This window comes from Lissotriton vulgaris, chromosome 9 (genome assembly GCF_964263255.1).
Source record: "Lissotriton vulgaris chromosome 9, aLisVul1.2, whole genome shotgun sequence".
In the NCBI taxonomy this organism is placed as follows: domain Eukaryota; kingdom Metazoa; phylum Chordata; class Amphibia; order Caudata; family Salamandridae; genus Lissotriton; species Lissotriton vulgaris.
In genome coordinates, this window is record NC_141697.1 from 669,054,609 (window position 1) to 669,198,787 (window position 144,179).

The following is a 144,179-nucleotide window of genomic DNA, read 5'->3' on the forward strand; positions in this document are numbered from 1 at the left end:
AATCTGATCTTGCTGTATTCTATCAATATCTATTGTTAAAAGTAAGGGGTTATGGTCCGAAAACACCCTAGGGAGTTTTTCCAGGTGGCACTTTGTTATAATAGTATTTGAGACCAGCATATAATCCAATCTTGAGAATGTTTGATGGGGATGTGAAAAATAGGTGTATCCCGTATTTTGGGGGAACTTATATTGCCATAAATCTATTAATCCCTGTGTTTTACATAGTGTTACAAATTCCCCAAACACCCTAGGTTTCCTACCATTATATTTGAAATTTTGATCATAGGTCCAATCTGACGGTAGGTTTAGATTAAAGTCCCCGCACATAACAATCGGTAGTGGCCAGTCGGCTAATTTGCTGGTGATAGATTCCAAGAGATCTGGATCGTCATTAACATATCCATAAATGGAGCAGATAGTTATGCGTTTCCCAGCCCCATAGATGCATTCGGCGATCACCCATCTCCCAAATTTATCTGAAGCAGTGCGGGGAAATTTAATTTCTTTATCTGATGCCAGGATAGCAACACCACGGGTTTTAGTAGCTTGTGTTGTGGCTGTAATCAATGTGTACCCCAAAGTTTGTAATAGTTTTTTTTCCCGTCCATCTATATGCGTCTCTTGGAGGCAAATGATATTGGCTCCGATTGATCGAAGAGCTATAGCTACATTTTGCCTTTTACGTATATCATTCAATCCACAGATATTAATGGAAACAATTTTTAATGTGGCCATCGAAATTTGGGATTTTTTTCCGAGTATTCTGGCTGTCTAAGTTGTATTTGTGGCTTTGACGACAAGTTACTAGTAGGTGTAATTTTATCGGTAGTTAGTAATGTAAGCTGAGTGAGCCCCGCCCCCTCCCCCCCCCTCCCCCCTCTCCCTTACCATCCCTCCCCGTTCAAGGTGAACAAGCCCTCCCCCCCCTTACTTGAGGCGTCTTGGGTCATGGGTCCCCCAAGTGTGTGTGTCTGGGCGGTCCGGTCTTCCCTGCCCTCTCCGAGACCCAGCTTCTATACCTTAAATGGCCCAATATACTCGTAGGTATGTGCTTTTACAAATATGCGACTATTTATTCCAACTCTATTTAAATTCACTTCAAAAGTATAAAAAAGAGATGGAAAAGCATAGGGTAGAGAATTACATTATTCAGTTTACATCCACCTCCCGCCCAATTATATTTGAAGAATCATTAAGTCCTTTAGATTTAACATCAAATCGGAGATTTATAGTCTCTATCTTTAATTACGCTTCTCGGTAAGTTCTTTCAAATATGCCTCTGCCAGGATTTCACTTGTAAAGCTTCGAGTAGATCCCTTATAGATGATTTTCAGACGTGCAGGGTTTTGTAGATATACGGTGGCACCTATTTTTTCAAAAGGGGCGAAAAGTTGTCGCAGCCTCCACCGGCGTTCTACGGTCGCATGAGCAAAGTCAGGGCGTGCGAAGAAGATGATTCCTTTAAATTCTCTTTTGCTAGTTGGTCTGGCAATATCGTAAATAATTTCTCTCAAAAGAAAGTTCCCAAAGTGGACCAGCATAGCTCTTGGGTATTTGTTTCCCTTATGTGAATGTTTCGGAGCTGTCAGGGGAAAGCGATGAGCCCGTTGAATCTCTCTCTCTAGATCCCACGATTGTATTTCTGGGAGGGCTGTCTTTAAGAGTTCCGATATGAACGCCTTCGGATCGTTTCCTTCTGCTCCTTCTGGAATTCCCAGAATTCGTAAGTTGTTTCTCCTCCCTCTATTTTCCAAATCTTCCACTTTGGTCATAAGATCATCAATTATGCCTGACTGTTGCTTTTCCTTGGTTTGGAGATTGAGTACATCTGACTCGAGATTCTCTGTACGTGTTTCGATTGATTTCATTCTGTCCACTATTTCAGAACAAGTATTGTCGATTTTTTGAATGGAGCCCTGTAATTTTTGAATTGCAGCATGATTGAGTTGATTATCTGTTTTCAAATCCGCATGAAAGTGCTTTATAGACTTGAGAACATCGCTCAAGGATGTTTCTGAATGGTTTTCTAATCTCATACTCTCTTTATCCATGTTTTCGGTTCCTCCTTCTTCGTTGGTCAGTTGTTTATGATTGGGTCTCTCATCTAATTTAGGAGTTGAGTTTTTCTTTGTATGTCTTTTCTTAGCCTTGATTTGCTCAGGATTGCTACCCTGATCAGTGGTTTCATCATAGATTGGTTGTTGCGATCTCCTATATTTTATCTTCCTTTTATCGCTTCTTTTTTCGGGAGTCTTGCCTTGACTCTTTTGTTTCCTTCTCGTCACGGTGGCCTGGGGCAACTATAGTGGTAGCATCTGGTTCTTGATCATCGCTCGTTCTATTACTCTCTGTTGTATCACCGGAAATTGATAGTCCAGTTTCATATATATCAGAATCCCCATCATCAGCGGATACTTCGTTTGACATCCCTGAACGACAAGGTTGTATTGTCGTGCAAGACTGCTCTGGTTCTGATTCCAAATTGTCTTTGCTCGTAGATGTTGCCTTAGTAGATTCATTATCATGAGACTGATGTTGTAAGATCACAACTTCTGATGCTTCCACTATGTCGATACCATTGCTGACATGTTTTGCTTTGATTCCTTTTCCAGGAGGGAAGTCATTTGCTGGCTCTTCACGGTTTAGGTCTAATTCAAGACTTTGAGTATCTGACAAGGTACTTTGGGGTTTTCCATTTTTCCCTCCTACGTTTGAATTTTCCTGATTTTCCAAATTAAGTGGGCTGAATATAGTAGAGATCCTAGGTTGATTCGCCCCTAGTTGTCCAGTAATTTTAGCTGCTGCTTTTAGATCTTTGATGGTTTGTAGGCGTTTTGCTTTTTTAGCCATAAGTTCTAACTGTTCCTTGGTATTAGTGTCATTATTATCCTCATTGTCTTCCTTAGTATCACTGTACATGCAGTTATTTAATTTTTTATGTTTCTTTATTTCGCTTATCGATTCTTCTTTTTTTTTTCCTTTTTCTTTCTCATTTTCGTTTTGACTTGTGTTTTTAGTCTTATTTTTCTCCTTGCTTTCTTTACTTTTTTGTTTTTCATGACTTTCTTTCCTGATTTTATCTATCTTGTCTGTCTGATCTTCTTGCGCTTTGGATCCTCTTGTCTCAATCCTTCTATGTGTACTATTGTTGTAGATTAGTTTCTGTGAGCCAATCCCTGTTGCTTGCTTCTGGATGTCTTCTCTGTCCTCTATACCTGTGTTTTTTAAGGTTACTTCACCATGATTGGTATGCGCCTCTGACATTTCTGACGCTTTCTGGATTTTGGTTATTTCCTTCTCAGAGCTAGTTTGATCCATCATTTTATCTGTAGTTCTGCACCTCTTAGTCCACTCGTCTTTACCCCTTCTCTGTGTTATGTCTCTTGTCTCTCTTGTTGTTTTCTTTCTTATCCTTGATTGTCTGTTGTTGCTAGCAATTGTGATTTCTATGGCTACTTCAGGTCGACCCAAACCCAAACCCAAACCGGGTGTTATTCCAGTCCTGCTAGTTATTGCAGTAGTTGTAGGGCTTATAGAGGTTATAGTTTTCAACCGTAATGCTGCATGCGCTGTATATGTCTTAGCCGGTGAGAGAAAAAATGTTGCTAGTCGTATCTGTATTACATTTTTTGTCAGGTTTGTCATGAGAGAGGTCTCTGAGACCTATTGACCACCTCTCAGTTTTTTCCCCCTTGCAATTTCTATATCTTTGGTGATGCCCCCTTAGGATCCTTAAGTGCTTTGCGACCTTGCGAACTTGTTTGTCCTGTTTGTCCTGTTGCCTTGTTGCCTTGTTGCCTTGTTATTTATTGTTATTTATTGTTATTTGTTGTTATTTGTTGTTAGTTGTCTATTTTTTTTAAATTTTAATCTTTATTTTAATGTTTATTTGTTGTTGTTGTTTTTTTTTTTTTTTTGCTGTCCTTGCTTGCTCTTGCTTATCCTTGCTTGTCCTTGTCGCTTTCTTCGATAAGCCCCTTAGGTGCCTTAGGCGCCTTGTTACCTTGTTGCCTTGTTGTAGCCTTGTTGTCCTATTGCTGCTGTTTGCTGTTTGCCGTTTGCCGCTTGCTTTGCTTTGCTTTGCTTTGCTGTTATTACTGTATTTTATTTATTGTTTTGTATATTTGTTATTATACATTTCCCTTCAGTAATCATTGCACTGCTCCAACAAATCGGGTTTTCTCATAATCCTTCCTAGCGCAAGCGCAAGCACAAGCCGTCTATCGAAACAGCAGTGGTCTGGTATTTGAATTATTTGAATTATTTCCCCCCGGATATTCCCTTTTCACAGGTCTACAGGACTGCAGGAATTTAAGTGATTGAGGCAAAACTAAGGCAGGTATAGGTCCGATATGGGTTTCGTTCTTTTATTTTTCAAGTACGGGTGTAGAAGAGCATTGAGCGTTGCCTAGAAACAGAAAGCGTGAGAGAGCGTGAGGCCTTAACCCCGCGCAACACCAGTGCGCAGATGACGTTAGGCAATCCAAATCCTTCACTGATGGTGAAGACAGAAGTAGCGAGAACAGGATGATGAAAAGGCTATGATAGTCGGAGAAAAAGTCGGAGATAAGGTGCAGAGAAGGCAGCAGGCAGCAGGGAGAAGCAATGATTAAAAGACGGTAAGAGCGCGTGCAAGCAGACACAAAGGTTGAAAGGCTGACGGGGGTAGAGAGACCGGCACGACGCTCTCACTCGGTGTTAGTTTTTCACTCACGTTTGTCTGTTTGTCCGCTTATCTGTTTGTCTGTTTCATCCCTCTGCAATCCACTGCCAAGATTGTAATCCGATTGTTTTCCGATTGTTTTCCGTTAATTTCCGCTTTATTTTTCACCACAATCCTTGACCATCCAGATCCCTCACTCGCTCCGAAACCGAGCCAAATCCAATCCGAGTGACTACCCAAGCAGCCAAGTGGCTACACTATCATTCGTCTTTTTTTTTCCTCCAGGCCTCATTGAACCGTCTATGTCTATGTGTAGACAGGCAGGCAGGCAGGCAGGCAGGCAAGCATGCATGCATATAATAGGTGAGCAGGCCTTAGCTTTAGCAGACTTTCTTTCAGAGCTGGAGCCTCGGAGCTGGTGAGCAGTCGACCTCTCACTCAGACGCCATCTTGCCTCTGCCCTATTCTTAAGTGGTTTTTACGAAAATTAACTTTGGAAAAATATGTATTGTGCTACATTGGGCTATATATATGTTAGAGCCAAAATGTAGCCCAAATGTAGCCCAATGTAGCCCAAAGATGGCCACCAGAGACAAAAAAAAAGTATAGCTCAAATATAGCCCAACTGTAGCCCAATGACAGAATGTATCAGAGTGTTCTAAAAAACTAGAGCGCTAACAGTCTTTCTTATAAAGTGAGACTTATAGTTAGGAATTAGCATTAAAAAAACCTATGAAATTCACTGAAAAAACCATAGGTTTCAGACCTATTATAGTTAGGAATTAGCATTTAAAAAACCAATGAAATTCACTGAAAAAAACCATAGGTTTCACACCAGTTATAGTTAGGAATTAGCATTTAAAAGACCTATTAAATTCACTAAAACAACCATAGGTTTCACATCAGTTATAGTTAGCTGGAAATTTTACTGACATAAATCCATTGAAATTCCACATTATAGTTAGTTGGACTCACTATAACTTGCGCGTGTAATGCACTGCTGATGACGTCACATATTACATCACTCATGACATGGTCAGTGACATCACTCATGACATCACTCATGACATCATCCTTGTGACAGAGTGACAGACTTCCTTTCACTGTAATGTAACCCATGAAACACATATTGAAAAATATAAATTTTAATTTTTTTTAAAATGGAGATACCCATACCAGTTACAACAACCAATTCAATAATTCCACCATCTATATACACATTCACTCATTCACCAACAGTTCTATATAGTCACTCATACATATATACACTCATCATATGTAGTGATACACCTATACATCCTGTTACACACTGACAGTCATCCAAAAGTTACTCACACACATACTCACACATGCAAATAAACTATTGAACATCCATTTATTTGCATATACAGCTATACACACACTACCACCTTACTTCAAAGGAAACTTACACATACTTACTCTCTTAAACAATCACTTATAGAAACACATAATTATTTAAACAAGAATTCTTTCAATCTCTCACTCTCACATATACTCACTCATATACATCAATACTCACATATACTAGATTAAAACATATGTAGTTACTGATAAAGACACTAATGAGAAAGTCATTCACTCACTAACACACGCATATACACACTCATACACTCCTTCACATATGCCGTCTTCAAAAAACATACAAACAGTGAGTCAGTCATTGATGCATCTATGTGCTAAGTAACACTCCCACCAAACCAAACAGACACTCATACTGATACTAAAAAAATATCTAATAATCTATATACACACACATGTAGCTACTCACCAACCCATGCAGCCATTTATACACAAAGTGAAACACTGATACATATATTTAAATATTTAAACATTACTCGTTAATATATGTATTCACTAAGATACACTTAATAAGCCAGTTAACCAATCATTTTTTTTTTAAAACATCCATTTACATACTTATTTAAACATTTATTCTTCCATCGACCTTTACATATACATATATAAAACATATTTATTTTTCAGAAAGGCACACATTCACTGGATATACTGGATACTATAACTGATGTGAAACCTATGTTTTTTTTAGTGAATATATATATATATATACTGTGAATTGCATTTCATTCGGAAGGTATTGGATCGTTGCCTTCCTTACAGACCCTTCTTTCAACTGGGCGTGTTGGTTTTTGCAATCCGAGCGGAAGCACCTCTACAATCAACCCGGAAGGAGTATTGTAAGCCGACAGCCCCTCGTCAGGCAAAATATCCCATCGTAGCTGGAAGACCGGGAGCCGCCGTCCGTGAGTCCCTTGTGGGTCGGAGGACACCGAGGAGACACCGCCGGCGTTTTCCAGGGTAAGACAGCGGATGGGGATTGTTGTACTATTGGAAGCAACTGTGCCAATTGACGAGTGAAAGGAAACGCGCTATATAATAGATCACCGGTCGCGTGCAAATCTTCAGCAGCCGGTCATCTTAAAGTTAATCGTTTGTTCACACGCATCATGGCCACGCCGGCAGAAGCCTTACGAAACCGGGAGGCTCTAGCCGATGCTTTGTTTGAAAACTTACCCGCTCCCAACAAACGTAATGAACCTGTGACTGAAAAAAATGAAAGTACAGATTTAAAAAGCAAATTGAAAAAGCTGGAAAAACTTCTCAGAACTGAGACCACAAAATGGTGGGAAAAACGGTCCTTGCAGAAATATCAAGAAGTGGGCAGGGTTCCTAGAGGGTTGAGGATATTAATTGCACCATCATTCGAAAATCCCAACCCTCTAATGCTAAAGGAATGGGCAACAGGAAACCTGGACGCTTCAATGAATATGGTCAGTTTATTGATCAAATACGCTGAGATTGATCGTAATGATATCTTGCAGGAAATAGAAATCCTTAACAAAGAATTGGAGGCTGAAAAGGATCAAGAACTTATCAAAAAAACACGAGAGGAAATTGATATTAGACTTGCAAAGCATCAGGAGACTATCAGCACGCGGAAACAATATAAGTTTGCACGCGACAAACAGGATTATGAGACTGGTAGAATCTTTACTTTTGCTCGAAAATTCGACAACGTGAAAAGACAAGCGATGGCACAGAAGGTAACAGCTCAAAGTACAAGTAACAATCAAGTGGTGGAATTGTCAGAACCTGAGATGAGTTCCGTCACCAGTGGCAGTGAGTCTGAAGATAACATCGCTGGGGGGTCCAATATGGGTCCTGTACCCACAAAATACACGCCCTCTGAGGAACTGGGTTTTATGGTCGAGGACAGATTCAAGACCTTGCGACCACAGACCCGGCAACAGCGAAAGATAAACGAGCAGCAGCAAACAAAAAGCGCAGTGCAAGGAGACGATGCAAACGCCAAAGGGAAACCAAAGCGAGGGAGAGGAAGAGGAAAGAAATGGTAGATCCTCCCATTCCCCTTTCATCCACTGTGCTTTCTACCACAAGTCTCTCAATTAATGGTAGCAGTCAAGATCATACATCAAACAACATGGAGAGCAACACTGTTATCAATTTGTCTGAGGTCGACCTAAACAAAGCTGAATTACAACTCTTGGCATTGGGTCTGTCATATTGCCCCCGAAATTCATTCAATTATGTACAGACCAGGGTGGACGTATTTAAATTCATACGGAAACTCAAGTTAAAAAAGCATTTCAAATTGTCAAGTGCGCAGTCTAAAGCAACCGACATCGTCAGTAGCAATCAACCCTCAAATGTGTTCTCTATTTCCGATACTAAAGCTTTGGTGGTAGCACAGGAACTGGCACTAGAAGAAGATTTTGTATCTGGAGCGACTCAACAAAATCTGAGGAGGGCAGGCATAATGACTAATCTCCCATGTGCCACCAACTTCAAACCACCATCAACATTCTGCCCGATAATGCCAAAGGACAACATTGATGCATTTGGGGACATGGTGGTGGAAGAACTGAAGAAGCTACAAAATAACACCACACGCAAGAAGAGACGTATGAGATATATGGAGAAGGAATACAGCAAACTCATTAAAAAATTAAGGAGTGACTCCAATCTCATAATCAACAAAGCGGATAAAGGAGGTAACACTGTCATCTGGCCTCGAGACCAATACATGGCGGAAGCGGAACGTCATTTAAGTAAGACATCCTGTTACAGAAAGGGCAACTTTATAGACATTCTGCGCCTCAAGGACAAAGTACACAAAGATTTAAATGAATGGAGGCGTGAAGGTCTTTTAAGTAAACAGGAACATGCCTTTTTGAAAAATGAGTTCCCCATAACCCCTTTCTTTTATCTGATACCGAAGATACATAAACAAGTAATTCCAGTGCCTGGCCGTCCTATTATCTCTGCCCAAGGCAGTCTGTTAGAATCAGTGTCTCGGTATGTAGATCATTTTCTCCATGATTTTGTGGAAGCATTACCTTCTTATATCAAGGACACGGGACATTTCTTGTCCAAAATCAACGATGTAGTATGGGACAATGAATCGGTGTTAATAGCATTAGATATAGATTCGCTGTACACCAGCATAGCACACCAGGATGGGCTGAATGCGGTGAAATATTTTCTGAGCAAACGTGACATTGCCTTTACCCAACATAGTAACATGCTGCTGAAAATGTTAGAACTTTGTTTAAATAACAATTACTTTTTGTATAACAAGGAATTATATCAGCAGCTAAGAGGAGTGGCCATGGGGGCATGTTTTTCCCCCACTTATGCATGTCTTCATGTAGGGTGGTGGGAGGAACATGTCCTCAGGGGTTCTCTGGAGGCCAAATTTCAGAACAGAATTTCGCATTTTTGGCGCTTTATTGATGATGTTTGTCTGGTGTGGAGGGGATCTGTGGATTCTGCAGTTGAATTTGTTAGAGAGATAAATAAGAACCAGCTCAACTTGAAATTTACATCTCAAATAAGTAAAGAAAAAATTCAATTTCTGGACGTTGAAATCTATGTCCAGAATGAGGGACTCCAGACCAGGCTGTATAGAAAGCCTACAGCGGGCAACTCTATTTTGCACGCTGGAAGTGCGCACCCAGGTCACCTCGTAAAAAGCATGCCGTATGGGGAATTCCTGCGTATTCGCAGGATTTGTAGCTCTGAGGAGGACCTGAAAAAGTGCCAGACAGAAGCATTCCAGAGATTCTTGACCAGAGGTTATGACTCCACGGCCCTAAGGGAGGCAATGTCCAAGGCCAATGAGCTAAACCGAGCAGTTTATTTAAAAGCAACCACTGCTGCTAGAACCAGACAGGAAGAACCATCTGAGGTCCCTGATAGATTGGGATTGATTACCACCTTCAATAGTGAGGAGAAAAAATTGAGAGGCATTCTCAGAAAGCATTGGCCACTGTTAAAAACTGACATCACGATTGCACCCTTGTTACCTGAAGAGCCAACTTTAACTTTCAGGAGGGCACCCTCGATGCGGGATGCCTTGGTAAGATCAAGCCCAGAGGTTATCCCCAAAAAGGAGGGTCTATTTGATAAGTCAGGTTTCTATCGGTGTATATCATGTAGGGCCTGCAAATTTGGAGTTTCCACTAAGGAATACAAAACGGCTTTTGATGCTTCCCCTATTTCCATTAAGGGGCACTACACATGCCGGTCTGAGTTTGTAGTTTATGTGCTCCAATGTACCTGTGGGCTCAGGTACGTTGGGAGCACTAAACTACAGGCCTTCAACAGAATACTCCAGCATCTCAGGGCCATAGTAAATGCAGATGATAAATACCCTGTGGCTCGTCACTTTGGCCTAGTACATCAGAAGAATGTTAATCACCTAAGCTATTATATCATTGATGGAGTCCCTAAGAGCATCAGGGGAGGTAACAGGGAGAAATCCCTCAGACAATTAGAAAGCAAGTACATTTTACTATTGGACACGAGGATCCCCAATGGCCTCAATACGGGGGAGGACCTTCATTGCTTTTTATAACATCACGACCTATGAATCAGCTATGCTGACAATGTTAGGCGTAATATTCAGTCCCTCCGTATGTCCACTTTCTAGCATCTTCTAATTTTTGGGAAGGTCAGTTGAGTTTTATTGAACTTGTAAGAAGTGTGGGCAGTCCTAGGTGCACCATCGTACCTGCACTCATAAATAGAATTCCATCTTTGTACTGCAGCGGTGTCTGAGGCTTTCACCCCCTAGTGCTAAATTAGTTCCCCGTACTTGTGTGTATATATCTTCCATCAAACACATCATTGATTACAATTTGGACACATTTGGTCGATTCCATCTTGAATTCTGTGTTTACCAGCTGCAAAGTAATGTCCAAACTGTTATGTTTTGATACCCTTAAGGCACTATGTCTAAATGCTGTCTCTAATGATTGAGATTGTGTATATACTTGGGTATTGATTTGTATGGGGTATCCATTTTGCAAGTACTGTAGTCACGTTTAAATTTAGGGTTGGGAAGTAGGGAGAGTAGTTGTATTTACTCTTGCACATGTAAACCTCCTAATTGGTATAACATGGTAAAGCATGAGTATCTCCCAATTTTTATAATTTTGACCAGTGTGTTAAAACTTTGATAAACTAAGTCACATATTAAATCACAAATTTTGATCCTTTTTCTGAATTTCAGGTTATGGGTTTGCCTTTCCCCCCCCCCCTTTTTTTTGCACACTAGGTGGTCACGTTAGGGGTTTATATACCAATCAACTCGGGTTTGTAAACGGGTAAAATTTATATATTGAATAAGAAATATAATTGTGCATCATCTTTTGATCTTGCTAATACATGAAATGTAAAATGGTATTGGGTTTGTAAATATATGAAAACAGCAATCTTAATGAATTCACATGTACATAATGTATAGCAATAATGATAGAATGATCAAGTGATCGATTGTACATAAATTGTGCTTGTGAACAGTGTGATCAGTTTATGGATTGTAAATAGTCAGGTATATTTATATCCATTCCTTTGTCTGTTTTCTACGACAGGATGTTGTGCATTAAGTGATTTTTTTCAGTTTCCATCATTTCTCCCGCCCCTCTTGTTGATTGGTAACCCTTTATATACATTTTCATTGGTTTTGTTCGTCATGTGATCAAGGTCACCGTGGAGTGACCGAAACGCGTCATGCTGGCGAAATCGTGTGAATAAACTTTGAGAATATTTCACCCTTGCGCTGTGGCGTGGTCTGTACCTGTGGTATCCGGTGTGGCAGATTGGATCTTGGTCCTGATTTGAGGCAGCGGAACAGGACTGTGAATTGCATATATATATATATATATATATATAGTATTTTGCACATTGCAAGTTTGCACGTATATTAAGACATCTATCCAGTACCTAATGGTTTAGGGACTTTTACACCGGAGGAATTTATTCCAATATGCAGCCCAACTAATTCTTAGTACTGTAATGAATTTATATATTTTTATACTAACGATTTTTTTTATAAAAATAGGTATTTATACAAATTATTTATATATTTATATATTTATTTGTCAAAATGATTTTTATTGTTTTAAATAACATGACTCAGGTTATGTAATCCAGGTAAAATGAACAGTACCAACAGTTGCATTTAAGCACGTGAATTATTGCTAACATTGTAGTGTTCAAATATGTATTTAAATATTATATGTACAACATTGTGAATATGGTGTGACAACACAGAATGAGACAGTCGCAAGAATGCCAGTAGTGTTTCTTTTATGTTTATTAGTCACATGATCGGGGTGTAAGTATCACGAGAAAAAGACAAAGAAATAAACAGGGCATAAAAATAGCAAGCGGACTGCATTTCCACTAGTGAACAAGGATACTAAGGTATTCGAAACGCGTCTGACTTTTTTGGCTAAATAAATCAAGACCTGCTAAAAACCACGATGTCTGGTGTACGTTTACCGTTCCTCAGTGCATCACTGGCTGGAGTGCGTGAAAGTGTCGGGGAAATACTACTTGGATATATATATATATATATATTCACTGAAAAAACCATAGGTTTCAGGCCCTATATATTTAGGAAGTAGCATTTAAAAAACCTTTAAAATTCACTCCAAAAACTATAAGTTTTAGGGGTGTTATAGTTAGCTGGACATTTCACTCATACAAAACCATTGAAATTGCTCCAATATAGTTAGTTGTACTAACTATATTTCGCGCACCCGCAATCCACTGCTGATGATGTCACATATTACATCATTCATGACATGGTCAGTGACATCACTGATGACATCTCAAATGACATCACTGATGACATCACTGATGACATCATCCAGTGAATATGGTTTGCTTCGTTATTTAAATATGCATTATATATATAGAAATTTGCATTGAAGAATGAGTGGATATATAAAAATAAATATTTGGATGGAGGATTTAGTAGCAGTGTAATTGACTGTTTACTTGACCAATTTATAGTGTCTCACTAAATATAGTGGATAGTGACTAAACTGTTTGAATATATGTATCACTTTGTCAGTTGTTGTGTAAACTGGTTCTCCAGTTGGTTACTAGCTATGTGAAAGTCTATATTAGTTATTGATTAGTTAACTGAGTATTTGTATGGGAGAGTGAATGTGTGTGTGGTTTGGTAGGAGGTGTGTGACTGCCCAAAGATGTGTGAATAGTTGATTCACTAGATATATGAAGTTAAAACTACATGTTCTAACAGTTGTTTGGGTGAGTGAATATCTTTATGGGTGTGGTGATGAGCAAATATATTTCTCAATGGTACATGTCCAACAAACTAGAAAAATAAAAGGCAGTGTATGTGTCAGTTGTTGTATATAAATGAGTATACATAAGACTCAATGATTGTGTGAGTGACTGTATGGATAACTTTATACTTGTAATAATGATTTTATAATTCACTAAGTATGACTTACCATCTAAATGAATAGATGAAGTTGTGTTTTTATAAGTGTGTAGCTAAGTCAATATGGAAGTATGATCCATTGTTTGCATAAGTGAGTAGGATGACTTCATATGTGAATAGGATGTGTGCTGGAGTGTAATGTCGATTTAGGTGTATAAGTATTTTTGGTAGTGTTCTATTGTTCATTGACAGCATGTATGAGTGAATCTACAGGTAAGAGATTAGATGTGTGTATACATCTATGAATCACTGAGTGGGTTTTTTGATACTTGTATTGCTGTAACAATGGATTCAAATATGATAGTCTGTATTTTACAAAGAGTGATGAAATATTTTACTAGTGTATGAAAAGGTGTGTGTGATTGTCACGTGGATGATGTCATCAGTGATATCATCAGTGATGTCATTTGAGATATTATCAGTGATGTCACTGACCATGTCATGAATGATGTAATATGTGACATCATCAGCAGTGGATTGCGGGTGTGCGAAATATAGTTAGTACAACAATGGTTTTGTATGAGTGAAATGTCCAGCTAACTATAACACCCCTAAAACTTATAGTTTTTTTTGAGTGAATATATATATATATATATATATATATTCGGCATAAATACGTCTTTGCAGCAATGCAGCAGCAGCAGTAAGAGACGAGGCAAACCCAATTTCGTGAGTAGTAATTTATTTGCTCAACACCAAACCACCACCACGCGTTTCGTTGCAAACAGCACCTTGATCACATATATATATATATATATATATATATATATATATATATGTTCAAACCCTCTCTCCACATTGAAAGAAGCTGAGTCGCACACGTGACTTCGTTATGGATCATTTTAATTAAAGGAGCAGCATGATACCGGACTTTACGACGCGTTTCGTTTCACCAGGAAACTTTTTCAAAGTAGTGTCCTGCACCTCAAATCCAGTCCGTGGGTTCCACAGTTAAGTTGATGTTTTTGCCACATTTCCTTCGATGGAATTTTAATACGGAAAGCATTCCCTTTTAATGTTGCATTTTGGAGCCTGTGGTTCCGACGGCTGTTTAATGTTTTAAAACCCTCCAGTGGGCGGTGAATTAATCTTGCTGTCCAGATGAGCAATTTTAATGGCTTGAAGTTACCCCGTGTCAGCCCACTTTTCGAGCTGACTAGGGACCAATACCGAGGTCCAGTCCTCGGCGGCACCTCTCTCCCGATCCGTTTTGTCGGTCCAAACTTTGGTTCCTGCTGGGAGAGCATTGGCGCTCTTGTGGCGGTGCGTGACCTCTTCGGCAGAACCACGCCGATGTAAATGTTCAAACCCTCTCTCCACATTGAAAGAAGCTGAGTCGCACACGTGACTTCGTTATGGATCATTTTAATTAAAGGAGCAGCATGATACCGGACTTTACGACGCGTTTCGTTTCACCAGGAAACTTTTTCAAAGTAGTGTCCTGCACCTCAAATCCAGTCCGTGGGTTCCACAGTTAAGTTGATGTTTTTGCCACATTTCCTTCGATGGAATTTTAATACGGAAAGCATTCCCTTTTAATGTTGCATTTTGGAGCCTGTGGTTCCGACGGCTGTTTAATGTTTTAAAACCCTCCAGTGGGCGGTGAATTAATCTTGCTGTCCAGATGAGCAATTTTAATGGCTTGAAGTTACCCCGTGTCAGCCCACTTTTCGAGCTGACTAGGGACCAATACTGAGGTCCAGTCCTCGGCGGCACCTCTCTCCCGATCCGTTTTGTCGGTCCAAACTTTGGTTCCTGCTGGGAGAGCATTGGCGCTCTTGTGGCGGTGCGTGACCTCTTCGGCAGAACCACGCCGATGTAAATGTTCAAACCCTCTCTCCACATTGAAAGAAGCTGAGTCGCACACGTGACTTCGTTATGGATCATTTTAATTAAAGGAGCAGCATGATACCGGACTTTACGACGCGTTTCGTTTCACCAGGAAACTTTTTCAAAGTAGTGTCCTGCACCTCAAATCCAGTCCGTGGGTTCCACAGTTAAGTTGATGTTTTTGCCACATTTCCTTCGATGGAATTTTAATACGGAAAGCATTCCCTTTTAATGTTGCATTTTGGAGCCTGTGGTTCCGACGGCTGTTTAATGTTTTAAAACCCTCCAGTGGGCGGTGAATTAATCTTGCTGTCCAGATGAGCAATTTTAATGGCTTGAAGTTACCCCGTGTCAGCCCACTTTTCGAGCTGACTAGGGACCAATACCGAGGTCCAGTCCTCGGCGGCACCTCTCTCCCGATCCGTTTTGTCGGTCCAAACTTTGGTTCCTGCTGGGAGAGCATTGGCGCTCTTGTGGCGGTGCGTGACCTCTTCGGCAGAACCACGCCGATGTAAATGTTCAAACCCTCTCTCCACATTGAAAGAAGCTGAGTCGCACACGTGACTTCGTTATGGATCATTTTAATTAAAGGAGCAGCATGATACCGGACTTTACGACGCGTTTCGTTTCACCAGGAAACTTTTTCAAAGTAGTGTCCTGCACCTCAAATCCAGTCCGTGGGTTCCACAGTTAAGTTGATGTTTTTGCCACATTTCCTTCGATGGAATTTTAATACGGAAAGCATTCCCTTTTAATGTTGCATTTTGGAGCCTGTGGTTCCGACGGCTGTTTAATGTTTTAAAACCCTCCAGTGGGCGGTGAATTAATCTTGCTGTCCAGATGAGCAATTTTAATGGCTTGAAGTTACCCCGTGTCAGCCCACTTTTCGAGCTGACTAGGGACCAATACCGAGGTCCAGTCCTCGGCGGCACCTCTCTCCCGATCCGTTTTGTCGGTCCAAACTTTGGTTCCTGCTGGGAGAGCATTGGCGCTCTTGTGGCGGTGCGTGACCTCTTCGGCAGAACCACGCCGATGTAAATGTTCAAACCCTCTCTCCACATTGAAAGAAGCTGAGTCGCACACGTGACTTCGTTATGGATCATTTTAATTAAAGGAGCAGCATGATACCGGACTTTACGACGCGTTTCGTTTCACCAGGAAACTTTTTCAAAGTAGTGTCCTGCACCTCAAATCCAGTCCGTGGGTTCCACAGTTAAGTTGATGTTTTTGCCACATTTCCTTCGATGGAATTTTAATACGGAAAGCATTCCCTTTTAATGTTGCATTTTGGAGCCTGTGGTTCCGACGGCTGTTTAATGTTTTAAAACCCTCCAGTGGGCGGTGAATTAATCTTGCTGTCCAGATGAGCAATTTTAATGGCTTGAAGTTACCCCGTGTCAGCCCACTTTTCGAGCTGACTAGGGACCAATACCGAGGTCCAGTCCTCGGCGGCACCTCTCTCCCGATCCGTTTTGTCGGTCCAAACTTTGGTTCCTGCTGGGAGAGCATTGGCGCTCTTGTGGCGGTGCGTGACCTCTTCGGCAGAACCACGCCGATGTAAATGTTCAAACCCTCTCTCCACATTGAAAGAAGCTGAGTCGCACACGTGACTTCGTTATGGATCATTTTAATTAAAGGAGCAGCATGATACCGGACTTTACGACGCGTTTCGTTTCACCAGGAAACTTTTTCAAAGTAGTGTCCTGCACCTCAAATCCAGTCCGTGGGTTCCACAGTTAAGTTGATGTTTTTGCCACATTTCCTTCGATGGAATTTTAATACGGAAAGCATTCCCTTTTAATGTTGCATTTTGGAGCCTGTGGTTCCGACGGCTGTTTAATGTTTTAAAACCCTCCAGTGGGCGGTGAATTAATCTTGCTGTCCAGATGAGCAATTTTAATGGCTTGAAGTTACCCCGTGTCAGCCCACTTTTCGAGCTGACTAGGGACCAATACCGAGGTCCAGTCCTCGGCGGCACCTCTCTCCCGATCCGTTTTGTCGGTCCAAACTTTGGTTCCTGCTGGGAGAGCATTGGCGCTCTTGTGGCGGTGCGTGACCTCTTCGGCAGAACCACGCCGATGTAAATGTTCAAACCCTCTCTCCACATTGAAAGAAGCTGAGTCGCACACGTGACTTCGTTATGGATCATTTTAATTAAAGGAGCAGCATGATACCGGACTTTACGACGCGTTTCGTTTCACCAGGAAACTTTTTCAAAGTAGTGTCCTGCACCTCAAATCCAGTCCGTGGGTTCCACAGTTAAGTTGATGTTTTTGCCACATTTCCTTCGATGGAATTTTAATACGGAAAGCATTCCCTTTTAATGTTACATTTTGGAGCCTGTGGTTCCGACGGCTGTTTAATGTTTTAAAACCCTCCAGTGGGCGGTGAATTAATCTTGCTGTCCAGATGAGCAATTTTAATGGCTTGAAGTTACCCCGTGTCAGCCCACTTTTCGAGCTGACTAGGGACCAATACCGAGGTCCAGTCCTCGGCGGCACCTCTCTCCCGATCCGTTTTGTCGGTCCAAACTTTGGTTCCTGCTGGGAGAGCATTGGCGCTCTTGTGGCGGTGCGTGACCTCTTCGGCAGAACCACGCCGATGTAAATGTTCAAACCCTCTCTCCACATTGAAAGAAGCTGAGTCGCACACGTGACTTCGTTATGGATCATTTTAATTAAAGGAGCAGCATGATACCGGACTTTACGACGCGTTTCGTTTCACCAGGAAACTTTTTCAAAGTAGTGTCCTGCACCTCAAATCCAGTCCGTGGGTTCCACAGTTAAGTTGATGTTTTTGCCACATTTCCTTCGATGGAATTTTAATACGGAAAGCATTCCCTTTTAATGTTGCATTTTGGAGCCTGTGGTTCCGACGGCTGTTTAATGTTTTAAAACCCTCCAGTGGGCGGTGAATTAATCTTGCTGTCCAGATGAGCAATTTTAATGGCTTGAAGTTACCCCGTGTCAGCCCACTTTTCGAGCTGACTAGGGACCAATACCGAGGTCCAGTCCTCGGCGGCACCTCTCTCCCGATCCGTTTTGTCGGTCCAAACTTTGGTTCCTGCTGGGAGAGCATTGGCGCTCTTGTGGCGGTGCGTGACCTCTTCGGCAGAACCACGCCGATGTAAATGTTCAAACCCTCTCTCCACATTGAAAGAAGCTGAGTCGCACACGTGACTTCGTTATGGATCATTTTAATTAAAGGAGCAGCATGATACCGGACTTTACGACGCGTTTCGTTTCACCAGGAAACTTTTTCAAAGTAGTGTCCTGCACCTCAAATCCAGTCCGTGGGTTCCACAGTTAAGTTGATGTTTTTGCCACATTTCCTTCGATGGAATTTTAATACGGAAAGCATTCCCTTTTAATGTTGCATTTTGGAGCCTGTGGTTCCGACGGCTGTTTAATGTTTTAAAACCCTCCAGTGGGCGGTGAATTAATCTTGCTGTCCAGATGAGCAATTTTAATGGCTTGAAGTTACCCCGTGTCAGCCCACTTTTCGAGCTGACTAGGGACCAATACCGAGGTCCAGTCCTCGGCGGCACCTCTCTCCCAATCCGTTTTGTCGGTCCAAACTTTGGTTCCTGCTGGGAGAGCATTATCACTGAAAAAACCCTAGGTTTCAGGGGCGTTATAGTTAGTTGAACATTCATCACTCATGACATCACTGATGATATCTCAAATGACATCACTTATGACATCATCCAGTGAATGTGTGTTTCTGTAAAGTTTAAATATTTTTCATATATATCTACGCCAAGGTGTATTGAAGAATGAGTGGATTTACAACTGCCTGAATGGATTATTTAGTAGGTGCGTAACTGACTGTATAAGTGAGTAATTGAACATGTCTCACTGAATGCATGGGTTAGTGACTAAACAGTGTGAAAGTCTGTATTAGTCTCTCAGTTGGTATGTAAGCGGCTGCATAGGTTGGTGAGTAGCTACATGAGTGTCTATATGGGTTATTGATTTGTTGTCTGAGCATCTGTATGGGCGCCTACGTGTCTGTGTGCATGGGTGGGCAGGGTGTGACTTTGTGCATAGATATCTAAGTGGGTGATTCACTTGTTGTATGGATTCAAAAGTGCATCTGTAAAGGGCTGTATGGGTGAGTTAGTGTGTGTATGGGTCTGTTGGTGAATTAATGAATGTCTCAGTGGAATATGTATAAGTAACTACATATGTTTTAAAGCAGTATCTGTCAGTGATGGAGTAAATAAATGACTATACATGAGAGTAAGCTATTTGAAGAGTGGGTGTATTTACACTATCTGCTTGTATCAGTGATTGTATAAGACACTAATTATGTGTTAGTATCTGCATAAATAAGTGATGTGGTGTATGTATAAATAACTCAGTTGGTGTATTTAGCTGTATACATGAGTAAATCAGTATGTAATTTATTCTTTGCATGACTGACTAGGTGTGTGAGTAACTCTATGGATGAGTGGTAGAGTGTGATTGTATGTATAGGTGTAAGACTACATATTATAGTACTGTATGGATGAGTAACTATGTATAAGACACTGCATGTGTGTATAGACCTAGGAAATAGTCAGTGGTATGTCGTATCTGGCATTGTTGTATGTTTGGTTTCAAAAATAGTTGTCTGTATTTTAGAGAGAGTGTATCAAAGTTTATATTAGAGTATCACTATGTGCATCACTTTATCACGTGGATGATGTCATCAGTGTTGCCATCAGTTATGTCATTTGAGATGTCATTTTTTATATTTAAAGGTTTTATATAGCGCTGGCGAGACCCGGAGGAATCAGAGCGCTTTACATGACCATCAAATCATAGTTACAGGTTACATCATTACAAAGGTTACACAGTTATTAGAGCATGACAACATAGTTACTTGTAAGGTCAAGATAAACAATAAGCACAAATATGTAAGGGTAAAAGCAGGCAAGGGGAAAGATTCAGGCAGGCGGAAGGAGCTGGGGAAGTAGACAGGTAATGAAGGCAGGAAAGAGGAGAGGAGGATGAAGGACACCGCATGGAAAGGGGAGGAGAAGGGAGACGGGGACACAAACCGGTAGACGAGTCAAAGCAACGGCCAAAGTCCAGTAAGCTGTGATCCCAGTGAAAGTGGTATCACTTCCTTATCTCTGTTGTGGGAGGCTCCCTTTACACAGTGGACTCTCTCAGAGGGGTCTCTGAGACTCCAAGGCCTACATACTGGATCCTTCCACCAAGAAGGGGAGAGGGAGTGCTTTGGCAAGGGGTGCTATACCATACCTCAGCTGTGAGTGGTTTGCGGGCGCGCGAGTTATAGTTAGCTCAACTAACTATAACAGGCTAATTTCTCTGGTTTTATATGAGTCAAATGTCCAACTAACAATAACGTCCCTGAAACCTATGTTTTTTTCAGTGAATTTCTATGGTTTTTTAAATACTAATTCCTAACTATTACGTCTGTAAAACCTATGGTTTTTTCAGTGAATTTCAAAGGTTTTTTAAATATTGAACTACTATTGTGTATTTGTCATTTGTACAGTTTTTTTCTAACTTTTCAACTACATAAAATAAACTGCAAAAGTTCTATGTAACGTAATACACTTCACAAATTACAATGAGTTTTTAAATAATACAAAACAATTTAACATTCAGATAACAATTTTTCTCCTTTTTTTTTGCTGTCATCAGCTACTACTTAACTCCATTATTCACAGTGATGTCAGTGTAGATTCATCATAAACAGCAGGGGAAAATAACAATCAACTAGATTGTTAATAAAAACACACTAATTCTCACAAATATAATACAAAATCAACACAAATAACACACCCAATACTACTTCAAATTTTCAAATCCTACCTTTACTTCGTACTTTCTCTGCACATTTTCCCAATACACCAGATAATGTATCAAAAATTTCGCTTTGAAAGCATCCAGTATACATTCCTTAAAGATCCTTACACCTTCCTATGAAGCCGAATGGTGTATCTAAAATCTTTGTTTCAGAAAAATCAAGTGTGAGTTGGGTAATTCATAAGGCAATCTCGGTTTCATTACCCAGTGTGTATTGTTACAGTGACTCCAACCATTATTATACTTTAAATAAACTGTATAATGTCCACTTGTAGTAGTACTTCCAGCATGGAAAACAATTGCAACTGTTGCAAAAGTTCTTCCAGAAATAGATACTTGATTAGCAACAAAAACATTTATTTTGGTTTCCACTTTTCATCCATTTGGTCGACACCGTTGCAGCATTATAATCAAATATTTACCATATCTTTGTAGGCATAATGTCGATAGCATTCTTGATTTACAACGAGAACACATCATCTCATGATCAGCTTATTTTACTAATTTGGAAAATGGTACAGATTTACAGTCAGGTATTGTTAACTATAAAAATCGTTCTCGGTCAACCATAGTCCTTGAAGATAATGAACACTCTTCACATTTATGTTCCTATTTGTAACTGAGTCCAAATAAACTCTCAATCTGAATTTCTTCATCTTGTAGTACTCCAAGAATAACCATCAGAAATTCTTAGGCATCTTGCTGTATATTAGCACTGAACGTTAAAGATCCAGTACATGGATCTAACAGTTGGCGAATACCAGAAGCAGAATGGATCTTACGTCTATCAGTTCTCAATTCTTGAAATAAACAAACATCTTCAAGATAAAATATAACATTTAGAATAACATTACCATAGCAGTTGACACCAGAAGCATTTTCTAATTGGTATCCAACAACTTCATCACTTTTTTGTATTTTCTGCTTCTTTACATCTTTTCTTTTCTGTTGATTTTCTTTCTGCTTTTCAACCATAGTTAATTCTTCAACATGTTTGCGTTTTGAACACACACAACACGTTTCTCATTAATAGAATATTCACCTAAATGGGGAGAATAAGCATTCTCAAACGATTATGGGCCAGATGTATCAAGGCTTTTGCGACTCGCAAGCGGCCGATTTGCATTTTTTCATATGTATGAAAAAATCGCAATTTAAGGAATCGCAATTATTTGCGATTCTTTATTTTGCCATAGCATTTAAGGAATCGCAAATTTTGTGATTCCTTAAATGATATGTATGACACATTTTGAAATTGCGATTTTGAGTTAAGAAATCGCAAATTACCACCAACTTGTACTTGGTGATAATTTGCGATTTCTTTTAAAAATGCCCTATTTGGCATTTGTGAGGGTGGCATGTTACACACATACATGCCCATGAGACACCCCTGCACCCTTGAAATAATTCTCAAATTGCGATAAGCAAATTGCGAATTCGCAATTTGAGAATTATTGCACTCCTCCTGGCCCATAGGAATGCATTGGAAATTATTCTTTATTTGCGAATTCACAAAATGCGAATTCGCAAATAAAGAATAATAAGGAATCGCTAAAAAATAGTGATTTTGTACATACATTCCGTTTTGCGAATTCTAAATAGCGATTCACAAAAAATCGCTATTTAGGATTCGCAAAACGGAATCTTGATACATCTGGCCCTATATTCTCTTACACAATTAACATTAGCACTAACCTTGTTCTCATGAAAATCAATTAAATACAAACCAGACAACGTTCTAACTCGAGATAATGCAACATATACCATTCCCTCTTTAAACACAGTTCTTCCAACATTTACCAAAGCATTATCTACACTTAAACCTTGTGATTTGTGAATAGGTATTGATAATGCTAAACAGAAGTGAAACTGTTTTCTACGAACAAACAAGTCTTTTACAAGCAAAAAACGTGCAGCAGGATGTGCAATCTGTCTTACCTCTACAATCGGATCATATTTAACTTGCAAAAATTCAATTCCATTTCTATTTTGATATTTCACAAAATCAACAACTTTCCCCATTGCTCCATTCACTAAACCTTCTTCTACATTCAGATTACGCTTCAAAATTACCCGATAGTTTAAACATACATCTACATTTTTTTCTAAGCAAGCAGTTTTTGATAGAATTTTCCAAAGAATCCAATTTAGTCTGTAGTTTTTCTGAAAGAACAATTGTTATTCCTTGATGCACGATTTTATCAAAAGCTTCAATGTGAACTATTTCTTGATTTTCCAATTTCAGAAGCTCTCTATTAAATGTAAAACACTCTTCCACTGTAGACATTAAGCAAACTATAGACTTGTTTTCTTTCATTTTCTTGTACATTACTTCTGCTGGTGTGTTTTCATTCCTAAACAAGTTCCTTAGTAGACAACTTTGAAAAGCGTGTTTACCATGTTTGCTTAGAACACCAATTCTTACATCTTTTAGAATATTTGCATAATCTTCATCTCTTGCTTGTCGCATATTCTGAGTGAGTTCTTTATATTCAAAATGCAACCACAGATTCACATTTCCAATACTTCCCAAAGATTTCTTAGTGTCTTCATGTAGAAGCGTTTTAAACACTGGTTCTCCTTTAACAGGGGTTAGTTGTAGCAGATCTCCAAATACAATTAAATGTTTTCCCCCAAAGAGAACGTCGTAATTTGCTTTTAATACCTGTTGCATTCTTAAGTGTACAAAAGCAAGCATTAAGTTTGAGACCATGCTCACCTCATCAATAATTAAAAGTTTCATTTACTGCAGCACTTTTGACACTTCATAAGAAGCTTCTCCAGACAACTTCATATATTCTAATTTATTGTTATGCTCAACTGGTAACATCAATAATCTATGCAAAGTAACTCCTTTAACATTGTGTGCAGCTAATCCAGTTGGAGCTGTTACCACACAACATAAATGAGAACCAGTAGTTTTTTTAAGATAACTGGTCAAAACTTTAATTAAAAAACTTTTACCTGCCCCAGCTTGACCACTGATGTACGTCAGAAGAGGTTTAAGAGATGAACACACACATTCATTTTTTTATGCAACAAACCATGTTCTATCCATTCTCTCACTTGCACATATATTTCTTTCTGTTCAACATTTACTTGTTCTCCTAACTTTTCCAAAGTTATATTTTCCTCGTGTGCTTGTTGCATTGCAATTTCGATTTCGTGCATAGCAATCGTGGCTTCATATTCCAGCATTGGTTGTCCAAGAGGATCTTGACTACATGGACCACTACTTTGACTTTCTTGAGAACTTTCATGAGCTACTTCAACTATAATAGTATTTTCCTGTTCAACTTCATCATTCAACATTTTTAAATATGTAGGGAAAATTGGACATCCATTGCTATCTTTACAAGCATTAAAGGAACCTTCATAGCAGTCAAACTCTCCAAGTAATTCACTTTCGCTACTCCATGGTGTAAACAGTTGCAGAAGTGCTAAGTAGTAAAATTCTCGCTAATCTGGAGTCTCACAACTTGGGGCTTGATGTAGAGTAATCACATATTACTGATCCCTAAATACTGAATTTTACCGATTCGGTATTTAGGAATCGGTAAATGTGATGTAGCTAATGATTCGGTAAAATGTACTGAATCGGTAATATTCGGTATTTATCGATTCGATATTTACCAAATCGGTAAATCCCATTAATTCCTATGGGCCTGGAGGCCCATAAGAATGAATGGGAAATCCTTATTTGGTAAATACTGAATCGGTAATAGGGGGAAGGCGTACCAGGGTGGCATGGTGTCACATTGACACCCTGTTGCACCCCTGAATAGTGCATGGGTGCACATGTGGCACACATGTATGTCTGCCACATGGCACTGTTAAAAAAGCACAAAATTGCTTTTTTAACGGTTTTCGATATTTACCACCAACTTGTAGTTGGTGGTAAATAACAAATCTTTAAATGAGAAATGCACTCACTTGAGTGCTCCCTACGTTAGGGATTTGGTAAATTACCGATTCGGTATCTTAAGGATTCAGTAATTTACAGATTCTTAAATTACCGATTCAGTAAATTACTGAATCCTTCAATTTGGCCTAATACCTGTCGGTAACGGCTGAAATTCAGTAATTTCGGCCATTACCGACCGGTATTAGGCTACCTACATCTGGCCCTAAGTTTCTTATGGTTTATAAGATTACCCTTTGCATGTTTTACTAAACAACCATGACATCCAACTACTGCAAACTTTCCTTCTTTTTAATTCTTTTCATTTATATTATTTAGGCATTACAATACTTGTGTCATTCCATACATTACATCTATTTGGTTATGGCAAGCTTTCGTGCATATGTAGCATAGTAGGTCCCCTAGGCGCTGCAGTTTTCACATGAATATTACAGGGTGTAGTGTGTGTAACAGGATATGTCCACAACCTAGGAGGGCCTATGCGCCCCAGCTCTGTGTACAGAAATGATTTTTTATATGATAACGGTAACATTTCTTTTCAAATCAGAACAAACAAACTGCGGCATGAACACAGATATACATTATGTACTGACCCCCTTTCTATCCCTGACCCCGACAGCCGCTCTCCGCTTCCCCGTTTGCACGTGCCTCCAACCTCTACTGTTCCCCTGCGCTGTAGCACTGTGTATTGCACCAGTCAAGATGTCGGGTGCACTGCCCGCAGTGCACCACCCTAACGCCCAATGTGCCCGTCTAATCCATTGCCACTCCCCCGTTCACAGTTCTTTCTGCTGATTGTAGGGCGCTAAGCATACGCTCCCAGTGCTCTGCAATAGGTTGCCTGCGGAGCCCCACTGTTTCTTCCCGCCTTATGGCAGTCCATTCTGCCCGGGCCCATGCTTGGAGGGACAGGGTCCAAGCCCGCACGCTAGCCGGATCCTGCGCCTTACACCTCTTGGTGAGAAGGCGCGTTGCCACTACCATTCCCAGGTCCAAGAAGCGGGACGGTACCTTATCTTTGGGAGGTCTTTTAAAATGATGCAAGAGGTGTTCAGGCCAGTTACAGGGGATGGTGCGTCCAGTACATCTCCTAAGGAGCCCGCTAATGTCCGTCCAGTAAGTGCCCAGCCCTGGACAATTCGATAGAAGGTGGAGAAGATCTGCATTCACCTCACCGGACCTAGGGCAGGTCGCATCAGTTCTGTGGAAGTATTTGTTGATTAAGTCAGGTGTAAGATAGGCCCTGTGAACAATATATACCTGGATTTGGCGGAAGCGCATATTTCTGGGGATGCACACTGGACTTTTAAGGATTTTCTCCCACTCTTTATCGGTGAGTGCTCACCCCAGGTCCCGCTCCCACTTGCCCCAGAGTGGGTCCAAATTTAATTCTGTATTCGCCCTCAAGGATGCAGCAAACCACATGATCAGGTGCCTACCCCTACCCATGATGTGTAGGTATTGCATAGTTACCTGTTGCTTAGGCTCCGCTGTGACATCCCCCCACCTAGCCATCATGTGTGCCAGAAGGGAGCGTTGCAGTAGGAACCCCCCGGGAGGAAGCCCATCATCAGTAACCAGTGTCTCGTATGGTATCAGTGTTTCATCTCTAGCGACTGGATGTCAACTTCATGCCATCTTTCCAACAAAAGGCTCGTGAGGACCCCCTCGCCTCCCGGCGAGCCCTCCAATGGCACCACAGGTGCATAGGGGAGCACTGCCCTCGTGAGTAGCAGCGCCCTACGGAAGCATTTGTACGCCACCGCCAACAGTAGTGGCTTGGGACGCGCCGGAGCCGCTAACGGATGGAACAGCGCAATGACCCGCTCCTATGTGTATGGCGGGTCGCCCGTGGCAGTGTCCTCTCTCTCCCTGTCCGCCAGCCAGCGGGCGATCCATTGGAGTTGCGCAGCCAGGTAATATTGCTCAAAACAGGGAGTGGCTAATCCACCTCTGTCAGTGGGGAGGAACAGTTTCCCGAGCGCCAGCCGATGTCGGGACGTGTCCCAAATGAAGTCGCGCAGGACCTTGTTGAGCATGGAGAAAAAGGAAGCGGGTATAAATAAGAGCAGGTTAGTAAAGTGGTATAGAAGGCGGGGGAGCATGACCATTTTGGCAAGGGCCACTCTGCCTGTGGGCGTCAGCGGGAGCGTGGACCAGAAGCAAATCTTTGACCTGAGTGCCATCACCACTCGTCCCAATTTCCCGTCAAAGAGGTCAGAAGGCTGGCGATAAATCTGGATCCCCAGGTACTTAAATGTGTCCGCATTTCATTGGACTCTCGTGCCATGCAAATGATATATTGGATCATCCACCTCGCTGCTGAATGCATAGAGGCAGGACTTGCCTGCGTTCACCCGGAGAGATCCGCAAAACGGCGCAGCAGATGGTCCAGCCGCTCCGGAATGTGACCCACATCCCTGACAAACACCAACTGGTCATCAGCATATAGTGACACCTGGTGGGTGCCATCACCCAGGGGAATGCCATCCCCCAGGGTCTGTCTCATGGCCGCAGCCAGAGGTTCCATGACCAGTGCGAAGAGCAATGGGGACAGAGGGCACCCCAGTCGGGTGCCCCTGCCCACCGCCACTGCCTCCGAGACATAGGGCCCCAACCTCATGCGTACCACTGGGTTCCGGTACAAGAGGTCCACCATCTGCAGGAAGTCTCTGTCCAGCTCGTATCTCTCTATCACCGACGTCAGATAGCCCCACTCTAGACAGTCGAAAGCCTTTTCCAGATCTAACACCAGGCACCCCACTCTAGGCCAGTCCCTCGTCGCTTCCGCCGCGACCCTGAAATATCTCCTGAGGTTTAGGGAGGTGGACCGCTCAGGCACAGAACCATTTTGGTCCGAGTGAACTACTACTTTGTAGTCTACATTAAGCATTGCCAGCGGGCGGTATGAGCCCAAGGCTGTACGGTCTCTGTCTGGTTTGGGCAGTGATACCAGAAATGCCTCCCGTAAAGTTGGTGGGAACAAACCTGCGTCTATCGCTGCATTGTACAGTTGAAGGAGTCAGGCGCTAGGACTTCCATGTTCGCTTTGTAGTATTCAGCTGGCAGGCCGTCGGGCCCCGGGGATTTCACAGTCGCCAATGCCTGAATCGCGTCTCCCACCTCCTCTAGAGTGAGAGGGACATTAAGCGTGTCTTTCTGGTCGTCAGTGGCTATGGGCAGTGTAACCGAGTCCAGAAACTCGACCAGTATATGTCTAGGGCTAGTACCTCGGGCCATATATAATTGTCGGTAGTGGTCAGTCAGCGCCCGATGGATTTCGCGCTGCGTATAGACCATTTCCCCTCCCCCTGTGCGGGCCAGTCTTTTGCACCAGCCAGGCCAGTAGGCGGCCAGCTCTATCCGCCTTGGCGTAGGTCCTGGCCGTATGCACCGCATAGTTGTGGCATCTCAGCCATTCCATGAGGACCGCATGCTCACCCCTAAGGTCACTGAGCTTGGCCGAGTGTCTACCAGACCCCTCACCCTCCCTCTCATAGCGTAGGAGCTCGGATTCTAGTTGAGTCAGGGAAGCGGACACCGTTTTACGGATGTTCCATGTGGCACCTATGTAGTGGGCGCGAATGGTCGCTTTATGCGCATCCCTTTCCACCATGGGGTCACTCACCGTCTCTGCATTCTCCTCGAAATAAGCAAGGATGGCTGTGCCCAGTGAAGAGCGGAACTCAGCGTCTTTGAGCACGGCCAGCTGTAGCCATCATGTGCAAAAACAACAAGTGATGGACTGAATGTGGATCAATGTCACACACTCCCCCAGTCAAAAGATCTGGGCCCAAATCCATCGTTTTTTTGCACTCCACACCACCCTGGGTTAGACAATGGCGATATGCAAATCAGCTCTGACCCTGTTGCCCCATGGGAACAGTCCAGTCCGAACTACAAAAGCCATGTCCTTCCCAGAACGGAATCAAGCATCCGAGGACCGGACCGGTTTCGAGGTAACACCTCTCATCAGCCCGGCTAGCTTGACTCCAAGTGGTGTGGAGTGCCTGGGACCCACATCTGGGCATCCCCAGCGCACTTAGGGCGGCAATTGCAAAAACAACAAGTGATGGTCTGAATGTGGATCAATGTCACACACTCCCCCAGTCAAAAGATCTGGGCCCAAATCCATCGTTTTTTTGCACTCCACACCACCCTGGGTTAGACAATGGCGATATGCAAATCAGCTCTGACCCTGTTGCCCCATGGGAACAGTCCAGTCCGAACTACAAAAGCCATGTCCTTCCCAGAACGGAATCAAGCATCCGAGGACCGGACCGGTTTCGAGGTAACACCTCTCATCAGCCCCGCTAGCTTGACTCCAAGTGGTGTGGAGTGCCTGGGACCCACGTCTGGGCATCCCCAGCGCACTTAGGGCGGCAATTGCAAAAACAACAAGTGATGGACTGAATGTGGATCAATGTCACACACTCCCCCAGTCACCTGTTGTTTTTGCAAACTCGCTATAAGTGTACTGGGGATGCCCAGACGTGGGTCCCAGGCACTCCACACCACTGGAGTCAAGCTAGCCGGGCTGATGAGAGGTGTTACCTCGAAACCGGTCCGGTCCTCGGATGCTTGATTCCGTTCTGGGAAGGACATGGCTTTTGTAGTTCGGACTGGACTGTTCCCATGGGGCACAGGGTCAGAGCTGATTTGCATATCGCCATTGTCTAACCCAGGGTGGTGTGGAGTGCAAAAAAACGATGGATTAGGACCCAGATCTTTTGACTGGGTTGAATGTGTGACATTGATCCTCATTCGGTCCATCACCTGTTGTTTTTGCAAACTCGCTATAAGTGTACTGGGGATGCCCAGACGTGGGTCCCAGGCACTCCACACCACTGGAGTCAAGCTAGCCGGGCTGATGAGAGGTGTTACCTCGAAACCGGTCCGGTCCTCGGATGCTTGATTCCGTTCTGGGAAGGACATGGCTTTTGTAGTTCGGACTGGACTGTTCCCATGGGGCACAGGGTCAGAGCTGATTTGCATATCGCCATTGTCTAACCCAGGGTGGTGTGGAGTGCAAAAAAACGATGGATTAGGACCCAGATCTTTTGACTGGGTTGAATGTGTGACATTGATCCTCATTCGGTCCATCACCTGTTGTTTTTGCAAACTCGCTATAAGTGTACTGGGGATGCCCAGACGTGGGTCCCAGGCACTCCACACCACTGGAGTCAAGCTAGCCGGGCTGATGAGAGGTGTTACCTCGAAACCGGTCCGGTCCTCGGATGCTTGATTCCGTTCTGGGAAGGACATGGCTTTTGTAGTTCGGACTGGACTGTTCCCATGGGGCACAGGGTCAGAGCTGATTTGCATATCGCCATTGTCTAACCCAGGGTGGTGTGGAGTGCAAAAAAACGATGGATTAGGACCCAGATCTTTTGACTGGGTTGAATGTGTGACATTGATCCTCATTCGGTCCATCACCTGTTGTTTTTGCAAACTCGCTATAAGTGTACTGGGGATGCCCAGACGTGGGTCCCAGGCACTCCACACCACTGGAGTCAAGCTAGCCGGGCTGATGAGAGGTGTTACCTCGAAACCGGTCCGGTCCTCGGATGCTTGATTCCGTTCTGGGAAGGACATGGCTTTTGTAGTTCGGACTGGACTGTTCCCATGGGGCACAGGGTCAGAGCTGATTTGCATATCGCCATTGTCTAACCCAGGGTGGTGTGGAGTGCAAAAAAACGATGGATTAGGACCCAGATCTTTTGACTGGGTTGAATGTGTGACATTGATCCTCATTCGGTCCATCACCTGTTGTTTTTGCAAACTCGCTATAAGTGTACTGGGGATGCCCAGACGTGGGTCCCAGGCACTCCACACCACTGGAGTCAAGCTAGCCGGGCTGATGAGAGGTGTTACCTCGAAACCGGTCTGGTCCTCGGATGCTTGATTCCGTTCTGGGAAGGACATGGCTTTTGTAGTTCGGACTGGACTGTTCCCATGGGGCACAGGGTCAGAGCTGATTTGCATATCGCCATTGTCTAACCCAGGGTGGTGTGGAGTGCAAAAAAACGATGGATTAGGACCCAGATCTTTTGACTGGGTTGAATGTGTGACATTGATCCTCATTCGGTCCATCACCTGTTGTTTTTGCAAACTCGCTATAAGTGTACTGGGGATGCCCAGACGTGGGTCCCAGGCACTCCACACCACTGGAGTCAAGCTAGCCGGGCTGATGAGAGGTGTTACCTCGAAACCGGTCCGGTCCTCGGATGCTTGATTCCGTTCTGGGAAGGACATGGCTTTTGTAGTTCGGACTGGACTGTTCCCATGGGGCACAGGGTCAGAGCTGATTTGCATATCGCCATTGTCTAACCCAGGGTGGTGTGGAGTGCAAAAAAACGATGAATTAGGACCCAGATCTTTTGACTGGGTTGAATGTGTGACATTGATCCTCATTCGGTCCATCACCTGTTGTTTTTGCAAACTCGCTATAAGTGTACTGGGGATGCCCAGACGTGGGTCCCAGGCACTCCACACCACTGGAGTCAAGCTAGCCGGGCTGATGAGAGGTGTTACCTCGAAACCGGTCCGGTCCTCGGATGCTTGATTCCGTTCTGGGAAGGACATGGCTTTTGTAGTTCGGACTGGACTGTTCCCATGGGGCACAGGGTCAGAGCTGATTTGCATATCGCCATTGTCTAACCCAGGGTGGTGTGGAGTGCAAAAAAACGATGGATTTGGGCCCAGATCTTTTGACTGGGTTGAATGTGTGACATTGATCCTCATTCGGTCCATCACCTGTTGTTTTTGCAAACTCGCTATAAGTGTACTGGGGATGCCCAGACGTGGGTCCCAGGCACTCCACACCACTGGAGTCAAGCTAGCCGGGCTGATGAGAGGTGTTACCTCGAAACCGGTCCGGTCCTCGGATGCTTGATTCCGTTCTGGGAAGGACATGGCTTTTGTAGTTCGGACTGGACTGTTCCCATGGGGCACAGGGTCAGAGCTGATTTGCATATCGCCATTGTCTAACCCAGGGTGGTGTGGAGTGCAAAAAAACGATGAATTAGGACCCAGATCTTTTGACTGGGTTGAATGTGTGACATTGATCCTCATTCGGTCCATCACCTGTTGTTTTTGCAAACTCGCTATAAGTGTACTGGGGATGCCCAGACGTGGGTCCCAGGCACTCCACACCACTGGAGTCAAGCTAGCCGGGCTGATGAGAGGTGTTACCTCGAAACCGGTCCGGTCCTCGGATGCTTGATTCCGTTCTGGGAAGGACATGGCTTTTGTAGTTCGGACTGGACTGTTCCCATGGGGCACAGGGTCAGAGCTGATTTGCATATCGCCATTGTCTAACCCAGGGTGGTGTGGAGTGCAAAAAAACGATGGATTAGGACCCAGATCTTTTGACTGGGTTGAATGTGTGACATTGATCCTCATTCGGTCCATCACCTGTTGTTTTTGCAAACTCGCTATAAGTGTACTGGGGATGCCCAGACGTGGGTCCCAGGCACTCCACACCACTGGAGTCAAGCTAGCCGGGCTGATGAGAGGTGTTACCTCGAAACCGGTCCGGTCCTCGGATGCTTGATTCCGTTCTGGGAAGGACATGGCTTTTGTAGTTCGGACTGGACTGTTCCCATGGGGCACAGGGTCAGAGCTGATTTGCATATCGCCATTGTCTAACCCAGGGTGGTGTGGAGTGCAAAAAAACGATGGATTAGGACCCTGATCTTTTGACTGGGTTGAATGTGTGACATTGATCCTCATTCGGTCCATCACCTGTTGTTTTTGCAAAGTAGCCATCATGTGGGCACAGGGGGCCGGTCTGCCTCCCAGCTAAGTTGGAACAATAGGGGGTTATGGTCTGAGTGTGTCCTACCCAGATATTCTGACCTAGTCAGGAGTGGGAGCAGTGACTGGGAGCCTATTATGCGGTCCTAGCGGATATGTAGGTCATGGACAGGTGAATAGTATGAGTATATTTTGTCGGCATAGATCGTACATTCCCCAATGTGCTAGCCAGTCTCGTAGTGCCTGTGCGTTCAATGTTACTGCTGCAGCACGAAGTGGTGGGAAGGATCAGTCCAGGTGTGTGTCGAGAACCATATTAAAGTACCCGCCTAATAGCCATGGGAGGCCTGTGTATGGATGAAGGGTTTGGTTTAAGTTTGCCAGGAATAAGTGTTGACCCGTGATAGGTGCATATAAGGACCCCAGTAGGACCTCCTGTCTGTTTAGCCTTCCCTTTGCTAGATAGTATCTCCTCTCTGGGTCTACCTGGGTGTCTTCACAGATAAAATCGACACCTGCCCTCACCCAAATCAGTGTGCCCCGTGCATTTGGTGAGAAGGTTGTAACATATATCTGTCCTCTCCAGTGCCTGCGGAGTCTATCGAGTTCTATCCAGGACATGTGTGTCTCCTGAAGGAGTGCAATCCCCCCCCTGCGTTGCTGGAGATAGGAGAAGACAGAGTAGTGACGCAATGGGGTGTGCATGCCACGGATGTTCTAAGTCACGATGTTTGTGCATGCCATGTGTGGGGTCGTAGTGCAGCTGCTCGGGAGCCGGGGGGGGGGGCGCCTCAAGGGGGACCAATGGGAGTCTCTCGGCGGGAATTATCAGTGTGCCGCTTCTGAACCGTATAAAAAACAACCAATATTGCAACAGAGTGGGCGAGTTCCCAACGGGGCATACGTCCAAACCAAAAAGTGGGTTTACCACTTAGCGATGTGTTGTCTCAACGCAATGTGTATGCGGTGGAGCGCATAGCCAACAGGAGAATTAAGGTGCTCTCTTGCCTAGGGCCTTTTGGACATCTGAGAGGTGCTTGAGGATGACTAAGGTGTTTAGCGCGCAGAGCCAGAGCGGGCCTCTTGTACGGGCCATCGTGTGCACCCGCGAGTCAGTGTTGCCTAATCGTAGGCCTGGAAGCGCCCCTGTATGGTTCGGTGGTATACGTGCTCCAGACAGTGCTAGCTTGGGGGCCTAGTGTCACATTCTGGCAGCGCGCTTCGCAGCAGCTATGTAAAGGATATAATAAACAGAGCATGGAAACAGAACTTTCAATCTGGCCATCATAGTCCCATATCCAGTCACATAAGGAGGTCAGCTGTCTTAGGTGTCACCACAGGCAAGTTTATGTCTTCTGACAGCACAGTGGATGGCAAGGACGAACTACTGACACCCAGGTTGCTCTGTTGTCGGGTGTCCAAACTGACAGCATTGATCACCACTCCTAGTGTCGCAACCGCCTCAGGCTCTTCCTGTCGCTCCCGTTGCATCTTCTCCGGACTGGGTGCAACCTAGCCCGGGTCTGTGCTTCGACATGTCCCCCTCTTCCTCCTCCGCTTCCTGGAGCGCTGCTCTTGCCATCTGCCTTCCTCCGGGCCCGTGGGTCTCGTTCCTGACCATTGCCCCGTCTCTTCCAACCAGTCCCAGACTTCCGACGGGGCCTCAAGGAAGCGTGTGCCCTCCTTAGTGACCACCTGAAGGCGAGAGGGGAACAGTAGTGAGTAAGGCAATTCCAGCTCTCGTAACTGTCGCTTTACAGCCATTTATGTGCCTCTCCTCCTCTGCAGTGTTGCCGTGTAGTCCGGGAAGAACATCACTCGGCTGTTGCCCACCTTGAGGTCGTTAAGTTTCCGGGTTTCGCGGAGCACCACGTCGCGGTCGTGGTAGTTGAGGAGTTTGAAAAGAAACGGGCGAGGCCGGGTCCCTGGTCGCTGAGCCTGTGCCAGTACGCTATGTGCCCTTTCCACCGCAAAGCGCGAGGACAGTGTCCTGGGCGGCATGAGCGTCTGCAGCCATGCCTCCGTATACTGCTCGGGGTCCGTCCCCTCTTCTCCCTCCGGCAGACCAACCACCCAGACGTTGTTGCGCCGAGAGCGCCTTCCACATCCTCAGCGCGGTTCTCCAGTGTGTGAACCCTGTCGATCAAGTCCTGCAGTGCTGAGGCATGGCTGTGCACCACGGGTTGTAATTCTTGGACCTACTGGCGCTGTGTGGCAACTGACTACGATAGTTTGCGGTGATCCGCATGCAGTAGTGTGAAGTCGGATGTGACTTTATCTATCCGTGCTTTGAGGGAGATTTTGGTTTGTGCCAGGGCGGTTCCAATGCGCTACACCGCAGCCAAAACAGTGTCCATCTTAGCTGCCAGGGTTGCTGCGGGCTCCATGTCTTCCCGGCTCCGCTCCTGCGCTGGGCCCGAGTCACCCGTCACCTGTTGTTTCAGTTGGGATTTGTCCCGTAGCCTGCCCATCACTAGCTGCTGTGCTGATGGCATCAACCCGTAGTTTCGGCATGTCAGTGTTGGGTGGAAGGGCGCATCGTTGGCTCAAGCGCTGTTGTTCAAGTTTCAGAGGAGAGTCGGCTAGGGTGGGCTGTTGCCAAGGAATTCAAGAGCGGTCCTCCACCTAGTCCAGATCTAAGGCGCTTATGCATGTGCCCCCCCACAGTGTGAGCAGTCCCCTGTTGTGGCCCAAACCGAGGGTTGTAGCAGCTTCGGCAGCACAGAGGAGTGGGCCCAGTCCAACCATCGTGGTCCCAAGGTCCGGCGACCGGGCGCAGTGTTCAAGCTATTCCAGGGCTAAAGTCCGCCCGGCGTGGCCGTGTCCAAAATTATGTCAGTTTCAAAATGGCACCCAGGCCCAGTCGCTCCCCGCCTATGCCAGGTCGTGTGTGTCCACAATACTTCTGTGCCTCTACTACCCGGTCAAATCTGGCGGTCCCCGCTATAGGCCCGTGTTCTCAGCGGGCATGCCTGTCTCAATGTGGCAGCACTCTGCTCCAACTTCTAGTGCTCCCGGCAGTGTAATGCGGCCGTAGTATATGGCAATCCCCAGCTGTGCCTGCGGCCCTCTTGTAGTGACCTAGTTGGTGCCAACAGTACCTCAAGACAGCCCTCTGTAATCAGCGAGTAGCGCCCGGCGTCTGGCGACCAGGGCACCCCCCTCAGCTTTCAGTCTCTGTGCCGTGAGCGTCCCCCGTGGGCCGCCACCTCCTGCCCGGGTGTTCAGCAGGTCCCCCGTCACGCGCTGATGCTGGCGTGTGGGCACCTCAGGTCGGTCCCCAACCTCGCTCCTCACTGCTTGTTGTAGTGATGCCGGCCGTCGTCCACCGTCCTGACCCGCAGCGTCCCCCATGTGTCAGCAGTCCGGGGGGCACACGGAGACACGACTCCACCGCAGTTTAGAAGTCACGGGTGTGTTCACAGGAAGCCACAATAGTCCGCTGCCCGCAGTCTCAGCACCACCGGGCCTCTCCACCTAGGCCTCTGCTGCGTCTCCAGGTGCGGGCGCGAGGCCCCGTCCGACCCCCTCGGGCGCCGCCGGCCGCTCAACAGCACTTGCAGAGTCCGCCTCAGTTCACCACACACTGCCTGTTGCAGGGTCACTCACCCCCTCACGATGGCTGCTCACATCCGAGCTCCGAGGGTCCGGGGCCCAGGGCAGACTCTATCTCCTCCCGGCGCGATCTCCACGGTGTTGTGGGAGGCACCCGGGGACGCCAAGGCTGCGGGCGATTTTCACGCCTCCCTCTGTCCTGGAGCGGCGCCGCAGCCCTGGCTCTGTGTCTCTGCCGCCGCAGCCTTAATTCGAGCTTCTCCACATCCCAGTGGCCACATAGCACTTCCTCACACCAGCTCTACCTATCGTGGGCTGAAAAAAGCACCTCAGCAGGATAAATTAAGGATATTAGGGGCCCTGTGGACGGAGCTCTAAGAAGTTGCTTCTGCCATGTTGGCTGGCTCGCCACGCCCGCCCTCTTGAAGCTGTAATGTTGAAGTACTTCATACAGACATAGCTGTTCCAGATGTTGACTCCTTTTCGGATAGTATGTGTCCAACATATTAGTTTTAAGAATGTCTGTACTGTCTGGTTCATTTGCTGCTAATTGTTCAATTTCTTCCAATGATTTCAACAATCTATTTCGTTTGCAGGCAAGACCTAAACTTACCCAAATGATTCCTCGTGACTTTGAATACAAACTTGAAGAGCACAAGCGGTCTGAACATTCATATGATCCAATTTCTCTGTGGGAAAGCATTTTCAAAGTAAAGCTGTAAATCTTTTTGCTAAGGCTATTCTCTTGTGCAATTGCTTCCCACTTTTGTTTCATCTCTGTTTTTTCTTATTTTGTTATGTACGATGTATCATAATGTGTAACAGCAATTGAGTTATCTGCCACAAACTGGATGTCCATGTTCGCAATCCACATTTTTAAAATGACTGGATTGTAGTCATTGATATACTTTGACACTTCTGTTCTTTTTAAGTTGTAGGTATTCTTTATAGATTTCTGAGTTATTGTGTGCCTTACAGAAGAAAAAAAATGACAGGACGGGGAAAACCAAACGGACATTTGGTGTAAAATTTTCCTTTAGACTTGTATTTTCTTCTGCAATACTTTCCACAATGATGACTTTGGAAACATAAAACTTGCTGTCTCAAGCTTCTATCTCCTCCTCTTGGAATTTCACATGCCACATACTGTTCGAAGGAAGACAATTCTATTTCATCAGAATCGTTTCCAAATTTAGGTGCATCCTTGATCCATAGTAGCATATGTATATGAGGTGCACCTCTTGCTTGATACTCCTTTCTCCAAAAGAAATCAGTAACTTCTCCAAGAGGTGGATTCTTTTTATTACAGATAAAAGACATCATAGCTTGAAACCTATGATTAAAATATCTGCACACATTTACAGGATCCAATGAACACAGTTCACCAGGAGTCTTTATTTGAACATTTTTTATATTGGAATTCGCTTCTCTTAGAAACTTAAGCAAATCTTCCCATGCATACTCTGCACAGCTAAGTGTGACAAACCATGTTGGTGTACCTAAGTTTCGTAACATACACTTGAGTTCTCCATGACGACGATACCAAAACTCATTTGTTCCACATTGACATGCCATCGAATTGATTAACTGTGCTTCTAAATTTTCATCTGTTTCTTGAACTTTCATCACAAATTCTTTCGCAGAAAGAAGTGATTGATGAACTCCAGTTTTCAGTATGTGGTTCACCGCATACGAGAGAGAAGACAGATCACTTTCAAACAAAAGGTGAAATATGTATGGAATGCACTGTCGAAGTCTAGGATCTTCAGAATGTAATCTGGTTGACCGATATTCTGAAGCTGGAATCCGTACAGGTCGGTCATCATATCGTCCACCTTCTCCAGTAGGAAACAGCTGTGGAAAACAAGGAGCTTCAAAGCTTTTCTCCCATACACTCATTGGAGTTCCCTGTGCTTTTTAAATTTGAAATAACCCAATGCTACTTCCTATCACTTCTCTTGAATGCAAAGGACATATTGTGTAATGATCTTAAATCTCTTCAGTTCTTGACTTGTCCACTTTCTCTATTTGACCACTTGAAATTTCAGATTCATCTTCTAAACGTATTACCTGTTCATCCACATTTACATTTTTGTAATAAATATTGTTCTCTATTAGATACAAGGTAGCTTTTTCAACTTTATTAACATCCACAAATTCTTGCCATATTTTCTGACTCTTTGTTGGTACACCATTTTACTAAAATAACTACAGCCTCATTTTCTTCTTTCTTTCCAGCAATAGTTTTAATGTTTTTCTTAAAATGCAAAGGTAAGTACACCACTCTTCCTTTCAGCCTCTCTTTGCAAGTCTGTTTGTGGCAGTTTACCTGTTTCAGGCTCCATCCGAATTATAGTTTGAAAAGGATGAACAGATTGAATTATAACCGACTCATATGTATTCAATTTGGCCAGTTCCTCCGGAATAGCTACTGATTCTAAGTTATTATGTACTGCTCTAGCAGGCATTTTGTTCTCTTCTTTGTTGTAACAATATTTAGATATACTTTGCTCACTACCTATCTGAAATCGACCTTCAACAAACAAGTAAGTTGCAAATTCTTCCCACTTACCATTGTTCTCCTTTTCACTTTTTAAATACAAATCAACATTCCTACTTTGACTTTTATAATGAGTAAGTCGACAACAAACACAAACATAGTTTGGTATTTCAGAGCACACTACATTAAACTTTCCAATTTCTTCTTCAAACTGATCAGTGCTAATCACTTTCTCATCTCCTCTAACATCTGTAATTGTCAAACTTTCACTTTCTATGAACTGCTCTTCTGAACCAAAATATCGCATTTCAATATCATCATACTTTTTTTGAACATCTGATAAAGAACCATATACAAGACTTGTATTCAGTTCACTTAAACATAATGCAGGACTTTTACATAGTACAGTTTCCTTACAAACTTCTGCATTTCTGAATGGTGTACTGCTAACATCCTCAAATGATGAAAAACACTTTTACTAACTTTTCTTGAAAGACAAGCCAGAGAATGTCCATACTTCTCAGTATATTTTCTTATATTACATGGATCTAGTCCTTGTAACAACTTAATCTTCTGTTTAATACTTTGTTTTCTGAGTATATTCTCGTAGCAAATTTCACATTATCTCAATGGGTTCCTGTTGAATACTACTACAACTTCACTTATACACAGGGCCTTGTGAACGTTTCCCTTGCACTTCTTCAGCTATTAACTCTTCTGCACTTTTACCAACCATTCCTCCCTAGGAAGAGGACAACCATCCTGAACTTCGTAGTAACGACCTCCAGTATCAACTGCAAATGATAAACTATTTTCCTGGAAGTAACTTTGCTCATTAAAAAAAGGTTCACTAGTAGAAGTACGTCTCCAATGTCCACGAAAGATTTTTTTTTTCAAATCATTTATTCGGTTATCACATAGTAGAACCATAAAAAGTACATAAAATATTGCAATACCTGTTAAAATCACGATAATTTGATACAATTAAAAACTGTTAATCATTTAAAAACTTTACTAAAAATAATTCATTAAAATGCTGTACAAGAGAACATGGAATCAAGTAAACAGAAGCTCAAATTTTACAGCGAATTTTTAAACATGATTTTAAAAAGCAAGCTACACACTTAGCAGCATATTGGGAATCTAATGACTGCAGGGCCAGATAAGCGGGCCGGCAGGTTCTCAGGCCCATTTTACGAAGAAGGGGAATGATCCAGCGCTTGCGGGGGCGCTCGTAATATCTGCAGAACAAAGTTACATGCATTGTAGACTGGGATGATATTCCGTCACATGGGCATTTCATTAAATCATGCGACCAGTCAAATTCGTTGGGAAAAGTAACAAGGCGAAAAAAAGAATTAAATCGAAACCTAGTCAAAACATATTTTTCATGGTTAGTTAAGAAAAATGTTAGGTATGGTTGAATACCAGGAACTGCCTGGACCGATAGGATCTGCACATTTGATGGTTTAATTACTTCTTGGGAAAGACGCAAATGTCTGAGATGGATTAGACAAAGATTTTTCAGGTCTTTCCTGGTGATGTCTGACATTGTCGTGGGCTCAGAGAAGTAAAATGTATAGTTCAAATCCTTGAGGAAATTGGAGACGTATAGAAGCCAAGGGATTTTGCTCCAATTTGCCAGGGCTAAGCAGTCGGTTATCAATGAACGGGTTAAATGGCATCGCGTTTTGGTGCAAATACGGTGCCACAACAGGATCGGCTGGCATCTAATGTTATCTGTCAGGTAATCGATACCCAGCTCGATGTGGCAGTCGTATGTTGGGGCACTTTGGGGAAGTGCTAATCTGTATTTTAAAAACCAGTTTTGAACCTTTTGTAAGTTATCTACAGGAGCGTAACCCCAAGCCCCTGCACCGTAAGTTACTACGCTGTGGCATTTAGCGTGATAGATTTTAAGCAACTCAGCTGCGGCAGGTTTACCCAGTCTCTTCGAAAAGGAAACAAGAGCTGATGTTGCTCTCTGAAAAAGTAACTTTTTACTTATCATGGCTTGTTTCCAGGATAATCGGTCGTCCATTAAGATTCCTAAATAAGGATATTCCCTGGTGCGTTCCAACCTGATTTGTTCGATGAAGACTGGTTTTGGGTTCTTAGCCTTGGGGCCGATGTGCATAACAAAGGTTTTATTTTTATTCACTTTCAACCCCAAGGAGAGCATAAACTGACAGTATTTATCTAACTGTCTTTGTAACTGAATTAATGTTCTTGCTAAAATTACAGAGTCGTCCGCGTAAAGCAACGCGGGAATAGGGCGGTGATTAATAGATGGAAGGTCCTGGCTCCCTTCTAGCATGGCCGGTTCCAGCCTGTTGGTGTAAAAATTAAATAAGAAAGGAGCCAGGACACAACCCTGTCTAACTCCTTTATTTACTGGAAATGATGGAGATAGTTCGCCGCCAATCCCATATCTCACGCAAGCAGTAGCATCGGAGTAGAGTTCGCGGAGAAATTGGATAAGGGGAGGGTCTACCCCCAATTCACAGAGAATGGACCACAGCCTTGAGTGTATCACACAATCAAATGCTGCGCTGAGATCAACGTAAACTAGGTACAGGTTACCTCTTTTTGCCCCTACATATTTAATCAGAAGGGTTAGGTTCAATGCCTGCTCAACAGTACCAAGTCCCTCCTGAAAGCCATACTGGAGATCTGTCAGAATGTTATTCATAGACGCCCAATCCTGGAGACCTTACAAGATCAGCCGGCCAGCGACTTTCCCCAGGGAGTCCAGGAGGGAGATGGGCCTGTAACATGCTGGATTATTACGTTCGCCCTTCTTAAAAATTGGGAGCAGGATAGAAGAAGACCAAGGGTCTATTAGGCCTATTTTTGTGACTGCTGCCATTACCTGGGTGACGAGAGGTGACCAGAGTTCCATGTTATTTACAAAGATATCTAGTGGAACCCCGTCCGGGCCAGGGGCCTTACCAGTTTTGGAAGATGATAGCGCATTAATGACCTCATTGTGATCAAAATGAAGGTCAATGGGAAATATTTGGTCCCCGGTACGTTCACTTGCCGTCTGGTCCTCAGTTATAGTATCTGCGGAGGGGCCACCAAATATCTTTGAAAAGTGAGCCACCCACTCGTCGGCCGTCACTCCCACATCTAGGTATTGGGAAGATGTGGCATCTACCAAAAGGGTGATTTGACCGTGCGCCAAAACAGAGAGCTGTCTTTGCATAGGCAGCTCTCATGTAAATGGGCCCATAGATTTTTCTTTATTTCCGTTTTGCGGTTGTGCTGTGCCAATTTGTAAACCTTTCTAAGTTTAACTATCTCGACAGGATCTCTGTCTTGGTTGTGAATGGCTCTTTTCAGGTCAGTTAAAGCTTTATGGCAGGTTGAGTTAAACCAACCTTTGGATTCCTTTTTTCTGGATTTATGATTGCGAAACAATTTTGCCCGTATAATTTTGATAATTTCCAGAAAACTAGATATAATCAACTGGGGTGAGGAATCTATTGCCAAACAATTATTCATCCATGGAAGGGCTTTAGATATCACTTTGCCAGCAATTACTTCTGGGTCGATTTTGGACCATTTTACAGAAAAGCCGTTTACTTTATCCATGGACAATGTTTGTTAGTTTAATAAGCTGACCCTAGTTAGCTGAGATAAAGCAATGTTAATTGACAGGGTGACACTATTAGGAAAGTGATCGCTACTAATATCTGAACCTGTTTTAAAAGTTTTCAGTTGACCCTTTAGTATCTGGGAGCATAGAATATAGTCAATGAGACTTGACAGACCCCTTCCATGAAATGTTGGAAGAAATTCAGCGCGTGGATCCACAAGGTCATTCGCATATTCCAACTCCAATGAGAAAAGACACTCATTCAGGCTTTTACCTAAGTTTGTATGTGTGAAATGGGTCAGGGAGCAACCGTTTTCGTCTTGGATACCATTCTTATGGTTATTGCACAGAGAAACATTAAAATCCCCCCCCCAAATCACATAGCAGGTAAGAGAGGTGTACTTGTTCCGTTGTTCTTTTAGAAAGGATGTCATTTCAATTAGAGTTTTGACACATTCGACGGACTGGAGGTTGTTATAGAAGTTAACAAAAAAGTACAGCGTACACTTATTAAATGAGACCATTAAGATTTGAAAGTTCTCGCTGGTAAGAAGAACAGTTAAGTTCATGGATGGTAAGTTATTTGAGGTATATACTACTAGACCTCCCTTAGGTCTACTGTAAGTTTTAAGGCTAGCTGGAACATAGTATGTTTTGTAACCCTGAATGTGTATAGGTTCAATGGCCCAGGTTTCCTGTAAGCATACTATTTGGTGTGCATTTACTGTGTCTAGCCATGGTTTGTGGTTTATCTTGTAGCGGAGGCCAGCTACGTTCCAAAATATGACAAAAAGGGTCTGAGTAGAGTTTACCGGATCATTTGTGTTAGAGAGGGCGTTGGGAGCTAAAGTACCTGACTGTGAATGTGAGTGTGATATCGAAACGATGGAATGTAATTCAGAGTGGTCGTCACAGATGATAGAGTTCTCTAGCAGTAAATCTGGGTCTATTGATCTTGGGGGAACTACCTTCCCGGTGTTACCAGATAACTCGGCACATTTTATTGTGACTGAAGACATTGATGAACCAGAGGTTGTTTCTACGGGAGAGGAAGGTATTATTAATCCTGGTTCTGTCGTCATATCAGGGATACCATTTGTGGAAAATGATCTCGGGGAGTGTGAAGATGATTGTAAGGATTTAAACTCCAAGAGCGGGGGACCTGTACTTTCCTGACTAGTACACGATGATGGTCAATCTACCATTTCTAGGCAGTCAAATCTGTTTGCAAGTGGAATGCCTCTCCAGCCCAAAGGGGGAGCAGCATCTCTACCTCCATATCCGGGCCAGAAAACCCAGTCTCTTCTCCTGTCCCAGTTTCCTACTTGGGTCCAGTTCCATTCTGGGCCTTCGTTATATCGAGGTGTTGGCGGGTAGAAGTAGGAGAGTCTTTTTGTATCTATCCCGTCTTTTGTTGCTGGCATACCCCAGGAACAAATGTGCTCAACTGTGAGTGGGTCATCAAAGTTGACAATAACGCAGTCTCCTAGGATTCTTTTCGGCTCTTTGCCTATCCATGGGACCCTGCGGACCATTGAGACTCTACTAGCAGAATACGGTGGTAGAGGTCTGTTAATAGACAACCAGTGCAATACTTTGTTTTTTAAAGACTAGCCTGGTTCTTCCGTATTTGTGCTCAGCTCAGGAACCCCGGTCATAATCACCACATAAGGACTTGCTTCTGGTGGTAGGTGAATCAGGTGTCCACCCCTCCCCCTGGACCTGGAGTTAGTATTTTGTACCCCTGGAGGCTTAGTATGGTCGGACGTCTGGGTTATAGGGGGAGCTGAAGTTTTTATTGTAACAGGGCCCTTCTTCACCACTGTGTTGTTTACAAAAGTTGGTTCTGTTCACAAGTCTCTTTTTCTACTTTTGTCTTTCAACACTTTTTATCCAATAGTTTTATTCTCTTTAAAATCAGCATGAATAACTTCTGTTTTAAATTGAAAGCAGTATCCACTATACTTTCAATTTGCTGTTTTTCTTTCAATTGCAGCACTTTTCTTCTATATTTGCAGCATGTTTTCATTAAATTCTGAATCACTCTAGATCGAAAAAGTCTCTGATGAATTTCTTGAAATTGCTTTTGTCTCCGAGTAGCAGATACTATTACTTTATCATGTTTCCTTTTCCTAGTATTTGAAATTGAACTCTGCTTCACCTTACTTGAAAAATTCCTCTTTTTGCTATGTGTGATCTTTTTTTCATTAAATGTTCGTAATTTTTTTTTCAAAAATTGTCTTTTACTTTTAGTAGAACAGACTGTTTCTGTACTACTCGTATTTTTTTCTAATTCAAGATTTTTTCTTACATTCAAATATATATTTTTCTACTCTTTTCTTTTTCTTTCACTTCTTCTAGGCATTTCCAAACTTCAATCCAAACAAAATAATTTTCTGAAAAACTAAAAATGGATTCAATTATTTTTCACATTTGTTCACTATGTTAAAATAATAACATACAATTACAAAACTTCGACTAACGACTTACAATCCCAGTGCTGCAACGTGATGGAGCATGACAGAGGAGCACTAGGATGACAAGTAGTGCCATAGAACATATAGCAAGTATTTATTTAATTATTTACATACACCTTTACAATGTATATGTAACAGCAATACCTCATACTTTTCACCTCTCCGCCGCACACCACAACCCCACAGCACTTTCTCTGCAACCCACTGCAGACAACTTTATAGATGACACTTTTAAAATGTTTAGTCTATGTACATAGGATGATATTATCAACCAAACAGCACACACAAAAATGTCCATTATTAGCCTAAAAATGTTAGCTACAACTTCACAAACATAACACAGCACCTAGGGATTTAAGTGTGGGGGGGGGGTCTGTGGGGGTCTGACCACCAGCACTTTATTTTTATTTTTGGGGGCCTCGAAACAGTTCTTCATAGGGCTCTATTTTTGGGCCTCACAAAGGTAATCCGTTTTTTTCCATTATTGCACTGCAGTGAGAACGTGAGAGTATACACATTGCTCACTACTTAGAAGTGCAGACATCATGCCTATTGACTCACATTGTAGGAGAAGGGAAATCCTTTAAAGAGAGCCATTTTCTCTCGGGAATTCCCTTCTCTTTTTTGCAACGCAGCAGCAACATCATCGTGGGGTGATTAGCAGACAGACCACCAGGCGCGCAGCGCCAATTGCCCCAAACTCTCTGAGACAGCTTCCCGGGCGCACACACAGAGCCGCACCCGAGTACTTCACAGGTCTTCAAAAGATAATTTTTTTGTAAATGAGACTCTGTTCTTTTTCACCCCTTTTCCAGCCCCTACATCCCCACCCTGCCTTTTGCTGAAAGAATTAGGCTACCCCAAAATTCTGCTCTGGTAGTGCCTCTGGAAACGACCACAAGCAGAAAACTCCAGCATGACCCTGCTCTCACCTTACACACTCTTTTGTTTTAGTGCTACGAAAACATACGCTTTGCCTGGCTCACTTAGTTCTCGCTTTAATATGAACATAAATGCTATGCAATTATTTGTTATTCCTATACGGTGCTTCACATGGAAATATAGAACTGCAGGTTCTCACCACCCCAAATGATCTCTCTGGTATACTTGCTCAAATATAAAAAGTACAGGTATTCAGTATCTGTCAGTCACGGCCACTTTAAAACAGTGTACCTATATACAACTCGACAAAATGTTATGTTTCTAAATTAACATCTTACACTGAAAAGCTCCTTTACATTTCTTTCGCTAAATGTACCTTTGTTTAAAACACCACCAGAGAAGGGTGTTGAAGTATGCTCTGCCTGTCAATGCTTTTCGTCAGCCTTTTTGACACCTTAAGAGGCTGGGTGGATGAGTATAGTGCGTCTTATTTAGGACCGGGCGTAGGATGCACGGAAATAAGAATGTATAGTTGAATAAAGGGAGAGTGGATGCATGGCTGCATCAATGGATAGATACATGGATGGATGCATCAATGTATGGATGGATGGAAGGATTAATCAATGCAGGGACCAGTACTTACGATAGATGGGTGGGCTGATACATGCTTAGGATTGGTTCTGAGACAGATGTATCTATGCATATATAGGCGTATGGCTGCATGAATGGCACGTGCTTACTATAGGCGAGTGGGCTCATAGATGCTTAAGATAAGTGCAGAAACAGATGTATGTTTGTATGTATATAAGTAGGAATGTGTACATCAATTAAAAGATGGTTCCATGGAGCAGTGCTTAGGATGGATGGATGCTGGGCTTTAATTGGTCCGGGTCTGAGGGCCAGCAATTATTTTCAGGGAGCCTCCAAACAGATCTCTATCAGGCTCTATTTTCAGCCCTCTCAAAGATAGTCAATTTTCTAACTTATTTCATTGCACTGCAGTGAGAGCATGTACATCGATGTATGCATGCTTACTTTGCTCACTACTGAGAACTGGAGACATCATGCTACGTTACCCACGTTGAAGAAGGAAGGGAAATCCTTTAAAGAAGGTTTTTTCTGAACGTAGGATAATTGGAGAGGATTTTCTAAAGCACACAATGATACTTATCTTGATTTAAACCACGGCCCAACTTGCATAGCCCACACTCCTTTAAAAGCTTTGTCCCCCTTTTAGAGCACCCCCACTTTTTTTCTCCCACTTAGAACCCTGACTACACCATAGTAACAAAGAAACAGTGTCAAGTTCTATTGAAATATACTATGGCACCAAGTTTCATAATTTGCCATCAACGTTGGCAGCCTTCTACCACAGTGCAAGAGTGTCTATCAGCACGAAGATTTGTTATCCACAGAAATGTTGTGTCATTTGTGTAGCTGTCTGCTGGAACACTCATCACCAAAAGGTATTAAAACATGGGAGTTTTGCCAGAAAAACATACCATACCATAAAGTGATTTATAAATGGCCACACTGCCACAGCACCACCCTCTTCCCCATCCTTCCTTAACCTTAGAAAATCGAAGAAAGAGCCACACCAAACCTAGTAGACACACTATAGCAATACACAAACTTAATTTCAACAACTGTCTGCCGGAATGCTCATGAGCAAAGCGTATTAAAACATGCAAATTTGCAGGTAAAACATATACCATGCCATATGGCGCTTTGTAAGTGCTCCCAGTGGTACTACATCACCTTTAGTAGCTCGACATCTCCACGTTACTAAATTCTGTGTTTTAATGACCAACATGCCCACCTGCCCCGTACCCACCCGCCCTTCCTTAACTGTATGAAATCCAACAGAAACCCCCAGCATTCCTAGTAGCCGCACTATACCCATACACAGGCTTAATTTTAACAGGTGTGTGCCGGAACACATATCAACAAAAAGTATTCAAACCTGCAAATTGGCCGGAAAAACATAAACCATCCTATAGCATCGCTTATAAATGGGCCCAGTGGAACTACATTACCTTTACTAGCTACACATCCCCATGTTACAAATATCCATGTGTTATAATCAGCAACATATCCACCTCCCCCACCCGCACCTTTGCTTACCCTTACGAAATACAAGAACGAGCCCCAGCACTCCCTTTAGCGCCACTATAGCCATACATAGAATTAATGTCAACAGGTGTCTGCCAGAACGCTCATTAGCAAAAGCTATTAAAACCTGCAATTTTGCAACAAAAACTTACCTTGTCCTAGGCAACCATCACCTTTAGTAGGTCGACATCTGCACGTTACTAAATTCTATGTTTTAATCACCAACACACCCACCTCCCCCAAACCCATCCCCGCCCTTGTTTAACCGTAAGAAATCAAACAGAAACCCCCACCATTCCTAGTAGCGCCACTATACCCAAACACAGAGTTAATTTTAACAGATGTCTGCTGGAACACTTATCAGCAAAAAGTATTCAAACATACAAATTGGAAGGTAAAACATAAACCATCCCATAGCACGGTTATAAATGGGCCAAGTGGAACTACACCACCTTTACTAGCTACACATGTCCATGTTACAAATGTCCGTCTTATAAATCAGCAACATACCCACCTCCCCCACCCCACCAATGCCCTTCCTTAACCTCACAAAATCAAACAACGATCCCCACCACTCCAGTTACCGCCAGTATAGCAATACATAGACTTAATGTCAACAGGTGTCTCCCGGAATGGTCATCAGCAAAAGCTAATAAAATCTGCAATTTTACAACTAAAACATACACCATACCATAAGACGGTTTATAAATAGTCGCTGTAACGCCACACCACCTTCACATCTGCCATTGCTTAACTTTATGCAATAAAAGAAAAAGACCCAACAAACGTAGAAATGCCACTATAGTCATACAGAGGCTTAGTTTCAACAGATATCTCCCGAAACGCTTATCAGCAAAACATATTAAAACATGCAAATTTGCGGGTTAAACATATACCATGCCATAGGACACTTTATAAGTGCTCCCAGTGCTACTACATCACCTTTAGTAGCTCAACATCTGCACATTACTAAATTCTGTGTGTTATTCACCAACATACCCACCTCCCACACACCCACCCCGCCCTTGGTTAACCGTACAAAATTAAACAGAAACCCTCACCATTCCTAGTAGCGCCACTATACCAATACACAGGATTAATTTTAACAGATGTCTGCCGGAACACTTATCAGCAAAAAGTATTCTAACATGCAAATTGGCGTGTAGTACATAAACCATCCCATAGCACGGTTTATAAATGGGGTGTGAAACTACATTACCTTTACTGCACATGTCCACGTTACAAATGTCCGTCTTATAATCAGCAACATACCTACCTCCTCCACCTCCACCCATACCCTTGCTTAACCTCACCAAATCAAACAACGAGCCCCAGCGCTCCTGTTACCGACACTATAGCCATACATACACTTAATGTCAACAGGTGTCTGCCGGAACGCTCATCAGCAAAAGCTATTAAAAACTGCAATTTTGCAACTCAAACATACACCATACCATAAGACGATTTATAAAAAGTTCAACCTATTTTATCACCACACTTTCTGGAACATTCTACGACACCTACAGGTTAAAAGTTCATAAATTTTTTTTGTAACTTAACAATATACTTTTGCAACATTTTATCGAACATTTAACGGCACATGCAGGTTAAAAGTTCACAATAGGGTCAGTAGTTCATCAGTTTTATCCTCAACTCCAGCAGCACCTCAGCTTACGCCCCCAGTGCCATGATCAGACCCGTAGGAGTCAGTGCTTTCCACTTTCCACTTTCCAAATACCAAATTCATTTCATACACACAAATTTACCTTCGCACTCCCTATATAACACCCTCTAAGCACCATACACAAGTTACAATGTTTGAAACAAAAATTCCTCCGAGTAGGTAGAACTACATTCTGACACTACTTGGACAGATGTGGCACCGCGGCCAGAGCATATGACTTCACAGCATATGACACACAGTTTGGGATCACTCTTTCATTCCCGAGTCCGCAGCACCTCACCTTAGCAGCATAAGACTCTAGACACTACCTCACATATTTTCCATACCCCAGGACTTTCACACCAGTATGGGTCAGTACTTCATCCCAGTAGGTATAAACACATGCTAACACTACTTCCACAGCTGTAGTGCAGCAGCCAGGGCACATGACTTCACCGCATAGGACACATAGTTTGACCTCACGCTTTAATCCCGAGTCCCGCACCACCTCAACTTACCAGCATCAGACTCTACGCAATACCTCACTTAATTTTCGCAGCCCAGCACTTTCACACCGGTAGGTATGAGTAGTTGGCTGTGCACCCCCTGTATAGCACACCCTAAACACCCCACAGAGGTTACAGTGCTCCTACTCTCCTCTTTCCTAATTTTGTCACCCTTTTTTCCCCTTACTCGCTTCAACGGAATCACAAAATGGCGGCCAACACTTCCTAGTTCCATGAGACTCTAGACAATACCTCACATATTTTTCCGTACCCCAGGACTTTCACACCAGTATGGGTCAGTACTTCATCCTAGTAGGTATAAACACATGCTGACACTACTTTAACAGCTGTAGTGCAGCGGCCAGGGCACATGACTTCACAAAATAAGACACATAGTTTGACCTCATGCTTTAATCTCCGAGTCCCGCACCATCTCAACTTACCAGCATCAGACTCTACGTAATACCTCACTTAATTTTCCGTAGCCCACCACTTTCACACCGCTAGGGATGAATACTTTGCTTCGCACCCCCTCTATAGCACACCCTATACATCCCACAGAGGTAGCAGTGCTCCTACCCTCCTCTTTCCCACATTTTTCGCCTTTTTTTCCCCGTACTCGCTTCAACGGAATCACAAAATGGCGGCTAACACTTCCTAGTTGTAACAGCTCGCAGCCAATCAGCAGCAAGCTCGTGCTCTTAACGCCTCAGCCAATCAGATGGAAGAATTCCCAAATATTGATATCTGTAAATTTCAATATTTCTCAAAAACTACTGAACGGATTTACACCAAATAAACAAAAGTGTGCATTCTAGACCAAGACCCTTCCCCCTGCCAAATTTGGGGTAATTCCATTCACCCGTTCAACCTGTAGCCTTTTCTAAAGTTTGCTATGGAAATTAAAAAGGACAAAACACGTTTTGGGACCCCCCTTTTTTCTCAGCCCGCCTTGATGAATCACCCCCAAACGATCAACATAGGAGCTGATATCAACAAAGAATTTGTTTTGAACATTTTGTGAAGATTCATCAATCGGCGCCAATGTTATTGGAAATAGAATGTTGCAGTTTTCCTATGGTAACTAGGTCCTAACTATAATTACCTACTCGCATCCCCTCTATAGCACACCATAAACACCCCACAGAGGTTACAGTGCTCCTACTCTCCTCTTTCCTACTTTTTTCAACCTCTTTCCCCCTTACTTGCTTCAACCGAATCACAAAATGGCAGCCAACACTTCCTAGTTCCATGAGACTCTAGACAATACCTCACATATTTCTCGTACCCCAGGACTTTCACACCAGTACGGGTCAGTACAAAGTATACAAAGTACTTTGTACTTTGTACCTTTGGGTCAGTAGTTCATCCTAGTAGGTATAAACACATGCTGACACTACTTTCATGGGGCGTGGCTAGGGCGCAGATGGTGGAGGTCGCTCTATCGCGGAGCCGCCATTAATTCTGTTTCCCGGGCGCCAAGGGCTCCCCAACCCACCGATTATTGAGTGAGGAGGGACGCTGAGCCAGGGGGCAACAACGGAGAACCGCGGCGAGGCACGGCCGAGGAGAACGAGGACCGATCGAGTGTCTACGGACCGGACGGCGCCGAGCCCAAAATGGCGCCCGTCCCGTCTTGGTGCTCCTGAGACGGCCTGCGGCCCTGGGAGGCCGAAGAAACCGGCGAAGCCTTCCTTCCCTTCCCCCTTTGTGGTGGAGTGACGCAAGTGCCAGCTGCCTGAGCGGTCGACGGCGCTCGTGAACTCTTCGAGCGGTGCCCGTCGAGGATGCTGCTTGGCTGGACCCCTGGAACGCTGAGCGGCGCGGAGTTGAGGAGAGCGGGGGAAGCTGACCAGAACCCCATCGGACTTTGTGTGCCATCGGCCTTCGCCGCTCCGGACCTCGGGCATGCTGGCTCGCGAGCCCATCCTGACCACGCTGTGAGAATACCGAGCCCAGTGCAGAGGCTTGGAAGCCGAATGCGCATGAGAGGGCGGTCAGCCTAGCCTTGGGGCCTTGCGGTCCAACGAAGGTGACGGTGGAGGCCTGCAGTTTGAGCTGGTGGTGGAGGTGGCTCGATGGAGTTGCGGCCTCCGGCCGAATGCTGAATATTGGTGGTGGCCTTTCTCCCCCCTCCCCGCCTTTTTCTTCAAAGGAGACTGCTGCTGTCCCACGCTTGGCCCCCTGATGCCATTGCTGTCTGCTCCGAGCAACCCCAGCGGCTCCACTACAGGCCTGGCGACAAGTATCAGCGGACTCTGGACACAACTACGAGCGGAGCGCCTCAAGTGGGCGCGTTCCTGGCTCGACGCTCCCGGACCACGAGCGGGGAAACCTAGCGGTCGGGACCCTTCCCGTCGCCACACCAGGAGCTGGCTGAATAGAGACCCGTTGGACTGTGCCGATCCACGAGCTGAGGCGGGGGCTGGCTGCAGCTTGGTTGACGTTCCTCAACTGGGCGTTCGCCCGGTCCACCGCCGGAGACCATGGCCACCATGGGGAAGCCGAAAGGAGCCAAGGCCAGTGCGCAGGCTACCTCGGACACAGAGGCGCTGGACAAAGGAGACCAGCTGGACCCGGAGACGTCGTGGGACCCACACCTCCAACACCAACTGGACAAGATCCTGGCGGCGATAACCGACACGAGATCGGCACTCCAACAGAACATTGCCCAGGTCGCGACGAGCCTGGGATTGCTCAGGGCTGACCATGGCAAGCTCTCGGACAGAGTTAAGGAGGTGGAGAGCTCGGTTAGCACCCTGGAGCCGGAGCAAAAAACACTGGCTGCCACCATGAAAGACGCCCTGATTTGGATCTACGCATTGGAGAGGAGGGCAGAGGACGCGGAAGGTCGCAATAGAAGGAACAACATCCGCATAGTGGGGCTACCGGAAAAAATTGAAGGTGGGGACATGGTGGCCGATCTGGAGGAATGGCTCAGGGGGGTGGTGGCGACCGAGGGGCTCTCCTCGTTTTACACCCTGGAACGAGCACATAGGGTTCCATCCAGACCACCACAACAAGGCCGGCCTCCACGTCCGGTGGTGGCGCCGCTGCTGCACTTCCGAGAAAGGGACCTGATTCCTAATAATGCTAGGATAAATGGACCCTTCCAGGTGGAGAACAGTAGAGTAAATATCTTCCCGAACTATACCTACGAGACCCAGCGCAAGAGAGCCTCTTTCTTAGCAATTAGGCGGGAACTCTGGAGTGAGAGTATACAGTACTCATTGCTATTTCCAGCGAGGCTCCGAATCATACTATTTGGGATGCATTATCCTAAAAGTGAAGAAATCGCTATTTTTGCGATTTTTTAAAGTGCTATTGCTTTTAAGGAATCGCAATTTTGCGATTCCTTAAAAGCAATGCATGAAACTGAAAAAAATTGCGATTTCGCAATTAGAGAGAAAAAATTACCATGAGGTTGGACCTCATGGTAATTTTGCGAAATGTTAGAAATATGCAATTTATTGCATTTTTTTAACTTTCATGTTGTGCACACACATGCCCTTCGGGCATGTGTGCTACTGGGTCGTAGGCGCATCCCTGCTGTTGGGCACACTTGTTGGGTTCGTTATTAATAACAGACTCCAAGAAAGTTCAAAAAAACGTTCCAAAAGGTTAACTTGATGTGTTTTATTTTGAATACTTAATTTTCAAATTTATGCGTAGTTCCAGTGAAACATCACGTGGTTTATTTTTGTTGACATAATCAAGGTAAATCAGGAATGCTCCAATGGTTGGACCTCATGGTAATTTTGCGAAATGTTAGAAATATGCAATTTTTTTGCATCTTTTTAACTTTCATGTTGTGCACACACATGCCCTTAGGGCATTGTGTACACAACATATGTGCATTGTTTGATTTCAGGGGTGCAACAGGGTGTCCTTTGGACACCCCTGCACCCTTGAAATCGCAATCTCAATTTGCGATTAGCTAATTGCGAATCGCAAATTGAGATTGTCTTCCCATTCATTCCTATGGGCCTCTAGGCCCATAGGAATGAATGGGAAGGGATTCCTTAATTGCGATTCGCAAAATGCTAATCGCAATTAAGGAATTTTAAGAAATCACAATTTATTTAGCGATTTCTTAATGCATAGGCATTTGCAATTCCTTAATTGCGATTCCTTAAAAATCACAATTAAGGAATCGCAAATGCCGAGATTGATGCATGTACCCGAAAAAATTTTGATACCCCTGATGACGCGTTCAGCTAGCTGGAACTGTATAGAGCTGGGAAGGATGGCCCTGGGTCTCCTTTCCCACCGATCCCGGAGGTCAGACCACGGCGGAGGTCTAAAAGGATCCGAAATGGCCGGGGCAGGCTTGGTCGGCCCTCGACTCTAGAGACAACGGCGGAGAGGCGAGGAGTATTGGAGATGGTGTCCAGTATGTCGGGGTCTCAAGGTGGGCCCATAATCGAAGACACGGAGCCTGGCGGCGGAGAAGACCGCACAGACACACAGGACTCCGAAACTGACAGTGTACCTCTACCTACGATCACCCCAGAGACGGCAGAGGGACTACTTGATGGACAAAGATGATTCCGGGTGAGCCGATTTCAACAAAGGAGTGGATGGTGGGAAGGGGGGTGAGCCCTCGCGGGGAATGTTAGCTAAAGGGATGAAGGAAGGGTTGGGGATAAGACCTATGCTTGCCCTAGATTATTATGGCTCGGTCGCAATTAGGTAGCTCGGGCGTAGGGAGGCTTCCCACCGGTACTTGACCCCCATATTGCCCTTAAGGCAAGCCTGCGTTGGCTACCGTCAGGATAGTCTACGTTTTTCTGGGGACAGTTTGGATGGGAACTAGATTGCGATCTTTGGGACCTGTTCTGGGGAGGGTGGGTGGGGAGATATTGTTTGGGGTTGAACTGTTGTTGTTGTTGGGGGGGCGGGTACACCATCGGTGCAAAGCAACTACTGTGCTTGCCCTTTCTGGAGCACAAATGGGGGAGAAGTGGCAGGACACAATGGGACAATGGCTGAATTATCCTCTTTGAAATGTATTACCTGGAACGTGCGCGGGCTGCATACCATGTCAAGACGCCACAAGATGCATGCTTATTTAGTGCGTAGGGGAGTGCAGATTGCGCTATTGCAGGAAACGCACCTCACGAAAGCAGAAGGACTAGCATTACAGCGCAGGTGGAGGGGACAGCTATACAACACCACATGCTCAGCCTATGCTAGGTCCCCGGTAGCTTGTCTCCTTTCTGGTGAAGAATTGGCTTGGTAGTTTAGTCTGCCCTGTTCCCATGATGCACTGGGCCAGGGACAGACTGATTTGCATATAGCCAGGTTCTGAGCTGGGATGGGGCAGTGAGATAAATAACGGTGATGGATCAAGCCCTGATCTTTGGACTGGGTAAGAGTGGTCTGCTTAATTCAGACACTCTGTTCATCACCACCCCCTTTTCTGAATCGATTTTGGCCACTATAGGTGTGGCAGGGTATACTCAGACATGAGCCCCTTTCTCACTGCTCCATCAGGATTCAAGCAAGCCGGGCCGAAGACGGCTGAAATGCCAGAAACCGGTCCCCGGTAGCTTGTCTTCCTTCTGGTGAAGAATTGGCTTGGTAGTTTAGTCTGCCCTGTTCCCATGATGCACTGGGCCAGGGACAGACTGATTTGCATATAGCCAGGTTCTGAGCTGGGATGGGGCAGTGAGATAAATAACGGTGATGGATCAAGCCCTGAGCTTTGGACTGGGTAAGAGTGGTCTGCTTAATTCAGACACTCTGTTCATCACCACCCCCTTTTCTGAATCAGCCTATGCTAGAGGCGCGTTAATTTGGATAAGAGATGGGGTCCCTCTACAGGTGACGAAACATACAGTAGATCCGGAAGGGAGGTTTGTGGCCATAGCGGGCAAATTGGGGGGTAAAGACATAAATATCTGCAGCATTTATGCGCCTAACGTGGACCAACTAGCCTTCTTCGCGGCACTGTCGGGTTCCTTGGCCCACTATCTGGTAGGGCTGCTCCTGATCGGAGGGGACTTCAACTCGGTGGTGGACATAAACCTCGATAGATCACACCCCCCCTTGGTGGACTCACCAACATGCCGGGTAGCCAAGGGTAGACAGGAGTGGCAGACTAAATGGGGACTGACGGACATCTGGCGAGCCCAACACCCGTATACCCGGGACTACTCTCATTTCTCGGGCATGCATGAACTACATGTGAGGCTGGATGGGTTCTTGGGATCGGCGGAATTGGTATCCTCGGCCGCGGGATCCAAGTACTTGGCGAGGACAATTTCCGACCACAACCCTCTTCTGGCCGACTTCAGGTGGTTTCCGGGCACCCCCTGTGTTCCTGTCAGGCTCCGTATCCTCTATTCCTCTGGGCTGTGTCGAAAGTCGTATACTCTCTCTCACACAACCGACCCTGAAGCCTGATTATCAAACACAGACTACAGAATAGTTCTGCGAGCGCGGGAAAGGAAGGGAACAGCCGGGAAGGAGATCTGAAACAACGACAGTTGTTTCGAAAAAACACCCCCCTTAGCTCCACTTAGATAGATCTTAGCACTATTCCTTATACTATGATGTGTGTACTTCTAGACCCCTACCTGAAAAGCAAAATAATAGAGTCTTTAAGTACAGGAGAACAAGCACAGGGTAATACCAGGGACTGCAACCAACTAAAAGAAAACAAGGAACAACACACTGTAATCCTATACTTCTTTGAGAGTGATATATGCACCAACAGACATAGATTACATAGCACAATAGTTCTGTGTTCAAATCTTCGTCACACACTCCCTCAGATCATGTACCCCTGTTGATTCTCTCCTGAACTGAAGGAACCATATATCAAATAAGAATACGTGAGGTTAAGTCACCATAGCACAGTTCTTTCCTTAAAAAAGGGAAAGTTCACATGTATAAACGTGTATAAATCAATACGCTCCTTCAAGAAACCTGCGAGAATCTCGCCTAACGATTTGAGCCCAAACCGCTATTACAATCCATAAGTAAAAGGAGTATGACTAATAAGAGAGGACTATATCAATAGTTCACATCCAAATGGTGTTCGGCTTGGTAATAGCGTTTCCCCTGCAATGAGAAAGCGAACCTTTCTCTTCCAACAGGGGAAACGAACGTTGGCTCTTTAAAGCTGGGACCTTGGAAAGTTTACAGCTGTACACGCGGCCATGTGTACACCGGAGCGAAGAAAGTTTGACATACACTCAACCCAGATCCGAGTGCAACGTGTCAAACACAAGGCAAGAATTACTCACGATTGTCCCAGCAACCACTCTCTCTTACCGATCGCACCAGGGAACACAGCAAGAATCATCGGCACCGTCCTTCCGATGCCGCAGGTACTTAGTTCCTGGATTTGCGTAGCGTACGTCGCTACGCTGGGTTACTGCTAGGCTTCCTGGGTAACGTAGTCTTAGGGTAGAGAACCGCCATTTGCCACGCATCACGCGTGATGTCATCAGTGATGTCGCTGACCATGTCATGAATGATGTAATATGTGACATCATAAGCAGTGGATTGCGGGTGCGCGAAATATAGTTAGTACAACTAACTATAGAGGAGCAATTTCAATGGTTTTTTAAATGCTAATTCCTAACTATATAAGGCATGAAACCTATGGTTTTTTAAGTGAATATATATATATATATATATATATATATATATATATATATATATATATATATATATATATATATATATATATATATATATCTATATATTAACGCTCCAAAGTCCTTCCCACTCCTCCTGGGAAAGAATACGACAGCACTCGAGGTTGAGGGTTGCAAACACGCTAGATTTTATTTAGCGGAGGGGTGCACACAGACGCGTTTCGGCGGTCTGCCTTCGTCAGTGTGTGATGCACTGTGTTTGTTTCCGACATTATTTTTAACAAGCATAGTCACTCCCACTTCCAGTCAGGTATGGACACAAACAAGGGGATTAAAGCCTAGCACGAAACAGAGGCGGCCATCTTGTAGTGTATAGTAGATGTAACACGACAATGGCAAATTGCTTTGTAAAGCCCACAGATGGGCAATCACATTATTCCTTGCTAGGCTTATCACAATAAAGCGTCATAAAATCGACATAATGTATATATTCACTGAAAATAACATAGGTTTCAGCCAAGTTATAGTTAGGAATTAGCATTTAAAAAACCTTAGAAATTCAGTGAAAAAAACATAGGGTTCAGCCATGTTATAGTTAGGAATTAGCATTTAAAAAACCTTAGAAATTCACTGAAAAAAACCATAGGCTTCATCCATGTTATAGTTAGCTGGACATTTCTCTCATACAAACCATTGAAATTCCTCCGTTATAGTTAGTTCAGTTAACTATAACTCGCGCGCCCGCAATGCACTGCTGATGACGTCACATATCACATCACTCATGACATGGTCAGTGACATCACTCATGACATCACTGATGACATCTCAAATGACATCACTGATGACATCACTGAGGACATCATCCTTATGAAAGAGTCACTTGCACATGCGCAGTCCACACCCGCCCACACTCCCCACATGCCACCACCTAGCATGCTTGCTATCACTAAGCCTGGAAACCAATACATTAGCCAATGTGATGTCCCCCAGGGGCCATCATTCTTATAGACCGTGGAAACGCTACCAATGATGCTCCTGGGCTTGGTTTGCTCAGCCCCCGCGGTTCCCATATAATCCGAACACTGACGTGAGCACGCTCTCTTTTACCTGTTTGTGCTGCGGTGACAGACAGAGTCTCGTCATCGATTTCATTACAAACTCACAGCTTGAGTGGAGGAGGACTCCTGACACTCAACGTGGTATCACTACTGCTGCCGCCCAGCCACAATACCATAAGCATTTTGCATTTGGGATGATGCATCCCAAATGCAAAAATACCGGTCACAAATAGAAAGATTCTGAGAATCTGCCCGTTTGCCACCGTTTTTTTTGCTTGATGTAACTTCTTTAAAATACTTGTAAATACCAAAGAGGGTTTCAAGGATAACATTTATTTTGCAAACTACCTTTTCAATGGTTAGCATTGCTATTATGATTCCCTAATATACATTTTTTTTACATTTACAGTCTATTGAAAAGTATTGTGGTGTCTGCAACCAAAAAGCTTCAGCAACTTATACAGAAAACTTTATGGTAAGAATCTTTTCTGAGTTGCGTACACTATATTTGAAAGCTGACTATGCACCGTCAAGGATGTGTAATTCCTATACCCGACGCACAGCACATATTGTTTGAGGTCAAGGGCAACAAGTTTTCATGTGTATTGTTTCCTTGGCACAAGTAGGCCCACTCCCACCAGCACAAACCCTATGGCTGACAGTTAGCAGTACCACATAATGGGTCAGAAAAGGGCACTGTCTGTAGTTAACGTACTATGTTTACCCATATGTTAATACTGTTCAAACCTGCATTTATGGTTCATTAATTGAATGCATTTATTACTCGGGCGCACACTCTAAGTAAATTTTGTAACCTCTAAGTGCACAACTGTCAGTGGCTCCAGTATACAAAAGCGTGCAGCTCTGAAACACGCCTGACCCACATATACTTATCAGAAATGTGTACTGCTGAGTTAATATTTCTGTCCATATGTTAAAGACCTTCAAACTTATACAACATGGATGCAATCATTGTTATTAGTTAGAGTGACTCTTCCAAATAAATGTTGTAAACTCAGACTAACAATTTCTGTAGTAAAAAAAGTCTACACACACTTCCAAAGTTTAGCACTATGAGGCTATGTATACTGCTCCCACAATACTCTGTGGTTTGACGCATAATTGCAGAAGCTTAAAAGCAAGTTTGATAATACTTTGCTTTCAAAATAAAATGTTGATAAAAAAGAGAAAGCAGGAAAAAACATTTAGCTAAACTACTATAACATTGCTGTTACTATTTTTTTGCAGCATCATTTAATAACGTGTTCATCCATGCTAGTATTTTCCAAAAATATTCATTATGGGAAATCTCTGTAACTACTTTCAATAAGATTATGGAAAACAAAATTCAACAACCATTGGCAAACATAGTAGGTCTGAAATTGATGGTCACCTTTATATTATTTGTCATTGTGTGACTCGTTTTGGCATTGTATCTGTAAAACTTAATTGCCATGTAAGCTGCTGCCCCCTCACTATTATAACAAACTTTGGCAAAAGCAAAAAATATTTTTGGTTTTAAAAAGCACAAACTTCCACAGTAGTTACTGGTACTGAACAACACTACTTGTGCTGATATACTCCTTGTGAAACAGCATAATGCTGTGACTCACTGTGAAACCATCTGATACAAAGACAGAGAGAAAGAGAGAGATAGCGACAGACAGGAGAGAGAGCAGAGTGGATGAGATTGGAGGGAACAGAGAGAGAGAGAGAGAGAGAGAAAGAGAGAGAGAGATGTAATAAAAGCAAAAGGTCACGGTTAATGCCAGACCAAATTAGGGGCCCAATTATTGAAGAAAGGCTCAAATGTGCACCCATGGAATATGTCCTAGCATTAAGTGCAGCTATACAGCTTTTGTGAATTCCCCAAAATGCACAAAAGTAGTACAAGAAATAGTACTCCTAGAAAATATCTGTGAACTACACTTTAGCATGAGCAAATTTGCATTTGTAGATTTGCTCATGCGAAAATCTGAATGTTTACAAATTCACTTTTCCTCCAACACCTTTTTTCCCAACTCAGAAAGAAGGTTGATGTCTGCCATTGTCGGGAGGAAATTTCCAACATTCTTCACTATAACAAAAGATTAGAGAAGAGTTCTTAAAAACGCCTAAAACATGGAAGTTAGTGGGTTTGCACAGACTCAAAAGGCCATTCTGACCCTGGAACTATGTTTACCATGTAAGTACATATAAAGTTTTTATTTCAAAAAGCTATTCATCTTTAAACCATGCAATATTAATTACAACTTACTTTTCACTTTCTTTACAACAGGCCCAATGTTTTCGAATGCAACAGATGACCACCTTCAATCCATAAAAGGAAATGTAAATCCTACTTACCTGTTACTGCCTATATATATGTTAAAAAATCATTTTGTTCAGTCTAAACACTCCTTTTGCATTAGGACTATGAAAAAGTGGTGTAAAAATATCATTCATTCTATTGTCAGATATCTACCTTGGTGACAGTGGAATTGCCACTATTTTTTAGACTTTTTAGAACAATATTGTGTAGAGGAGCGGTGTTTCTTTCTTGACTTTCAAAGAGGAACATTTAAATGTATATTTCAACAGGTAAACAAAATAATTGCTGAATTCACTGCATACCTCTTGGGACCCGTGAGCCTATTTGTTTCTGACACTTCGACCCCTGCTCACCTGAGTCACCTCGCCAGCCTGCCTCCCGCTGCCACACACTCTCTCCACCACAGTGCGGCCGCCGAGCAGAGAGCGGGACAAGGTGTTCCAGCGGACTTCAACCCCCAGCAGCCCACGCGGAAGCCGTGCACCACTCAACCACACCGGGAGGCGCATAAAGAGCAGCGTCATCCCCTGCTGAGTGGGGAACTCTCTGCATACCTCTTGGGGCCCGTGAGCCTATTTGATTCTGACACTTCGACCCCTGCTCACCTGAGTCACCTCGCCAGCCTGCCTCCCGCTGCCACACACTCTCTCCACCTGAGTGCGGCCACCGAGCGGAGAGCGGGACAAGGTGGTCCAGCGAACTTCAACCCCCAGCAGCCCACGCGGAAGCCGCGCACCACTCAACTGCGCCGGGAGGCGCACAAAGAGCAGCATCATCCCCTGCTGAGTGGGGAACTCTCTGCATACCTTTTGGGGCCCGTGAGCCTATTTGTTTCTGACACGATGACCCCTGCTCACCTGAGTCACCTCGCCAGCCTGCCTCCCGCTGCCGCACACTCTCTCCACCAGAGTGCGGCCGCCGAGCGGAGAGCGGGACAAGGTGCTCCAGCGGACTTCAACCCCCAGCAGCCCACGTGGAAGCCGCGCACCACTCAACTGCGCCGGGAGGCGCACAAAGAGCAGCGTCATCCCCTGCCGAGTGGGGAACTCTCTGCATACCTTTTGGGGCCCGTGAGCCTATTTGTTTCAGACACTTCAATCCCTGCTCACCTGAGTCACCTCGCCAGCCTGCCTCCCGCTGCCGCACACTCGCTCCACCAGAGTTCAGCCGCCGAGTGGAGAGCGGGACAAGGTGCTCCAGTGGACTTCAACCCCCAGCAGCCCACGCGGAAGCCGCGCACCACTCAACCGCGCCGGGAGGCGCATAAAGAGCAGCGTCATCCCCGCCTGGAGGAACCGCGCACGGGACGAGCCGGGAGAAGCCCGGGCAAAGGGCGGGCCATCTGTGGCCGTCCGGGGCCTGACGGAGACTGGACTGGGCCACCCCCCTTGATTTTCCATCATAAGGTACTGTTTACTCTCCACCTTCTGCTTATCTGTGGGCTCCATCTACTGCAGTAATGGGGAAGAGGAAATCCACTGAGGATCTAAATGACTCTGCTGGCGTGATGGCTAAGGGAGGGAAGCAAGCCAAGAGATCGAAGTGCAAACCCCTAGAAAGCGGCAGCCACATGCGGGAGTAAATTGTGTCATCGACAGAATTGACGATCTGGTGCAAGACTGTACAGACTTGTTAACATCTGCTCCCAACCATGGGTAGAGAGTCTTAGAGGGATGTAATATCGTGAGTGCCCCGGAAGTTAAGAGTAATAAGCGAGGGGTTGCCGTTATTCCAGAGATGTTCACCAATAAGCAGATTACAGGGGCTAAAATGGTTTTAACAGAGAGGGGAGGGCCCATTACAGTTCAGTCTCCATTCCCCTCATCTCCTAAACATAGATCTGATGATATAAACGCCTTACCCTGTAGTAACAGGTTTACTGTTTTAGCACAAATTGAAAATTGTAATGCTGAAAGCAGGTCTGAGGCGCCTGTGCCTGGTCCACCCCCAGCAAAAGGTATTTCGGATGTGGCTACTATTTTGGGGACAACCGGACTAGCAGAACTAACCAATAACCCCCTGTTTAAAATTGTAAATCATTTGTGTAATTTGGTCGTAAGCATGCAAACCAAGATTGTCCAACTCAGTACTGCTGTAAGTAACCTAAGGGTGGGCCCTGGTAAAGGCTCCGCGGTAACCAACCTCACTAATTGTAAAAGTGCAAATTTAGCAGGATTTTTAGGGAAAGCTCCCCCCTTGATCAACCCACGTATCGCTCAGGGTACTGCTGTTACCCCAAGCATTACATCCACCCACATGGGCAGGGCAGGGAGCGTAGCTACTACAGCCAATCACGTCACCCAAAGAAGCGGTCCAGTGCCAACTACTTTACCTAGTGGGATATCCGGGAACTCAGGGGGTAAAAGTGCTCACAGATCAAGTAAGGCTGTACAGCAATCTGTGACTAGCCGACAGTACACAAGATTTGTTCCACCCTGTCCAAACGTTATGCCACCTAACTATTATCTGGGTAAATCTCCTCCTGTGTTCCTGATTAATATTCCCAAGTTGCCTATTGGTAGGGCTCATGAAACTCCTGAAGCCCTTACCAATAAAGAAATTCACTGGATTAGGTACATAAGGGGCTGTAGGTCAGTCATTAGGGAGGACATCTCCAGCGCGGCGAGGCTTACCTCTCAGGGTGATGCATATGATTGCATTGAATTGATTTTCAAAAACCCAATGATAGCCGGAGAATTACTAAATTTGGAATTTAGATCTTGTTCTCCGGATCATTCAAGGATTCAGATGAGAACAACTCCTCCCCAAAGTTAGCTCACTGAAGGAGGAAAAATTGGTAGGAGCAATTTTCTGGCAAACTCGAGCTTGGATCATAATGATTGACTCCAGTTTCAAGCTTCTATTGAAGTGAGCAGCGATCCAATTACAACGAAGTCTCAGGCCACGACTTAACTAACGACTTGGTTATCCCACCTAAAGTGCTATCCTTGCTATCTTATTCGCTATGTATGGCTGTCTCCCTATCTATGGCCGCAGAGTCAGCTAAGCAGGATTGCACTGGGCCTACCACTGGTAAATCTGGGTCTGTTCTTTCCTGTAATATAGCTGGCCTACAATCTGAAATAGAATCCCGGAGTGGGTATCATTTGTTAGCCAGCATGATATATGCTTATTTCAGGAAACCTGGTTACTGAACCCACTACATCTCCCTGAGTATTTAAATTACAGCATTCTGGCAGAGAAGGGAGGCAAAGGCCGTCCGTCTGATGGCCTAACAATTTGGATCAGACAGGACCTCGGTGCTACAGTAAAAGTTATTCACTCCAATCATAGGGATCTGCAGGCCATAAGTCTTGTGTTCCCTAACCAAGAGCCGATTAACATCTACAATGTCTACGCTCAAAGTACTGCTGGGAAACAGTCACTAGTACTTGCACTCCTGGAAGAGATGCTTCATTCCCCTCATCTCCATTCCAATTTAATTTTAGGGGGTGATTTTAATGTTACTTTTGAACCTCTCTTATTTGAAAACTGGAATATAACAGACGACGAAGATAGGGAATGGGGGATACCTAAACTTGAGCTTAAACCAATTAAAAAGTGGTCAGATATAGTGATACAAATGAATTTTATCTGTTTAAACAATGGTCTAAGATCAACAAATGGAAGATCACTGGGTGATAAAGCCGGGGCGATTACATTCAAAAGTGGCTCCAGAGAGAGTAGAATAGATTACATTCTGCTCAACCTGGGGACATGGAGATTCCTCCGGGACATGCTAATTATAGAAAGGATAGAGAGTGACCACATAATCCTCTGTGCATGACTCCCTCCTACTGGAGTACTCCCGACTACCATGGTAAGGATGTGTCTCTAACTCCCATTACTGACACTGTCCTATCGAATGATATGCGTCATGTCCGATGGTCGAAAGTTTCGATTAATCTAATCAACATTGATTTTATAACTAGAAAGCTTGTTCAAGCAACGCGTGACTTAGATGAACTGCTTGAAGAGGATAATGTCCTTCTTTCTCAAGAGGAAGGAACAAGGGTCCATGAGGCCTTTTTTTGTGAATTGAAAAGCCTTTTCGTCAAGCCTTGTACTAAAAAAGGTCCACATATACCTGAGCCATCTCGTTGGTATTCGTGGGAATGTAGGCAGGCCGTTTGGACCTGGGTAGAGCAATCAAAAGTGAGTCAAGCAAGAATATTCGGATGGCCAGATCCATGTATAAAAATACTGTCTTTAGAGCTAAACGCAACTGGGTCGAGACTAGGTGGAATGATTTAAAGGAGGCAGGTTCCAATAAAGACTCACAGAGATTTTGGAATGTGTATAGATGGGGGGTGGAGGGAAACCCAGATAAGCCACAGAACTGGGTTCCCAAAGACAAATGGGTAGAGTACTTTCAGCCACAATATGCGAGGGGTAAGGGCTCAGAATTAATCATAGAGACTCCCACCATTCTACTCGCTGAGGATATGTTTACCCTAAAAGATGTTCACTGTGCTTTAGATCTAGTGGTTCCCGGCAGAGCACCAGGTATCGATGGCGTTCCAGCGGACCTATTTTTACAGGACAAAAACTCCTGGGGTTCCTACATACTCCTTTTAGCTAACATGATTGCCAGGGGAGCCCCTATACCTTGCTCATGGAATGGGGCCGAAATTATACCCGTGTCTAAAAAAGGGGACAAGTTGCAGCCAGGAAATTATCGTACAATCAGCCTGATTGACTCCTCCCAAAACAATTTTGGAGGCAGGCTGATTCTTAATAAAGTACTGGAGTGGGAGCGGGACAACAACATCTTATCCCATCTACAGGCAGGCTTCAGGACCTCAGTTAGCACAGTTGACCAGGTGCTACATTTTGCGATGTTGCACTGGAAGACTGTGCTGATCGGGCATGGTAGCCTGTACGTAGCGTTCATAGATTTAAGAGCAGCATTCGATCTGGTTCCGCGCGCTACCCTGTGGAAAGTCCTCAACGACATGGGTTTGCCTGGGCCCCTTCTTAAGCTTCTGAAAAAACTCCATGAACAAAACTACGCATAGATTAGGTGGGGCAGTACTGGCAGTGTTACGCCCCAGTTCCCAGTGGAAACTGGAGTTCGTCTGGGCTGTGTCCTGGCGCCAACGTTATTTTCTTTATACATTAATGATGTGGCCAAAATGCTAATTGATTCCAACATTGATGCCCCTATCCTAGCTGGAGCAAAAGTTCCTATTTTAATGTTAGCTGATGATTGTCTTTTAGTAGCAAAAACCCCAAGCGGGTTGCAGAAGGCCTTGGTGCTTTTTGAAGATTTCTGCTCCGCTCGGGGTTTGGAAGTCAATGTAGCAAAAAATCTAAGTTTATGACTTTTAATGCCCCAAAATCCTACAAGGGTACTATGACTATGAACAGGCGTCCCCAAGAAAGGGTCCAGGCTTTCAGCTATTTGGGTGTCTGTATCCAGCATGACTTGAGATGGAAACAGCAGATTGAGCTGGCTACTCTGAAACATCGCCAACTCTCTGGTGCCCTGAGTCTGGAGCATTCCAGGTCCCTCACTAAACCAATAGCTCCCGTATTAACGGTTTACAAGGGAAAAGTAGTTAGTTCCACTTTATACAGGGTAGAAGTTTGGGGATCTGAGAACTTAAGGGGGATGTCAGCTTCAGAAAATGTATTTCTCAGGAATCTGATAAAACTACCACAGAGTACCCCCTTGAATCCCCTTCTCTATGACCTGGGTTTGTCCCCAATAGCCCTTATTGCCTCTTTGCATCCAGTTTTATATTGGAGGCAGCTCTGGACAACCCCAGAATTAGAGACGTACAGAAGGGGACTGTTAGATATAACTAGAAGTGGTAATTCCCATGGAATTAAATGGCTAGTAAACATCAGGGGTGTTCTGATTGATCTGGGTTTACGAGACTTGTGGGAAGACCCAACAAATGCAAGGTTTCCACCCAAGAAGTTTTTAAAGGACCAGTATTGGAAACTTGTGGCTGCTAAGATCTTCAGGACCACAGCTCCTTGTTCATTGACCGGTGTGTTTATGGACTTTAAGGAGGGACCATACCTGGAAGATTTCTGGGACGTTATCTCAAAACCCCTAGATCGCAAACTTGACTTCCAACTGAGAATTGGAAGCCTACCTGTTAGAGCTTTCACTAGCAAGTGGTCTAGGGGGGACAAAGCCGGGTGTCCAGCATGGCCGGCGCTTTCAGAAACTGTTGGTCACTTATTATTTGAATGCCCAGCGTATGCGGCCCCACGACGAACTTGGCTACGCCCAATGTGCAGGTTGCTGGGTATGGATAGTGGCCTGGCTGCAGTTAGAATAATATGTACCTGTACAAATATGACTGTATATGTAGCTGTGGCAAAATTTTTGGGGTGGGCATGGACTATCAGAAGCAGTTTGTTAATAGATTAACTTTTCCCCTGGTGATAATCAAATCCCTTTTGAGGTAATGTTAAATAATTCCTTATGTAAATATATTAGTATTGTATCTCCTAAATTTTTAAAGGGAAAGAATTTGCTCATTTTTTAACCTTATTTATTTGTTTTAACTGTATTTCTATATGGAGTTTATGCTTTTATGACAATCGTCAAATAAAGCTTGAAAATTAAGTATCAATGTTACAGGAACTCTGCTCCAACTCTAAAAAGATTACTATCTCAAGCTTTTACAATCCTGAATGTTACGTTTTCTGTGAGACGATGCCCATGCATAACCATGCTAAGTTTTCTTTAGCTCCATGCACACATGTAGTGTAACCTATCAAACACTTTAAAATGCTACCCTTTCACTAGTTCTAAAGGCGGATGTAGAATTCAACAGTTCTTCACAAAATAGAATTGGACGTCACTAAGTACAAAGTGTTTCTGTATTATGAAAGCTCTAATGTGTCCCTTAAAGATTCCAGCAAAGTCCACACACAACCTAACAGAAACACACCAACCATTAGTAACCAGGTAAATTTACCAAACAACTCTTTCAAGGTGTGATCAATCCAAAAAATCCTCCTTTGGCACAGCAAATATAGTGCAACACTTAAACAACTTGCACCCCAACAACTTAGCTTCACTGCAACACAGAGATTGCAGAACAACCGACTTCCTGCTGCATCAAGCACATGAACTACCGCAACAGCATCTTCAGCAAACAGTCCATACTCACATATTGATCTTCAATTTTGTAAACTTAAATTTCTATGCATTCATTGCGAATAACTTTTGTGTTATGCGAAACAGTCTATCAACCTCATTAAAAACAACAAACAGAAGTGTCACTGTCCTTAACATTAGTTATTAGACATTTATCAAACTTTTTTGTTGTAAAAACTACCCCATCCAAAGGCAGTGGAAAATTTGCACACTTGCTGCCTTTCTTGGCTGGAGTTATGAATTATTCTAAAATTAATTCAAATTCAAAATGCAGACCCTTTATTCAGCCTTCATGTTAACTACAAACCGTGAATACCAGTGAGTAATTTGCACAATTGTGTCCTTTCTTCCGTCCTTTCTACCGCACAGTGACTGTACTTTCTGCACTCGCACTGTTTGCTTAGATGTGATGCCCACTTCTCAGGCTCCCACTACAGAATCTGACGCACAGTCTGTGCAATGGACTACAAAACAAAATACCCACTTCCTTTACAAAGCCATTGGTAGTTTCCACATCTCCTGTCTTTCTTAATTTTCACCTTATTCTGTATCCACTAGCACAAACACACCTACCTGCTGCCTTTCTTGACTGTCATTCCCAACTATTATTCTAATTCAAAGTAGAGACCCAAAAAGGGTCGGGTGTTCTTATTTTTAAACTCTACGGCCCACAGTGGGAACTTAGTACACTTGCTTTGCTTCCTTAGATTTGGTAGTCATTTCTCAGCCTCCCACTGCGGAATACGACACCCTCTCTGTATGATAAAGAGGATATCGAAAGATCCACTTCCCTGACAAGGCAGAGAGTAGTTTGCATATCTGCAGCGTTTCCTATTTTTCACCTAATTCATCTTCTACTTGATGTAGACACCATCCACACGTACACACTTACTTGCTGCCTTTTTTGGCTGGGGTTATCAATTATTTTTCAATTTCATATTCTAATTCAAACACAAGGCCCTTTATCGAGCCTTTTTGTTGTAACTACTTCCCCAACTAAACACACTAGGTAATTTGCACTTTCGCAGCCATTAACAATATTGGAAATTTTAATTAAAAATGCTGCAGCTGGTCAAGTTTCAATATCAGGAAGAACTTTTGTAACTGTTGCAATTATTTTTCATAATAGACCTTCTACAACATCTGGACATTACACTGTTTATTTAAAATCACTGAAAGCTTGGATACATTGTAATGATAGGCAACTAGTTTATAAGCAACGTTTGCCTAAAGAGTTACCAAAATGTTACCTAGTATTTTTAAAGTCAAAATTTTAAGATCAAAATTTGACCTTTATAGGATTACTGTTAAGGTAGATTACTCTGGTGTTGTAGAGTATTTTATAAGTGAGAGTGAGCATCTTGAAGATGATCCTATTCTTGGTATTAAGGCAGTTTAGGTGTATCAGGTGGTGAATGGTGTGGCTGCAGCCGAGGACATTGATAATCCCTCAGGTGGAGGTCTTTTGGACTTGTTGTAACTGTTGTACATGTTTGACTGGAATTCCTATATACTGTGTTTAGCCACTGTGTAGTCTGCTGCTCATGAAGGACTGTGTCACTGTTTTTCTTTTGTTTACTATCCAAGTGTAAATGTTCCAGAGCATGTGGAGGGTGTCATAGCAGTACGAGGAGACGGTGTAGACTTGCTAACACATACAAAGGGAGGAGTTTAGGATGTATACTAGGTTGTGCACATGCTTGATAGGTGTTGGTACTGTCCACAATGCACTCAGCTAGCATAAGTCATCCGAGGCTGAGAGGGTGGGTCTGAGGATGACTACCTTCATTTTGTACGACTTCATGTTTAGAGAGCTGCTCCTATGTACTTGGTGATGTTGCAGCCAGTCTTATTTTTTACATTATTCATCTTCCACTCAATCAACACATTATCTACACGTACACACACACACACCTATTTTCTACCTTTCTGGCCTATGGTTAAAAACCATTTCTTACGCTCCCACTGCAGAATTCAACTAACACTCTGTAATGTACTGGAAAACAAAACACCCATTTCCTTTACAAGACAGTAGGTTCTTTCCGCTTCTGCTACCTTTCTTCCTTTTCACCCTTTTCTACACCCGTTACCTCAAATACACCTACCTACTACATTTCTTCCTGCCTTTGCCAAGTATTATTGTAATTCACAATGATTTCCCTGAAATGGGTCCGGTGTTGTAATTTTTCAGCTCTACCGCCGCAGTGGTAACTTAGTACACTTACATTCCTTCATTTCATGTGGTAGTCATTTCTCAGACTTTACTACGAAATTCGAAAACCTATCTATGTAATGAGGTATGAAACCAAACATCCACTTCCCTGACAAAGCAGTGGGTACTTTGCACCTCTGCAGCCTTTCTAATTTTTCCCCTTTTTTATCTTCTCAATCAACACATCATCTACACTTAACACACACCAACTTGTTGCCTTTTTTTGGCTAGGCTTATCAATTATCCTCGAATTTTATATTCTGATTCAAATGCATGCCCTTTATTGAGCCTTTTTGATCTAACCAAAGTGGAAACAATACTATTTTGGAATGGCTAAGGTGACTAGACATATTCTAAATTTTTTAGTACAGTATTTTGCTATAACAGCCTGAGCCATTTCCTAAAGTCATAAGGAATGACTGATTTCAAAATTTAAGGAAACATAAGAACACAATATCCTTATAAGTAATTATATTTATAAAACTTTGTAAATGAGTAAAACTCTACTAATGAAATGTTATTAGATAATGGTCTTTATATAATATTTTTTGTAAGCCAAAATAGGTGAAAACGCTAGTTTTGTATTTATATATTACGAAAACTGATAAAATTAACTGTTTATATTTTTATACAAGGAGAAACAACATAAAGAAAAATTTATGGAAAGAGAACAGCCTCATACTGAGGAGATTTTGGATATTACCTTGAGTGTAATTCAAGAACTAATCGTATCCAACACAGGCAATGAGAGTGAAGAGGGGAAATTAGTGCTCCAGACATGAGCTATGATTTGAAAGACAAAAGCTTTGATACACACTTTCTAGAAGCATTAAATTATGTTGAAACTTTAGAACAAATGAATTCCGATACTGCTAACGAGAAAATTGATGTCCATGAAATACCTGATGAACTGATTCAAAGTCAATGCCCTTTATTGAGCCTTTCTGTTCTAGCTACTACCGCGGCCGAAAGCAGTAGGAAATTTGCACACCTGCAGACTTTTTTTGCCGGGGTTATCAATTATTTTTTAAGTATTTCAAAGTTCAGGCCTTTTATTGAACCTTCTTCGTAACTACTACCCATGAATGGCAGTGGGTAATTTGTACACTTGCATCCTTTTTTGCGTCCTTTCTACTGCACAGTGTGTGTACTTTGTGCACTCGCTAAACTCCTTAGATGAGATACCCATTTCTCAGGTTCCCACTGCACAATCCGACGCACACTCTGTGTAATGGAATGGAAAACCAAACACCCACTTTCTTTACAAAGCAGTGGCTAGTTTGTGCGTCTGCTCTTTCTTATTTTTCACCTTTTTTATCTTTCACTTAATCAACACATCATGTACATGCACACACAATTTCATATTCTGATTCAAAGTCCTTTTTTCGAGTCTTTTTGTTGTAGCTATTACCCCAGCCAAAAGCAGTGGGAAATGTGCACACTTGCTGCCTTTCTTTCCTAGGGTTATCAAATACTCTTGAATTTCATATTCTAATTCAAACTCATGCCCATTTATCTAGCCTTTTTCATGTAGATATTGCAAGGCCAGAAGGGAGTGGGAAATTTGTACACTTGCTACCTTTCTTGAGGGAGCTTATCAATTATTCCTCTTAAAATTCAAATTCAAAGTGCAGGCCCTTTATTGAGCCTTTTTGGTAACTGTTATTTGTCAAGGAGTATTTAATTTGCGCACTTCCTACCGTTCATGTATGATAAAAAGCTTAACAAAAGTCTACTAATATTAAAAAAGAGCCACTAAGCTCTATGTTTATCAAATCTTCTGTTTCCTATCCTAATTCGAAGTACAGACCCTTTATTGACCCTTCTCGGTAACTACTACTCATGATTTGCATTGGATAACTTCCACACTTGCATACTTTCTTATTTTGTCACATTATTCACCTTCCACTCAATCAACACATCATCTACACAAACACACACCTACTTGCAGCCTCTTTTGGCTATGGTTATCCACTATTCTTGAATTTCATATCCGTATTCAAAGAACAGGCCCTTTATCGAACCTTATTGTTGTAGCTACTAACCCAGGCGATGGCAGTGCAAAATTTGCACACTTCCTCCCTTTCTTGGCTGACATTATCAAATACTCTTCAATTTCATATTCTGATTCAAACTCATGTCCCTTTATCAAACCTTTTTCATGTAGATATTGCACGGCCAGAAGGCAGTGAGAAATTTGCACAGTTGCTGCCTTTCTTAGCTGGGCTTATCAATTACTTTTCTTCAAATTGGAATTCAAAGTGCAAGCCCTTTATTGAGCCTTCTTCATAGCTATTACTCATCAATGACAGTGGATAATTTGCGCACTTCCTGCAGTTCATGTATAATAAGAACCTTAATGAAAGTCTACCAATATTAAAGAAAGAGCCAGTATGATCTATGGTTATCAAATGTTCTATTTTTCTATTCTAATTCAATGTACAGACCCTTTATTGAGCCTTCTTGGTAACTACTACTTGTGAATGGCAGTGGATAACTTCCACATTTGCAGCCTTTCTTATTTTTTCACATTATTGATCTTCCATTCAATCAACACAACATCTACACACACACACACACAACTACTTGCTGCATTTCTTACCTATGGTTCTCAACTGTTCTTCTATTTCATATTCCTATTCAAAATGCAAGCCCTTTATCAAGCCTTTTTATAGTAACAACTACCCCAGCCGAAAACAGGAAGAAATTTGGATACTTGCTGTCTTTCTTCTCTGGGGTTGTCAATCATTCTTTAATTTCAAATTCTGATTCAAAGTCAAGGTCCTTTTTCAAGCTTTTTTGTTGTAGCTACTACCCCAGCCGAAGGCAGTGGGAAATTTGCACACTTGCTGCCTTTCTTGACTGCGGTCATCAATTATCCTTCTTGCAATACAAATTGAAAGTACAGGCCTTTTATTGAGCCTTCTTGGTAACTACTACCCGTGAATGGCAGTGGGTAATTTGCACACTTTCAACCTTTCTTGTTTTTTTACATTATTCATTTTCCACTCAATCAACACAACATCTACACATACACACACACAACTACTTTCTACCTTTCTTGGCTATGGTTAACAACTATTCTTCTATTTCATATCCATATTCAAAATGCAGGCCCTTTATCGAACCTTTTTGTTATAGCTACTAACCCAGCCGATGGCAGTGCGGAATTTGCACACTTCCTACTTTTCTTGGCTGGGAATATCAAATACTTTTGAATTTCATATTCTGATTCAAACTAAAGTCCCTTTATCAAGCCTTTTTCATGTAGATACTGCACTGCCAGAAGGCAGTGGGAAATTTGAGCACTTCCTGCCTTTCTTAGCTGGCCTTATCAATTATTTTTCTTAAAATTCAAAGTGCAGACACCTTATTGAGCCTTCTTCATAACTATTACTCATCAAGGGCAGTGGGTAATTTGTGCACTTCCTGCCGTTCATGTATAATAAAAAGATTAACAAAAGTCTACCAATATTAAAAAAGAGCCAGTATGGTCTATGGTAAACAAATTATACTGTGTCCTCAGGTTATGCAAACAGTGACTAAATAGCTTTCATCGATCTTTCTGTCAACAACTGCCTTCAATCTACACTGCAGACAGCTGGGTTCACAACTTGAATTCAGCTTTCCTTCTACATTAAGGACAGCATTACATTTAACCTTGCTTTCCTTAAGGCACACACAATTATACTGTATCCTGAGATTCTATTATCTGTGACTAAATGGCATTCATAGACCTTTGTGTCAACAACTGCCTTCAATCTACACTACGGACAGCTGCGTTCACACCTTCAATGTAGCTTTCCTTCTACATTAAGGACAGCATTGTATTCAGCCTTGTTTTCCTTAAGCCAGAGACAATTCTACAGTAACCTCAAACTCTGTTATCTCCAACTAAATAGCATTCTTCAACCTTTGTGTCAACAACTGCCTTCAATCTACATTGCAGACAGCTCAGTTCACAACTTGAATTCAGCATTCCTCCTATATTAAGGACATCATTGCATTCAGCCTTGCTTTCCTTAAGGTAGAGACAACACTACTGTGACCTCAAATTCTGTTATCTGTAACTAAATAGCATTCTTCAATCTTTGTGTCAACAACTGCCTTCAATCTACATTGCAGACAGCAGAGTTCACAACTTCAATTGAGCTTTCCTTCTACATTAAGGACCACATTATATTTAACACTGTTTTCCTTCTCACAAATACAATTCTATGTCCTCAAATTCTGTTATCTGTAACTAATTAGCATTCTTCAATCTTTCTGTCAACAACTACCTTCAATCTACATTGCGGACAACTGGGTTGACAACTTGCATTCACCGATCTTTCTGTCAACAACTACCTTCCATCTACACTGCAGACAGCAGGATTTACAACTTCAATTCACCTTTCCTTCTACATTAACAACCACATTACATTCAACACTGTTTTCCTTATCACATGCACAATTCTACTCTGTCCTCAGATTCTGTTATCTGAAACTAAATAGCAATGTACAATCTTTGTCTCAACAACTGCCTTCAATCTACACTGCAGACAGCAGAGTTCACACCTTCAATTGAGCTTTCCTTCTACATAAAGGACCACGTTACATTCAACACTGTTTTCCTTATCACAAATACAGTTCTATGTCCTCAGATTCTGTTATCTTTTACTAAATAGCATTCTTCAATCTTTGTCTCAACAACTGCCTTCAATCTACACTGCAGACAGCAGAGTTTACAACTTCAATTCAGCTTTCCTTCTACATTAAGGACAGCATTGTATACAACCTTGCTTTCCTTAACCCAAACACAATTTTGCTGTGACCTCAAATTCTGTTATCTGCAACTAAATAGCATTTTTCAATCTTTGTATCAACAACTGCCTTCAATATAACCTGCAGACACAAGGGTACACAACTTGCATTCAGCTTTCCTTCTAAATTAAGGACAGCATTGTATTCAGCCTTGCTTTCCTTAAGGCAGAGACAATTATAATATGTCCTCACATTCTGTTAACTGTACAAAATAGCATTAATCAATATTTGTATCGATTAGTACATTGATATACATTACAAACAGCATGGTTCAGAACTTCAATTTACTTGTGCATGTAAATTTCTTTTATGTCTACAAAGAAGAGCCTTCAATAAATTCTGAGATCACTAGAGTTCACAACTAGATACCAATACCGCCAGTAGTGCAAAGAACATTCAATACAATCTTGATTTATTTAAAACAGACAATTTCACAATGTCATCACATTTCCTTACAGTTTGTACATTAGGAAATTCAGCCTTCATTTCTTAAAATTATAGATGTTTCTACTGTATGTCTTCAGATTTTGTATTAAAAAAGAGACAAAAAGCATTCCTCCATTTCTGTGTCAACTACTGCCTTCGACCTACACTACGGACAAGAGGATTAACAACTTCAATTCACCTTTCCATGTACACTAAGGACAACATTGCATGTAGCTTTGCTTTATTTAAGACAGACAATTGTACTGTGTCCACACATTCTGTTAACTGTGACAAAATTGCATTCATCGATCCCTTTAATGAAGGCCAAAAGTAAATTAAAAAGAGAAAGTAACACATAATTGTTCAGACATTTTTCTTAGGAGAATGGAACGATAGATCAAGTTCTAAGCCTTTTTTAATGACAAGTTATCTTCAGAGTAATGATTTGCATACAGATGACACTAGTATTCGTACCTATGAGGTTAGAAATGGTTGTGCTATTGTGAAACACAAAATTGTTCCCAGAAATGCAAAAGAAATGTTACCTGAGGAACTTTTAGATACACGTTCTAAAACTCCAGTGAACACTTCCAATTGTAGTAGTATTTATACTGTAAGTTAAGAATCTATTAATTTTTTTATGCAACTTTTTACCTAAGTATAATAACAAAAGTGTTAAACAAAAGATTAAGACGTGGCACACACTAGACTCTTGCAGAGTGAGAGAAAATACTGGTTTGCAAAGTCATTCACTGCCTTGTCTTTCTAAAAAAGTATGCCAAAGTGGTTTCACCAATTCAGAATTTTACCAGTTCATCATACTCAAATTAGAAAATTAATCAGAACATTGTATTACGCAAAATGTCCAGCACTAATGTTAAAAAACAATTGAACAGTACTCTTTTCCATGCATCTGTATCAGATGTAACAAATGTCTCTGAAGAAATTCAGCTTAGTTACTTTGGTCCTCAGGAAAACTGTGCAGAAACTGAGATATTAACAGAAGAAAATGTGGAACAGAATGTACAATGTTGTATTGTAGATAATTGTGAGCAACATATTACAAAGTTGTAGGTGATTTCACTAACACCAAAACACCAAATTATTCTTCCATTTGTTTTCAACAAACTTGTTATAAAAATCAAACCAATACTGTTCATCTGTATTTTGAAAAAGGAAAATAATAATGACGAAACATTTCGCAACTTATTTATCACAGAATTGTTTTGAATTGCATTCTAATCAGCATATTTCTAAATATTTTTATAACAAGTTAGATAAGAACAAAATGCCTCCTAGTGCTGTGCATAATAACGTAGACTTCCTAATAATTCCTTCTGAACTGATGGATTTAAATACCTATGAGTCTATTCTTATTAAATGTGTCCATCCATTTCAGGCTATTATTCGTATAGAGCCTAACACAGAAAAATGTTCTCCTTTTCATTTACAGACAGAACCCACCTACTGCTGCACCAAGCACAGCAATTGCTGCAGCAGCATATTTAGCAAGCAATCCATACCCACAAATTAATCCTCATTTTGGTGAAATTAACATTCTATGCATTTATTGTGATGAAGTTTTGTCTTATCGACCTAATAAAATGCATGCATCAGGAGCATCACTATGCTCAACATTACTTTTTTGACATTATCTTCTAATTAGTATGACTACCTCAGCCGAAAGCAGTGCTTAAATATCACACTTTCTGCCTTTCTTGCCTGGTATTATCAATTATTCTTCAATATCACATTCTGATTGAACATCATGGCCCTGCATCGAGCCTTTTTGTTGTAACTAGTTCCCTGGCTAAAGGCACCGGGTAATTTGAACACTTACAGCCATTTTAATAAATGTATTCTTATAACATCTCATAACTTAATAGACCTAAAATAATTTCATCATGTATTTCATATACCTCATTATCAATTTCAAAACTCATATGATCATACTCGATGTCATGTAATTCTTCCAGGAAATCAACATCTAACCTTTACTCTACGAAATCACGGCTAATATCGCCAGCATTTATATCTTCCTCTTCATTCTCGCTACTTGTAAAAAGTATGTTCAGCTCTTCTATGACACTGTTACTAATTTCGAAAATGTGTTCAAATTGTGTTATTGCTTTTCCGTACTGAATTTCTTCTGTTGTAGCTCCTTGTACATAAACACTTCTTTTTATCTTTACTATAATATCAGCTCATGTGTTGATTCAAAAAAATTATATTAAATATTTATTTTTCAAATAAAACAATATTTTGTACATGAGTATATTCAATTTTAAAAACATTGGAAATTAAATACAATAAATAGTGTCACTCTACATTGTGTCAAGTGCTTTATTAATCCTACCGACTGTGTTGCAAACTTAAAACAGAGACAACAGCAGTGCCCCCATTACGTTGTCAATTAGGGTAGGGGGAGGCAAACAAAAAACAACACTGCCACAGACGCCACGCTGTTGAACTCATTCTGAAGAGACGTAGAAACATACTGTAAATAAAACGGAAACAAAAAGAAAAAAACATACAAGCATGACAAAGTCACTGGACTAATACTCTGTTCCCCAACACAAAAAAGAATTTTGCAAAAACTATATATACGAATGTTTAAGGAGCTGCGAATGAACCCATTCCCTGGGATTCAAGAAATATCATTAGGAACCGCATGGGGAACACCAATGCCAAGACGGTCCCAGCCATCTTCCCGCATCCTTCGAGAGCCGGCATTGCTTTCTCAGAGAGAGCAGTTTATATGTTGCTCTCTAACGAAAAGCAATCTAATTCCTACTTGAAAGACACAGCAGCTTAACTTGCTCTCCCATTCAAATAGGATACCGGTTTGCTGTGCTAAAGTGGAAGCCACGACGCTCCCGCCCTACCATACCAAACAACAGCGTCCCGGGGGTAAACACCCCGGGACACTGCAGGAGTCGGCCCTGAGACATGGTGGTCCCCAGAACAATCAAGAGCTCCAGGACGGAATCAGCGCTACCCCCTCTCAACATTAAAAAGCCCCGAAAAGTGGTAACCCCCGGAGCTAGGAGGTCCGTGCCCTCACGGTCACCCTGTTTTAAAGATTACTGCCCCAGGAAGGTGGCGGACCCCAGGGTATATACGCCCTCCCGGCCACACTTCAAAATAAAACATCCCTGCTAAAACATCCTACTTTCAAGCGTTGACAGCCAATCAACATGCAACTCGTGATTGTACGCCCGCGTGCGCCGCAAATTTTCCATTGTAAAAAAAAAGAATATATAGAGCTTAAAAATCCATGAACAACCCCCTGAGCAAGCCTACAGGATCAGGATGTTTTTACCATGCCACCGTTCCTTATTTCTCGCCTTTTAGTTTTTTTTAACAGATTTCTTCTGACTCTGTTCTAGCGACCAACAACACGGCTGCCAACAATTCCTGGTTTGGAGTGTCGACAACCAATCAGCATGCAGATCGTGCACATAAATACGCGTACTATGCCACTTTTCTATTCAAAATAAAATTTAAAAAATAGCCTAAAAATGTTAAACATAACCCCTGACAAAGCCTACAGGGTCAGGATGGATCTACCCTGAACCCCTTTCCTTATTTCTCAACTTTGTTTCCTGTTTTCTTGTGACTTGTTTCTAGCGACGAACAAGATGGCTGCCAACACTTCCTGGTATCGAGTGTTCACAGACAGTTCACAACCAATCAGCATGCAGCTCCTGCTCGTAATTCTACGTATTTCCGTATGCGTACTCGGCGATTTTTCTTTTTAAAAAAAGAAAAGAAAAATAGAGCCTAAACATCCATGTATAATCCCCCTGAGCAAGCGTAAAGGATCAAAATGTGTTTAGCCTACCCCTTCCCTTATTTCTCAACTTTCTTTACTGTTTTCTTGTTACTCGGTTCTACCGAGGCACAAGATGGCCGCCAACACTTCCTGGTTTCGAGTGTTAACAGAAAGTTGACAGCCAATCAGCATGCAGCTCGCGCTCGTAATTAAACAAATTTCCGTACGCGTGCTGCACCCCGTCTCTAGATATCGCTATGATATTACTTGCAATTGTCTCAGAAACTACTGAACGGATTTACACCATTTAACAAAAAGCACAATCTGCGAACCGAACTCTACCTCTCTGCCAAATTTCGTGTAATTCCGTTAAGCCATTCGGGCTGTAGCCCTGGCTAAAGGTTCCCATGGAAAATTGCATGGGGAAAACATGTTTAGGGACCCCCCTTTTTTCTTGGCCCCCGCTTGACAAATCACCCCCAAACTTTCAGGGAAGGAGCAGAACCAAGCAGGACATTTTATTGGAGAAATTCACAAAGGATCGTCCACCGGCACCAAAGTCATTCCAAATAGAATGTTGTGGATTTCCTATGGAAACTAGGTCCTAACTATAACTACCTACTGGCGACCGCCAGTAGGTTATATATATATATGGATGTATGTTGTTACAACGCATGCTTTTAGCATGCATGCTGTAACAACGCGGTTTTTATACCGCATTCCTTTACAACGCATAACAGAAAGGGGTGTTGGATAGTGAATATTTTAATTTACTATTCCAACACCAGTCCCCGTTGACACTAGGGAAGGTGTTGGAAAGTAAATTAAAAGTATTCCCTATCCTTGAGCGCCCCCAGAGTCATGCGTTGTAATAGAATGCGATTTAAAAACCGCGTTGTAAAAGCACTGCGTGCTAAAAGTTGCGTCGTAAACGACGTTCCCCTATATGGATATATATATATATATATATATATATATATAGAAAGCAATGCGCCAAGCGCTTCAGGAGGGCTCACCAAGAAACATCGACCATCCAGCCTTCATATGCCCCAATCACACTCACAGCATCCCTCCAAGGTTTGTAGAGAAGTCCGATGCGTTTCGGGGCAGACACGCCCCTTCTTCATGGACCCAACACAGTGCACATTACACTCATCAAGTCTTTTTGAATGCGTTTTCTTCAAAAAGGGGCCGTCCTAAGTGGGCGTGGTTCAATGTGCTGCACTCCCAGGCATGCTGGAAGTCGTATTCTTTATTGATGAATGTCAAATCTTCCTTTAGTAGGTTGTGCTCGAATGTCTCAAATTTGGTCATCTTGATTAACACACCTCATGGATTGAAGGTCGGGGGGTTTGCTGTGGTATGAAAGGTAATTTCATGATGTTTCAAGCTGCAAAACGCGGTGATGTCATTTGAGATGTCATCAGTGATGTCATCAGTGATGTCACTGACCATGTCATGAATGATGTAATATGTGACATGATCAGCAGTGGATTGCGGGTGCGCGATATATAGTTAGTGCAACTAACTATATATGCGAATTTCAATGGTTTTGTGTGAGTAAAATAAGGTTTTGTAAATGCTAATTCCTAACTATATATGGTCTATAACCTATGGTTTTTTCAGTGAATTTTCAAGGTTTTGTAAATGCTAATTCCTAACTATATATGGTCTATAACCTATGGTTTTTTCAGTGAATTTCAATGGTTTTTTAATAGCAAATATCAAAAGCTGTAAAATGTATTCTTATTCTAATTCAAAAATATATTTTACAATTTGTAAAAGAATGCAAAATCTTCTTGGAAAACATAATGCAAACACTTGACTCAAAACATAATTTTAAATACACAGCTGGCTTTCTTATTTTCTCCAAAAAGCATACTAGTCTCTATCTAAAATAAAGAAACCATATCTCACCTTAGCAAATGCTTTTTGAATTTCAAAACAGTCTCAGAAACACACCCATTTTTCTTTAGCAGAACAAAAGGTATGCACTCCAGAGGCTGCAACCAACAAAGGCACAAACATGCTGTATTTCATCACACATATCTCTCATGTCACCCAATCAAAACTCTTCCCTCACTTTTTTCAAATCAACAGCCTTCCCCCCTCTGCCCTTTCTGCCCTTTTTCCAAAGCAACTACCTCCTGACAGACCTCTCATGTTTACAAGTTCACACAACAATGTTTCAAATGAACTCTGAACTCTCAGTACACCTGCTAATCCACTGCAATGTTTCTTAAAATCATTTTTTCTTAACCATTCAAATTACATCTTTCAAAGAACACATCCATGCACTTTGACTGGGGTAGGTCTGGAAATGCTCTTAAAGGACACCTTAGAGCAATTGATGGCCCTTTTTCCTCAAACTGCCTTGGTATATTCCAATATATGCCAAAGACAAAAATGGAGGTGGTCCAATCAATTTTGTCAACAAATTGAGAAATCGAGGAAGCATGTAAATAAGTCTGTTTCAGCTTACATGAGAGACCATGGAATGGGCTGCATCTACAACAATAACTTGCGTTACTACATGCAAGATGTCTACAGAGGAGATGGCGTGCACTTCTCAGATGAGGGGAACAGAGTTTTCATACAAAATTTAAGACTGTGTATTGGTACCTACTTATAAGTACCTAGAACTTACACAGAATTCAAAAGCTCTTTTCAGAGCTACCTTAACTATATTTACTCTTTTAAAATTTCGAATGTACCTTTTTTCACTAATTTTCACTTATGTTCGCTTCCCGGTTCGGTACCCGGTTCGCGTACCGGCAGCTAACCGCGCAAACATTTTTAAAAAAAATCTTTTTTTCTCGCACATATGGGACTCCTCAGCCACCCTCAGAAAACCTAGGGGGTCAGGATACGTCTACCGTGCCCCCTTCTACCCATTCTGAACATTATTTACCCTCCATCTTGTATCTCAATTCAACCGAAACACAAAATGGAGGACTCCCGTAACGCTGCAGGTTCGCGTACCGGGACACGCACTGAGAAGCGCTCGCTTAAAAAAGGTTGAAAAGTAATTTACAGAGAAACCACTGGAGACACTTTCACCAAATATACATTAGCTCATTCTACATACCAATCCCTACCATTTTCACAAATTTGGTTGGAATTCCATTTAGCCATTTAGCATTTAGACCTCTCTAAATTCCCTGAGGTAAATTACTTCACAAAACACATCTGAAGTGTTGGAATTGACAACCAATTAAAATGTTACTTTCATTTTCTACTTTTTTTTACCTGACATTTGATTGATTATTACCTGAATATATATAAAGAAAGAGAGAAAAACACAGCCATTTTGACTACTACTTCCTGAAGTACATTGCAAGAACATTTTCACTGACAACTTAAACTTGTTTTTAAAAGGTAAGATATTATTTTATAAATTTGACCGGAGAACTATGTTATACAATTTAAATTAATTTGGAAAACATTTTCAGATTGTTATATACTATCCCTTTGTAAGAGTTAGACATTGAGAAAGGCTTGTTTATTATAATTATGGATTGATTTACATTTCTGTGTTATAATTATGAATTTACTTAGGCTTTTTCTCAGGCACTTTTTAATAGTACTACTTCACGCCTGAAACCATACAGTGCCCATAGATAACTTCTCTGTTATAAACTCACAAGTACCTGCCCGAACTTAAACCCAACATTGCCCTATCTCTACTGATCTATTTATTTTTTATGCACATTTCAGCACAAAAATGGAAGGAGAACAGAACGTTTCCTGTGAAATTGCCCTAGAGATGAACAATGAGGAAATAATTGAAAGCATTGACTTGGAATTCATGGACGAATCACGAGACCAAGAACTTCTACAATGTGTAGAATCTGTGGATTTGTTACTTCATTATGAGGACGATAAAATGTGGGAAGTTATGTTCACTCAACAAGAGGACATTTGGGACAGTCAAATGTTAGACAGTCTATTAAATTTTGAAAAAGAATCAGAAGAATAAATTTATATTTAATAATCAAAAATTGTTCGAGTCTTTAATCATTTTTATATGTAATTCATAAACTAGTACCAAATTGATTATAATGTAAAGTCAGACTTATAGTAAACTGTGCAACTTTTTTATCTTACTACATTGATACCTACATTTTGCTACTTAAATAAAAAAAACAACAAAACGAACAATCAATAAACATACAATATTTAAAAAGTCTATCATTCTTGTTTCCTTGTAGTACGCTCCCCGGACCGCTTTCCGGTGCGCGTACCGGGGGCACCCCACGCAAAAAAAACGTTTTTTTTTTTTTTGCCCCACGGGGCCCTTTTAAAGCCTCCACATCAAACCTAGGGGGTCAGGGAGGATCTACTATTCCCCCTTATGGTCATTTCCCCCTTTGTTTTGGCCTCCTCTTGTCACTCGATCCTACCGAGAAACAAGATGGCGGCCGCTCCGGACTGTTTAGAATGTTGACAGACACCGGAGAGCCAATCAGCTTCGCTTCGCGAAGTTCCGTTACGCGTTAGGTACGCGAACCGGGGCGCTAACCGGGACGCTGTTACACATATATATATTTTTTTGAACGTTAATTTATCAAAATCCACTGGAGCACATATATTGAGACCTAGCAAAGGCACATCGGGCTAACAGTCCCTACAATTTTGCCAAGTTTCGTGCAAATCCATTCAGCCGTTCGAGCTAAAAGTGAGGCCAACCGCCCTATGGAAAAATGAATGGGAAAAACGCGTTTTGGGACCCCCCTTTTTTCTCGGCCCCCCCTTGACGAATCCCCCCCAAAATCTCAGGAGCTGCTCAGAAACATAATGTGCCATTTTCCTGAAAATTTCAGCCAATTCCGTCCACAAACGCCAAAGTTATTAGACATAGAATTTTAAAAGATCCCATAGAGAAAAAATCCTAACTATATATACCTACTGGCGACCGCCAGTAGGTATATATAGTTAGCACGAAACTTGGCAAAATTGTAGGGACTGTTAGCCCAATGTGCCTTTGCTAGGTCTCAATATATGTGCTCCAGTGGATTTTGAGTAATTTAGGTTCAAATAAAGATATATATCTGGGCGGAGCCTAACCACACATCTGATCTGATTGGCTGTCAGCACTTCATCCAAGAAGTGTTGGCAGCCATCTTGGGACCAATATACATGATAGCACCTCATTAAAAAGCATTGTAGTTAATAGAGGGTTTTAGGACTTTATTTACATTATAAATCATTTGTTGATGTTACCATACTCGTTTTAGGAATTGTGGTGGGTTCTAAGGTGATTTTACCATGTGAAAAAACCTTCTGCTGTGATATCATGAATATTGTTTGAAAGAAAACTAATATCTCATGATTTTCCCACAGTGGTTTGGAAGGGGATCTATAAGCTACATTGAAAGCATATTTTCTGTAAATTCACATTATCTTTCTCAGTCATGTGAAAATGAAGTCTGACATTCTCAGTAAAACATGTACATCCAACAAGGACAGAGACTGTCAGTTGATTCCTTGGTGTTCTACTGCAGCCTCCTAGAGTGTTCTAAAGAACAACTAGAGCGCTAACAGTCCTACTTTTTACAAAGGTATGGCACACCTGAAGCCATCTTGATTGGAATAAAGTGGTATCTCTTAAAACATTTAATTTAAAAAGAAACAACATGAGGGGGTATATTTTGCCATAGAAAGTATGATTAGTGCTGCAGAATGAAAAATTAGGGCACATTTTGAGTGACTTCTCAAATCCTTTTCTATTTCATTAAAACATTCTGACATGCAGTCTCCAAAAATGGCCACCAGAGACAAAAGAGCCCAAATGTAGCCCAAATATCACCCAGATGTAGCCCAAGTATAGCCCAATGACAGAATGTCCCAGAGTGTTCTAAAGAACAACTAGAGCGCTAACAGTCCTACTTATTACAAAGGTATGGCACACCTGAAGCCATCTTGATTGGAATAAAGTGGTAACTCTTAAAACATTTAATTTAAACAGAAACAACATGAGGGGGTATATTTTGCCATAGAAAGTATGATTAGTGCTGCAGAATGAAAAATTAGGGCACATTTTGAGTGACTTCTCAAATCCTTTTCTATTTCATTAAAACATTCTGACATGCAGTCTCCCAAAATGGCCACCAGAGACAAAAGAGCCCAAATGTAGCCCAAACATCACCCAGATGTAGCCCAAGTATAGCCCAATGACAGAATGTCCCAGAGTGTTCTAAAGAACAACTAGAGCGCTAATAGTCCTACTTATTACAAAGGTATAGCACACCTGGAGCCATCGTGATGGGAATAAAGTGGTAACTCTTAAAACATTTAATTTAAAAAGGAACAAAATGAGGGGGTATATTATGCAATAGAAGGTATTATTAGTGCTGCAGAAAGAAAAATTAGGGCACATTTTGAGTGACTTTTCAAATCCTCTTCTATTTCATTAAAAAATTCTGACATGCAGTCTCCCAAAAATGGCCACCAGAGACAAAAGAGCCCAAATGTAGCCCAAATATCACCCAGATGTAGCCCAAGTATAGCCCAATGACAGAATGTCCCAGAGTGTTCTAAAGAACAACTAGAGCGCTAACAGTCCTACTTATTACAAAGGTATGGCACACCTGAAGCCATCTTGATTGGAATAAAGTGGTAACTCTTAAAACATTTAATTTAAAAAGGAACAAAATGAGGGGGTATATTTTGCCATATGAAGTATGATTAGTGCTGCAGAAAGAAAAATTAGGGCACATTTTGAGTGACTTCTCAAACCCTCTTCAATTTCATTAAAAAATTCTGACATACAGTCTCCCAAGATGGCCACCAGAGACACAAGAGCCTAAATGTAGCCCAAATATCACCCAGATGTACCCCAAGTATAGCCCAATGACAGAATGTCCCAGAGTGTTCTAAAGAACAACTAGAGCGCTAACAGTCTTACTTATGACAAAAGTATGGCACACCAGAAGCCATCTTGATTGGAATGAAGTGGTAAGTCTGAAAACACTCAATTTAAAAAGGAACAACATGAGGGGGTTAATTTTGCCATAGAAAGTATGATTAGTGCTTCAGAAAGAAAAATTAGGGATCATTTTGAGTGACTTCTCAAATCCTCTTCTATTTCATTAAAAAAATTCTGACATGCAGACTGAAACATGCACTTTGAATACCAGCAGCAGACCTCCCTGGTGAGCAGTAGCTTTACTACAGTGATCTAATGTGCAACTAGAGTGCTAACATTCAGAATTTATGGCAAATGTGTGACACATCTGAATGCCTTCTTGATGGAACCAAAGTAAACAAGCAATGAAAATGGAATAGATCTCGCCCTCATTTAAGTTAAAGCCATTCTGTTTGTAATGAGGTGGCTTTTTAGCTTTGCTTTTATTATTGTTTTTTCAACTTTCATGTAAATAACATGCATCTGTATGCATATAAGTATATGTATGCATGCATTTATGTTTGTATGTATATAGATATACAGATGATATATGTTTATATATGTATGTATATATATATATTCACTGAAAAAACCATAGGCTATAGACCATATATAGTTAGGAATTAGCATTTACAAAACCTTGAAAATTCACTGAAAAAACCATAGGTTATAGACCATATATAGTTAGGAATTAGCATTTACAAAACCTTGAAAATTCACTGAAAAAACCATAGGTTATAGACCATATATAATTAGGAATTCGCATTTACAAAACCTTATTTTACTCACACAAAACCATTGAAATTCCATATATAGTTAGTTGCATTAACTATATATCGCGCACCTGCAATCCACTGCTGATGATGTCACATATTACATCATTCATGACATGGTCAGTGACATCACTGATGACATCACTGATGACATCTCAAATGACATCACTGATGACATCACTGATGACAACATCCAGTGACTGTATGTTTCTGTAAAGTTAAAATATGTCTTACATATTGAAGAATGAGTGGATGTATAAGTGTCTGGATGAAGGATTTAGTAGGTGCATGACTGACTGTATGAGTGAGTGATTAAATGTGTCTCACTGAGTGCATGGGTTAGTGACTAAACTGTCTTAATTTGTGCATCATTATGTCTGTTGTTCTGTAAACTGTTGCATGTGTTGATAAGTAGCTATATGAGTAACTATATGGGTTATTGATTGGTTGCCCAAGTGTGGTATCGGGTTCCCAAGGTCTACATGCTCCGTAGATAACCCACTTACTCTGAAAGAACTGTTGGCACGGAAACTGAAAAGTACAAAGAACAAGTTTATTAAGACCCCATGGGGTGGTGGTACATTCCTACAGCACCCTTCGGTAATGCAAGAAGTATCACACCGAACGTTGGTGTGAGTCCCTCTTTTATACAGTTTACAAGCAATAAACAAAATAGACGGCACAAGGTTACAGAGATTATGTACATATATGGTCATTTTTGGAGCACAGCCAACTCATGGGAGGGGTTACAACCCCACTGGTCAGTTTGGCGGCACATTCCTGAGAGGTGACTGGTCAGTTGGAACTGCGCATGAGCGGGCTTGACCATTACTAAAAATAGCCTGTTGCTGGGCAGAGTCGAGTGGTCAGTTGCACGGACAACGGACTAAAGGGCATGCTGACCACGAGGCCGCTCATTCTCTAAAATGGCCGCCACAATTTACAAAATGGCGTTTCTAACTATAGTCAAGTTAAGGGGAAAAACGTGTAGCTACAGCTAAGCGCTAACTCGGCCATTGTCAAATTACGACAGACGACCCTTTTAGCGTTTAGCTGAGGCTACCTCATAGTGGACATAATCGGGATGTTCATCTTCAATATCAATTAGCATTATTTGAGCTACTTCTTTATGAAGCATCATTTTGTTGTGAGCAAGAGCTCGTCTTGATGGTATACAAGCCGATAGACACATGGAACATAAGGCTGGGCCACATTGTATACATAAACATACAAGGAACAATATCCCAACAATGATACATAAAATCGTTAGCAGTTTCCAACCCCAAGTGGTAAGCATTGACCAGAACCACCCTGAAAGAGTCCAAGTTCCATTGTCCGGGTGTATTTCAGCTGCTATTTTGTGCAACTTAGAAATGGCATCATAAACGGATGGCGAATTATCTGGTACATAAACACAGCAGCTACTTCCGATGATTCTACATGCCCCCCCCCCCCCGATCAGCTAGAACCACATCTAGAACCATTCTGTTCTGAAGTGTAACAATCCTAGAAATCTGAAGTTCTTCGGTAATATTTCCTAATGCGATAGCAGTATCATTAGCTACAGCCTCAACAACACGGGTCAATCGTCTTATTTTCCTACTATTCAAAGCAGCCCCCACAAAAGAGAACAGTCCCAAATTAAAGTCCACATATTGCTGCAGTGCGGTATCCGTCTGGTCAATATCGTCCAGAACAACAGTACGTTTAACACGGTTTAACACAAAATCGTGGTAAAGCACATAATCATTATGATACATTGGTGGGGCAATGAATACAGGGGGCAATACAAAGGATACATAGCAAGTGCCTAACCAACGGAAGCTGATTATAGCCCTTAGATCCACAAATAAAATAAGTATTACGAGATGCCACAAACGATATGCCATTCGGGCTGTCGAACATAAGTGTAGTGTTGCATTCACTCTTTCCAACCGGGATTGTACCTTTATTACGTATGCACAAATCAGCTTTAGTTGCAATCACATTAATAACATGCGAACTAGATACATTAATGTTCCTTTGGTTGCTGTAAATGCGGGGTGCAGATGCATTGTCGGGCGGTATTCTTCCCATTCAAATCGAGTACCCTCAGCTCGTGGGTACCCATCCCGGTCATGGTAGCAGATCTTATTCAAACAGAAAAGCACTCCTCCTTTCGTTGGCCATCACAAAGTGAATAGGAGAGTGTACCAGGCATTGCAAGACCCATTATGTGAAAACGGGAGTGGAATGAGTGGAGTGCCCCCCTTCTTCTGATGACCAGGCAACATCCCACACACCCAACAATTGGAAGTATTTGTCATGTTATGTGTATGATGCAGGATCTGAATAAAGCTATTGTTCAAATAGGTCTGCCGGTGCCGTTCTTCATGGTAGGGCAGGGTGAAGTGAAAATGTTCAGATGGAGCCGGGGTAGTCGGCAGCAAATGTTCACGTGCAGGCACCACGAGTTCAACTACCCAAGCTATCACTGCTATTACCACAATGGTCAAGACAAAAAGGATGGCACCAAGTATTCTTTTGTCTCGTGATGCCGAAGACGCCATAGTTCAAAGAGTTCTCAAAGTCTCAAATAGTTCGAAAAGTTCACAAAGTCTCAAATGTACATATGTGTATATATACACCTAAAAAGGAAAAATACGGTGCTGAGCTCCGAGGTAGCCGTTGTTTTCTTCTCCGGGGTCAAGACGGGTGTCGCTACTCTTGGCAGAACTGACCCCCCCCCTTGAGATTCCCGGTTTCCGTTTCACAAACCCCAGAGCGGTAACCAACCAGTCTCGAAAACCAAAAAAAATTCTTCTCCTTATCGTGGCCGCAGATCGTACCGTTGTCGTCCAGAAGCAGTGTGGTCCGGGAAGGCTCCCTCGACTTCAGCCGACGTTACAGCTGGGCTCTTTTCTTTTTCCAGAATCTCCTTGTAATCAGTCAGCACAGCAGGATTCACCAGGTCCGGAGAGACACGCCGGCAGTGAGTTGAGTGTATCCACCGCTTTCTGTTGGTCACTCGTACAGCCGTTCGAGTCGCCAAGAGGACCTGCTCGGGGCCACGCCACCTCGGTTCCAAGCTGTTCGCCCTCTCAAACGACCTGACCATAACGAAATCCCCAGGACGGAGATCATGAGCCTCTCCAGTGGAATTGTCAGGGAGCGCTTCTCGAACCTGTTGATGAATAGAAAGCAAATCATTTGTTAATCGTGCCAAATAGTCATTCATCATTATACATGGCACATCATGTATCAATCGCGGCTTAGGCACCCCCCATATATTCATCGGCCTTCCAAACACCACTTCATATGGTGTGAGGCCAGTTCGAGAGTGGGGCACTGACCTGAGAGAGAGCAATGCTAACGGTAAAGCATCCGGCCACTTCAATGACGTAGATGCTACAATCTTAGCCAGTTTTAGTTTCAACGTGGCATTGTACCGTTCGACAAGACCCGCTGACTGAGGGTGGAACACAGCATGAAACTTCTGCTGGATCCCCAACCCCTTCAGCACATACTCCACAATTTTCCCAACAAAATGAGGTCCATTATCGCTCCACAAAAATTTGCAAACTCCGAATCGATGGAAGTACTCCTTGAGCAAAACCTTAGCTGTTGTCAAAGCTGTATTATCTTTCGTGGGGAAGGCCTCAACCCATTTACTAAAAGCGCACACCACCACTAGGACATACTTAAGGTTATTGCAGTGCTCAAGCTGGATGTAATCCATTTGGAGTACCTCGAATGGTGCAGATGGTGGAACGAACCCTCCTTTCGGAGTATGGTCCCTTTCGCAGGATTGTGCTGCAAACATACCAGACAGGTCTGCACTACTCTCTTGGCTGTATTGGCAATCTCGGGATGCTCTCAAACTCGTGATAACAATCGAGTGATCGCAAGAGCTCCCACATGTGCTAATCCGTGTGTCATCTGAACCATCGCTTGCAAGTAAGCTGCAGGCAATTGCCATCTCTCCATGTCTTTGCTTCTCCAACAGCCCTCATCATCTAGTGCCCCATCTACTGCCCATGCCGCAAGTTCTGCTTCAGTTGCTGATTTTTGGATTGCTAATATCTCCGCTCTAGCATTGTACCATCGCTCAGCTTGTGATTTTGTTACATACATGGGGGAGTCAGTTCGAGACATAGCTGTTTGCCTTGCTATGCTGTCTGCAAAGGCATTTCCTTGACCCACTTTATGAGTGATCTTTTTATGGGCACTGCATTTAATGATCGCTACTTTCTTCGGACAAAGCAACGCGTTTAGGAGATCACGCACCAGTTCTCCGTGCATAATGTGTACTCCATGGGAAGTCAAAAACCCACGTTCTCTCCAGAGTAGCCCGAAGTCATGCGCTACTCCGAAGGCGTACCGGCTGTCTGTGTATATGTTCACACATAGGCCAGCACTCAATTCGCAGGCTCTCGTCAAAGCTATCAGCTCTGCTGCCTGAGCCGATTTTTGTGGTATTCGTGCTGTTTCTACCACTGTCTTAAGGGTCGTGATCGCATATGCTGCGGAAGTCGTGCCATCTGGCAGCCTCAAACACGATCCATCAACCCACAGTTCCCCATCCACATCTGGAAGTGGCATATCCTTAAAGTCGACACGACCCTTTGTCTGTTCCTCAGTCAGGAAAACACAGTCATGATGTTTTTCTTCCTGACCCTCCTCAACCGGATAGGGCAATAAAGTGGCAGGGTTCAGAGTAGCGCATCTTTTCAGTGTGATATGTGGCGCCAAGAGTGTGAGCTCATATCCTGTTAAACGTGCACTCGTGAGCTACTGGGTTTTCGTCTGATTCAACAGGGCATCAACTGCATGGGGAACTAACACCAACAATTTGTGCGATAAAACTATTCCCTCACTCTGTCGTATAGCTACCGCTGTTGCTGCAACTGCTCGAAAACACCCAGGTAACCCACGTGCTACAGGGTCAAGGACCGCCGAGAAGTATGCACATGGCCTTTGTTTGTCCCCGTGTGCTTGCACTAACACTGATAACGCGCACCCATCTTTCTCGTGCACTTACAATGTGAAAATCTTTGAATAGTCTGGTGTACCTAACACGGGTGCAGAACAAAGGGCTTGTCTCAATTGTTCAAAAGCATTTTGACATTCATCTGTCCATTCAAGAGGCATAGGTGTAGTTTTGGACAGCAACGCCAACAACGGTTTGATAATGTATGAAAACCCCATGATCCATTGTCTACAAAAAGACGTTAATCCTATGAAGGCACGTACATCTCTCTGTGTGCGGGGGACTGGTGTAGCTAAAATTGCCTGGATTCGATCTGATGTTAATGCACGCCTCTCCTTAGACAAAAGATGACCGAGGTAGGTCACCTTGGGTCTACAATATTGAAGCTTTTTCTTCGAAACTTTATGATTATTTTGAGCCAAAAAGGAAAGCAAAGCAAGCGTGCTCTCCTCGCATTGAGCATAAGTGTCAGCAGCCAACAAAAGATCATCGACATACTGGATAAGGGCAACTCCAGATTGCAATTGAAAGGAATCAAGCTGTCTCTTTAAAGCCTGGCTATAGATACTCGGACTCTCAGTGTAACCTTGAGGAACACGATAAAATCTATATGATTTATTATTTAACGTAAAACCGAATAAGTATCTGCTGTCAGGATGGATGGGAATGGAAAAGAACGCATTTTTCAGGTCAATGACACTAAAGGTCGTCGCCGTTGGGGGGACCAATGTAAGCAATGTCGTGATATCAGACACCACCGGGTATTGGGGGATGACAATTTTGTTAATTTCTCTCAAATCAATAATAAATCGATAGACTTTGTCGTCAGTATCTTTCTTAAGGATCGGGAGAATAGGACTATTGCAAACATTATAGGGGACTTCCTCCACTACCCCTGCAATGATCAAATCTTGAACAATGTGTGTCAGGGCAATTTCACCTTCCCTGGAAATCTTATACTGTGGGACACGTGGCAAAAGTACTCCCTCCTTCACAGTAATGCGAATGGGTGGAATGAGCATCTGTCCCACATCCGTATCCGAGGTCGCCCACAATGTATGAGGGAGAGAGGCTAATGCTTCACATTCTTGTATAGTAAAAAATCTGTCTGAATCTGGATAGTTATCATTCAAAATAACTCGCACTCCCTCCGGAGCGCAACGTATTGTTGCTCGAAAATATTTAAGCAAATCAATGCCCAGAATATTATCTGGGGTATAAGGTGACAACAAAAATTGGCCAAAACTGAAAAATGTATCGAGACAAAGTGCAAGGGGCTTCGATAATGGGCTGGGAGTGGGTGTGCCATCAAACCCAATACATGTAATCATATCGCCAGACAGGGGAGCCCTCGGAACCAAGTTTTTAGACAAAGCGCTACGAGTAGCCCCTGTGTCAACTAGAAACTGATCAGTAGAACCCAAGATACCCGCTGATACATATGGACCACTCTGATCTACTGGCACTTCAACTGATTCCGTACCCCATCCTACGCAGTCCTATGCATGCACATAATCCTGATGCTCCACATTCTCACTCTCCGATATCTGATACTGGTTCCGCCTATCAAATGTATTACGGTCATCCTGGCCACGGCCCCTCTCTTCGAACCTACCATGATCACCTCCGCCGCCTCTCGCCCCCGAATAACTGTTCCTTGACCTTCCACCTCCTCGACCACGCTGACTACGTTGCTCACGAAGTACCGGGCAATCATCAGCCCAATGCCCAAACTCCTTACAATAAGCACATTGATCCTCCGCTATATCCGTACGCCCGTACGACGCATTACCCCCTCCTCGTCTACCTCTATCATTCCCTCTAGATTGCGTTCCACGAACCTGTGCCAACATCACCTTCGTTTTCAATTCCTTCGCCTTCTTATCAACACTTTCTTTAGCCTCCAATTCCTGCCGCTCATAATACTGGGCCATAGTTAACAAAGACGCAGGGGTCGCCGTGGTCCAGGAACTTTCACTCGTTTTCAATCGTTTCGCAATCTCCGGTAGGAGATTGGCCACATACTTATCGACAAACAGATGCCTACCCATATCATCTGTTAATGATTGCCCACTGTAATCATGAAAAGCTTCTTCAAAGCGTGTAAAGAAATCAGATACCGATTCATCTGGCTTCTGTTTGCATGAAGCCAACATGGTCCAATCGATCTTTTTGGGAGGTACCAGAGTTTTTAATTTAGTCAAAATAGCCGTCGGGAGATCTAGAATCAAAGCACACGGTTTACATGCAGGTTCCCGTTGTAAGTCAGCCTGTTCTAAGTCCTTCCAAGTAGCCCCAAAAGTCGTTTGATCATTAGTTTTGCGAATCAACCTCCACATATCAGGGGGGAGAATTAACCCAAAGAAGAGATCTATATCCACAAGCGTCATTACACAAGAGGAAATTGCCCCCTCAACCCCTTCATAGAACGCAGCTGGATTTTTACGAAGATCGGGCAGGGAGTACTTTAATGCCATAACATCCTATCTATTCCAAGGCGTATATACCCAATTATATATAAAGTACCCCTTCGCATCCTTCGACATTTTATCGTCATCTGTACCCTCTCCCTTCGGAGGAACATACAAAGGCGCGGCTTCACGCATAGGCATAACATGCATTTTGGTAGTCTTATCTGAACCCCGAAGAGGACACTCTTTGGATTCCTCCGTTGACCCCGACGCGGACCCCGTACCATTTTTCTTTTCATCCCGCAGTCTGGTCGCCTCATCCTGCAGATGAAGTAGTCGTTTGAAAAGGTCATCAGTATCTGAAAGAGCAAATAAACCTTTATCCAAATTCTCACAATAAACTGACACAGCTTTGGGTTCTAAAGTGTCTGAATATTTACGGAAGCGAGTAACAACTTCTTGCGCTAAAGTAGTTATAAAACACATTAATTCTCGTTCGGACCACAAATTCTTTTCAGCTAAAATCGTTGCTACAGTTACATGGTTCAAATTGAATTTCCTAGCAAGACCACGCAAATCCGCGGCTCTTTCCGCAGATAACCTGACACTCGATCTGTCCTTTCCATCCGACTTATCCCGACCTTCGTCACCGGAATCCTCAGACGGAGCCATGGGATGGACATACGGAGGCGGAGAACGATCTAGTAACGAAAAATCATCAATTTCATTATTAAGGACAGGATAAAGCGGACGACGAATAGGAAATTGACCGGCCGTTTGCAAGTTACGTTCCCGTTCCTCCCTCTCTTTCTTCTCCTGCGCTTCCTTTTCCTCAAGCTGTAAAGCCTTATCTCGAGCAGCCTTGCGCTGCTCTTTGTCCGCCAAGGCAATTTCACGTTTCATACGTTCAGGCACCGCTTTCTCCCACATTCGTACACAATCAAACATATTCTGTCTAGACCTACGTTGAAACAGACACTGCTCCACAAATTGAACCTTTCGCAAATCGAACGACCCATGTAGTGGCCATTGCAATTCAGGATCAGTTTTTGTGTATTTATGCCATAATTTGCTATACATTATAGGGGGAAGGCCAAATTTGATATACATTTCACGATTCGGAGTTCCTTCTGGGGGAGCCGGCTGTGATTCCGCTAACCTAATTGTGGTACCATTTCCAAGACAGCACATCCCTCGGAGTGTGCTTAAAACAGGCATGTTCAAAAAGTATCACGAAAGCGTGATACCGTATAAACTGGCACTTACAGTACTTCACACAAATGTGCCGCTCAGAGGGAAAAAAACAAAGTTAGAGAAACATCTCTACATGCCTGCCTATGTGAAGTGCACTACACATATAATTCAGAGATCACAAAGGTCACAAAGTCACAAACGTTAGCTAACTCAAATCATAGACACAAATCATAGAACTTCGGCAAGCGTACGAAGACTACCTTACCGATCACAAATCATAGAACTTCAGTAAGCGTCCGCAGACTACCTTACCGATCACAAATCTTACCCAAATCTCAAAAGTCCAGATTCCAACTGCCAAGGTCTTTAATCGAATCAGCCAAACGGCACTTATTCAGCAACGCAGACGATCGAGAACTCAGTCGGAGACCGGCGCCACCTGGAAGGTCAGATCGGAAGGAAGGGAAGAAACACCGTGGGTGCCAAGACTCGGGTCACTCAGTGGCAGCGTGCGCATCCATGGCGAGTTTCCAAACCTTCGTCACGACCTCTCCTTCGGGCATCCGAGTCGCCGATGAGTCCCTTCGTGGTCGCCAATTTGTAGTATCGGGTTCCCAAGGCCTACATGCTCCGTAGATAACCCACTTACTCTGAAAGAACTGTTGGCACGGAAACTGAAAAGTACAAAGAACAAGTTTATTAAGACCCCATGGGGTGGTGGTACATTCCTACAGCACCCTTCGGTAATGCAAGAAGTATCACACCGAACGTTGGTGTGAGTCCCTCTTTTATACAGTTTACAAGCAATAAACAAAATAGGCGGCACAAGGTTACAGAGATTATGTACATATATAGTCATTTTTGGAGCACAGCCAACTCATGGGAGGGGTTACAACCCCACTGGTCAGTTTGGCGGCACATTCCTGAGAGGTGACTGGTCAGTTGGAACTGCGCATGAGCGGGCTTGACCATTACTAAAAATAGCCTGTTGCTGGGCAGAGTCGAGTGGTCAGTTGCACGGACAACGGACTAAAGGGCATGCTGACCACGAGGCCGCTCATTCTCTAAAATGGCCGCCACAATTTACAAAATGGCGTTTCTAACTATAGTCAAGTTAAGGGGAAAAACGTGTAGCTACAGCTAAGCGCTAACTCGGCCATTGTCAAATTACGACACAAGTATTTGTATGGGAGACTGAGTGTGTGTGTGGGTGGCTGGGAGGTGTATGACTCTGTGCATAGATGTGTGAGCAGTTGATTCACTAGATGTATGGTTTCAAAAGTGCATGTGGAAACAGCTGTATGGGTGGTTGACTGTGTGCATGAGTGTATTGGTGAGTGAATGGATATCTCAGTGCTATATGTCAAAGTAAGTACATATGTAAAACACAGTACATGTGAGAGTTGACATATATAAATAACTGGGCATAAGAGCCAGTGAATGTGTGAGTGGCTGTATGGATCATTGTGAACTTGTATCAGGGATTGTATAAGAGAGTAAATATGTGTTAGTATATGTTTGAATAAGTAAAGTTTGTATAACTGTATAGTTGAGGAAATGGAGGTGTGATTGATTCTTTGCATGACTGACTAGGTGTGTGAGTAACTCCATGGATGAGTGACAGTCTGTGAGTGTCTGTTTACACTGATTGTATCTAAGGTTATATTAGAGTCTGAAGAGGTTCATCGTATTATCACATGAATGATATCATCAGTGATGTGATCAGTAATGTCAAATGAGATGTCATCAGTGATGTCATCAGTGATGTCATTTGAGATGTCATCAGTGATGTCATTTGAGATGTCATCAGTGATGTGTTCAGTGATGTCACTGACCATGTCATGAATGATGTAATATGTGACATCATCAGCAGTGGATTGCGGGTGCGCGATATATAGGTAGTGCAACTAACTATATATGGAATTTCAATGGTTTTGTGTGAGTAAAATAAGGTTTTGTAAATGCGAATTCCTAACTATATATGGTCTATAACCTATGTTTTTTTCAGTGAATATATATATATATATATTTTTTTCAATAGTGCTCGCTCCAGCCACCAACTCCAATAGGGTCAGAAAGGAAAACGAGGCAGACCCTTCTCGGTGCAAGATGGCGGCCGCTCCGGACTGTTTAGAATGTTGACAGACACCGGAGAGCCAATCAGCTTCGCTTCGCGAAGTTCCGTTACGCGTTAGGTACGCGAACCGGGGCGCTAACCGGGACGCTGTTACACATATATATATTTTTTTGAACGTTAATTTATCAAAATCCACTGGAGCACATATATTGAGACCTAGCAAAGGCACATCGGGCTTACAGTCCCTACAATTTTGCCAAGTTTCGTGGAAATCCATTCAGCCGTTCGAGCTAAAAGTGAGGCCAACCGCCCTATGGAAAAATGAATGGGAAAAACGCGTTTTGGGACCCCCTTTTTTCTCGGCCCCCCTTGACGAACCCCCCCCAAAATTTCAGGAGCTGCTCAGAAACAAAATGTGCCATTTTCCTGAAAATTTCAGCCAATTCCGTCCACAAACGCCAAAGTTATTAGACATAGGATTTTTTCTCTATGGGATTTTTTAAAATTCTAACTATATATACCTACTGGCGACCGCCAGTAGGTAATATATATATATATATATATATATATATATATATATATATATATATATATATATATATATATATATATTCATCCAAAGTGATCTATCACCCATGCGAGCGCGCTCAGCAGTGTGTGCTCTGCCTAGGGGTCGGATCCTGACCCAGGCAATTTTTCAGAACAAAAGAGGCGGCACAATCATGATATCTTTTTTAAGCCTTATTTATTTCAAGACTTCACCCCACCAATGCGTTTCAGCCTCACCCGGCCTTGCTCACGGCCGAATATATATATATATATTACCTACTGGCGGTCGCCAGTAGGTAGTTATAGTTAGGATTTTTTTCAATGTTAAATCTCAAAATTCTATTTGGAATAACTTTGGCACCGGTTGACGAATCTGCCTGAAAATTTCCTGAAAATGGCCTCGTCGAGCTCCGGTCCTTCCTTGAAAGTTTGGGGGGGATTCGTCAAGCGGGGGCCGAGATAAAAGGGGGGTCCCAAAACGCGTTTTCCCCATGTTAATTTCCATAGGGCGGTCGATTTCACTTTTAGCCCGAACGGCTGAATGGATTTACACCAAACTTGGCAAAATTGTAGGGACTGGTAGCCCGATGTGCCTTTGCTATGTCTCAAGATATGTGCTCCAGTGGATTTTGAGTAATTTAGGTTCAAAAAAATATATATATCTATAGCAGCGCACCGGTGCGCGCACCGGAGAGCGCTCCAGGCGCGACACGCGAGGTGCGCATGAAAAGCTGATTGGCTCTCGGGTGTCTGTAAACATTCCAAACAGTCCAGAGCGGTCGCCATCTTGTGTCTCGGTAAAATCGAGACATAAGAGGTGGCTAAAACAAAGTGGGAACTGACCATAAGGCGTCAGGGATAGACCCCTTTGACCCCCTAGGTTTGATGTGGGGGCTATAAAAGGGCCCCGCGGGGCATTTAAAATATTTTTTTTTTTTCGTTTTGCGCGGGGGAAGCGCACGGTGCGCGCACCAGGTAGCGCACCGGGGAGCGTAAAATGAGGGAAAAAGATGACAGTTTTCAAAAAAATGAAGTTTTTATTTAGAAATTGGAGGTAGTTCTAAAAAGAACTTTTTTTTTTCTTCTTTTTGTTGTTTTATATTTTTTTTGTGTTTTTTGAACTTTTTGAACTTTTTTTGGATTTTCAAAACAGTTTTATATTTTTTTTTGTATTTTTTAGGGGGAGAAACAAAAAAAGGGAATTGAAACTGGCTCAACTGGAGCAAAAAAACAAAAAACCCAAAAAATTATTTCTTTTTGGGGCACTTGTGATTATCACCTGCAAGGACGATGAGCTTAATACTTTGTTCCCCATAGGAGATAAGCTTGCCACAAGCAGTACAAGTAATTTTAAAATCAGCAAATCTCGGCTGAATGCAAGGCATCACCTCAGATGTTTCTGGTTGCGAGGAAGTGGGTTGGTTTCTTTGGGAGGGGGTCCTTGATGACTGGGGGAGGTTACTGGCCAGTTCCCGGAACTCTGCTCGAGAGTAGTTGTTTGGATGCTTTCTTGTCATGTGCCGAATCATGGTATAGTTACCAAAAGAATATTTCTTGTTTGGGTTGCCCCGTGAAAGTTCATCATTGCAGATGAGGCAAGTCACCTTGGGAGCATTCACCTTTTTTTTCCCCTCTGGAATTGAAAAAAACTGCCAAACAATGTGTGGTTTGGGTTTATAAGGTGTATTTTCTTCTGGCAGCCATCTTCTTCTCCCCTCCTCCTCTTCCTCTTCCTCCTCCTCCTGTTCTTGACCACCAATATAATTTGGAGCTGGTCCTCTTGGTGGTGGTGGTGGTGGTGGTGGGGCAGATGCACCAGCTGATGCTACTAATGAAGCCATTATTTAGAGCAAAAAAGTAGAGAGAGCAACAAACAGGTCTTCCTCAGTCAAAGGACAAAGTCAGAATAAGGAAAAAAGGTGGGGTCTTTCATCATTTAGAAAAAAAAACTGTCCTGAACCAATGAGAAGTGTTATTTTCAGGTCACAAGACCAGGGGCTTCATCATTATGAAACTAAAACTGTTATGAACCAATGAAAAGTGTTATTTTCTGCTCACATGACCCGACGCGCTTAAGCTACGCGCCCGGGGGCGCGGCCCGGGTCGCGCAGCGTAAGCGCGCCGGAAGTTTACGTTGTGCGATCGTATTCGCTCGAGTACTTCCGGGTGCGCTTACGCCGTGCGTATCACGCGGTCGCGGCTACGCGATACGTCACGATCATGTTTTCGTTTGCGATATTGACGCTTACGAGACGCTCCCCGGAGCGCGCCCGGGGGCGCTTTTCAGAAATACGCTTTTCGGGGCGCACTCCGGGGCGCGCTCCGGGAGCGCTCCCCCCAAAAATTAAAAAAAAAAAAATGGGATAATTGTAGAGACAGGTAGCCCTATTCTGAAGTGGTTTGTAAAAAAATTAACTTTATAAAAATATGTATTGTGCTACATTGGGCTTAATATATGTTAGAGCCAAAATGTAGCCCAAATGTAGCCCAAAGTAGCCCAATGTAGCCCAAAGATGGCCACCAGAGATCAAAAATTGTAAATGTAGCCCAAAATTCAACTAGATGTAGCCCAACTGTAGCCCAATGACAGAATGTACCAGAGTGTTAAAAAGAACAACTAGAGTGCTAACAGTCTTATTTATAAAGTGAAACTTATAGTTAGGAATTAGCATTAAAAAAAACTTTGAAATTCACTGAAAAAAACCATAGGTTTCACACCAGTTATAGTTAGGAATTAGCATTTAAAAAACCTATTAAATTCACTGAAAAAACCATAGGTTTCACACCAGTTATAGTTAGGTGGAAATTTTACTGATATAAAACCATTGAAATTCCCACGTTATAGTTAGTCGGACTCACTATAACTTGCGCGTGCAATGCACTGCTGATGACATCACATATTACATCACTCATGACATGGTCAGTGACATCACTCATGACATCACTGATGACACCATCCTTGTGACACAGTCACAGACCTCCTCTCAGTGTAAAGTAACCCTTGAGACACATATTCAAAAATAGAAACTGAAATTTTTAAAAAATGGACATACCTATATCAGTTACAACAAGCAATTCTGTACTTCCACTATCTATGTACACATCCATTCATTCACCAACAGTTCTATATAGTCACTCATACATATACTCACTCATCATATGAAGAGATACACCTATACATCCTGTTACACACCGACATTCATCCAAAAGTTACTCACACACATATTCACACGTGCAAATAAACTATTGAACAACCATTTATTTGAATATAGAGTTATACACACACTTCCACCTTACTTCTATTGAAAATACACATATTTATTCTCTTAAACAATCACTTATAGAAACACATACTTATTTAAACAGGAAATCTTACAATCTCTTACTCTCACATATACTCACTTATATACATCAATATTCATATATACTAGATTAAAACATATGTAGTTACTGATAAAGACACTAGTGGGACAGTCATTCACTCACTAACAAACACATATAGACACTCATCCACCCATACAGTCCTGTACATATGCTGTCTTCAAAACACATACAAACAAAGAGTCAGTCACTCATGCATCTATGTGCTAAGTAATACCTCCACCAAACCATATAGACACTCATACTGATACTACTAAAAATATCAAATAACCCATATACATACGCATGTAGCTACTTATCAACACACGTAACCACTTATACACAAAGTGAAACACTAATATATGAATTTAAATATTAAAACATAACTCACTAATATTTATTTTTCAGAAAGACACATATTCACTGGATGGTGTCATCAGTGATGTCATGAGTGATGTCACTGACCATGTCATGAGTGATGTAATATGTGATGTCATCAGCAGTGCATTGCACGCGCAAGTTATAGTGAGTCCGACTAACTATAACGTGGGAATTTCAATGGTTTTATATCAGTAAAATTTCCACCTAACTATAACTGGTGTGAAACCTATGGTTTTTTCAGTGAATATATATATATATATATATATATATATTCACTGAAAAAACCATAGGTTTCACACCAGTTATAGTTAGGAATTAGCATTTAAAAAACCTATTAAATTCACTGACAAAACCATAGATTTCACACCATTTATAGTTAGCTGGAAATTTTACTGACATAAAACCATTGAAATTCCCACGTTATAGTTAGTTGGACTCACTATAACTTGCGCGCCTGTAATGCACTGCTGATGACGTCACATATTACATCACTCATGACATGGTCAGTGACATCACTCATGACATCACTGATGACACCATCCAGTGAATGTGTGTCTTTCTGAAAAATAAATTTGTTTTATATATGTATTTGTAAAGGTCGATGGAAGAATAAATGTTTAAATAAGTGTGTAAATGGATTTTTTTATAAAAAAAATTGGTTGGGTAACTGGCTTATTACGTGTATCTTAGTGAATACATATATTAGCGAGTATTGTTTAAATATTTAAATGTTTGTATCAGTGTTTCTCTTTGTGTATAAGTGGCTGCAGGGGTTGGTGACTGACTCACTGTTTGTATGTGTTTTGAAGACAGCATATGTGCAGGACTGTATGGGTGGATGAGTGTGTATATGTGTGTGTTAGTGAGTGAATGACTGTCTCACTAGTGTCTTCATTAGTAACGACATATGTTTTAATCTAGTATATGTGAGTATTGATGTATATAAGTGAGTATAGTATACATAGTGAGAGATTGTAGGAGTTCCTGTTTAAATAAGTATGTGTTTCTATAAGTGATTGTTTAAGAGAGTAAGTATGGGTAAGTTTCCTTAGAAGTAAGGTGGTAGTGTGTGTATAAATGTATATGCAAATAAATGGATGTTCAATAGTTTATTTGCATGTGTGAGTATGTGTGTGAGTAACTTTTGGATGACTGCTGATGTGTAACAGGATGTATAGGTGTATCACTACATATGATGAGTGAGTATATATATGAGTGACTATATAGAACTGTTGGTGAATGAGTGGATGTGTATATAGATGGTGGAATTACTGAATTGGTTGTTGTTACTGGTTTGGGTATCTCCATTTTTTTGAAAATGTTTGTTTCTATTTTTGAATATGTGTTTCAAGCGTTACATTACACTGAAATTAGGTCTGTCACTCTGTCACAAGGATGGTGTCATCAGTGATGTCATGAGTGATGTCACTGACCATGTCATGAGTGATGTAATATGTGACGTCATCAGCAGTGCATTACAGGCGCGCAAGTTATAGTGAGTCCAACTAACTATAACGTGGGAATTTCAATGGTTTTATGTCAGTAAAATTTCCAGCTAACTATAAATGGTGTGAAATCTATGGTTTTGTCAGTGAATTTAATAGGTTTTTTAAATGCTAATTCCTAACTATAACTGGTGTGAAACCTATGGTTTTTTCAGTGAATTTCAAAGGTTTTTTAAATGCTAATTCCTAACTATAACTGGTGTGAAACCTATGGTTTTTTCAGTGAATTTCAAAGGTTTTTTTAATGCTAATTCCTAACTATATAAGACCTGAAAGCCCACCAGGAATCTCCAGTATGCGCCAGGGGACTGCATTGCAGAGAGGTGTAATGAAGCCACAACCCTTTTTACACCTCTCTGCAACGCAGCCCCCGTGCATGTTTGAAGAGGGGGAACTAATTCCCCTTGCATACTGGGGGCCCCTGGGGGCCAATTAGCCCACCTGGAACCTCCAGTATGCGCCAGGGGCTGCATTGCAGAGGTGTAATGAGACTATGCCCCTTGTTACACCTCTCTGCAACGCAGCCCACTGCCGCGTTTGCAGAGGGGGAACTAATTCCCCTTGCATACTGGGGGTCCCTGGGGTCAACTGGTCCACCAGGAGCCTCCAGTATGCGCGAGGGAGCTGCATTGCAGAGAAGTGTAATGAGGCCACACCCTTGTTACACCTCTCTGCAATGCAGGCCACTGGCGCGTTTGTAGAGGGGGGACTAATTCCCCTTGCATACTGGGGGTCCCTGGATCATATCTGCCCAAACACCGATATTCCGAACGATTGTAAATTACTTTTCTTGAGAAACATTTGGATTTGGATTATCATGTCCTATACTTTGGAATTTTTGAAAGACTGACTTTGAGGATGCTATAAATTACTCAAGTCTGCCCGAATTGTGTGGGTAAAATTGATACCTAGTCACTTTGAATAAGAATATACTTATGTCTCGTCTAACATTTGGAAGAAATATCTAGTTATATGACAACTGGATACCGACATAACTTGAAGGAAATAAGAACGCCCTGAAGAAGTTCTGTTGTACAGAACGAAACCTTTCGGCTGGCTGTGGTACATAAACTTAAGGAAAATAAAAGCATTTGAATATACACCAAGATTCAGCGCTTCAATAAGGACTCTAAGTGATATGATTTGATTGGACTCATTGTGAAAGTGGTGCTGTGCCAAACTTTGGAATATTCTCCACTACTCTCTACTACTTACTCTCTCCTACTCCACTACTCTCAAATACTCACTGTCTACTACTCATTCTCTACTACTCTACTACTCTCTACTACTCTCTCTCTACTACTCACTCCCTACTACTCGCTACTCACTACTCCCTACTACTCACTATCTACTACTCTCTACTACTCACTCTCTACTACTCTCTCTCTACTACTCACTCTTTACTACTCACTACTACTCTCTACTACTCACTCTCTACTTCTCACTCTCTACTACTGTCTACTACTCACTCTCTACTACTCTCTCTCTACTAGTCTCTACTACTCACTCTACTACTCACTCTCTACTACTCACTACTATTCTCTCTGCTACTCATTCTCTACTACTCTCTACTACTCACTCTCTACTACTCACTCTCTACTACTCACTCTTTACTACTCTCTACTACTCACTTTCTACTGCTCTCTACTACTCACTCTACTACTTACTCTCTACTACTGTCTACTACTCACTCTCTACTACTCACTCTCTACTACTCTCTACTACTCACTCTACTATTCACTCTACTACTCTCTACTACTCACTCTCTGCTACTCTCTCTACTGCTCTCTACTACTCTCTACTACTCACTCTCTACTCTCTATTACTCACTCTCTACTCTCTACCTCTCTACCTCTCTCTTCTTCTCTCTCTACTAATCTCTACCTCTCTACCGCTACCTCTCTACCTCTCTACCTCTACACCTCTACCTCTCTACCTCTCTCTACACGCACACATATACACATATATGCATATATATATATGCATATGCATTTATATATATATGTATGTGTATGTATAAAAAAAAACAACAAAACATTTTTTTTTTTAAACAGCTACTTTTAAAACTGTCATTCTTTTTCCCCATGGTATGCTCCCCGGTACGCTTACCGGTGCGCGTACCGGTGCGCGTAGCGGGCGCTCACCCCGCGAAAATCAAATTAAAAAAAAATTTTTTTTTTGCTCCGCGGGGCCCTTTTATGGCCCCCACATCAAACCTAGGGGGTCAAGGGGGGTCTACTCTGCCCCCTTATGGTCATTTCCCTCTTTGTTTTGGCCACCTCTCGTGTCTCGATCCTACCGAGACACAAGATGGCGGCCGCTCCGGACTGTTTAGAATGTTTACAGACATCCCAGAGCCAATCAGCTTTCTGCACGCAAGTCGCGGTAAGCGCCCGGTGCGCGTACCGGAGCGCGGCTATAGATATATATATTTTTTTGAACCTTAATTACTCAAAATCCACTGGAGCACATATCTTGAGACATAGCAAAGGCACATCGGGCTACCAGTCCCTACAATTTTGCCAAGTTTGGTGGAAATCCAATCAGCCGTTCGGGCTAAAAGTGAAATCGACCGCCCTATGGAAATTAACATGGGGAAAACGCGTTTTGGGACCCCCCTTTTATCTCGGCCCCCGCTTGACGAATCCCCCCCAAACTTTCAGGGAAGGACCGGAACGCCGCGAGGCCATTTTGAGGAAATTTTCAGGCAGATTTGTCAACCGGCGCCAAAGTTATTCCAAATAGAATTTTCAGATTTAACATTGAAAAAAATCCTAACTATAACTACCTACTGGCGACCGCCAGTAGGTAATATATATATATATATTCCAACCTCCGTTCACCTATCGCAATCGCCTTTGCTCTCGATCGCGCTGGAAACAGACACGGACCAAACGTGAGATGCTGCTTTCAAATTTTATTCAGCTGTCGCCATAACGTTTCGGCACAAAGCCTTGAATATGAGTGATGTCACTGACCATGTCATGAGTGATGTAATATGTGACGTCATCAGCAGTGCATTACACGCGCAAGTTATAGTAAGTCCAACTAACTATAACGTGGAATTTCAATGGTTTTATGTCAGTAAAATTTGCAGCTAACTATAACTGGTGTGAAACCTATGTTTTTTTCAGTTAATTTAATAGGTTTTTTATATGCTAATTCCTTACTATAACTGGTGTGAAACCTATGGTTTTTCAGTGAATTTCATAGGTTTTTTAAATGCTAATTCCTAACTATATATAAGGCCCCAAACCTATGTTTTTTTCTTTGAAGTTCAAAATTTGGTTAATAGCAAATGTCTATAGCTATGAAATGTAATATTTTTGAAAATGAATGAATCCTATATTTCATTTGTATTTTAAACAATTTTTATTTATTTTTTTTATTTTTGACCCTGGAGCGCTCCCGGGGCGCGCCCCGGTGTGCGCCCCGGAGAGCGTAGTCTTTTGAAGCGCCCCAGGGCGCGCTCCGGAGAGCGTCCCGTTAGCGCCAATGTCGCGAACGAAAACATGATCGTGACGTATCGCGTAGCCGCGTCCGCGTGATACGCACGGCGTAAGCGCACCCGGAAGCACTCGAGCGAATACGATCGCGCAACGTAAAGTTCTGACGCGCTTACGCGACGTGACCTGGGGCGCGCCCGTGGGCGCGTCGCGTAAGCGCGTCGGTCATGTGACCTGAAAATAACACTTTTAATTGGTGCAGAATAGTTTTACTTTCATAATGATGAAATCCCTGGTCTTGTGACCTGAAAATAACTCTTCTCATTGGTTCAGGCCTTTTTTTTTCCAAATGATGAAAGACCCCACCTTTTTTCCTTATTCTGACTTTGTCCTTTGACTGAGGAAGACCTGTTGTGGTTTGACTCACCGGCAGCAGCTTTTCGGCAGCAGCTGAATTTTCTTTTCTTCTCACTCTGCCTTCACCAGCAACTCGCGGTACCCGCTTTGCGGGTCCCGCGTCTTGTGGGCAGTTATCTTTAAACAATTTGGCAGTAGACGGGACAATTGCCATCTGAACCTGCAGGGCTGCGAGCGAGCGGAGGCGCAGGACTACCAGTCCCAGGAGCGTCCACCCGCCCTCATCGCATACACCTGGGCAGCTCTCCCTGCAGGCTCCTCCCCCTTTGGAAACTAGAAGAGGCAGCACAATCGGACCCTCGCCGGGATAACTTGAGGTTTGTCTCACCGGCAGCAGCTTTTCGGCAGCAGCTGAATTTTCTTTTCTTTTCCCTCCGCCTTCACCAGCAACTCGCAGCACCTGCTTTGCGGGTCCCGCGTCGTATGGGCAGTTATCTTTAAACAATTTGGCAGTAGATGGGACAATTGCCATCTGAACCTGCAGGGCTGCGAGCGAGCGGAGGCGCAGGACTACCAGTCCCAGGAGCGCCCGCCCACCCTCATCGCATACACCTGGGCAGCTCTCCCTGCAGGCTCCTCCCCATTACACAGATCCTATAAACACATGGGATTAGTCCCGCTGCGCGGGAGCGACCGGGAGAAGCCCGGGACAAGGGCAGGACCGTCTGTGGCCGTCCGGGGCCGGCAAGGGTCGGGTCGGGCCACCCCCCTTACATCGCAATTGCCCCATAATCTGTTACCTATATGTATTTGTTTATTTAGTGCATTACCTGGGCATTGATGTTACCATATTGCTGGTAAAATTTTGTCTTTACTTTGGGTCATAGCTCTGACTGCATTGTACTTTGTGAGACGTGAAAGAATACTTGGTTCCCGGTATTAAAATGCCCCTTCGGTCAGGTAGGGAAAGACAGGTCCAGGTTTCCACCTCCAATGGTACCTTCACTGGTACTATTGATCAGTTTTTTAAACGCACCACCTGTATTTTGGAGAAAGAAATAGCTCTTGCTGAAAAACGCCTATCACTTGACTTGATCACGGGCAAGCGTTCCTCACTTGGAAAAATTAATGAGGCCGTCTCCCCCGTTCCACTTTCCCAATTGAATAATGTTACTACCAACGTAAATGTGCACCTAGTGGTAGCAACTGCATCTACCAGCCAAACTCTGGATCTAGAGGGGGTTGGTACAGATAATGCACATGTTACTGTCCATGACACCATAGCGGATAATAGTACTATCTACCATGACTTATCCTGCGATGACACTGGTCTTTCAGATACCCCTAACCTCACCCAAAGCACAAAGCGAGCAAATTTATCTACTACTACCCAGTGCTCGCCCACGCAAAATCCTGGTAAATGGAAAAGGGTAGATTCGACCGATATAGGGGGACACAATAAGGGTCAGAGAGCTATCTACATATCCCCCACACAGACAACCACCTCCACAGCAGTGGTTCCACCTGAGGAACATAATGCCACAGTAAATATTGTAGAAAGTATACTCTTGGCCAAAATAGAGTTACTGATCAAATCTTTACTCCTACCGTTATTTGAACGGACTAGACTATTAAACACCAAGATGGATTCTTTGGATACACTAGTGAAAGAGAACATAGCGGCAACAAAAAGAATCCATATATCTTTAGCCTCAAAGGGTACAGATTTGATACTCCCCAAGAACAAACCAGTGATTACCAGGGATGGGGGTATTAGAGCTAAAACGGAACCACCTACTATAAAAGTTCCTCAGCAAAAACCCGTTCCCGTTATAAAGAAAAAACAGACAACCGAGAGTATATCTCAGCAAAAGGTTGCCACTGTTTCTAACCCACAGCCCCCATCTAGAAAACCACCTAATCTTACTAGCCATCTTGACCAAAGTATACGGCCCAGGATTAAACCTGTACCCAGGAAACAATGTGTGAACCTCCCCCCTGAGTCACTCCCATATATCATCATTTTAACTGGAGTGGCCCCTTTAGGAGAAGGTAAGAGAGAAACACACAAAGATCTATACAACAAGGTAACATTTTGGTTAAATAAAAACCGCCCACTCCCTCCAAATTCAAACATAGAGATTCTTAATGTTAGGAGGGTGGACTGGGTAGGGTATAGTAAAAAAGATCTTGAGGGGGATTGTGTAGTAATCAGCTTCAGGGAGCCCTGGGTAGCTGACTACATCAGCAGGAAACCTAGATATGGTAGACTGGGGGATGTTCAAACTTTGTCCCTGTATTATTTCTATCCTACACTACATTCTAACAGAGCCCAAACACCGCACCCCCACTTCCGAAGGTACAGACCCAGAGATAGATATCACCATGAAACACCAATCTATCCAATGTTTCAGCCCCATCTCTCGAACCGGTTTGCCCCTCTATTGGGATTGGATGGTGTGGATTGACTTAACAATGGGCCCCTGGTCCCAAGGTTGTCTGGAGCTATAGGAAATTGTTCATTAACTAATGCTGCAAATATAGTGGATACGTTTGAGTCGGAGTTTGGAAAAATACCCCCAGGGAAGGAAAGGAAGGGGGGAAACTTTAAGCCATACTCTCATACTTGAGACTAGTGGGGGGAATGTTAGTTCTGTTGATATACCGCTTAAGACATCTGTACCTACTCTTAAGATATTATCCTTGAATATTGCTGGGTTGAAGGGGAAATTGGTAGAAGCCGATTGGGGGTCTTTTGTGGAACGTCATGATATAATTATATTACAAGAAAGTTGGTCTATTGATGCTATTTATCGGGTTGGTTATTTGAATTATTTTAAACCAGCCTGTAAAGGTCTAAAAGGTCGTCCTTCTGGGGGTCTCGTTATTTGGATCAGACAATCTTTAGGTTTTAAAATCTCTGACCTACCCATATTGAGTAATGATATTCTAGCTTTAAAATTGAGTAGTAAAACTAGCCAAGAGCTCTTCTTGATTAACATATATGCCAGGGGGCGACCGGGTGGGAAGCCATCAAAAACGGCTGATGATTTAGATCCCCTACTGAATACCATTGGTAGAGACAAATGTGTATTGGTGGCTGGGGACTTTAATTGCACATTTGAACCTGTCCCCAATCTGGATAATGGGTGCTATGGTGAAGCCGATCAGATTTGGAACATTCCCTACCTGACCATTCCACCTGTCAAAAAAGTAACAGAGGCCGTTATGCAGTGGCTTGGTCGTTGCCTAGAATGGGATTTACGAGCAGCGAATGGGAGGACAAAATCTGACTTGATGGGAAATGTCACTTTCGACAACTCCCATAATTCGAGCCGTATAGATTATTTCTTAATCAAGATGGAGTTCTGGAGTTTACTAGAGGATATGGAAATAGTCACAAGGTCAGAAAGTGATCATAATCCCCTAGTAATAAACTTATCAATAGATGGTGACCTACAGGGAACTAGTGCAACTAATTTAATTACTGCTGAGGCTGTTCTTACGAACGATTGTAGAAGGGTACGTTGGGCCAGGTTTCTGGAAGATCCAGCTATTATTGATAAGGTTTCAAAAGAGGTATCAGCAGCAACCAAGTTGATGGTGCCTATACTAGATGATGCGACTACTCGAACAAATTGGGGTGATTCACAAGTCCCTTTTTAACAAAGTTAAAACTTTTTTTATTAAACCAGCTAAAGGAAGGAAAACCGTCTCGTTTCAAATAGGAGCCAAATGGTATGATAAGACTTGTTGTCTTGCCCATAGCTCCTTGATAGCTGATATTAAAATTAGATCAGCTGCAGACATAAAGCAAGAAAGGGCAAACTATAAGAAGGTGCTTAAGCAGGCAAAGATAAATTGGGATGAGCAACGTTGGCTAGATTTGTATAAGGCCAGTATTTCCACTAATCAGCAAAAAATTCTGGGAAGTAGTGAAATGGGGAGGGACAGGGGACCAGCGAACTCCAACTAATTACGTTCCAGCCGAGACATGGGTTAAGCACTTCTCGGCGCAGTTCAGTAACACAGATCTAATCTCCCATAACCTAGGAGAGACTATCAGTGTTCCGACTGTAGTTCCTTCACATGACCAGGTAGTCTTCACGGAACCGGAGGCTGCAAAAGCTTTAAAACTAGTTCAGAATGGGAAAGCTCCCGGAATGGACTGTGTCCCAGCGGACCTTTTTAAGTTTGATCAAGAAAATTGGGTCCCTTACATAACTAAATTAGCTAATGTCATAGCTAGAAGTGTCAGAATCCCTGACTCTTGGAAAGGGGCGGAGATCCTACCTGTGTATAAAAAGGAGATAAGACGGATGCGGGAAATTATTGCCCCATCAGTCTTATCGACGCCCTGCAGAAGGTAATAGCCAGAATGCTGCTGGGCAGAATCCAGTTTTGGATGACAGAAGAAAACATCCTGTCTCCACTGCAGGCTGGCTTCAGGGCAAACATAAGCACAGTTACCAAGTACTCAGATTTGTTATGATTTATTGGAAGACTGTGTTTTTAAGAGGAGGTACTATATACGCAGCGTTTGTGGATCTCAAATCTGCGTTTGATTTGGTCCCCAGAGGAAAGATGTGGGCAGCTTTAAGGAGAATGGGTATACCATCTGCCCTTCTTGAGTTTACAACCAGGTTGCATGAGGAAAATTTCACCAGAGTAAGGTGGGGCTGCCAGGGACAGGTGACCGATTCTTTCCCTGTGACCCGTGGATTGAGGCAGGGCTGTGTCCTGGCCCCTACCCTATTCTTACTTTTTATCAACCAGGTGGTCCAGTTCCTCTCAGCAACTCCGACAGATGCGCCAACACTGGGTGGTACCAAATTTCCCCTTTTAATTTTTGCTGATGACACCCTAATTTTGGCAAAAACACAGATGGGTCTTCAGTTAGCTATAAACAAGTTTGAGGACTTTTGTAGCCAAAACGACCTCGAAATGAATGTTTCTAAGACTAAGTTTATGGTCCTGACAAAGAATAAACCCCTGAGGGGCCATGTAACGATGAATGGTAATGACATACTTAGGAGTTGTTGTTGACTATAGGTTACGCTGGAAAGAACAAATTGAGGCACTTAGTCTAAAATTTGCACGATTATCGGGGTGCCTTGTGAAGGAACAACGTTGCTCCCTGACTAAAAGAGTCTTACCGGCGCTTAAAATCTATAGTGCCAAAATTAGTACCGCCATACTTTATGGGGCTGATCTTTGGGGGAATGTGGATCTGGCTGCTTTGGATAAAATCCAGAACAAATTTTTTCGTAGTCTAGTGAGTCTCCCACCTTCGACACCATCACTACCACTTATGCTAGACATGGGCTTTCATTCTATTAAGCATCATGCCCAATATAGGATGGTTGCGTTATGGAGACGTATCTGGTCTACCCCGGAATTAACCATGTTTGCCCAAGAGATACAGGATGTAAGACCGCAACAAGGGGCAGGGGATATACCCTGGTTTAAATCTATTAAGAATACCCTATTTAGAATGGGTCTCCATTCGCTTTGGACAGAGCCGGTAATCACTCCTTCCCGTCAAAAGAAGACTTTAAACTTCTTTTCTGGTCCATAGTCAAAGAAGAACATGTTGCGCTTTCTGAGAAATCTAACTTGAGAAGCATGTTTTTGATCTACAAAGTAGTCCCACATACAGAGACCTATTGGGACACCATTCTTAAAAGTTCCGATAGGAAACTATATCATCAGTTTCGTGTAGGGACTTTGCCACTAATAAATGGCATAACCAACAGTCCTTGTCCTGCCCCTGGTGTCATGAGCGAAAGGAATCCCAAGGGCACTTCCTGTTTGCATGTCCAGCTTACTGTGAACCGCGCCATACATGGCTAAAACCAATATGTAATAGACTAAACACCCGGGTGAGCAGTGAAGCAATGTCAATCCTGAGATATAATACAGCCGAATGTCTGTCTATAGGGGTGGCAACATTTCTTGGGTGGGCCTGGATAATCAGAGCAATGTGTATACGAAGAGCCAATAGCTGAATGACAAATATGTTGGACTTAACCTATTTTTCCTGGGTAGCATTCCTGAATTGTCTTTTTATACTTGTATTAACTTTGATATAAATGTCTTTCTATGCTATTTAATTGATTTTTTTTAAACAATATCCATGATAATTTTAATTGTTTGTATAAACTTGTACATATTTGATTTGTTGTGTGCTTTGTGTACGTATTTTATATGCTTATCTTTTATGAAGAAAAACTTCGAAATAAAGACGTTAAAAACTGAAACTGAAACTGTTTCAGTAATAGAGAGAGAACTATTTTGTACTTTCTAATGGCTACTGTAGCTGCAAAAGCTGGAGCATCTGCACCACCACCACCACCACCACAACCACCAAGAGGACCACCACAACAATACATTGGGGGTCAAGAAGAGGAGGAGGAGGAAGAGGAAGAGGAGGATGGGAGAAGATGGCTGCCTGAACAAAATACCCCATACAAGCCCAAGTCACACATTGTATGGGAGTTTTTTTCACTCCTAGAGGGCAAGAAAAAAGTGAATGCGGCCAAGGTAACTTGCCTAATCTGTAAGGAACAACTCTCAAGGGGCAACCCAAACAAAAAGTATTCCTTTGGTAACAATACCATGATTCGACATATGATCCGTAAGCACCCTAACAACTATTCTCGTGCAGAGCTCAGGGAACTGGCCAGTAACCTCCCCCAGTCTTCAAGGACCACCTCCCAAAGAAACGAACCCACTTCATCAGGACCAGAAACATCAGAGATGATGCCTTGTATTCAGCAACGATTGCTGATTTTAAAATCACTTGTACTGAATGTGGCAAGCTTATCGCCTATGGTGAAAAGAGGGTAAAGCTCATTGTCCTTGCTGGTGACAATCACAAGTGCCCCAAAAAGAAGTAATTTTTTCAGTTTTTTGTTTTTTAATCCAGTTGAGCCAGTTTCAATTCCCTTTTTTTTGTTTCTCCCCCTAAAAAAAATACAAAAATATATAAAACTGTTTTGAAAAGCCAAAAAAAGTACAAAATGTTCAAAAAGAAGAAAAAAACAGTTCTTTTTAGAACTACCTCCAATTTATAAAAAAAGCTTCATTTTTAAAAAACTCTGTCATTCTTTTTTCCTTATGGGCCGCTCCCCGGTCCGCTCCCCGGTGCGCGTACCGGGCGCTCCCCCCGCACAAAATGCCCCGCGGGGCCCTTATATTGCCCCCACATCAAACCTAGGGGGTCAGGGGGGTCTAGACTGCCCCCTTATGGTCATTTCCCCCTTTGTTTTGGCCACCTCTTGTGTCTCGATCCTACCGAGACACAAGATGGCGGCCGCTCCGGACTGTTTCGAATGTTTACAGACACCCGAGAGCCAATCAGTTTTCCGTGCGCAAGTCGCGGGTCGCGCCATAGATATATATTTTTTGGAACCTAAATTACTCAAAATCCACTGGAGCACATATCTTGAGAGATAGCAAAGGCACATCGGGCTACCAGTCCCTACAATTTTGCCAAGTTTGGTGGAAATCCATTCAGCCGTTCGGGCTAAAAGTGAAGTCGACCGCCCTATGGAAATTAACATGGGAAAAACACGTTTTGGGACCCCCCTTTTATTTCGGCCCCCGCTTGACGAATCCCCCCCAAACTTTCAGGGAAGGAGCGGAGCGGGCCATTTTCTTGGAGAAATTCACGAAGATTCGTCCACCGGCGCCAAAGTTATTCCCAATAGAATGTTGCGGATTTCCTATGGAAAGTAGATCCAAACTATAACTACCTACTGGCGACCGCCAGTAGGTAATATATATATATATATATATATATGTATATATATATATGTATATATATATATATATATATATATATATATATATATATATATATATGTATTACCTACTGGCGGTCGCCAGTAGGTATATATAGTTAGGATTTTTTCCCTATGGGATTTTTGAAAATTCTATGTCTAATAACTTTGGCGTTTGTGGACGGAATCGGCTGAAATTTTCAGGAAAAGGGCACATTTTGTTTCTGAGCAGTGCAGAGAAAAAAGGGGGGTCCCAAAACGCGTTTTTCCCATTCATTTTTCCATAGGGCGGTTGGCCTCACTTTTAGCCCGAACGGCTGAATGGATTTGCACGAAACTTGGCAAAATTGTAGGGACTGTTAGCCCGATGTGCCTTTGCTAGGTCTCAATATATGTGCTTTAGTGGATTTTGAGAAATTAACGTTCAAAATAAGATATATATCTGTAACAGCGCTCCGGGTAGCGCTCCGGTTCGCGTACTTTTCGCGTAACGGAGCTTTGCGATGCGAAGCTGATTGGCTCTCCGGTGTCTGTCAACATTCTAAACAGTCCGGAGCGGCCGCCATCTTGTCTCTTGGTAGGATCGAGAGACAAGAGGAGGCCTAAATAAAGGGGGAAATTACCATAAGGGGGCATAGTAGATCCTCGTTGACCCCCTAGCTTTTATGTGGAGGTTTTAAAAAGGCCCAGCAGGGCAAAAAAAAAACAAATATTTTTTTTTTTTGCGTGGGGAGCGCCCAGTCCGCGAAACAGAAAGCGTTCTGGGCAGCGTACTATAAGGAAAAAAGAATGATAGACTTTTCAAATACTGTATGTTAATTGTTTGTTGTTTTTGTTGATTATTTTTTATTTTCTTTATTTTTTAAGCATTTTTTTTATTGTGTTTGTGTTTCATAATTTATTAAACTTTCTAACATTTCAGTGTCAGAAATTTCATAATTCTCATTGAATATACTTTGAAGTATTTGAGGGTATAAAATGTCCTCATTTTTAAGGAGGTTATCTACTGCTTCCACACATTGCAGTAGTTCCTGGTCTCTACTTTCATCCATAAATTCATTTTCATTTTGATTAATGTTTTCTTGGCTGCTCTCTTGCAGGACAATTTTAAATTCAATTTTTTGTTCGCCTTCCATTTTGCCTGAAATTTGGATAAAAAAAATATATATTAGTAGAGATAGGGCACTGTTGGGATTAATTTTAGATAGGCAGTTTTTATCAGTGAATTTATCTTTTGGCAGTGTATACTATCAGAGTGGAAGTAGGAATATAAAAAAGTGTCTGTGATTTAACCAAGAGAAGCCTAACTCCATCCATAACTATAACAGAGAAGTCTATCTAAATCTATAACTACTACAGAGGGATAGTATATAACTATCAGAAAAAGTTTACCATATTAACTTATAGTGCACAATATACTTCAGTTTTAAAAATATCAACTTACCTTTACAATCAAGTTGAAGAGTTTAGTGATAATTCAATTGTAATGTACAACAAGAAGTAGCAGTCAAAATGGCTGTGTTTCCTTCTCTTCCTTTATATATATTCAGGTATATAACCAATCAAATGTCAGGTAATAAAAGTAGAAAATGAAAGTAACATTTTCATTGGTTGTCAATTCCAACACATTAGATGTGTTTTGTGAAGTAATTTACCTCACGGTATTTAGAGAGGTCTACAGGCTTAATGGCTAAATGGAATTTCAATCAAATTTGTGAAAATGAATGGGATTGTTATGTAGTATGAGCTAATGTATATTTGGTGAGAGTGTTTCCAGTCGTTTTTCTGTGAATTACTTTCCCACCTTTTTTATTGGACCGCTTCCCGGTCCGCGAACCAGCAGCGTTACGGGAGTCCACCATTTTGTGTTTCGGTCGAATCAAGATACAAGATGGAGGGCAAATAATGTTCAGAATGGGTAGAAGGGGACACAGTAGATGTATCTTGACCCCCTAGGTTTTCTGAGGGTGGCTGAGGAGGACCATATGTGCGGGGAAAAAACATTTTTTTTTAAAATTTTGCGCGGTTAGCTTCCAGTTCGCGTACCGGGTAGCGCTCCGGGGAGCGTAGTTTGTTGAAAATTAGAGAAAAATGTTAGAGAAAAATAATAAATGTGAGTGATCAGATGTAGGGTAGCTCTGAGAAGAGCTTTTGGGTTTATGGTACATTTAGGTACTTATAAGTAGGTACCAATGCACAGTCTTAAATTCAAAATGAAAATTCTGTTGCCCTCATCTGAGAAGTGAACTCCATCTCCTCTGTAGATATCTTGCATGTAGTAACGCAAGTTATTGTTGTACATGGAGCCCATTCCATGGTCTCTCATGTAAGCTGAAACAGATTTGTTTACATGCTTCCTCGACTTCTCAATTTGTGGATAAATTGGTTGGACCACCTCCATTTCTGTCTTTGGCATATATTTGAATATACCAAGGCAGTTTGAGGAAAAAGTGCCATTAATTGCTCAAAGGTGTCCTTTAAAACCATTTCCAGACCTACCCCAGTCAAAGTGCCCAAATCATTACCTCCACAGTGCACAATTAACAGGTCAGGTTTTGGCAAATGCATAAAGGTTTTCACCAATGGTATCAATTGGTGACATTTTAATCCTCTTTGGCCCAACCACTTAATTTCCACATCTTGTAAATTGAGGTTAGGTAAATTTCTGTTCTCAGCATACCTTTGAGCCCAGTGGATGTAACTATGTCCAACAATCCAGACATTAAACATGGTGGGAGAAGGTTGTGCTGCAGTCAGATGAAGTGTGGTAATGAAAGGGCAGTTGAAACAGTAGGAGTTTGTAAAGAAAACAAACTGTGGATTTCCAGTGCTAATGATTCATTAGCAGTGATTGGTGCATTTCCATTTCTGAAAACAGAAAGTTAGGGTGCATGGATGTGTTCTTTGAAAGATGTAATTTGAATGGTCAAGGGAAAAGCATTTAATGAAAGATTGCACTGGATACGCAGGTGCACTGAGAGTTCAGAGTTCAATTGAAACATTGTTGTGTGAACTTGCAAACATGAGAGGTCTTTCAGGAGGTGGTTGCTAAGCAAAAAAGGCAGAGAGGGCAGAGGGGGGAAGGGTTTTGATTTGAAAAAAGTGAGGGAAGAGTTATCATTGGCTAATATGAGAGATATGTGTAATGAATATCAGCATTTATGTGCTTTCTATAGCTGCAGCCTCTGGAGTGCATCCTCTTTGTTCTGCTGAAGACAATTTGGTGTATTTTTGAGACTGCTTTGAAACTCAAGAAGTATTTGCTAAGGTGAGAAAAGATTTATTTAATTTAGATAGAGAATAGTATAATTTAAGGAGGAAAAGATGAAGAAAGCTGTGTTTTTAAAATGTGGCTTTGTCTCAAGTGATATACAAATAGATGTTGTTTCTTTGAGAAATTGTAATTGTATATTCTGTGTAGAAATCTGGCATGCAGTAACACAAGTTATTGTTGTACATGGAGCCCATTCCATGGTCTCTCATGTAAGCTGAAACAGATATGTTGTGTTTAAAAACGATTTTTGAAAACAATTACATTACTGGATATGTTCTGCTAGAGCTCCATAGGTTGTTTGGGCCATATTTATAAGGCATTTGAGTGTCTCTGATGTTATTGTTCCCATTTTAATTGAAGAGCTTTCTTCATGGGGCTAGTTTCTTGTAAATACGCTCCCACCTGTGCTTGGTAAATTTAAATTTTGATTATGGGAGTTACATAGCCATGTTAAAAATGTCCCAAAAATGGTGCAAGGGCATTCAAAAAAACGCTTTCATGTGTCTTAAGGACATTTTCAGTCATTTCCAACTGAATGTAGGTATACAATTGATTTATATGTTGTGTTCATAAACGTTTTTTGAAATCAATTACGTTTCTGGTTATGTTCTGCTAGAGCTTCATAGGTTGTTTGGGCCATATTTATAAGGCATTTGAGTGTCTATGATGTTATTTTTCCCTTTTTAAATGGAAAGCGTTCTTCATGGGGCAAGTTTCTTGTAAATACGCTCCCACCTGTGCTTGGCAAATTTAGATTTTGATTATGGGAGTTACATAGCCATGTTAAAAATGTCCCAAAAATGGTGCCAGGGCATTCAAAAAAACGCTTTCATGTGTCTTAAGGACATTTTCAGGCATTTCCTCTTGAATGTAGGTATACAATTGATTTATATGTTGTGTTCAAAAACGTTTTTTTGAAATCAATTACATTTCTGGATATGTACTGCTAGAGCTTTATAGGTTGTTTGGAGCATATTTAAAAGGCATTTGAGTGTCTATGATGTTATTTTTTCCATTTTAATTGAAGAGCTTTCTCCATGGGGCAACTTTCTTGTAAATACGCTCCCACCTGTGCTTGGCAAATTTTGTTTTTGATTATGGGAGTTACATAGCCATGTTAAAAATGACCCAAAGATGGTGCAAGGGCAATCAAAAAAAACGCTTTTATGTGTCTCAAGGACATTTTCAGTCATTTTATCTTGAATGTAGGTATACAATTGATTTATATGTTGTGTTCAAAAACTTTTTTTGAAATCAATTACATTTCTGGATATGTACTGCTAGAGCTTCGTAGGTTGTTTGGAGCATATTTAAAAGGCATTTGAGTGTCTATGATGTTATTTTTCCCATTTAAATTGAAGAGCTTTCTGCATGGGGCAAGTTTCTTGTAAATATGCTCCCACCTGTGCTTGGCAAATTTAGATTTTGATTATGGGAGTTACATAGCCATGTTAAAAATGACCCAAAAATGGTGCAAGGGCAATCAAAAAAACGCTTTCATGTGTATTAAGGACATTTTAAGTCAATGAGGAAACACAGGTGATGTAATTCTGAAATGAGGAAAAGAAACTCCACATTTTTCAATTACATCACTAGTGTTTCCTAAGTTTATGAATGACATAGTGCAGATGAAGTTTAGGTCTGACCACAGATTCAAAAGAGGTCTGCCCTTTGTTCAAGAGTGAAGTGGACATGACTTACTTCATTGGTAGGCCTTCACATGTATTATCTCCTTTGTTTTCTTCAACAAGCGAAAATCTCATCTGCAACCGTGTGTTGGCCTCACCTCAAACAAACAAAACAGGTGATGGACCGAATGTGGATCAATGTCACACATTCACTCCAGTCCAAAGATCTGGGCCCAAACAAACCTCTAGATAGGCCACACCTTATCGTCATCCTGAATCAATCATTTAAAATGTTAGGGAGAGATTTATGATAGGTGCATGCCTGTTTTGTACCACTGTGCGTCACTTTTGTGACGCAGTGGTGGTGCAAAAGATTTGCTATGTTAAATAATAAGTAGGGTGTTAAGTTTTTGATGACTGTTATTCATTTACTGTTTGGTAATCGTGGTTAATAACATTTTTTATTATATTTTTCCACAGATTCAACTGCAGATCATTTCAAAATTTGAAAAATGCCAACTAAGAATCGAATTAGAAAGGCTAGAAAACGTCAAAGACAGCAGCATCATCTATTATTGCAGCAGTCCTCTCCCAAAAAAACTTGTGAAATCACCAAGAAAGCTCCGGGTAAGAGCACGAAATCATTCATAAGAAATATTTGTAGTAAAAAAAGTATTTCAACAAAAAATGTTTCAGTCCAGAAAAAGAGAAGCAATTTAAATGGAAAGGAAAGACCAATCAAAAATGTTACTGCTAGAGCAAGAGATAACTCTGTGCATGATAGTAGAAGGAAACAACAGTTTAGGGACATTCGAAAACGAATGTTCCGCAACAGGATAATAGTTAATTTATTAAAAATCATTAAGAAAGACCAACAGAAAGTGGCATTTTAAAAGAAAAAGAAAAATGTAGAGAAAATTATTGATCATGCTTTCGAAATTAAGCGAAAGTTGTTTATTTTGGTAATCAATAGAATTAGGACACTAAACAAGGTAATTTCTGATTTCAAATCAAATAGTAGATGGAAGAGAGTAGTTAATCGTAGTAACTTTTGTGAAGTTTTTTCCGGAGAATGGATGCATAGTTCAAGTTGTGAGGCATTTTTTAATGAGGAGAGTTATTTTCAGGATAATGATTTGGTGTTTGCGGTTGACACCAGTGGTCGAGCTTATGAAGTGAAGGATGGTTGTCCAGTTGAAAAAGAAAAACTTGTGACAACAGAGATAGAAGAGGTGTTAGGTAATGAGGTTTTAGAAAGACGTCCTAAAGGTCCAGTGTACATTTGGAAGTGTAGTTCTATTTGCAGTGTGCGACAGGATTCCATCAATTTGCTTTGTGATTTTGTACGGACATTTCATAAGAAAAGTTTGAAGCAGAAAATGAAGTTGTTGCAAGAATTAGATCCTTGCAGAGTGAGACAAATGACAGGTTTGCGTGGTCATTCACTGGCTTGTCTTTCCAGGAGAGTATGCCAGAGTGTTTTTCATCATTTCAGGATGCTAGCAGTGCATCATAATAAAGTGAGGAAATTAGTGAGAATGTTGTATCATGCTAAGAGTCCAGCAATTATGCTTAAACAATTATGTGCTGCTCTTTTGCATGGTTCTGAAATAGATGTCAAGTATTTCTGTGAAGAAAATGAGTTTTGTTACTTTGGAAGTAAAGATGAGAATGTTCAAATTGACCCAGAAGTAGAGGGTAATGTTGAAGATAATGTACAGATTTCCAGTACATATAAATTTCAGAAGGAAATTGCCACGTTTCAGACGAAATCAAGTGAGAGGCCTAATTTCACTTGTGTGTGTTGTCGACGCACTTATTACAAGAATCAGATTAAGTTAGTGGATTTATATGCAAAAAGTGAAAGGGAAAATAATAGTGAATGGAAGGATTTTGCCACATACTTGATGGTAGAAAATTATTTTGATTTGGGATCGGATCAACGTGTGTGTACTTATTGTTGTAACAAATTAAACCAAAACCAGATGCCTGCTAGGGCGGTTCATAATAATCTGGAATTGGTTGAGATTCCTTCTGAATTGAAGGATTTAAATACTTATGAATCTATTTTGATTCAAAGTATCCATCCATTTCAGGCTATTATAAGAATGGAGCCAAAGACAGGGAAGTTGCCTCCATCAGATTTACAGAGAGGATTAAAGGGAAGAGTTGTTTATTTGCCTCTAGATTTGAACAAAAACATTAACACAATTGGAGTAGAAAAAGTGGAAGAGGAACCTCTGGTTATCTTGGTTTATCGGGTTCCGACAAAGAATAAGAAAATATGGCAAGATTTAGTGGATGTTAGGAAAGTCAAAAAGGCAACATTGTATTTGAAGAAAAATAATAAGTACTATAAGAATGTATATGTTGCAGAAGAGGAAGTAAGTGATGAAGAGGATAGCGATTTGTGTGCTGGCCAAATTGAGAAAGTAGAGGCCTCTAAAAGTGAAGAAATATATGAACATTATAGTGTTCATCCTTTGCATTCCAAGGAAGTCATGGGGAATGCTAGTGAGTTGTTTCAAATGAAACAAGCCAAAGGGAGTCCCATTAGTGTTTGGGAGGAAAGTTTGGAAGCTCGGTGTTTCCCACAGCTATTTCCAACAGGTCGTTGTGCCTGAGAATATTTTTCAGAAAATTACTGGAGGAAGATATGATGAGCGACCTCATCAAATTCCTGCGTCTGAATACCGGACTTTACGATTGTATGCAGAAGATCCTAGGTTTCGTCAATGCATTTCCTATTTGTTTCATCTCCTGTTTGAAAGCGATCTGTCTGGACTGTCATATGCAGTGAACCACATCCTAAAAAGTGGTATACAGATGCGAAACATCTCGGCAAGTGACTTTATGCATAAAGTCAATGTCCAAGACAGTATTTTGGATTCTCACCTAATTAATCTCATGGCGTGTCAGCGTGGTACTAATGAGTACTGGTCCCGTCGTCATGGTGATTTAAAATGTATGCTGAGGAACTTAGGAACTCCAACATGGTTCCTCACTCTGAGCTGTGACGAGTATGGTTGGGAAGACTTACTTGAATTTCTACGAGAGGCAAATGGAAATATTGAAAACATTGAATTCAAGACACCTGGAGAACTGTGTTCTTTGGATCCAGTGAATGTATGCAGGTACTTCAATCATAGATTTGAAGCTATGATGTCTTTCATCACAAATAAGAAGAATCCACCTCTTGGAGAGGTGTTGGAATTCTTCTGGAGAAAGGAGTACCAAGCAAGAGGTGCTCCTCATATACATATGTTGCTGTGGATCAAGGATGCACCTAAATTTGGAACAGATCCGGATGACTTAGTGATGAATTTCATAGAACAGTATTCTACGTGTGCTGTTCCAAACGCAACGGAGAAGAAAAGCCTAAGAGAACAAGTTCCACGTTTCCAAAGCCATAGTTGTGGAAAGTACTGTCGTCGTAAATTCAGAAACAAGGACAAGTTCTACACCAAATGTCATTTCAACTTTCCACGACCGGTGATTTCTAAAGGAAGAGTGAACAGTTTGATGTCTTCTCTGCGACATAATGTGACGAGGAAATCACCCAAAAATACATACAATTTGAAAAGGAACGAAGAGTCCAAGTACATCAACGACTACAACCCAGTGATTTTGTCCATGTGGAATGCTAACATGGATATACAGTTTGTGGCTGACAACTGTATGGCTGTGGCTCGGTATGTGACATCTTACATCACCAAAAAAGAAAAGACAGAAATGAGGGATATGTGGGAGGATATTTCCCATGAAAAAAGCCTCAGCAAGAAGTTATACAGTTTCAGTTTGAAGATGTTGTCGCATCGAGAAATCGGAGCTTACGAATGTTCTGACCGGTTGTCTTCAGCAAGTCTCTATGCCAAATCCAGGAGTATCGTTTGGGCGAGTCTTGGTCTTGCTGCAACGCGAAATCGAGTTCTAAAACCTGTCCGGGAAATTGAGTATTTGGCGGAAAAGGAGCCAAACAGTACCGACATTTTGAAGACCAACATGTTGGATACATATTATCCAAATCGAAGCAGTCACCTTGAGAATGTTTGTCTATATGATGTTCTACAAAATTACATATTCAAGAGGAACATCAAAGAAGATATTGAGAAAGGAGTGTATGTTGTAATTGGAAGTGAGGGATGTCTGGTCAAGCAAAGAAAATGCCAATTAGTAAACCATCGAAAATTGAGTGGCGAATCTCCAGAAAAAAAGGAGTTTTTCTATTTAGCACTTTTGCAACTGTTCAAGCCTTGGCGTGCAGAAGAGGAACTGCTTGAAGATTTCCTCTGTTATGAAGACTCTTTCACTGCCGCAAAGGAGACCACAGAATGTCCTGCTTTTCCCAAATATCAAGAAATGTTGACTTTGGAAATTGAGCAGGAAGCAACGATTGCAGCCGAGATTGCCAGAGACAGTTCTCAGGACAGTCAAAGTTCTGTTTCATTGAGTCAGGATCCACTAGGAGGACCTATTATCGAAAATGAAGCTGCCACTGCTATGAATGAAGTGGAAAGAGCCATGGCACATGCTCAGGAGGATGCGGTTAACTTAGAAGACTTGGAAAAACAACTCAACGTTGAGCAGAGGAAAATATATGACGAAGTTACCAAGCAAATTGATCATGGATTAAGTCATGAGAAGAAAGAGTGCTCATGTACGTCGTTGAAGCCTGTCCGACTGTACGTGAGTGGAGAAGCGGGAACTGGAAAAAGTTTCCTTATTAAAGCAATTTCTTGTTATTTGCAGGAAAGGACTGAGTCATCGCTGTCTTGTGTTGTTACAGCTCCTACTGGACTGGCAGCACATAACATTAAAGGTATTACTTTGCATCGTCTACTGATGCTGCCAGTGGAGCATGACAACAAATTACAATACCACAAGTTATCTGGGGATGCTTGTTGTGAAGTTTCAAGAGTCTTGAGGAAAATGAAACTTCTTATCATTGACGAAGTAAGCATGGTTTCCAATGTCATGCTTGCCTTTGTGCATTTGAGAATGCAAGAAGTTATTAAAACTGAGTATGATGTGTTATTTGGTGGCAAACACATCATTGTTTTCGGAGATCTTCTGCAGCTGACACCAGTAAAAGGACAACCTGTGTTCAAAATACTCACGCATGAAGATACCAAGAAGTGCCTAGGGAGCATTGGCAACGTCAATATATGGTTAAACTTCAATTATGCTGAACTGCATGAAAATATGCGTCAGGCAAAGGATGAAGATTACAAGAATATTCTACAAGATATTAGAATTGGAAAAGTGACCGAGCATGGGAAAGAAGCTTTAAATGCACGATTACTGTCAAATTTATATCCAGAACAAGACGTTGTGCCTGAGAATATTTTTCAGAAAATTACTGAGAAGAAATCCGGAATATGTTTGATGCCAACTCTTGCAGAATGTGCCATCTTCAACAACAAAATGTTGAATTTAGAAAAGCAAGAGATTGTGAAACTTGAAGCTATTGACAGAATAGAGCATATGGGATCCACAATTATTTTGTCTGAGAATTTGAAATCAAAATTGGATGCATTAGAGAAGACAATATCTAAAACAGCGGGTTTTGAAAAGACTTTGAATGTGTGTTTAAATTGCCGAATCATTTTGAGAAGGAATTTACATGTTGAAAGAGGTCTGGTAAATGGATCAATGGGTAATGTTGTTGATTTTGAGAAATACAGAAGTAGAGATGGAATTGAATTTTAAAAAATTAAATTTGTTGGCATTGAGGAAGTACAGATAATTGCTTGTTGTTCTGCTAGGTTTCTGCTTGTTAAAGACTTATATGTTCGCCGTTAGCAGTTTCCTGTTTGCTTGGCATATGCGGTGACAATCCATAAATCGCAAGGTTTAAGTGTAGACAGTGCATTGGTGAATATTGGCAGTTCTGTGTTCAAGGAGGGTATGGCATATGTGGCATTGTCACGAGTTAGAACTTTATCGGGATTGTACTTGATTGATTGTGATGTCACAAACATTTGTGCGGATCTAGATTGTGTTAAGGAATACAATAGGTTAAGAAGAGAGTATGCGCCACATTTGCCTCAATATCCTTTGTTTGAGAAACGTGTGGTAGGCCGGAAACGAAGAAATATTAGTAATAGTAGGGAGGTTGTAGGAAAAAGCCCAAAAGTCGATGAACCGAAAATTGTAAGCAGAAAGAAAACGGATTCTGTTGAAGATGTTGTCGGTTTTCAATTTGAAAACAGTTCTGGTGTCAACTGCTATGCAAATGTAGTGGTTAATGTTCTCCTTTCACTAGAGACTTTAAAAGAACACATTGTGATCAAATCGGAACAAAGTTTATGCTGTTTGTTGAATTCTGTGTTAGAGAAATGTAGCACTGATCGAACAAAAGTAGAAAGTGTGTCTGAAGTTCGTTATCTGTTAGACGAATGTTCAGGTCAAACAGACTTCTCTGAAAATAATCAGCAGGATTGTCAGGAGTTTTTAATGTATATGCTTGATGTATTGCAAGATGAGGGTGTAGATGTAGATCACCTGTTTGGGCTTTCTTATTAATGGCAGCATGACTGCGAGAACTGTAGGGTATCAAGTACATCTAGTGTAGACTCAGAAAGATTTATATATTTAACTTTGCCAGACAGTAAATCAGTGTCCTTTAACAAGCTAGTAAAAGCAGCTGATCACAACATGGAGTGTAGCCAATGTAAATCTGAAATGATTTCAACATTATTTATACGAAGATATGGCCAGTATGTCATTTTAATGTTCCAACGATGTAGGCCAGATGGAACAAAATTGACAACTTTAATTAAAAATGTTGTTGCTTCGCAGTTGTCAATATCAGGAAGGACTTTTGTAACTGTAGCAATAATCTATCATGACGGTCCTTCAACAACATCAGGACATTACACTGCTTATTTGAAGTCTACAAACGGCTGATCATTCTGCAACGATTCTGTTGTAACTTTCAAAAAAAAATTGCTGTATGACCTTAAAAATTCTTACCTGGTGTTTTTAAAACCAAAATTTTAGGGAAAGAATCTCGGGATGTGCTCTGAGGAATTTCAAGAGGTTCATGGAGTAGAGGGAATGTAAGTCTGCAATGCTGTCTAGATTATTGGTCCAAACTTAGGATTATAATGTCATTTTAAAAATCCAACTATATAAACCTGATGCAAGTAAGTCTGCTTCATAGTAAGCAGTATCAGTGTCATACGAAATGTAGAACATGAGTGAGGAAGAGGGGGAAGATATAACTAGTCCAGGATTGTGAAAATGATCTTCAACATTTTAATTCTAAAAGTTGCGGAAATGTCAAATGACGGGATTGGCTTACAAGAAATCCAAGAGTTATAAATGGCTCTACCATGATTTGGCCTTGTGGAAACGTGTGGTAGAGAGCGAGAAGTCATTTATTGTATGTAACATATTTCTCAAAACGATGGAGGTTTTCTTTCAGAAAGTGGCGGGCTGAAAGTAATAACAGCACAACAGAGTGTAAGCTGTTCATAGGACATCCTTCGACGTCATGGAAAGTAAGTTAACTTTAAGGAGTTCCGAATTCTGATTTGTTATGTTGTATGGGTTTTTTAAACACAATCATTTTGATTGTGTTTTTTTTTTCCCGCTGTTATATGATGAATACCTTCAAGTCACTGTTTTTAGTGAAATTTGATACATTCTGAGAACAGCAAAAATAAACCATTTAACATGTATAATTAATTCTATACAGTTTGCATTTATGATGTACATTTAGAACTGTGTAGGAGGCATGGAGAAGGAGAGGCTTCTGTAAGTGTCAAAGTTGTTGCATACAGTGCTCACATTCTACGTAGTCTTTCATATGATAGACTACATTCTCACAATGAGATACTTAAGCAAAGGAAACACAGGTGATATGATTGTGGAATTAGCAAAAAAAAAAATTGCACATTTTTCAATTATATTACCTGTGTTTCCAAACATTACACATCACAATTTGTAGATGAGGTTTAGGCCTGTTCCAGGAGACAGAGGAGGTCTGACATTTGTTCAAGAGTGCAGTGGATATGATTTACTTCATTGGTAGGACTTCACATGTATTTTCTCCTTTGTATTCTTCAACAAGCGTAAATTTGATATGCAACCCTGAGTAGGCCTCACCTTAATCAAACCTTTGGAGAGGCCACACCTTATCGTCATCCTGAATAAATCATTTAACATGTTAGGGACAGATTTATGATAGGTGTATGCCTCTTTTGCGCCACTGTGCGTCACTTTTGTGACGCAGTGGCGGTGGAAAAGATTTGCTATAAGGCGACAAAATTACAAATTGATGCATCTAGGCAGATGTGTCATGCTGTAAAAAAACCGTGCCACATGAAACCGATGCAGCAGTGATGCAAAAGATGCATCATGTTGCAAGATAGGACTCACTTCATCTGCATCAAGATACTGTTAGTTTAAAATGTATATTTTTAGGACTGTATAGGGGCATGGAGAAGCAGAGGCTTCTGTAAGTGTTAAAGTTGTTGAAAAACTGTTTGTCATTCAATCTTTTCCCTTGTACTTTCTAATTTTTAAAAACATGTTTTAATATTTTTCAAATGTTTGTTCTCTCTTTCACAGATTGAAAGTATAAAAATAACAAATGACCAACTTAAAGACAATTATAAGGTAAATGTTTTGTACTCTTTTCGTTATATTTTTATCACATTTAACTTGTATTAGTTCCACTGCTTCATTTCTTTAACCCTTACTTTCCTGCCTTTGCTACTTCCCTCATTCCTTTCTCTATTACTTAATTACTCTACTCGTTCCACTATTTTTCTCAGTCTCTCCTCATACTTCTTCACTCTTATTCACTCACTCTGTCTCTATTACTGTCACTGTTTCTGACTGATCCAAAAATATTTTTTAAAAAAAAGAATACAGTAAGTATAAGGGAAGGAAACAGACAGTTATGTTAAAAGAAAGACAGCTATAGGGAGTAAACTAGGGATACTGTTACCCGCAATCCACTGCTGATGATGTCACTGACCATGTCATGAATGATGTAATAAGTGGACATGACTTACTTCATTGGTAGGCCTTCACATGTATTATCTCCTCTGTATTCTTCAACAAGCGTAAAATTGATCTGCAACCCTGAGTAGGCCTCACCTTAAACAAACCTCTGGAGAGACCACACCTTATCGTCATCCTGAATTAATTATTTAAAATGTTAGAGACAGATTTATGATATGTGTATGCCTCTTTTGCGCCACTGTGCGTCAGTTTTGTGACGCAGTGGCGGTGCAAAAGATTTGCTATGAGGCGTCAAAATTACAAATTGATGCATCTAGGCAAATGTGTCATGCTGTTTTAAAACCGTGCCACATGAAACCGATGCAAAAGTGATGAAAAAGATGCACCATGTTGCAAGACAGGCCTCACTTGGGGCCATATGTATCAAGCTAATTAGAATGCTTTGGCAACATATTTCTGCCGATAAAAGCTGCAAAACTTTTATTGCCTATGTTGATGATATGGCTCTATGTTATTTACATTTCTTTGCTGTTTCAATTAATCTTTTTCTGTTATTTTTTGTTTTCTGTTTTCTATTTTTTCTCTCTGTTATTCCACATGTTTTAATCTTATTTTGAACATTCACTCACATTCTCCAAGAAACTCTTCTTTGTTATTGTTCTACTCTCTTTTTTTTCTTTCACTTCCTTATCTATTTTGTTTTTCGCAATTATACCCTCTTCCATCTTTTCGTCGGTAAATAGATCTATTAAACAGTATCTCTGGTTTACTCCCTATAGCTGTCTTTCTTTTAACATTACTCTCTGTTTATTTCCCTTATACTTACTCTTCTTTTTTTTTTTAAAAAATGATTTTGGTTCGCTCCCAGTTCGCGAACCGGGCAGCGAACGGGGAAGCGAACCAAAAGAAATAGAGCTTGCCAGAGTGCTAAACATTCTAGCAATTTTATTTGAAAGGGGAGGTAGTTCTGAAAAGAACTTTTTTTAAAATGTTTTTGTTGTTTTATATTTTTTTTTATTTTTCTGAACATTTTTTGTTTTTTTTGTATTTTTTGAACAGTTTTATGTTTTGTTTTTGTTTTTGATGGAGGGGAAACAACAAAAAATAGGCATTGAAAAGGGCTCAACAGGAGCAAAAAAAAAATTACTGTCTGGGGCGGTTAGGGCAATTATGATTTTCATAAGCAACGTTAATTAACGATATGCTCATGTTACCACATGAAAGCAATGCACCGCAATACAAACAGGTAAATTTGATATGTACAAAGTTCTCCTGAATGTTTGGCACGGTTTCCCGTGCCTCTGCTCCTGTCAACGATATTTGTGAAGTTGACCTGGCCACAGGAGTTGTTGTTGGATTATCCTGCAGGTCACGCATCTCTGCCCGGCTGTAGTTCAATGGATGCCACCTGCTCATGTGCCGATGCATGGTATAGTTCCCAAAGCTATACTTTTTATCAGTGCCTCTTGATAACTTGTCTTTACAAATGAGGCAGGTGACATACTTAGCATTTACTTTCTTCTGCCCTCGAGGGAGTGAAAAAAACTGCCAAATGAAACTGGCTTTCCGATGGGAAACCCGGGGCACCTCTTGTAAGAACTGTGCTGTGGTCCTTCTGTCTCCTCTTCCTCTAGTTCATCCTCTTCCTCCTCTGTGTTGGTGATGAACTGGGGAGGTGGTCCTCTCTTCCCATGAGGAGGTGAAGGTGGTGGTGGGGGTGCACCAGCTGAAGCAACTACTGAAGCCATTGCTCAACTATGAAAAAGGGTCTTTCTCTCACCAAGATGAAAGTCAGAGTGAGGAAAGAAGGAGGGGTTTTCATCATTTGGGAAAAGCAAAAGTTCTAAACCAATGAAAAGTGTTATTTTTAGGTCATATGACCTAGTCTTACATCATTAGGAAACCAAAAGTGAAATGAACCAATGAAAAGTTTTATAAACAAGTCACATGACCTGTTCCGCTCACGTTACGCGGTGCGCGCCGCGCCCCGGATCGCTTCCGGTTCGCGGTCCGGAGCACTTCCGGGAGCGCTAACCCGGCGCGTCATAAGACGCATTACGCGACAACGTGATACGTCGCGCTTCCGCGACGCGTCACGATGTTGATTTCTAATGCGGCAGTTGCGCAAACGGAACGTTTACCGGTTCGCGGACTAGGTCGCGGCATCAAGATGAGCTAACGGGAAGCTTCCCGGTTCGCGAACCGGGAGCGAAGAAAAAAAAATATTTAAAAAAAAAATTATTAATAAACATATAAAATATATTTTTGGATTTAAAGAAGAATACATTTTACAGCTACAGATATTAGCTTTTAAAAAACCAATGAAATTAACTGAAAAAACCATAGGTTATAGACCATATATAGTTAGGAATTAGCATTTACAAAACCTTGAAAATTCACTGAAAAAACCATAGGTTATACACCATATATAGTTAGGGATTAGCATTTACAAAACCTTATTTTACTCGCACAAAACCATTGAAATTCCCATATATAGTTAGTTGCACTAACTATATATCGCGCACCCGCAATCCACTGCTGATGATGTCACATATTACATCATTCATGACATGGTCAGTGTCAGTGGGAATTTCAATGGTTTTTTCAGTGAATTTTCAAGGTTTTGTAAATGCTAATTCCTAACTATATATGGTCTATAACCTATGGTTTTTTCAGTGAATATATATATATATATATATATATATATATATATATATATATATATATATATATATATATATATATATATATATATGTCAGCAAACCTTCTCCGTGGGCAAGAAGAAGAGGCCACAGCAGGGGAGAGGGAGGAGGTTACTTTAATGCCAGCAAAAAACCGCCGCCTCTTTTGTTCTGAAAAATTGCCTGGGTCAGGATCCGACCCCTAGGCAGAGCACACACTGCTGAGCACGCTCGCATGGCTGATGGATCACTTTGGATGAATATATATATCTATATATATATATATATATCACCTACTGGCGGTCGCCAGTAGGTATATATAGTTAGGATTTTTTCTCTATGGGATTTTTGAAAATTCTATGTCTAATAACTTTGGCGTTTGTGGACGGAATTGGCTGAAATTTTCAGGAAAATGGAACATTTTGTTTCTGAGCAGCCCCTGACAATTTGGGGGGGTTTCATCAAGGGGGGGTCGAGAAAAAAGGGGGGTCCCAAAACGCGTTTTTCCCATGTTAATTTCCATAGGGCGGTTGGCCTCACTTTTAGCTCAAACGGCTAAATGGATTTGCACAAAACTTGGCAAAATTGTAGGGACTGTTAGCCCGATGTGCCTTTGCTAGGTCTCAATATATGTGCTCCAGTGGATTTTGAGTAATTTAGGTTCAAAAAAAGATATATATCTGGGCGGAGCCTAACACACATCTGATCTGATTGGCTGTCAGCACTTCATCCAAGAAGTGTTGGCAGCCATCTTGGGACCAATATACATGATAGCACCTCATTAAAAAGCATTGTAGTTAATAGAGGGTTTTAGGACTTTAGTTACATTATAAATCATTTGTTGATGGTACCATACTCGTTTTAGGAATTGTGGTGGGTTCTAAGGTGATTTTACCATGTAAAAAAACCTTCTGCTGTGATATCATGAATATTGTTTGAAAGAAAACTAATATCTCATGATTTTCCCACAGTGGTTTGGAAGGGGATCTATAAGCTAAACTGAAAGCATATTTTCTGTAAATTCACATTATCTTTCTCAGTCATGTGAAAATGAAGTCTGACATTCTCAGTAAAACATAAACATCCAACAAGGACAGAGACTGTCAGTTGATTCCTTTGTGTTTTACTGCAGCCTCCTAGAGTGTTCTAAAGAACAACTAGAGCGCTAACAGTCCTACTTATTACAAAGGTATGGCACACCTGAAGCCATCTTGATTGGAATAAAGTGGTAACTCTTAAAACATTTAATTTAAAAAGAAACAACATGAGGGGGTATATTTTGCCATAGAAAGTATGATTAGTGCTGCAGAATGAAAAATTAGGGCACATTTTGAGTGACTTCTCAAATCCTTTTCTATTTCATTAAAACATTCTGACATGCAGTCTCCCAAAATGGCCACCAGAGACAAAAGAGCCCAAATGCAGCCCAAATATCACCCAGATGTAGCCCAAGTATAGCCCAATGACAGAATGTCCCAGAGTGTTCTAAAGAACAACTAGAGCGCTAACAGTCCTACTTATTACAAAGGTATGGCACACCTGAAGCCATCTTGATTGGAATAAAGTGGTAACTCTTAAAACATTTAATTTAAAAAGAAACAACATGAGGGGGTATATTTTGCCATAGAAAGTATGAATAGTGCTGCAGAATGAAGAATTAGGGCACATTTTGAGTGACTTCTCAAATCCTTTTCTATTTCATTAAAACATTCTGACATGCAGTCTCCCAAAATGGCCACCAGAGACAAAAGAGCCCAAATGTAGCCCAAATATCACCCAGATGTAGCCCAAGTATAGCCCAATGACAGAATGTCCCAGAGTGTTCTAAAGAACAACTAGAGCGCTAACAGTCCTACTTATTACAAAGGTATAGCACACCTGGAGCCATCGTGATGGGAATAAAGTGGTAACTCTTAAAACATTTAATTTAAAAAGGAACAAAATGAGGGGGTATATTATGCAATAGAAGGTATTATTAGTGCTGCAGAAAGAAAAATTAGGGCACATTTTGAGCGACTTTTCAAATCCTCTTCTATTTCATTAAAAAATTCTGACATGCAGTCTCCCAAAATGGCCACCAGAGACAAAAGAGCCCAAATGTAGCCCAAATATCACCCAGATGTAGCCCAAGTATAGCCCAATGACAGAATGTCCCAGAGTGTTCTAAAGAACAACTAGAGCGCTAACAGTCCTACTTATTACAAAGGTATGGCACACCTGAAGCCATCTTGATTGGAATAAAGTGGTAACTCTTAAAACATTTAATTTAAAAAGGAACAAAATGAGGGGGTATATTTTGCCATATGAATTATGATTAGTGCTGCAGAAAGAAAAATTAGGGCACATTTTAAGTGACTTCTCAAACCCTCTTCAATTTCATTAAAAAATTCTGACATACAGTCTCCCAAGATGGCCACCAGAGACAAAAGAGCCTAAATGTAGCCCAAATATCACCCAGATGTACCCCAAGTATAGCCCAATGACAGAATGTCCCAGAGTGTTCTAAAGAACAACTAGAGCGCTAACAGTCTTACTTATGACAAAAGTATGGCACACCAGAAGCCATCTTGATTGGAATGAAGTGGTAAGTCTGAAAACACTCAATTTAAAAAGGAACAACATGAGGGGGTTAATTTTGATTGATTCTTTGCATGACTGACTAGGTGTATGAGTAACTCCATGGATGAGTGACAATCTGTGAGTGTCTGTTTACACTGAGTGTATCTAAGGTTATATTAGAGTCTGAAGATGTTCATCGTATTATCAAATGAATTATGTCATCAGTGATGTTATCAGTGATGTCATTTGAGTTGTCATAAGTGATGTCATCAGTGATGTCACTGACCATGTCATGAATGATGTAATATGTGACATCATCAGCAGTGGATTGCGGGTGCGCGATATATAGTTAGTGCAACTAACTATATATGCGAATGTCAATGGTTTTGTGTGAGTAAAATAAGGTTTTGTAAATGCTAATTCCTAACTATATATGGTCTATAACCTATGGTTTTTTCAGTGAATTTTCAAGGTTTTGTAAATGCTAATTCGTAACTATATATAGTCTATAACCTATGTTTTTTTCAGTGAATTTCAATGTTTTTTTAATAGCAAATAACAAAAGCTGTAAAATGTATTCTTCTTTTAATGGAAAAATATATTTTATATGTTTTTAATATAATTTTTTTATGTATATATATTTTTTGTAATTTTTTTTTTGTTTCGCTACCGGTCCGCGCACCGGGTAGCTTTCCGTTAGCTCAATTTGGTGCCGCAACCCAGTCCGCGCACGCGGAACCGTTCCGTTAGCGCAAATGCCGCGTTCGAAAACAACATCGTGATGCGTCGCGTAAGCGCGATGTATCGCCTTGCCGCGTAATGCATCTTATAACGCGCCGCGTTAGCGCACCCGGAAGTGCTCCTGAGCGCGAACCGAGGCGCGAAGCGCAGCACCCCGGAAGCCCTCTGGGTGCGTAGCGGGACGCGTAACGTAAGCGTAACAGGTCATGTGACCTGAAAATAACACTTTTCATTGGCTTAGGAAATATATTTCCCAAATGATGAAAGCCCCACCTTTTTTCTCACTTTGACTTTCAATTTTGTGAGAGGAAGACCTGTTTTTCATTATTAAGTGATGGCTTCAATAGTAGCTGCAGCTGGTGGACCCCACCACCACCACCACCTCCTAGGAAGGAAGGACCACCTCCACAGTTCCTTCCCAACCCTGAGGAAGAGGAGGTACAGGAGAGACAATTCTTGCCTGAACAGCCCCGGAAATCCCACCACAAAGACAATTTTATTTGGCAATTTTTTTCTTTTCCTCAAGGCCAAAAAAAGGTCAATGCCCGACATGTGACATGCCTCATATGTAAAGGAGTTCTGTCCCGAGGCACAGATAAAAAATATAGTTACGGGAACTATACTATGCATCGCCACATGCAGAGGTGGCATCCAATTAATTACAGCGTGGCAGAGGTGCGTCACCTCCGCGAAAACCCACCAACTCCTGTGGCCACCACCTCGACACAGGAAAGTCTTTCGGGACCAAAGGCGAGGGAGACGGTCCCGAGTATCCTGAGCAATTTTGCACACATAAAGTTAGTGTGTATTTATTGTGGGGGACTACTTTGTTATGGGGAGATGAGTGGTAATTTAATGAACAGAGCATATGAAAACCACAAGTGCTCAAAACGCCCCAAAAAGTAAAAAAAAATTTTGCTCCTGTTAAGCCCTTTCTAATGCCTGTTTTTCGTTGTTCCCCCTCAAAAAAATAAAAAAAATTAAAATTATTCAAAAAAAAAAATGTTCAGAAAAATAATAAAAAAAATATAAAACAACAAAAACAATAAAAAAAGTTCTTTTCAGAACTACCTCCCATTTATAAAAAATGGCTAAAATGTTTAGCACTCTGGCAATCTCTTTTTTTTGATTCACTTCCTGGTTCGCGCGCCAATACGCGAACCGGAAGGGAACCAAAAAAAAAATGAAAAAAAAATAGAGTGAATATAAGGGAAGGAGACAGAGAGAATAATGTTAAAAGAAAGACAGTTAGAGGGAGTAACACAGTGATACTGTATAATAGATAATTATACAAAGAAAAGATGTACGAGGGTAAAATTGAGAAAAAGAAAATAGAAAAGGAAGTGAAAGAAAAAAGAGTGTAGAAGAATAATAAACAAGAGTTACTTGGAGAAGGTGAATGAATCTTCAAATTAAAAAGAAAGAGAGTAAAGGATGTGGAGTAAGAGGTAGGGATAGAACCGGACTAAAACAACAACCCTGAGGGAAGGTGTTAAAAAACAGTGAGTGAAAGTAAATAGGATTAAAACAAGGTGTATGATAGTGAATAAGGTTAAAACATGTGGAATGACAGAGAGAAAAAACAAAAGAAGAAAAGAAGAAGTGATAGAAAAAGAATATTTGAAGCAGCAAAAAAATGTAAATAAGATAGTGTGCTTGAACTACAGGGAGAAAGCATAATGAACAACTAGTAAAAGAGTGAAGAGACAGAGACAGTGAGAGTAAGAGAGACGGACTGAGTGAAAAGGAGTGAGGAACTGTGAGAACAGAGGGACTGACAAAAGGAGTGGAAGGAGTGGAGTAAGTAAGTAATTGAAAAGGAATGAGGGAAAAAGCAAAGGAAGGAAACTGAGGGTTAAGGAAATAAAGCAGTGGAAGTAATAGAAGTTGAATGTGATAGAGATGTAAGGGAAAACATACTAAATACTTACTTTATAGTTGTTGTTAACTCCATCACTTATAATTTTTTTACTATCAATCTGTGAAAGAAAGAACAAAAATTTGAAAAATATTAAAACATGTATTTAAAAAATAGAAAAGACAAGGCATAAGGTTGAAAATCATACAATTTTACAAAGAAAGAAAGTTAGAAATAGACATTCAGAAAGGAAATTAAAGTAACGGTGAAAGAAAGACAGAGTCAAAAAGAAATAGCAATAGAGTAAATTACTAAGAGAAAAAAAGGGGGGTAGATTCAGTGACAGAAAAGAAGGATAGAAGAGAAAAATAAACTGAAGCTGTGTAAGATACTAAAAGAATGTGAGTAAGGTAAACTAAATAAGGAAAGTGTGAATAAGGAAAAGAGAGTGAGGGAGAGAGGGGACAGAGAAAGTGAAGGAAAGAGTGTCAGATACAGACTGAGTGAAGCAACAAAGAAAGATAAATGAGTGAAGGTGAGTTATACTAACTGATTGCACCAAAAAAGAAGAACCCTAAAATATTTAATTTCGAAAACAAAGGGAGAAAAGATGGAAAAGAGAAACGAAGCAGAGGGTCTAAAAGCTAGAAAATGGTGCAAGAGAGAAAAGAAGAAAGCAGAGTTGGAATAAGGAAACAAAGGTTGAAAGATAAGTGGAGTTAGAGAACAAGGGTGAAAGAGAATAAAACAAAAGGCAATGTGAGTATGTAAAGAGGATTGATACAAGGTAGTAAAAGACAAGTGGGCATGAGACAAGATGAGTACAAATTAAAAATCACAATACAAAATATAGAATTAATTATACATGTTAAATGGTTTATTTTTGCTGTTCTCAGAATATATCAAATTTCACTAAAAACAGTGAGTTGAAGGTATTCATCATATAACAGCGGGGGAAAAAAACACAATCAAAATGATTGTGTTTAAAAAACCCATATAATATAACAAATCAGAAATCAGAACTCATCAAAAGTACACGTACTTTCCATGACGTCGAATGATATGCTATGAACAGCTTATACTCTGTTGTGCTCTAAAAAATATGTGTCCGCCACTTTCTGAAAGAAAAGCTCTTTTTTTGGAGCAATATGTTAGAAACAATAAATGACTATTCGCTCTCTACCGCACTTCTCCTCAAGGCCAAATCGTGCAAGAGCCATTTTAAACTCTTCGAATTCCTCAAAGCAAATCCCGTCATTTTCTTTTTCCCCGACTTTCAGAAAGAAAACGTCCAAAATCACTTTCACAATCTTGTACTAATAATATCTCCCCTTCTAGTTTACTCATGTTTCACATTTCCTATAACATTGATACCACTTACTATGAGTCACACTTACACTACCTCTATGACTTTTCCAATTTTTTCATTCTCTTGATCTCAGTTACTAACAAAGCAATTTAAAACAACAGAGTAAATCATATCAACTCTTTGAATCATTATAGGCCAGTTATGTACCTCTATGACTACTTAACATTTGTATTTATTATAATCACTCTAATTCACAAAGCAATTTAAGACAGCAGACTAAAATTTATCAACTGCTCCAATCTTCGTAGGCCACTTTCCTTCCCTAAAATTTTGGTTGTAAAAACACTAGGTAAGAATTTTTTAAGTCAAATGGTAAACGTTTTTTGAAAGTTAAAACAGAATCATTGCAGAATGACCAGCCGTTTCCAGATTTTAAATAAGCTGTGTAATGTCCTGAAGTTGTTGAAGGACCGTCATGATATATAATTGCTGCAGTTACAAAAGTCCTTTCTGATATTGACAACTGTGAAGCCACAAAATTTTTAATTAAAGTTGTCAATTTAGTTCCATCAGACCTACATCGTTGGAACATTAAAATGACATACTGGCCATAACTTTGTATAAATAATGTGGACATCATTGCAGACTTACATTGGCTACACTCCATGTTTTGATCAGCTGCTTTTACTAGCTTATTAAAGGATACTGATTTACTGTCAGGCAAAGTTAAATATATAAATCTTTCTGAGTCTACACTAGTAGTACTTGATAGCCTACAGTTCTCGCAGTCATGCTGCCATTGATAAGAAAGGCCAAACAGATAATCTACATCTACACCTTCATCTTGCAATACATCAAGCATATACATTAAAAACTCCTGACAATCCTGCTGAATATTTTGAGAGAATTGCGTTTGACCTGAACATTTGTCTAAGAGATTTCGAATTTCAGACACACTTTCTATTTTTCTTCTATCAGTGCTACATTTCTCTAACACAGAATTTAACAAACAGCAAAAAGTTTGATCCGAATTTACCACAATCTGTTCTTTTAATGTTTCTAGAGAGAAGACAACATTAACCACTGCATTAGCATAGCGGTTGACACTAGAACTATTTTCAAATTGAAAACCAACAACATCTTGGACAGCATCCATTTTCTTTCTGCTTACAATTTCGGGTTCATTGACTTTTCGTGTTTTTGCTACAACCTCCCTACTATTGGTTACATTTCTTCGTTTCTGGCCTACCACACGTTTTTCAAACAAAGGATATTGAGGCAAATGTGGCGCATACTCTCTTCTTAACCTATTGTATTCCTTTACACAATCTAGATCTGCACAAATGTTTGTTTCATCACACTCAATCAAGTACAATCCAGATAAAGTTCTGACTCATGATAATGCCACATAAGCCATACCCTCCTTGAACACAGAACTGCCAATATTCACCAAAGCACTGTCTACAATTAAACCTTGCGATTTATGGATTGTCACCGCATATGCCAAGCAAACAGGAAACTGCTTACGGCGAACATATAAGTCTTTAACAAGCAAAAACCTAGCAGAGCAATGACCAATTTGCTGTACATCCTCAATGCCATCAAATTTAATTTTTATAAATTCGATTCCATCTCTATTTCTGTATTTCTCAAAATCAACAACATTACCCATTGATCCATTTACCAGACCTCTTTCAACATTTAAATTCCTTCTCAAAATAATACGGCAATTTAAGCACACATTCAGAGTCTTTTCAAAACCATCAGTCTTAGATATAGTCTTCTCTAAAGAATCCAATTTAGATTTCAAATTTTCAGACAAAATAATTGTTGCTCCCATATGCTCAATTCTGTCAATAGCTACCAGTTTCACTATGTCTTGGTTTTCTAAAATCAACATTTTGTTGTTGAAGATGGAACATTCTTGCAGAGTTGGCATCAAACATATTCCAGATTTCTTCTCAGTAATTTTCTGAAAAATATTCTCTGGCAGAACGTCTTCATGTGGATACAAATTTGACAATAATCGTGCATGTAAAGCTTCCTTCCCATGCTCGGTCACTTTTCCGATTCTAACATCTTGTAGAATATTCTTATAATCTTCATCCTTCGCCTGACGCATATTTTCATGCAGTTCAGCATAATCGAAGTTTAACCATATATTAACGTTGCCAATGCTCCCTAGGCACTTCCTGGTATCTTCATGCGTAAGTAGTTTAAACACTGGTTGTCCTTTCACTGGTGTCAGCTGCAGAAGATCACCGAAAACAATGATGTGTTTGCCACCAAACAACACATCATACTCTGTTTTAAGAACTTCTTGCATTCTCAAATGCACAAAGGCAAACATGACATTGGAAACCATGCTTACTTCGTCAATGATAAGAAGTTTCATCTTCTTTAGGACTCTTGAAACTTCACAACAAGCATCTCCAGGTAACTTGTGGTATTGTGATTTGTTATCATGCTCCACTGGCAGCATCAGTAGACGATGTAAAGTAATACCTTTAATGTTATGTGCTGCCAGTCCAGTTGGAGCAGTGACAACACAAGACAGCGATGACTCAGTCCTTTTCTGCAAATAACATGAAATTGCTTTAATGAGGAAACTTTTTCCAGTTCCTGCTTCTCCACTCACGTACAGTCGGACAGGCTTCAACGACGTACATGAGTACTCTTTCTTCTCATGACTTAATCCATGATCAATTTGGTTGATAACTTCGTCATATATTTTCCTCTGCTCAACGTTGAGTAGTCTTTCCAAATCTTCTAAGTTAACCGCATCCTCCTGAGCATGTGCCATGGCTCTTTCCACTTCAATCATGGCAGTGGCAGCTTCATTTTCAATAACTGGTCCTCCTAGTGGATCCTCACTCAATGAAGTGGAACTCTGACTGTCCTGAGAACTGTCTCTAGCAATCTCGACTGCAATTGTTGCTTCCTGCTCGATTTCTGCATTCAACATTTCTAGATATTTTGGAAAAACAGGACATTCTATGGACTCCTTGGCTGCATTGAAAGAATCTTCATAACAGAGGAAATCTCCAAGCAGTTCATCTTCGGCACGCCAAGGCTTGAAAAGTTGCAAAAGAGCTAAATAGAAAAACTCTTTTCTTTCAGGAGATTCGCAACTCAATTTTCGATGATTTACCAATTGGCATTTGCTTTGCTTGACCAGACATCCCTCACTTCCAGTTACAGCATACACTCCTTTATCAATATCTTCTTTGATGTTCCTCTTGAATATGTAATTTTGTAGAACCTCATACAGACAAACATTATCGAGGTGACTGCTTCTATTTGGATAATATGTATCCAACATGTTGGTCTTCAAAATAGCTGTACTGTTTGGCTCCTTCTCCGCCAATACTCAATTTCCCGTACAGGTTTCAGAACTCGATTACGTGTTGCAGCAAGACCAAGACTCACCCAAATTATACTCCTAGATTTGTCATAGAGACTTGCTGAAGATAATCGATCAGAACATTCGTATGCTCCGATTTCTCGATGCGACATCTTTAGACTGAAACTGTACAACTTCTTACTGAGGCTCTTTTCATGTGAAATGTCATCCCACATATCCTTCAGTTCTGTCTTTTCTTTTTTTGTGATATATGACGTCACTTACCGAGTCACAGCCATACAGTTGTCAGCCACAAACTGTATATCCATGTTAGCATTCCACATAGACAAAATCACTGGGTTGTAGTCGTTGATGTACTTGGACTCTTCATTTCTTCTTAAATTGTATGTATTTTTGGGTGATTTACTCGTCACATTATGTTGCAGCCAAGACATCAAATTATTCACTCTTCCTTCAGATATCACTGATCGTGGAAACCCAAAATGACATTTTGTATGGAACTTGTTCTCGTTTCTGAATTTACGACGACAGTACTTTCTACAACGATGGTTTTGAAAGCATAAAACTTGTTCTCTTAAACTTTTGTCTTCCTTTGTCTTTGGAACAGCACATGTAGAATACTGTTCTATGAAACTCATCACTAAATCATCTGGATCTGTTCCAAATTTGGGTGCATCTTTGATCCATAGCAGCATATGTATATGAGGAGCACCTCTTGCTTGATACTCCTTTCTCCAGAAGAAATCCAACACCTCTCCAAGAGGTGGATTTTTCTTGTTCGTAATGAAAGACATCATAGCCTCAAATCTATGATTGAAGTACCTGCATACATTGACTGGATCCAAAGAGCACAGTTCTCCGGGTGTCTTGAATTCGATATTTTCAATGTTTCCATTTGCCTCTCGTAGAAATTCAAGTAAGTCTTCCCAGCCATACTCGGCACAGCTGAGAGTGAGGAACCATGTGGGAGTTCCTAAGTTCCTCAGCATACATTTTAAGTCACCATGACGACGGTACCAATACTCATTAGTACCACGCTGACATGCCATGAGATTAATCAGGTGAGAATCCTAAATAGTGTCTTGCACATTGACTTTATCCATAAACTCCCTTGCCGAGATATTTTGCAGCTGTACACCACTTTTCAGGATGTGGTTCACGGCATAAGACAGTCCAGACAGATCACTTTCATACAGTAGATGAAACAAATAGGGAATGCATTGACGAAACCTAGGATCTTCTGCATACAATCTTAAAGTCTGGTATTCAGAAGCAGGAATTTGATCAGGTCGCTCATCATATCTTCCTCCTCGACCTGTTGGAAATAACTGTAGGAAACACCGAGCTTCCAAACTTTCCTCCCAAACACTAATGGGACTCCCTTTAGCTTGTTTCATTTGAAACAACTCAATAGCATTCCCCATGACTTCTTTAGAATGCAAAGGATGAACACTATAATGTTCATATATTTCTTCATTTTTAGAGGCATCTCCTTTCTCTATTTGTCCAGCGCACAAATCGCTGTCCTCTTCTTCACTTGTTCGTCTTCTGCAACACATACATTCTTGTAGTACTCATAGTTTTTCATCAAATACAACGTTGCCTTTTTGACTTTCCTAACATCCACTAACTCTTGCCAGATTTTCTTACTCTTTGTCGGAACCCCATTAACTAGGATACCAGAGGTTCATCTTCCACTTTGTCTACACCAATTGTATCAATATTTTTCTTCAAATCCAGAGGCAAATAAACAACTCTTCCCTTTAATCCTCTCTGTAAATCTGAAGGAGGCAATTTCCCTGTCTAGGGCTCCATTCGAACAATAGCCTGAAAAGGATGGACACTTTGAATCAAAATAGATTCATAAGTATTTAAATCCTTCAGGTCAGAAGGAATGTCAACCAATTCCAGATTATTATGAACCGCTCTAGCAGGCATCCGGTTTTGATTTAATTTGTTAAAACAATAAGTACACATACGTTGATCTGATCCCAAATCAAAACAATTTTCTACCATCAAGTATGTTGCAAAATCCTTCCATTCACTATTGTTTACCATTTCACTTTTTGCATATAAATCCACTAACTTAGTCTGATTCTTATAATAAGTCCGTCGACAACACACACAAGTGAAATTAGGCCTCTCATTTGATTTCACCGTAAACGTGGAAATTTCCTTGTGAAACTTATCTGTACTGGAAATCTGTACACTCTCTTCCACATTACTTTCTTCTACTGGGTCAATTTCAACATTGTTCTCTTTACTAGCAAAGTAACAAAACTCAATTTCTTCACAAATATTCTTCACGTCTACTTCAGAACCATGCAAAAGAGCAGTGCATAATTGTTTAAGCATAATTGCTGGACTCTTAGCATAATACAACATTCTAACTAATTTCCTCACTTTATTATGATGCACTGCTAGCATCCTGAAATGATGAAAAACACTCTGGCATACTCTCCTGGAAAGACAAGCCAGTGAATGACCAAGCAAACCTGTCACTTCTCTCACTCTGTGTAGATCAACAATGTAGGGTGCTGCACTGTTCCTTAGAGAAAGGAGTGTGTGTATCTGGCGTGGCCGGAGGTGAAGATGTGACACCTTTGGGCATCCATTTTGTTGGATGTATTTGCCTCACACAC